Genomic DNA, 144,179 nt, shown 5'->3' on the forward strand with positions numbered 1-144,179 from the left:
TTGGTATGCATGCATGTATATATATGTGTGCGCATCTCTTTTTCTTTTGTGTACCATATGGAAAAAGAAAATAGTTTGTTTTCTGTGACGCAAAGAACCCCTGAAAGATGCTGGCTTAATTAGTATTCAATTCAAGCTTATTATTTGCTGTTATTTCCTATAAGTAACAAATGATGTATTTTGTTCTTCAATAATTTTCTTGCCTCCCGCCCATACTAGATATTTCTAGGGCCTTTTTCACAGCCTCCACTCACCCTCCTTTGGCAATACACATAGATAAACTCTCCACCCAGGTATAGTACCTCCCCCTCCACTCCCGGATTCTCATAAAAATTAAAGCAGTTTCAGCCAGCGTGCCAGGTAATTACTTAACTTAGCTGTTAGAGTTCTTCTTCCTTCAGCTGATAATGATCGAAAGTCCTTTCCTACCTCATGAAATTTGCCAGAACAAAATGTCGATTTGTCTAATTTGCTCACCATTATATATTGCATTTCTACCCCATACTGTGGCTCTATAAGTATTTGTTCAATAAATAAATGATTGAGTACAGATCTACTGACAAGAGTGATTGTATCTTCCCACACGGGATGGCCTTCTTAAAGCAACCCTCTCTTGACAAGTTGTTTGATCCGATTCTCACAGGACTAAAAGCATCCTCCACTGAGATACTACAACTGAAGAGGCAAGAGAGATAGAGGAATCTCTTCTTGATTGAGAGTACAACAGAGCCGCCTGCAAATTAGATCTGGCCAGTAAAAATGCTTTGTTTGGCCCACACATTTTAATAAACGTCCTACATTTAAGTATCAAAAATTCTCACATAAAAACTCAGCTTGTTTTCAAAGATCATAAGATCTGTCAACACAAGGTCCATAGCTGGCTGGAGCCAGGGTGGCTGATTCATTTAGGTGAGCCATGTGTGTAAATCTTTTCTTTGTTTGTCTCCCCACTAGATTCTGAGTTCCCCAGAATCCTCGTATCATGTTTTTTGAGTCAGGACTCAGCAGATATATATGTGGGATAAATGTAAAAATTATGAATGGGCCAGGGAACTAAGGTCCATTGTGAAGATGGCTCAAATAACTATAAGGTTCAGTTCTCTGTTCTCTTCTTCCCTGGTTCTAGAGTTCATCCCACAGAAATCTTATCTAAACTCATGCCTTCAGCTATCATCTCTACCCTAGAGTTAAATTGACAAGCCTAGCCTGTCTCCTGGATTGCAATCAGATATCTCTAACTGTCCTTCAACAACTCAAACTCCTGGGCCAAGAGCTTAATCCTTATCTAGCCAAAACATCCATTCCAGTTGACTATCCAATTTTTGTTAACACTATCACCGTCCTCTCATGCAGATAACCTTGAAGCCTCAGCAATTTTAGATCCCACTTTCACCCTCGCCAGCCACTTCCTTGTGAGTTATCAAGTCTATTCATTCTTCAAGATACTGAATGTCTTTTTTCTCTTCTCCTTTCTCTACCTAAGGTCAAGTTTCATCATCTTGTTAAACACTTAATTGTTCTCCTTGCCTCAGGCCTCTTGCTTTCCAATATGGACTTATTTATTTAATATTAACAAATATTTATCAGATATCCACCATTGTTTTAAGAGTTAGGGATACAGCAGTGAACAAAAGTGACAGAGTATCTACCCTCATGGAATTTGTAGCCAGTGAAGGATACAGCAAATAAACACATATATAATCATATAATGTCAGATAATAATAAATTATATGAAAAAAAGCAGAGTAAGAGAATAGGAAATGATAGAATGGAGAGATACAACTTTTTCTTAATAATTATAGTTCTTTTGACATTTAAATTCACATGCAAAACAAAGGAAATTCATTGCATATAGCTTCCCAAATGAAACTTCCTGAAACATTTCACGTTATGCCACTTCTCTCTGTTCAAACACATTCAACAATTGTTCATCTATAAAGCAAGCTCAATAGAATTTCTGATGAAATGAAATTCCAATTCTATTTCTGCTGGAGATAACATCCAAAGTAGTCAGCTCAGGGTTGCTCAATCTGGCCACAAGTATTCCTTCTTGCCTTTAGTCCGTAAACACAAAGCTCTAGTAATATTGGTTAAATTCCTGGTCTTGTGCTTTTCTACCTGATTGACCTACTATCAGTCTACACCTGTCTGAAGCACCCCCTACCCTTCAGGTCCCAGTGCAAAAGCCCCTCTCCTTTCCTCCTGCTCTGGGTCATTCAGTATGACACAGAATCTACTATCTTGTAATTAACTGTCTCCTTGTGGTTATATTTGATCTTCCCAGGTGGATGGCACACTTTTGAAAGACGACAGTCTTGTATTACTTTGCCCTTTTCTTAGTACCTTACAAAATGGTTGGCATACAAATATGCATTTGTTAGATAAGTATTGACTAACCAACTGCATGAATTGACCACAGTTGGCCTCTGTGGCTCCTTCTGGGCACATACTCACATCACCTGCCCTTTTCTCTTGGTGACATTAAGCCTACACCTGAGACAGAATCATCACTTGAATTGTCCACTTGACTAGGTCTTTCATTTTCCCCTTCAAAGCTGTCTGTCACTGTGATCCAGAGATCACATCATTCTCTGGCACCAACGAAAGCTTTGCTTTGTCGGGATGTTACTTTCTACACTCGCCACAAGGGGGAGCAGCAGTTCTTTTTCCGGAGCCAGAATGACTGCAGCTTCTTGCTCCCACGGGTGCTACCCCAATATTCACTCTACCCCCTAATTGTTCCCATGAATTTTTCTATTTTTGTGTTTTCTCCTGCATGTATTTCCCACATCTTTGCTTCCTTCTTCACCTTAAAAAGAAAATTTTATTTTAGTTTCCCTGATTCAAATGCTGTAGCCACTCACAACTTCTACTCAGGTTCCTAATTCCCTATTTTCAAATAACTGGATATTTAAAATGGCACTAGTACTTTTGGAAAATACTTATTATTGGAAACAACAATTCAAAGGGAAACCAGAAGTTATCTTTCAATCAGTATCTGACATGGACAGCAGGTAACATATTTTTTTGTCCCTCGATTTAACTAGAGTGTTGAGTGTGGATAGGTATTTAATACTTGTCACATAGAAAAGTTCTTAGCTAAAACTGGGTGTTCCAATACTGTACACATATACAATTCTAAAGCTACAAGAATATTAGGAATAATCTGGACCAAAATCTTCCAGTTTACAAATAAGGACATTAAATCACAGAGGTCCAATGACAAGTTCAAGGGCTCATTCAGGTCCAGCGCTCTTCTATGAAGCTCCATTGTCTCTCTTGTAATGACAAGGTAAAACCTGGCGTATAGTTTAAACAAAGAGATAAAATAGGTCTTTCACAAGTCTGACAATATTATGCTAAAGATCATTGTAAAAATGTTGCTTTGGGTTTAAATACTATAAACTACCTTACATCCACACTTAGTACTAAAGTGTTGCCTTGCAGTTAAAATTACTCAAGTAGATCTATCTGCCAATTTGGAGGGTCACATTGAATGAAGAAAGCAAGTTAAATAATAATAACAACAATAGATATAATAAAAATAAAACCGTGTAATGATTTTTATTCATATACAAAAACTATATATGTAAATGCATGGATAAAGTTCTAAGTGTATACAGTTGAAATTGATACTCTGGTGTATACAGTTGAAGTTGTTAACCATGCTTCTCCGGGCAGAGAGGAAGGAGCAGGGGAGCTTTCACTTTATACTGCATTCACTTCCATAATATTTGAGTTTTTACAACAAACACGCATAACTTCTGAATTTAGGAACATTTAACAGGCAAAAATTAAAACTATAAAAGCAATCACCACATTAACATTGCTACGGGAAGAAAATGTTACTTTTGTGAAAGGCCACTGAACTTGATGAAAAAACAAAGACATTCATTATTTTCCTATTGAAAATATAGTCGGTCAGTGATTAACCAGCATAATAATAAGAGCTCAAAATTCAGTCCTAATGGTGCTCTGTATTGAATTATGTCTAGCAACAACAAGTGGATTTGTTTTGAAGGAGTGATTAAAGAATTCTCATGAGTCACTTCCTAGTACATCGACTATATTAAATCTACTGTTTGCCACGGTGAATGACTTGAAGAGATAAAGCGATCAAGGTTTTATTATTGCTCAAAGTTCAGGCTCAAAAGTTTTTCACCCTCCACTGGTACTTAACCCATGAGATGGCCAAGCCCTGGGAAACGACTTCTAGCTCTCTATAGACTTCTTACTACTGTCTCCTTATGTACACCAACCCCATCAGTTTTGCTTATTAAAATGTAATTATACTGAGTTTCTTTTATTTAAATTTAGCTCCTCAGTTTCTCCTTTCCTAGAATTAGAACATAACAAAGTAATTTGAATCCTTTGTATGTTTCTTGTCCCTTATAGATTTTGATGTCTTTTATTAAAGGGGAACATTTATCCACTCCCCTTCTCCACTCCTCACGTTGCCATAAAGGAAATGGTGCTCAGTCTCAACTCCCAGATTTAGAATAGTATTAGAAAAAACACTTCTATTCCCTCTCTCTACCTGCCCATTTCTCCCTTGGATGGAGTAGCTTATCTGATTGATGAGTAGGGTGAGAATCTGGCGATTGTCAGGGTCAAGCTTCTCTATTGGATGAGGTGATTGGTGTTGAAGTCCTTGTCCATGAATGGCCTGCTCCTTCTCTCTTGCTATTTTCCTCATTGAGTGGTCTATCCTCAAGTGGAACATGCTTTCCTGCTCCAACTCTTCTGTGTTACTTGGTAACTGCCTGTAGGGAGTGTCTGCCATTCTCTAGTTTCTCCACCTTAGATTGGGACCATCAAATCCTAGTGAGAGGAAGCCCTATGATGTACTCAAATCCAACATTTTCAAAATAATCCTGATTCTGGACTTTAATCCTCATTTATCTCCTTGAGTTGGTTCTAAATTGCTTATAACCCATAGGAAAAAATATGTATGAAATTAGTATTCGTCTTTGAGATCCAGACCTATATATAAAAGTGTCTAATGTGTCTCTTTACTTGGGCATCTCAAAGCGACCCCAAAATTGACACACTCAAACTTAACTCATAATCTTTTCCTTTGGGTAAAAATAAATAAGCAAAATACTGGTCCTCTTTTGAGCGTCCTCTACCTCAGTGAATGACATAACCTTCTCTTTAGTTGTACAAGCCAGAAACCAAAAGTCTTCGCTGACCTCTCTTCTCCTTCATTTCACATATCCAATTCATCACATTTGTCTCCATCTCCACCACCACCACTCTATTCTGAAACACCTTCATCTCTCATCTGAACTGCTTCCATTGCCTCATAATCGGTCTGCCCACATGTTCTCTGGACTCTGTTCAATGAACTCACCATGTTATACACAGAGGCATCTTTTCCACTCCACTGATGACATTCTATTTCTCTTTCAATGAAGACAAAACTCCTGGCCTAGCCTATAACAGGAGTCAACAAACTTTTTCCTCTGACAGCTAGATAATAAATATTTTGGGCTTTGCAGGCCATATGGTTTCAGTTGCAACTTTTCAACACTGTTATCGTAATGAAAAAGCAGCCATAGACAATGCATAAACAAACAGGTGACTGTGTTCCAAGAAAATTTCACATATAAACACAAGTGACCGGCTGAGTTGGACTCGTGGGCTATTGTTTGCCAACCCCTGTCCTATAATATTCTGCATATTGTAACCCTATTTACCTCTCTACTTTCTTAGACAGGATATCCCCATTGCCATTGCCATTCCAATGACACTTACCTCATGCTTTACACTCATCAAATTCTTTTCCACAATGGGAATTAACAAATGTCTTTCTCTCTGCCTGCCTGGCTTTTCTATCATTTCTTCACCTGGTTAGCTCTCACTCAGTCTTCCAATCTTGTCCCAAAGCCACTTATTTAAGGAAGCCATGTGTATAGTCTCTCAGAGCCTCACAGACCCTTCCTCCGCAGCACCAGTCACAGTGGCAATTCTTATCTTACAATTATGTGAGTAATGTTTGTTCCCTCCACCTCTTACCACCAAATTGCTAGGGCAAGAGTAGTATCTTTCTTTGTTTATCATTGCATCCCAAGAACCTAGTGCCCAGCCTATGACTGGCACTCAGTAAACTCTTGTTGATGGGCTGAATAAATGAATGAGTGCATGGGTGAATTATTTCCATTCCCATCGCCACTAGCCTCCAACATCCCATTGGACCTGTGCCTATTTTCCCAAGTCCTCTCTTCATAAATTGTTTCTAATAATATTTCTCTCTCTCTTTCTGTATCAATATCCCTTTTTCTGTACACTTGGAGAAAATTTGTATTGCTGTTAACTTACCTCTCTGTCCTTTGCACATGTCTGCCTTTTCTGGTGAGTGTTCTTCTAGCTTTCCTTTGGCCCCCAAATTCTTATGCCACAAATGTGTCAAATCTATCCAGCCCAAAACCTCCTGGAACATTGTACTAGTGGTAGAACATAGTTGCTTTTACTTACTTGTAATGAGGGAGATCATGCACTCCAGGAAACCATGGGGGCCTCTCAGTAGGAGGGGTAAAAAAGGACTTAGAAGATTTGGACCGTATGTTTGGTAATTTGGGGGAGAGTTCTAGGAAGCAGAGCTTCTATTCTGGATTGGTTGCTGCTTTCAGGAAATCAGGATAATTCTTTGATTGGGCGTCATAAAAATTGTTTTCTAGGAAGTGGGAAAGAATGGAGTAGAGCTAAAGTTGTAATCCACAAAAAGACAGTGGTTACTCATATTAGCCAGATTAGGGTAATACTTCGTCTTTTTTAGCGTTTGGACAATGTTCTTGTTTTGTCTGTTAAGACATGATTACAGAAGCTTCTTGTTTTTGCCTTGAACCAACAAGTTCACAGAATGGGCTTGTCTGGTTTCAGCATTCTCTGAAATTTATTTTCAGTAGGAGAACAGCAAGGCCTAGCCTTGAGTGGCAGACTAGTTCCTAGAAGCACCAAGGCCTTATAGTAGTTCCAGGTAGCTCCTGGGTTTTGGAAACTGTTGTTCTTTTCTCGGGGTGAGTCCTCCCGGGGCAGGGTGGGCGTACGTGCAGGGTGTCCACACACACAAAGGCTCTGTGTGCCCAGTTCTGTGTCTCGTACTCTGTGTCTGCACAGGCCAGACTTGGCCAGTATGTAATAGAATTTCAAGAGTGGATACTTTTGTTTATCATTTTTCATTTTGTCCTAGTTGAAAAGTCACATTAAGTCATAAAGTTAGATAAATAAAATTCCTCACCTGTTGAAAAATGCATGGCATTCCTTGGCCTGTGCTCACTATTATAATCACAGATAAGAATTTGAAAGCACAACAGCTCTCCAAAATCTCCCCCTAATACCTCACTTTTTAAAAAAATCTCTTGAGTAATTTTGTCAGGATCATCTTTATGTTATCAACCGAGAAGACAAACAACTGAATTTTGGAGAAGAGCCAATACACCAGCAGTAATTATTGGCTGTAGCCATCGCCCCTGGGTATGACGTGTGAAAAGGATTTTTGAGAAGAAGCCAAGAGTAAGGTGCAGCCTGAGGACTGTGATGAGGAAAGGTCTGTATACTGTATGCAAAATTTGAAGGTTCATATTACTATTAGAGGGTTCAGTGATGCAAGAGGTGCATGAGCTGGCATTGGCAAATGGGAGTGAAAAGCACCTGACTCACCCAAAACCCTTTGGGATCAGTGAAGCACAAGTTATGGAAGTTTCTGGAAGTCTCTGTTCAGTACATATTTCTAGGGGAAGAGTTTTGATCCTATCTGAGGATATACAAAGGCAGTGATTGGTCACCAGGTCAAGGCTGAACAGACGTGAAATGCTAAACCATTGATGGGACATACAACTTCTTGGTTGGGGAGCTGGTGTTGAATTAGAAACAACTGAAAATGTCAAGCACCACCCACATACAATGAATTTGTATTAATATCATTATTATTTATAATTTAATTGCATAAAATAACCTCTAGATGTGTAAATATTAGCATGTGCGTGATTATCTAGAAGAGAGAACATTGGAAATGTGGGTCCTGAGGGAAAAATACTCAGAAATAAAAGGGCTCAAAGTGAGATCACAGGAACATATGAGATCCTTAGCCTTCAGACCTCTCCCTAAGTTCCTTATCCTAGTCCTCCAAATATTTACCAGTTTTCTTGAGTTCTTTCACTTTCTTCTTGTTGGCAAACAGATCTGCAACTGGAAACATTTGACCTCACTTGGTGAGGAATCTCTTCTCTCCTTGATTAACGCTTCCACTGTGCTACAGATACTCCACCTGTCCACTTCTCAGGGGACCTTTCCATAAATTCTCTCTCCCTCTCTCTCTCTCACACACACACAGGCACACCTTCAACATTCTCCTGTCTCTATTGGCTCTTTTATTTCAAATACAACATGATCAAATCTCTCCTGTTAAGAAAAATGCTTTCCAAGATCCATATTCCTTACTAGCTACTCTATATTTAGGAAATGAGAAATAGAGACACCTTGTCTCCCTAACAAATTTCTTGAAAGAGTTACCTAAACTCACTGTTTCTCCCATCTAAGTGCTCATGCATTCATCAACCCACTGAAATTTTTTATCTCTTTCAATTCTACCTAGAAAACTGCTTTCATCCAGATCACTGACTTGTTAAGACCCCAAGCCTGGTTACAAGCCTGGTTGTAAGCCTGGGTTACAAGTTGTATAGCAAATTGCTCCAAAACTCGGTGGCTTAAAACAACAATTAATTGATTATCTTTCTTGGTTTCTATCTGTCAGGAAGCTGGTCAGGGCTCAATAGGGACAATTTGCCTCTGCTCCATGATGTCTGGAATACTCCAAAGCTGGGGAGTGGAATCATCTGGAGTCTTATTCATGCACATGTCGGGAGGTTGGTGATGGTTGTAAACTGAGACCGTAGCTGGGCCTTCGCCTGGAGCACTTATACGTGGCCTCTCCATGTGATCTGTATTTCTTCACACCATGGTGGCTGGTTTCTAAAGGGAAGCGTCCTGAGAGAGAGAGCCAAGCAGAAGCTTGTTATGACCCAGCCTTGGAAGTTGCATAGCATCACTTCTGCCACACTCCATTGGTTGGGCAGTCACAGGTTCCCTCTCAGATTCGCTTATATCACCCTGCTTCCTGTACACATCACGTCTTGCACAATAGGACATAGGAAATCTTGGTGATATAAAACTTTTGGAAAACCCAGTAGATTTTTCTGATAGAAGTATTGTCAGACCTTTTTTAAAGGATTAGAGCTGAATCAACTCGATGTTAGTAGTAACTGAACCCATCATAAATGCAGTTCCAAACCTATTCATGTTTTCTTTCTGGTTTATGTTCCAGAGTAACAAGTTATATATGCTAACCACTGATGTATGAATGTGTCTTTCCTTTTATGCAGTTCTAGAAGGAATATTTAGTATTCCTCATTCTGAAACCTGCTAAACTTATCTATGTTGACCCTTTATAACTTTGATAATGATAGATCTCTGTTATAGCCCTTCTCAAGCTCTACTTTTGCCCAGTGTACATTTATGAATTGTGTTCATCTATTTTCAATTTGAAAGTCTTAAATATTTTGAACAATTTAGTAGTTCTTCTCAGGACCTTTCCATTTTCTTTTGATAAAGAGTGCCTAGAACTTCACTAAATATTCCCTGAATTAGTCATATGGACCTGGCTGCATTTTTTTCTTTAAAACCAAATATATGTTGTCTGATACTTCTGCCCTCAGAGAATTATAAAATACCAATTTTAAAACAAAGTCCAATATTCAGCATTTCAAATGAATAAATGGTTCATTACCTAAAAGAAGAATGGGAGAACAGAGGAGGAAGTAAAATTCCATGAAAGCGGCATGTTTAAAAAACAAACAGTGAAATAGGAAAACTACCCATTAGATCAAACTTGAACTTTGAGATAGCAAATCTAATGGCCAAGTTACAAAATTTATTAGTACTTTGATGTTTGAAATGGATGGCAGTGATAAAGAAAAGAGTTCCAATACATAAAAAAAAAATCACGTTGGCACATTCAAGCACAATTACAAGGACCAGAGTTCTTAATGGTATTAAAGGGAATGAAAGTTTGAAAAGAGTGCAGATGAAAAGAAGAGATGCAAATATGGTAAAAGGCTCAACACAATTTAAGCAATTAAAGTTAAGCAATAAGTGAAAATGTATTGATTTTGGGAATAGTGGCAGGAGACGATCCATAGTCCAATATATCTGTTTTCCTCCCATCCTCTCCCTACTCTTGTCTCCAAATCCAGCTGGACTGAGAGCAGAAAGCATCACCACTTACTTGCCCAGAAGCTAGAGCAACATCTTAAGCTTCTTTGGTGACCCATAGACATTTGTGGAATGGATGAATGAATACTGGGGGCGACAGGGATAGGAAGCATTAGTGAATATTTAACTTATTATTTTCATTTTATTTTCCTTCAGAAATCAAAGGATTCTCTGTGTTTAGGCAAAAAAAATGTAACTTTAACTTCGTGTCTACACGGATCGGTAGAAAAGGCAACACACTACAGTGGAAATAGCCCACGGCAGGAAATCAGGCATCCTAGGTTCTCAGCTGTGCCTGTCACAAAATATTCAGCATAAATGCCATTACGTGGTTGAGCTCAATAACGCTTTGGTTTCTTAAATGATATAAAGGTTTTCAAAGTAAAAACACAAAATAAAACACCAGTGTATTTGAATAAAGTTAAATTATGCTCTCAAATCTAACAAGCCAGTTGATTAACAAAACGCCAGACTTGACATTAAAAATGGTTAAAAAAAATATTAGAGCACGTTTTCTAGGTGTGTTAGTTATTCTAAAGATAGAACATACAGCACTCTCTAAGGATCTGGAATTGCTTTGCTAATTAAGACTCTGCCAGATGTAAAAGGACGTCACAACATCATAGACTTAAATTCAGATTTCCTTGAAATAAGAGGAATTCAAAACAGAGAAGAACGCAGCATCGCAGCTTTATAATCCACGGGAAGGCAGCGTTTGAGTTCTGCTTTTTCTTGGGAAAACAACTTTCTGCCTCAAAGAAATAGTGTTGACAAAAGCTCATTCTTAAAAAAAGGATCACAAGATTTTCTTAAACATCAAAGGTCTCTTACAAAACATTTTGGATGATAAAGTGTAAATTAATCAGACACTTTAATATTGGATATCCCTTTTGAAAGTATATACAAGACCTGAAAAATGAAGACCTCAGCTCAGTAGTTTAAAACAAAGAAAAGAGTATTGCAGATCTGTTTTGTATTATTCTATTCTATCCTATCCTATCCTATCCTATCCTACCCCCTTGAAGAACGTGGCTGCTTCTGGTCTATCAGGAAACTAGCTTGATTAGACACAAGCTGAGAACTCTGTCTTGCCCATATTAGGTAGTGGCTCAGATCTCATTTCATTAGCTTTTCGGTCGGACCCATACACACACAGTTAAGGGATCCTCCAGAGACTGGCAGAGCTAAATACCGATTTCAGGGTTCTCCTTCTTTGGCTGTCTTTTCTGGCATTCCCTTCTCACTGGCAGCCCTGGGTGCTCTGGCCTCCCTCCCCTTGTCACTCTTGGAAGAACAGCCTGCTTCCTATTGGAGTGTTAGCTGGCTCACACCCCCACGGCTGCAAATGAGGCTGCGTAAAAGACAGGGAACTCACCCCTGTCAATTGCATCCTTCACATGTCAACTCCCCTCCAGAAACTGCCTAGTTTTGTTCATTCTCTAAAGCCCTCTGGGAGTCATTTTTTGTATTTCGTCCAGAGTTTTTAGCTGTTATGTGTAAAGAAGTTTGATTTGTTAAAGTTGGCTTCCCTTTATTGGAAGCAGAGCTCCGTTTTTGTTGGCTTGTTTAGTTTGTGGAGGGGGAAAGGGGCTAAATGGGGGTGAAAGAGGGCTTGTGAACTTCTGTTGGCCTATCTCAGGTCAGCTTATGTGAGGGAATTCTTTAACATTCCTGGAGCCCACAGTTATAGGGCACATCCCTTTGCAGCTCCAGAGTTCAAAACTCAATAAGGAGCATGTTCATTCATAGAACATAGTCAGAAAGGGCCAAGTTGGGAGGGCAGAGGGTTATAGTAGGAGGCGACCACCTTGCCCAGCTGCATGGATATTTTCCCCCAATATAAATATATTGTCAAATAGTTCAAGGCCCACTGTAGGTTCTGGAATCTGTCTTTTCATTGTCTTTTTTTTCTTTCCTGAGTCCTAAGCTTAAATATTTAAATATTTAAAGTAAATTAGATAGCACAACATCCAAAACATAAAAAATTTTTTTCACATCTAACAAACTTAATAACATATCCTTAATATTATCTAACACCAAGTTCATACCCAAATTTCCTCAATTGTCTCAAAAATGGCCTTTTCAGCTTTGTTGTCCAAACCATGATCCTGGTGAGGACCACACATTGCTTTCCTTTCCATGAATAGTATTCTCTTTTTGTGGCCATTGCCTGTTGAAGGAAACTGGAGCTCTGTCCTATAAAATACCCCATATTCTGGATGTGTCTATGACTTCCTGTGATTCTGTTCAACTTTTTACTCTAATCTCTGTATTTCTTATAAATGCAAAGCTAGAGCTGAAGGCTTTATGGATCTTAAGTTAATCATTTCGGTACTAGAAATGAAACTAGGTGATATACTGACTTTTGGTATGAAATATAATACATATATATTCATACATATATTATTGAGGGTCTCTGTTTAGTCAGAATGGGTGGCTAATTTTGTCAAATGCCTTTAGGGATGATTACATGACTACTGTCCTTAGATTTATTAATATTAATTCTAATAGTGAAGCATCCTTGCATTCCAAGAATAAGTCTAATCTGGGATATATTATTCTTTTAATGGACATTGTATGACTTTGCTAAAATTTTAAGATTTTTACATCAATATTCATGTGCGATATTATTCTGTAGTTTTCTTTTTTGTTCAATCATTAATTTTGAAAACATTGTTATTCCTGTTTCACAAAACAAACTTGAAAATTTTCATTCCTTTTCTATGCTCTGAAACAATTTAAATACTATTGTTATTATCTTGTCTTTAAGGCTAGTGAAATTTTCATCTAAGCAGTGTCTCAGCTGCATCTCGTTGATTCTGATATATAACGTCTTCATTATCATTATTTTTAGCAATGCTCCAATTTTGTTTGTATTTGCCCTTTGATTCAATAGTTAGTTAACAAATTCTTATTATTTCTAGGTAGAAAGTTTTTGGTCTTTTTTAGTTTGTTGAATTGTATTCAGGAATTGTTGTTTCCACTATGTCTACTTTTTAGAAGGTGATGAGGTCTTTATGTGACCTAACAGAACAGCAATTTGGGGAATGTTTACATAAACACTTGAAAATCAGATGTACTCATTACTGAAGTACCAATTTTTGTCTCCACTGTAATTTGTAGCCTTTAGCGTTACATATTTCCTTCCTAATCTTATTAAATGCTTTTCGGACTGAATTTCACCTTGTATGTTAACAATATTACTTTTTGTATATTTTCCTGGTAATTATTGTCCATTCTTTTATTTTAAACTTTCTGAATCACTTTTTTAAAGATATATTTCATACATGCAATGTAGAGCTGGATTTTTGTTTTGTGACTCCATCTAAATATTTGTCTTTAATGGGTGAAAGAAACCCATTTATATATTGTTATAATTGATATATTTTGTCCTAGTTCTACCATTTTATATTATGTTGATTGGATACATATGCCTCATCTGTTTCCTTTGCTCATTTTTGACTGTTCTTCAGATATCTTGGAAAATTTATATTTTCTACTCTTCAGGTCTCAATTCCAATGCCACCTTCTCAGAAAGGACTTGTCTAACCTAGCTGTGACCTTCAATGCCACAACTCTGAATCTTTTATTCCTTTTTGCGTTTCTCCATATCATGATCAGTACTTGAAGTTATCTTATTGGTTGATTAGTTTAATGATTTATTGGTTCTTTTCCACTAGAACACAAGCTCCTATCTAACAGGATCTCTCTCTTTTGTTCTCATTTTCTCTCTTTCTTTCCTTTTCCATGATATAATCAGAGCCGTAACAGTATACATTGAATATTATTAAGTAAACAAGGTACTTGATAAATGTTATGCCTGTGTTATTTGAAACTGTATTTTTTTTCATTTTCTCTTGTACTCTTCTTAGTAGTGTCCTACTCATTTTAAGTACTCAGTAAGTTTATTACTACTTAATTGAAACTGTGAGGACTCTAAACTTACATAAAATGTAAAATACAGATGATGAGGAAGAGGAGGATAGCTAAAACTTGTGGAACACTTACTGTACGCCAGACACTGTTCTGAGCCCTCCACATTTAACTCACTTAATCCTGAGAATAATCCTACGATAGGTACCATTGATATTTTCCCACATTACAGATGACAATATTGTCACAGAGTGGTTAAGTAACTTTCTCAAAGCCGCATGGTAAAGACTTGTTGATGTTAAATTAAAAGTTATCAAGGCTATAACTATATTTGAGAGAGGAAATATGTGTAAAATAATGTCATCTGAAAAGTAGATTAGTACTAACTTCATATTTTATTTTTTCACTATTGTGTCATATGTAATTCTTATCTCTGTTATTGCATTTTAAGCTTTTTGAAAGCAGACATTTTTAAAGTCCCATAGTGTGTAAAAGGGTGCTACCTTTTTTTTTTCCCCAAGGAAGATTAGCCCTGAGCTAACTACTGCCAGTCCTCCTCTTTTTGCTGAGGAAGCCTGGCCCTGAGCTAACATTCGTGCCCATCTTCCTCTTCTTTATATGTGGGATGCCTACCACAGCACGGCATGTCAAGCGGTGCCATGTCTGCACCAGGAATCCAAACTGGCGAACTCCAGGCCGCCGAGAAGCGGAACATGCAAACTTAACTGCTGTGCCACCGGGCCAGCCCTGGGTGCTACATTAATAGTAACAAAAATAGTATCTTGTATTTACGTAGCACTTACTGTGTGCCAAGCTCTGTTCTTAGTGCTTTAAATATAACTCACTTAATTCTTACAACAGTAGCTGCTACCGTTATTCCCATTTTATAAGTGAGAAACTAAAGCACAAAGAAATTCATTAACTTTCCTAGGATCATAGAGTTTGTAAATGACAAAGCCAGAATTTGAACCCAGTCAATCTGGTCCAGAGTCCGTGCTTTTAATGATTATGTTCTGTTCCTCAGTGAGGGCTTATGAGTGACTAAAGAATCTAATGAGATAAATATTTTATTGTTGAATAACATGATTCAAGGCATAATTTCTCCATGTTCTTACTTATCCAGGTTCCAGGTTTATACTCTTAGATAAATGAAATACGAACACAGTATAGATATTAGTGAAACATACTGGATGAATTAAGGGGTACATTTGTAAAAGTATGCAGTTCTCAGAGCCTATAATTTCTCCTGAGATAACACTGATCATAAATTAACATTAAATTTTACATAATTTGTGAGAATCACAGCCATGTTTTGCACTTATTCAATATTGTTGCCTCTAGATGCAATGTATACTGGATATTAGTAAAAATGCCCACAAACTTAGAAGCATTAATATGTTTAAAACAAACTTGCCAAAATAAACTTGCCAAAACAAACTTGCCAAAAAAAACCCCCAAAAAAGATGATGATTCCTTTTTAGACATAGATTCCCTACTGGGTCTAAATCCAATTACAAACAAATATAAATTTCTTTTATTTCTTACAGGGTATTATTCTATATTTCAAAAGGAAAGAAAACAAGAGATGATTACATATAAATTTCAAGACAAAACTAGGAATTTTGCCCATATTCTTGACTGTAGCTATATCGTGAAACAAAACTAGTATTTTCCAAGCGAAAAGAAACAAGCATTTAAAAACAATAGCTACAATTACAAACTACTGTTGAACGAAGTACGTGTATGCAGCGCTAAGAGCTGCCTTTAGATCGCTTTTCAAGATGAGTCCATTTACAATAAGACAAAAATACATAATTGCCATTAGAATACATGCCTCATTGTTTAAGACTTACTGAATCATCGCAAACAAAAGTAAAACACTGGAATTACAGGAGGACATGAATCACTACTTCTTTATATTAAAAAAAAGACTTTTTTTATCCAAAGAATTAATTATATATAGTATTTTATATAAAGTATTATATATCTATTTCTTACATAGAAATATATATTAGTCATAGAGTAGAAAAGAGAGGGATTATCAAAAGTTGTCACTACAGACAACGAAGCACATCTTATTGTGATAAAAATAGTTAGAAAGAGTTAAAAACCGGAATGAAATTAACCATTGAATGCTAAGAATGCAGAAGGTTTTTCTCCCTCTTCTTAAGCATTTTTTATATTTCCACATTTTCTAGAATAAATGTGATACTGCTTTTAAATCATTAGGAAGTGTTACAGGGCCTGGCCCAACCGCATAGTGGTTAAAGTGTGCATGCTCTGCTTCAGCGGCCTGCCGTTCTCACTCTCGGATTCTGGGTGTGGACCTAGCTCCACTCATCAAGCCACGCCGTGGTGGCGTCCCATATACAAAGTAGAGGAAGACTGGCACAGATGTTCGCTCAGGGACCATCTTCCTCAAGCAAAAAGAGGAAGATTGGCAACAGATGTTAGCTCAGGGCCAATCTTCCTCACACACGCACAAAAAAACATGTTAAAAAATTCTGCTACATGGGGCTGGCCCCGTGGCTGAGTGGTTAAGTCTGTGCGCTCCGCTGCAGGTGGCCCAGTGTTTTGTTGGTTTGAATCCCGGGCGCGGACATGGCACTGCTCATCGGGCCACGCTGAGGCAGCGTCCCACATGCTACGACTAGGAGGACCCACAACGAAGAATATACAACTATGTACTGGGGGGCTTTGGGGAGAAAAAGGAAAAAATAAAATCTTAAAAAAAAAACAAAAACCAACATTTAAAAAAAAAAATTCTGCTACAAAAAAGTAAGGGGAATAATTATTTATTTGAGAGGATTAGCAATTTAAAATATTCAACATATCTCCTATTTGGCCTGAAAACCATAACCCTTGTAATTTCAAGGTTAGTAGTCAGGTTAGCATTAAATGGCAGAAGTAAGTTCAGCGTCTCAGTAACAGAAATAATAAATTCATAGTCCTCTATTGAAACCTTTCTATAAAATTCAATAAAAAAGATTAAATCACGTCTTCAATGGCACATTAGAGAATCACCGGAGTATGGTACCATGTCTATAATTTGACCAAACAATAACAACTAATAGTAGCAGGTTATCAAAATTCACTTAACCTATGAAAGCAATGTATGAACCATATTTAACACAACTAGCACAAACAGCATAATTTATTCACATAAACAATTATAGGTATTCTAACAAGAGAAGAATAATTGAAATTAGAGGGATCTACCTTCTCAAAGACTAAAACCCAAAAGTATTTTTCACTTTTACTAGACTTAACTAAAAATTTTTGAAAGGTAACTGAGCTTCCCTACTGGGTCTAAATCCAATTACAAATTTTCAGGCCAACGATTAACAGGTTCTGTCATCTTCACTCAAGAACAGCTAGAAAAGGTACCCGCATTTCAGAAAAAAAAGATAAATCAATGTGCAGATATGAACATCATTACCCATGCTGGGCTTCTCATTCTTGCCCGAGTCTTATGTCAGAGAAGAGGACTTTCTTCTGGGTCATTTATCTCCATCAATCCTCTTTCTTAATCCCACAGAAAGTCAAGGCTTAAAGTTCTTTCACTTTTAAATAAACATAGGTCTTCATAGGTGGAGGAGAGCCCCAGCTAGCAGGTTTCACTCATTTCCTTAAAATTCCCAGAAGTTCCACTTGGCCAGACTCACTAAATAGAAAGTGACAACTGCTTAACTTCAACAAACTCCATTTCACGGCAGTTTAGGGGAGAAATAAACAAACAAACAGAACTACAGGTGAAGCTGATGTATGGGTGGACAGGAAAAGAGACATCTGAATTTAAACGGAACATTTCCAGGAACAAGAACACAGGCAAACTTTCTCATCCTCTTCTTGTTCTTCAGGATGATATGGAGATGCATACGGGACTCCTACTTCTCTGTTAGTCGACTCCAGCCATGGGCTTCTGTCCTCTGAATAAGAGGGCTCCTAACCACTGCAAATTCAGGAGATCCTCTCATTTCGCTGTGAGTACCTTCAGAGGATGACACATGATACGTCTTAACTCCTTGACTATATTTGATTTGGGTACCAGTGAATTGAGGTATGAGAGTTTGCCTTGCAAAAGAAAGATGAAACAGACTGAAGACAATTTCATCCTCACTGGGGACTTTTTTGGGCTCCTCACAAACTCCTCCTGAAATAGCTGATGCTGACTCACTGGCTTTGGGGACACACTTATTGTGGCCAAGTTTTTCATGGCACTTGATTGTGACATCTCAGATTAGCAAAGTTGCTTGGCAATGCAACAGTCCCCCTCTAGGCTTTTTCACTTTGGCTTACCTACATTCAAATTTTAAACTTTCAGAAAGAGCACAGATGGTTTTAAGACTTAGCATTTAATATTTGTAAGGAAAAAAAATATTTGATTCCAATTTATTCTCCAAGCACAAGAAATTCTAAGTTCTTGTGCTAAGCAATTCCATTTATATCTATGTGAAATGTCTTTGCCTTTTCCCTCAGTCTCCATCCCAGCTGTTCTCATCACTACTTACACTCAGAAAATCTCTCCCTATGTGCATTTGTAGTCATAATTTCTGCTCTAGAAAGGAATATGCAGCAATGTGAGTAATGCCTAAGCCTAAGACCATAACATGATTGGCAAAAGAAAGGGTGGAAAGAAGGAAGGAAAGAAGGAAGGAAGGAAGGGAGGGAGAGAGGAAGGAAGGGAGGAAGTTTGCATCTGAACTGCCGTTCAAGAAATTGCTTCACTATATGTGACAAACAATACTTTCAAAAGAACTTATATGCAGAGTAAATAGCATTAAGATTCAAACACAATGTAATAAGTAGAGTGAACATTACTCCAAACCTTAGTATATCAACAGATGTTTGTAAAGAATTTAAAAGAAAGATATCTATCATAGTATAACTTATTAATACAAATTACTTAAAATATTCAAAAGTGAAGGAATGATTTATAATATATTAGTATATATGCCATAAGGAGATACACTAATATCCTATGTGGACAATAACATTGATGTTGTGGATTATTTAACGACAAATGACGATGCTAATAGTACACTAGATTTTTAAGTGTAAAAGTAGGTTTCAAAAGTTGCATGTAGAATATTACTTCATTTTTTGCAAATATAAAGGTGTATACATATGTGTGTATATGTGTGTTTGTGTGTGTGTGTAATAAGGGCAATGGAGGTGCCAATTTTTTTTAAGCAGTGGGATTATGGGTGATTTTTATTTTATTCTTTTTCTAAATTTTCCTCAATAAATACGTACTACTCTTATAATAAGAACAATAAGGCAATTCAAGTTGCTTTTATGCATGTTGTGCAGTAGACTAAGTTGATTATCAGTTTATGGGTGCTGTTGTATATAAATCATCTCCAAACCCATCCTCCTACACTCTACTCTGTGATTCTGAGGTTTTGAGTCTGCAAATAATCTTTCTCTTTCCCAGCTGATTTCCTGTTAGATTCTCCCAATAGGGGTGCTAGAGGAGACTGAAAGGCAAAAACGGGGAAGAGACATGCTTTTTCTATTTGTTTCTAGGGGGTGTCATCTCAGCAATGGCCTGTCTTGTCACAAGCTGCAGCAATTTCACTCACCAGCTTCTTTCAGCACTCCCAGAACAGGCCTTGGTAGTACCAGCATAAGGCTGGCAGTGTCCCCTCCCAGATACTACCCCCATTTACTGAGTCACCCCTAAAACTGGTGTTTGAGTGGAAACCAGAGCAAGAGAAGGCTCTGCAGCCAGTCCCAGCTTCAGGGCAAGCTGCTCTTCTGCTTGCAGACCCACAGCTGCAGATCCTAAGACCCCGGGAGTCTGTGGTAAACAGGAGCACCACGGGGCGTCTCCGGCAAGCTCCAATAAGAGGATTGCGTTGCGGACCTCTAGGGTTTGGGAGCAAATCTATATTCTCTTTGACATATTCTTTTGAGAAACAGTTCCTGGAGTGCTTTTGATCCTGTGGAGCCTGAACTCCTGACCGTGGAACATCAAAATGACCATGCAATCTGAACTTCCCCTCACGAACTGGGTGTTATATGGCCAACCAAGTCAGAAGTTTGGGCAAGTAATAATCATCAAGTGGAAATGCTTTTGAGAGATGCACATGAGAAGATGGCTCAGTGCCTTCATTTGTCCTTCACCTTACTGGCAGAAGCATAAATAATTACAACCTTCTAGGAAAGCATCCTGACACTATAAATATTATACATCTTGGCACGTATCCTTTACTCACTATTCTCACTCCTCGTATTGTAGCCCAGAGAAATGAAAGTATCAGTGCATAAGGACATGTGACAAAGATATGACAGCTTCAGAAACAAAGTGAATGTCTACCAACTGGGAAATAATTTAATATATTATGATAGTTCCATATAATATTACTTAATCATTAAAAGGAATGAACTAGATCTCTATATATTTCCCAGGAAATATGTTCACGATACAGCTAAGGGGCAAAAGTAAGACCCAGAGAAATACATACAACATTCCATTTATATAAAACAAAGTGGTAAAATGTGTTTTATTTGTGCCCTGTGTATTTGTATGTATGCTTATTTGATTCTATATGCTTGGGAAAGGTTTAGAAAGACATACACCAGGGAGGTAATTGTTGGCGACATCATTGATGACTAGGGAATGAAGTGAGGAGGGGAGTATGGAGTAGAGGGAGAGGGGATGTCAGTTCACAAAACGACTGACTCAGCATGTAAGATATCATCCCATTTATGCTGTTTTCTATATAAATCTGCATGACTGCGTAAAGATGCCTAATGAATTTGACCAAAATGCTACAAATGGATATGAGAGTAGCAGGATTTCAGAGGATTTTTTTCATCCTTCCCTATAACTTGATGCATTCTTTAAAGTTTTACAAAGATTATACATTATTTATATAATCAGAAAAACTGATAAGACTATTTTCAATGAGGAAAATAGATAGTAACATAAGCAGTATTTTGTAATTGCTGTTTTTAAAGGCATTGAACTTGGAATGCTTTTTTAATTTATAGGTTCAGAAATGATAATACTCAAGAGAGTGGCTGGGATTAAAGATTACCTTTGCTAGACTGGAAATAAAAGTTTCCAGCTAATGAATAGTGTAGATCCCACATGAGGAAGGGCTGTGCGTAACTTGCATCATGGACAACGGTTTTCAAAATCTCTAAGCCCCTCTCAGTCAAAGGTGTGGCATCGTGAAGACGGAACTACTGAAATCCAGTATGTGGTCTTTGCTCTAACATTGTTTGCTATCCTCTCAGTTCCTCCTGTTTTCTGGGCCTGGAGTTTCTGATTGAAAGGAGCCTGGACTAGATTAGATGTTCTCCAAACTCAGGGTCAACAGACTCAGATAGGGTGAGCTCTATACCAAGCATAATGAATCAGAATTTCTAGAGCAGGAGCTCACAAGTCTCTATTTTTAACAATCCCTCTCGTCTGGAAGGTTTGAGAACCATGTGGAACTCCATGTCACATCTGTTTTAAATCTTCACTGCCTTATTTTTCTGCTGTTGCTGCCACACCCTCCCAGTGTTGAAACAGGTTATCTCCAATGATCTGTTGCTGCTTCAGTGACCGATGCTCATGACTGACGCTCATGATACGCACTAGCCTTGGCAGGGTTTCTCAAGGTCTGGGGAAGGGAGGAGAGATGGTTTTTCCTCCAGTATTATGTGCCCCTGAGGTTATTGAGGCTTAGCATGTACCACCTGGATAGAAGAGAAACCCTTGCTTGATGTGATTTCCTTATCTTAGTGGTGAAAACTGTGTCTATCCTTGAGAAGTAATGAAAGGGGTTTTCTGGATTTGTGCTATATTAATTGATCTGCCCCTAACTACTACTGAGATTTTTCAGTAAGGAGTGAACATTTCTATTTTGTTACATAAATTTGACATTCTGAAACTTATGTCAAATTAAGCCACTTTTATTAAATATCTAAAGAATCCAGCTCATTGTGTGTCTCCAAAAGGAAAAATGTGTTCTCTTCTACACTCCGTATATTCTGAATGCCATATAAAGACAAAAGTTCAGTATATTTTTGGGGCTGGCCCCGTGGCCGAGTGGTTAAGTTCGCGCGCTCCGCTGCAGGCGGCCCAGTGTTTCGTTAGTTCGAATCCCGGGCACGGACATGGCACTGCTCATCATACCACGCTGAGGCAGCATCCCACATGCCACAACTAGAAGGACCCACAACGAAGAATACACAACTATGGTACCGGGGGGCTTTGAGGAGAAAAAGGAAAAAAATAAAATTAAAAAAAAAAAAAAGTTCGGTATATTTTTCAGATAAAATGCTTTCTACTCTTCAATTTATTGTAGAATATTCACATATTATCTTCTTTTATTACTTTCTAATTCTCATAGAGCTGAAAATAATGTGAGCAATTAAATATTCATTGCCAGTGATGAACCCATTAGAAAATCTACCTCTTTGAATATTTTATACTTCTATGACTAGTTTCAATGTGTGAAAAATGAGAGGTGTACTATGTTAAAAAAATTAATTGCTACCATTCTAAAACTATATTCTTAAAACAAATAGTGTGATATGTGTGAGGTTTTAATTCTATTCATTTCTTTATGTATTAAATATCTTTAATTAAGAACTTATTATGCCCCAAGGATTTTTCTAGGTGCTGAAAATTCAGCGGTGAACAAAATATCGCCCCATTTTCCTTGATCTTGGATTCAGTTGGAGCATTGGTCATATAAGTAGAGAACTGTAATAAAATGTGATAAAATGGTCACAATAAAGGCATATAAGAACTTTCACTTCATTTATAACTTCCCATTTCTCCTTAATATAATAAAGTACAATGATATATGTAACTGCTTCGATTATGTTTGTGTGCCTTCAGCCACCAAATAAAACACATTTTAATGTTACTATTGACCCTGTTTTTCACTTTAAGAAAAGGTAGCTTATAAAAACGGCATGAGTTGAATGAATTGCCTGCTAATTTCTAAATATTAGTGTTTTAAAATGGAGAATAACATGTGTAGAAGCATATGTATATATTATATTTAATAATATGATCAAATGCTATTATATTCATAATATATTATACTTAAGAATATAATTATAAATGTCAAATATCATTTTTTTCTATTAGAAAACCTTTTAAAAGTGCTATGTGGAATTTTCTCCTCTCTCCTCACTTTTCTTTTATTTCTTCCTTTCCTCGGTATCAGAATTATAGTGTTCAAGCAAGTGAGGTGTTAAAAGAAATCTAAGAAAAAAATAGAAATAATAATAACAATAAGTCAGAAATGCAACATTAACAAAATGCATATTTAACCAAGTCTGGGAGATCAAGCCAGACGGCACTTGGTAAATACTCTTTGGAGACAGTCAGGCTCAAAGGTTGTATTTGCTGTTGTGCTTGAAGTTTGCTTTGCGTGAATCTAAGACACCAGATGACCAGTAATCTCACTTGCCCTTTCTTCTGCTACTCTCTGTGGGCTCTGTATACACCTCCTTTCCCCTGCAACCTTGCCTGCCCCTAGCCCTCTCCCAGCTCACTTGTTCTTCTAAAGATGTCTGGGATGGTTAGGATTCAGCGGGTCACACCTTAGCCTGTCAGGACCTGGCGCCTCCTGTGCCCAGCATTAGTTCATCGCTTCATTTCCCCTCCAAAGGGCCCAGTGACAAGTCTGCCTTGTTAGACATAAATCTCAGGGAGCCCAAGGCAGCCAGCAGTTTCCCGTTTGGTTACTTGTCATATCTCCTTATGTTTTGGCAGTCTGAGACACCCACAGCTCTCAACCTCAGCAAGGGCCATGCCAAGGAGGGCGAGCTGTAGGACAGACGACTTCACGCAGGCCTTTGGGTTTAATCTGCACAAGGTCAGCATTCACAAACTGCGTATGGTTAGGCACGTATTCACAACAAATGTTTTAAAGTTTCAGTTCAGTTTAATTCAACTTCCCAATCATTTATTTAGGTTATGCAAGCTCAGGGAAACTGCACATGGGATTGAATTTAAAACGTTTAACTTATCACCCATTACCAGTTTTGATTTCCCCCAAAACCTTGCAAGAACAGTGAGTAAATATTCTTCCATTCCATTCATTTATTCATCCATTCATTAATTTAACAACCTTTTTTGAGGATCTATTCTGTGTCTAACACAGCTCTTGGAGTGGAGCTACAAAGATTAATAAGATATTGTCCCTGCTCTCCACAGACTACCTGTCTCATGGGAGAGGCATAGAGTTAGACAGATACTACATAGAATAAATGCACTGACAGAGGTAATCTAAGGGGAGTATGTCCAATATGGTGAGATAAGAGGCTACACACAAGGGCTGGATGCTCCAAGGAGGTGATGCCTGAGTTGAAGCATGAAAAAGAAGTGAGAGTTTGCCAGGAAAACAAAAAACCCTGACTTATTTTGGTGCTATTTTATACTTCTATAAAACTCTATGACGTCCTCATTCATATTATTGTCTCTCTTCAGATATTTCAAGCCAGGTTTAATGTAGTTATAAGGACTAGGCAAAGTCAATTAGCAAATAACTGGCAGAAATGGGACAAAGCAAACTCATTTTGTCTGACTCATATCTAGTGCTTTTTTCATGAAGCAATATTATTTCCTTAGGAGTAGCTAATTCCATTTTGAAGAAAACATTGATAGTGGAGAAGAAGTAAATTATAAATAGAGATAACTCAAATCTAATTATAAGCCAGAGAACGAAAATAAGTTTAAGAACTTTGTCTGGAATACTCCAGTTTCTTAACTCTCCCATACAAAATAAGTGGACAAAAATTTCCATTTATTTTTTAAATTAGGCTTATTATGTGGTAAATATTTTGTCATTTTTGTAAAGCACAGGCTGCCATTCAAACTTTGCTAAATAAGAATGGAGTTCAATTTACAGTTAAATTCCATGCTGAAGAGGCTAGGGTTTTTTTAGGAATCATCAGAGAATTTAAAAGCATACTCCAACCTAGCCAAAGAGAATGTTTTAAAATTATTTTATTGAATAATTAGAGGAAATGAAACATGTAAAGAATATAAATACATTTCTCTTGTAGATTTTCTTGGAAAAACAGCAAGGGGAACATTACAAAAGATCACCAAGAATAATTTCACAATGGAAAACCACAAGACTAGAAATGGCAGCTCTGCCAAGATTTGCTGTGTGGCTCTGGATACTGTGCCATACCAAGGTGAGTCTTTCTGCTTTCTTTTGTACAGTGGCGATAATGGCCTCTATTGTGTTTCAATTTACAAGGTTTCAGTGGATAAATTAAATGATATATGGGAAATAATTTGAAACATTAGACACTATGTATAAAGTACTAAAAAGAAGAATATTTGTCTTCATTATTACAAATTAAATATTTTGTATTAGCAGATATTCAAGGGAAAGAGTTGATATAGACATCTTAGGAAAACCCTGAGTCTTCCCACAGGTAGACTATAACAACTGTTATGTTGCTTACAATTTATTTTAAATCCTTCAGCATAGATAGTATGATATATGGGTGGATAAATTAACTGTAATGTACATGCTAGAATGGATTCTTAACATTCAAAGTATTCTAATTAGGATAATTAGATAGCACTTGAAAGACCCTAAACAGTGTTGTATGACTTCCAATAACAAGGGCTTCTAATATCGCCATCTCCACCTGCAACAGAACAGAAGAGATGTTTGAAATACTTTTTCTGATTGTAAGGATGACACAAGAACCTGGTAAGTCAGCCTCCTAAAGTCCTTCAAAGCAGTGCCCCGGTCCTAGGACTCCTGTTCTTTCCCATGGCCCACGGACAAAATGGAAGACTCATATAATTTCAACTAGATGACTAGCTGGTCCTACTGTCACACGGGCCTCCAGAGAACCTTTCATGGAAGGTACTGGTCAGTGACTGAAGGATTTTTATTTTTTCTATCTTAATCCTTTGTGTAACAAGGATTAGAATTACAAACATGTACTTACAAATAAATTTATCATCTAATATGCATTTCAAACAACATGACTGTTGTAGGAGAATCTTGCAACACTAAAAAAGATGACTTTTTCTCTACAGGTTTATTTTCATGGTAAACAATTGAGAATTCAGAGAAATTAGTGAACATTGGAAGCAATAATATAAAAGTTACATTTTTCGTGAGTTGCAAATTATGGAAAAATGGAAAGTGTGTACATTTTCAATAAGGAATTTCATTAATGCACCTCCATAATAAATGGTTTCCTCAAACAATTAAATTAGAATAACAGTTCTCATTATACATCTTTTACAAATGTTTTTAATAATGTGTTGTAATATTCAATCTTTCTAAATTTTCTAAACTTTAAAAAGCTTGCTAAGCAAGTTTGGAAATCAATAAATTATGTTTAAATCAATGAGTTATTTTCCTATTCCCACTGCTTCCACCCTTCTCTTCCCCAAGCCAATGATAAATGCAGACTCAAGTGTAGGAAGTGCAAAAAAGCTTAACAGCGCTTAGAAACTTGGGCCACTCTCCTTCAGGTGTTGAAATTCCTCCTTGTAGAAAGTCAGGAACTTGCATTCAAATAGATTAAAGCCATTGATTGGTTAGCTCTAACTACCAACATCTGTGAAGTAGTTAGTGGTCCAATTTGTCCCTTTAACATTTATTTCCTTTGTACCAAACATCTTTAAGGTTTAAAATTAGGATTAATTTCTTAACCTGCCTGTTGTAGTACTTATCATCTCTCTCATTAGTCTGATTTGAGTTAATTAGAATCTGTGGTTAGTTCTCAATCTGTGTTATAGGAGAACAATTGAAAAGAGGGGCACAGACACAATTATGTCGTTTTACTGTCTGGAGGAGACAGAAAGCCAGTGGGGCTTCCCTTATTAGGTTAATATCTACCTGACTTCAAAATGTTCCAGTGCTACAAATAGCACTGGGAGCCATTGCACATTCCAAATTCCATCCCTCTTTCCCTTGTCCTGCCCCTTACAATCCAATTAATTCAAAGGTGATGGAAGAAAAGAAATGCTCTACATGTCAAAATGACACTGTCCATTACGTGATTTACAGAATGAGTGGTAGGTGTGATAGTACTGCGTAAATTCACATTTTTACTTTTAAAATAAATTCCCTTTTTGTCACCTTTTATTAAAATCCCACTTCAAATCAATATGGATGAAGTATGTGCCTGAATAATGTCTTTTGACGACCACAGTGTTTTGATAAACGTAAGAATGAAATAAATTATAAAAGATTGTGGATCCATTACTTCCAATTTTTTGGCAATCTAGCAGTTATGATGTTGTTTGATACTCCAAAAGGAAATTTTGCTTTTGTGTGTAGGTTGCGAGGCCAACTTTAGTTATAAGGGTAAGACACTGCAATCTTCAAAATCTATATGGTTTAGATCTGGTCTAAGTTTCAATGAACAAGTATGCTGCTTATAAAAACATCAAAAGAGAAGCATAATATTTGATATAATTAAGTATACATGCCATTTACTGTATTCAAGTGAATATAAGCTTCCAATTCAAAGGTTAAAAATTAGTAATTGATAAGAATATTATCAATATGAATGAATCATTAAAGTTTAACAAGTAAAGGTTTTTTTAAATACATAGGTACCAACAATATTCATAGTATATGTAGAAAGAGCTCAAACTCACTCCTTAAGAAAATTCTAGTTGAAAATCACTGGGAGCCATTAGAACATGAATAAATGCAAAACAAATGAAAAACAGATTTTAAGGTACCAAGATCAGCTGGTAGGAAACAAAATAAATGTCAGCTACTTAAGAAATCTACATTGAATAAGAAACTACTAATACTCTTCCAAAAGGGATATTAAGGAATTATCTTAAAGGTATTCTCCTCAGAGTCCTCTAGATTCATAAAAGTATGAGCTAAGTTGCTTTTTCATTATCTTTAAATAAAACATATAGCAGGAAAACAGTGTTTATTACTAACTAAATATAGATTTTAATTGACTATAATGTAAAGTTTTTTCTCGAAGATAACTATTTTTGTTGGGAATATTTTCAAGAGAGAGCTTGTTTTCATAGGCTCCCTTAGATTAACTATATGGAACTAAAACAATAATAAACTAGATTTTGGGTACACTACATTGCTACTTATTTTTGGCTCTTTTAAAACATTGATTAAATAACAAAACATAATTAAATATTTTTTATTGGAAACCAATATTCTGGTCAAATTTTAGCAACCAAAAATATAATTGAATTGTTTCCCTTTGTTATCATCTATTCTTAGCCTATAAATGTTACATTCATTTTTAGTTGCAGTAGTTATGTTTATGGGGCTGTCTCACCAGTTATAAGAGTTATAATTTTATTTGCAAGGGAAAAATGTGGCAATTTTGTGTTCTGTACCAACTCAAAGAGGAAATTCTACTCCATTTTCTCGGCTGTGACACAAGAACAATACGTGCTTTACTTATCTCCTGGTATTACTATGAGAATACTGATAAAGTGTGTGTGAAAGTTGGGAGAGTAATAAAACCTTTGGCAAACTTAAGATGATACCAGAATTCTTACTGCAGATCACTTAGATTAATGCACTCTACCTGGATGATTTGAGCAGAAAACAATTTTCTGCGAAAGCATTTTATAATACTGCATGTCGCCATATTGCATCTTGATGCAAACACGCAGTTAGCCAGCCTGTATGTCTGTCTTTGTGCCAGATGGAAAGGAACCCCATCCTCCAGACAGATGCAGGCCTTTGCCAGGGCTGTGGCTTGGTGAGCGAAGCAAGGGTTAGGTCTTTTAGTTAGGAACCCTTGTGTTGTGAACAACCTTTATAACAATGCACTGTGACCCACCAAATACGCTTTAATTTAAAAACTCAGGTTTTCGCTAAAAAAAATTAACCTAATATGGGCCCCGAACACTTACTAACAACTAAAATGGTCTCCTCATAAGTAAAGAGAAACTTACGCCCTGTGTGCTTAGGTTATTTGAGGCTATATCAAATGGATATACTAAAAAATACATGTAGTAATAATTGGCCACAAGTTTATTGGATATGCTCAGAAATACATGTAGTAATAATTGGCCACAGATTTCACCAATTGCAAAGATTGTTAAGCTTTAATTGCTATTTACAATGTAGATCAGTGCTGTTTCGTTGAAAATATAATGAGAGCCATGTTGTCATTTGAAACTTTCTAGTAGCCACATTAAAAAATATTAAAACAGGTAAATTTTAAAAATTTCAGTATTTTATTTAACCCACTATATCCAAAATATTATTAATCCAACATGCAAACAACAGAAAAAAATCATTGCTTTTTTATTTTTTTCTGCATTTTTCACACTAAGTCTTTGATATCCAGTGTGTATCTTATACTTAAAGCAAATCTCAATTCTGAGATTTTAATTTTCATCAGAAATACTTCATCTGTATTTAGATTTGACAAAATTTACAGTTGGTAAAGTTATTCTAAGCATATTTAGAATTTTTTAAACATAAAATTGAAAAATCAACAGCTGGCCTAGTGGCTTAGTGGTAAAGTTTGCGTGCTCCACTTTAGTGGCCCAGGGTTCGTAGGTTCAGATCCCTGGCATGGACCTGGCACAACTCATCAGGGCATGCTGTGGAGGCATCCCACATAAAATAGAAGAAGACTGGCATAGATGTTAGCTCAGGGCTAATCTTCCTCACCAAAAAAAAATTTAAAAATCAATTCTTCAGTCACACTAGCCATATTTCAAGTGCTCAGTAGCCACATGTGGCCTGTGCCTACTGTAGTGGACAGCACGGTTTGATTACACAGCTACTATAAAAATTTTCAAGTATGTGTTGCTACTATAAAAATTTTCAAGTACCTAATCATCAGGTAGACTTTTGGATAATCTTAAGGTATGATTTTGGAAAATATAACAAATTTTTTAAAAATGATATTTAAATTAAAAAGTAAATGATTAAATTTTAAAAAGTAATATTTTAACAAAATACATAGATTTATACAAAAGATTTTATAGGGTAATGAAAGTCTACTTTGTTGAAATATTAATTTTCTATAGTTGCTTATTAACTTACTCTGTTGATTATCTTTTTTTCACAAAATGACTCATATCTGTAATAGCCACGTTCATAATTTTCTGTTTAAAAAATGATGCAAATGATGCTTCAATAAAAAAAAAAGTGTCTCCTCCTCCACATCTTCTAACTTGATTGAAGTTTGTATTTTTTACTTTCAAGAAAGAAAGGGGAAAACAGTTCATTTCTTTGTTAAGAAGAATGGCCTTTCAATAAAGAGGAAGAATTTGGAGAAGTTAACTTTAATGCTTTATATTATTAATTTTTTTTAAGTTGCAACTTGGAAAATGAAATTGTGAAAAAAATTCTGAGTATTTACACTCAACTGCTTACTTTCCTAGTCCTTGGAACAAGGCAAGAATTGCAAACATCTACCAAGCATTCAAAAAATCAATGTTTACTGCAACTTTTGTTGCACTATTTTTTCTACTTTTATATCCTTCTCATACGTTCTGGGAAATTTCACTTTTTAGAGATAAGCTTTATTATTTTGACGGGAAAAATTCCTTGAGGATTTGTTCTATTCTATTATTTTATACAAGGTTAGTCACCGTTAAGTAACAAGATGACAATCTTGAATATATGTTCTCTAAAAGAAAGCAAAATTGAACGTAATAACCTTCCCTTCTAAGTAAATGGATAAATATCACTCAGACTCTTGATGCGTTTTTGCTTAATAAACGTTGCAAGTTTGCATTAATTCCATATGTAAAAATACATTTGCACCTAATAGTATTAGGTGAAATACTAATATTTCAGACATTAAATATTTTCACTTTCCTGATTTTATTCACTGAAAATATTCATGCCTCAGTTTTTCTAAAAATATCTTGGAATTTGTGTTTGACACTTTGATGAGATAAAAAAAGACCAAAATTTTATAATGGAAAGTCATGTAAAATAATTTTCCTTAAAACTTATGTTGTTTTAAAATTACATACTGAAAAAAAATCACACTACAAGCCTTCATTGTCTGAAAGCTTTATATGAATTTTGCTACCCCAGACCAGTCAGTGAAAAAGTGTCCAAAATACCGGGAGCCAGTTAATCAATAAAATTTCAAGTCTTCCTTTACTGAATGTTTTCAGTTTGCAAAATCTATTCAACTACATTGGCACCTTTGTCTGCGCTTGATTTGGTGTGCATTTGAATGACTTTTACAGGGAAATGACACCAACTGGTTCAAGGTTCACAAATTGTTCTTCTTCCCATTGAAAATGACAGAGGGCTCATGTAATTTCCTTCAGAAATCAGAGAGAGCAGAAGTCTTGCCATATTCCTGTACGTGATGTCCTCTGAATAGAGAAGCATTGTAATATTTATTCCAGCAATGTAATTCATGCCACTATAAATATGCTGAACTGTCCAGTAACTCCATGAAGAGGGAATGAATTGCAGTGACAAAGAAGTGTTCCATGCACAGAATGACGTGCAAATAGGAAAAATGTGCGGCTTCATCCCTTTAAAGGAAAATAGCTTTTATAAGACAAATCTTATTGCAAGAAGTTCTTTAACACACCTTAAAATTTTTATATGGGCATTTTATTGTGTGTAATGCTGTTCTGTTCGTAATAAGTCATATATCAGTTAAGGTATAGAAAAACATTCTGTTCCACAGGTTTTTATTTTGAAGGCAATAGTTACAAGGGAATTTGAATTCCAGAATTTAAAAAGGAAGCTCCATCTTGATATTCTTTGTGAGCTTATAAGCTAACAAAATCTCTTTCATATTTTGGTGTTCCTACTGGAAAATGTTTTTCACCAATGTATAATGCCACATTTAGCCATGGAAATGCTAATATTTATTCATAGGTATCACAAAGAACACGTCTACTCATGTTTACATTTTAAAATAGTCTAATTAAAACGTAATAATTCTTCATACTCTTTATTTAAACAATACATCCAACCTTGCTGTGCTTTTCTGAATGCAAAGCAGTTGAGAGTTGTCACTTCGTATGTGGGGAAAAATCATATTCCTACCAGCAGGCTAACTGCAGGTCAGCTTTGCCCCTTTACATTTATGCATAATTTCGGATTTTTGAGCCCCAGGATACAGGATGGGCAAGGGCAGGATGGAGAGCTAGAGAATGTACTCGGAATTTTCTGGTACATTCTTCACTCTTCCCTAAACCGCTCTGTGTTCTTCGCCTGCAGATGCTAGGCCCATCTCCTTGTTGATGAAATAAAGAAACTGAGATTATTGGGAGCTGGATCCAAATGTGTGCTTCTTCCTCTCTCCTTCCCTGCCTTCATTTCCCATAAAAGCACACTACTTCCACAGTGCCAGCTAAAGACCATAACACATTCTGCCATCCTGCCACATCCACTGTAACCCCTCTGCTTCTCTCCCAAATAAAGAGGAGCAGATCGGGAGAGGTGTGTACTGCAGTGGTTCTCAAAGTCTGTTCCATTCCAGAAGCATTATGGGAACTTGGTAGAAAAGGCAAATTCTTGGGCCCCACTCAACCTGCTAAATTAGAAACTATGGGAATGGGAAGCAGCAATTTGTGTTGTAACAAGGCCTCCAGGTGAATCTGAGTTTGAGAACCATTGTCATAGTGAAAGCTGACACAGAATCATTCAAAGTCACACAGAAGTAGAACCATGTGCCCTGACTCCCAGCTCAGATCCGCTGGCCCGAGACTCTATGTATGTGTGAACATCAGGCTTCTCATGCACTTATATTTAAGACTTATTTGGATAATTCTTGAAACAGAACTTCTCCAGGACTTACTTAAATTGGAGAAATTAATGACAGCATGGATTTTCATATTTCAATAATGCAAAAAATAAATGAGAATATAATGAGGAATGAATACTTTTTATTAAATGTTTCTTGACTTTGAAGATCATATTGGAGAAAATGGCTCTCTGCTGAGACTCACTTGTTTCTGTTTCTAGGCATATCTCCTACAAATGGGAAATCTGAATGTTTAAAAGTGCTCAACAAAATCTTCATGAAGTCTGCCTCAGTGCTTCTGTTTGAGAAGTAAAAAGTCTCTTGTAGGATATTAATGTGTTAAACCACATTGATGGATTCAAATACATTCTTACTTTTCTTCATCTTGGTATCAGAAAATTCATCTAAAGCACACCAGTGAAAGAGTAGTCAGTTCCCTTGGCACTTTGAGACATTCTAATGTTTCTGTACTATGTCGTTTTATTAGCCTATAAACCTGTGAACATCAATGAACTATGGGCACCATCATAATTGTTTTATTGTTTGCAGCCAAGAGGTACTCTGTATCCTTCTGCTCATAAAATAGCTTCTTTCTCAACTTGCTTCTGGTAGCATCTGCGTATTTTCATTTTGTATATTTTTTAAATGTTCATAGGGTATCCTCTCTTATCCTTTAACATATTCAGAGATCTAACAACTTCACAATTCAGTGGGAAAAAATGAACCATTTTTCGTCTCTCCAAGTTAGTATTTCACAATGATCACAGCATGATAGTTTAGCATGCGTCTGAAGTTTTCAAAGGGGGCTGGCACTGGAATCATTTTATTGCAATCCAGTTTTAAATACCCTGTATGGTATTAATTTCTAAAGTCACAAGTTGTGGAAAGAAGACAAGTTATCAAGGATGATTATGCTTAACAGGCCTTGATTTTCCTTCACCTCGGGCATCCCCCACTGTCTCTAGGGAGAGTTTATGTTAAGTACAATGAAATTCTCATCTCTTGGGGGCTTGTACTGCCAGACATAATCCAGGTAAAAAGCATTTGCATGGTGCAGCCAAGTATATGACTTAGTGTGCTTATGAGGGGATTCCTTTTGGTCCGTAAATTGATAGGCGCAGCCGGAGTGATTATGTAAATAATCAAAGGAATGAAAGGCAATGCAGAGGGTGTAACCCTATCCCAGGCTGCCAGACAAGAGACAGCATGTACCTGGCTGCAAGCTGGGCTGAAGCGAGGTGTCTAAAACTGGAAGCAGTTGCTTTTTACAGCCATGTTCCTCAGGGGACCTATTCTACATAGTTATGTTAAACAATTTCCTCGTCCTCCCGGTGCTGCTGTGTGAGATTCTAAATCGTTCTCTAGTTTGCTGCCCACAGCTCTCTTGGAACAAACTTTAACGTGCTTCTGAATTTAGCTTGCTCTGTCTCCACAACCATTTATTAAAAAATCTGTTATGTACCTAGTACACATAGGCAATGGTTTCTTGCATTGCCCCCTAGGATGATGATAAATGTTTATTTGTGCAATTAATAATTATTTATTGAATACACCTACTTTAAGCCACATGCTATACTAGTTTCTGGGGATATAATGCTAGCAAGACACAGTCCTGTAACAGCTGAGTGGATGTGACAGATGCATGGACACCCTAGTGTGATAAGTTCCGTGGCTGGAAGGCATTAGGTGCTGTGAGAGCCCAAACAGTCTTAAGGGGTCTGGGAAGTTTTCCTAGAAGAAAGTCCTAGAAGTAGTAATTAACCAAGTGAAGAGAGACAGGGAAGGTGGGGGGAAAAAAAAAAAAAAAAGAAAAGAAAAGAAATGGAGAGTTGTTTATAGAGAGAGAAAATAGTATATCCTAATTCACAGAAGCAGAGGGAGTTCTGTTCAAGGGAATAAAGAGATATTATGAAGCTCAGCATTTAGGACAGAAAAGTGAGCGGTGAGGCTGGGAGGTAAGCAAGCCTACACAGTGAAGCAAATTTAACACTCTAGGCCAAGGAGCCTGAATTTTAGCATCCAAAGCACAATGGGGATCCACTCAGCAGGTTTTAGCAGTGAGATGACGACCAGATTGGTGTTTCAGAAGGATTTGTCTGGCTCTGTGGAGAAAGGATTAGAAGGACCAAGACTGGCCAGCTACTTCAGAGTGACCAGCCTCGAGGCAGCTCTGACTTGCTGCATTTCTTGCTCCTTACTAATAATGAAATGTCTTGAGTGTTCATTCATCCATTTTCAACCTCGATAGGGACTTTTCTTCAAATAATTATCATGGAAACACAATTTAGAGAACTATCTCATAATTATATGGCAACAAATAGCTAAGGTCATTAGGTCTACTCCCTGCCTTCAAAACAAACCAATGTCCTAAAAGTCAAGAATGTTGCAATCTCTGAATGACCTATCCCAGCATGGCCTTGCCCTTTATAAACAACCCACAGAGAGCGCCTAGAACATTGGAGATGTTCAATAAATATCTGAGGAAGTATTATTTAAAATAATCTCCTCTTGTATCTTATAGTCTAGTATGATTATAGAAAAACATTAGAATCCTTTTTCTAGCAAATTTTTGCACATATCTTTAGCTTTTTCCTAAGTCTCAGAAGCTTTCCTTAGGAAACTCAGTCATATCAAGAATATCTTATCTTTAAGTGGGGGAGGGAATCTTTTAAAGAATAACTTTTATCTTAACTGTGAACTTTAGCATCAAACTAATTTAAACTGCAATCATTATATAATGACAAAGCACTTCTCGACCCAGCCTTTCCCAATGTCCTATAGGAGAAAATGTTTCACCACTGAGCAATCATTCCATGTTATCATTGCTACATTTACGAAATCAGTCCTCTTCTTCTCTACCTGCTTCAAAATGCAGTGTCATTATTGTGCTGCATAATTGCAAAAATATTTACCTGCAGATTTACTGCTCAAATAGCAACCGTGTAAAAATCAAAAGGCTGTCGGCATTTTGGCTTTGAAACCAAGATTGCTTCAGCTAAAGTGGAAGCTGTTTAATCCCAATTGCATTTAGCAATACAAACTGGTGACCAATGACTCACTCTATCTGCAACCTGCTGTGGGGATGGCCATCTATCTGTCTATTCACATTATATTTACTAAGAGAAAGCTGTAGTCAGTTATTCTTAAACATTTGCGTGTGAAGCAATATCATTTTTTAAAAGTAGGAAAAACTCACGTTAATGTTTCATTTGCTCTCTTTAGATATGTCATTTGAGTCAAGTTATTATCCCCCGTGGCAAATAAGTAACAATGAGCAACTTGGGAGTATAAAGTATATACAGAGTCATGCGTGGCAAAGGTTGAAAGGCAGGCCCAGGTAGCCCAAAGCAGTTTCCTAGTTGGGGACACAGAAGACTTAAGAGCCCAAGTGTCTCCACTGGTCCAGGCTCATAGTGCTGATTTTGGAGGGCTGGAACTGGAACCCTGGACTTCGAACTTGAATCCAGGCTCTCTTCACTCAACGCAGCATCTCAATTTTATATTAAGATTTTCCAAATTGGAGTGATTAATAGGTTGTGAACTATTGAAGGAAAAAAAATCATTCACAAGGGATATCTTTACACTTTGATCACCTATTATAGTCATTGACCTCTGGGGAATATTTCAGTTTATTAGCCGGCTTTTCTTCCCACTGCCAGTAATTAGCTAAAATTTCACAAATGCATGCAAATTTGACCTATAATTTTGTGTTCCCTAGTCAGTACATATACTCAAATTCACTTTTTTTGGAAGGGCTTCGAAGATGTCTCTTAAAATAATCATTGACTTGCTTTCAGAGATTGTTTGATGCATTGGTAACTCCTGAAATATATTAATCCAAGTTGTCAGTGGGTCATTTCCTGACCCACAGAAGATATCCAAATTAGGGATGAATGATTTTTTTCTCTCAAAGCCTTTTTCTTTTGATAGGCTGACTTGGTTCAGAACAGGATCAGGCAACATAATTTATGGTTCCTAAAATAGAGAGCAAAAGAGACTCCAGTGGATCTCCTAACATATGGGAGCCTGGGGAAAAGATATATATACAGATAGAGCCTCTGCTCCATCTCTATAAAGAGTATAGGAGTGAAGAATTGATAAGGGCTCGTGATTCTGCACCTGGGATGGGTCGTACAAAATGACAATTCTGATGAGAACTCTTCATTAAGTGCTTTCACTGTAAGACTAACGGACCCAGTGGATTGTTATCCAACTACAGCCATGACAGCCAGATTTGAGCAAGATACCTGGGGAGAACACTTGCTCATAACACAGCCCTGACTTTCCTCCTTAAAAGTTTGTTCTTTGAGTCATGCTGCTTCTCTTTCAAGAATCTACTATTGGGATACCTATCCTCATGACAATTACTTCTTAGGGATAATTACTTTCAGTAACTTTCATTTTTTCCAGCAAATACATATTAAGCTAATATATGATGTGACGTGATAGCTTTCCTATGTAATATTTACTATAGTATATAATATAACCTCATATCTCATATAAGTATAATTGAAAAAACTTCATGAAATAATACTACATGCAGTACACTCTAATATATTATTTTCTACCTCATTTTATTCTTAAAAATGCTGGTCTCAACTCACCAAATTGACATCATCATACTTTAGTTTGACATTAATTTGACTGATTGTTTGATTTATCATTTGAAAAATGCTGGTCTTAAGCCATATTAAAAATATTATTTTAAAGCCACATTTAAAAAATTTGTAAGTCTTGTTAAGAATTTTGGGCTTTACTTTACAAGTAACAAGCTGTTGAAGAGTTTTAAGCAAACTTAAATGGAGTGATCTTTTTGGGCTTTTATTTTATTTGTTTTCAATTAACATTTTAATTAAAGATAACCAATAATTAAACAGATGAGCTTTTAATTAATATCTGAACTGTAAACGGTCTAATGGAAAGTATTGTTAAATCTAAGTTGCAAAAACAGCAACCTCAAACTACCCACGATCAGAAACATTCCCCCCTTTTTTCCAGCTTTATTGAAATATAATTGACATATAAGACTGTTTCAGTTTAAGTTGTACCATGTATTGATTTGATGCACCTATGTATTATAAAATGATTATCACCATAATATTAGCTAACACTTCCATCATATCACATAATTAGCGCTTTTTTTTTTTTTTTGTGGTGAGGACATTTAAGATCTACTCTTTTAGCAACGTTCAAGTATTTAATACAATATTATTAACTATAATCCCCCTGCTGTACATTAGAGTCCCAGAACTTATTCTTCTTATAAATGGAAGTTTGAACCCTTTGACCAACATCTCCCCATTTTCCCCACTCCCAGCCCCTGGTAACCACCATTCTGTCTCTGTTTCTCCTTTTGGTATTTTAAGAGATTGTTTTACCTGCACAATGGAGCACGACTTGGAGGGAATGGAGACATCCCAGGTGTCAGCCATCTTATACGAGAGCAGAGAGCCTCAGTGCGCAGAGGCGGGGGGGGTCTGCCTCTCCTTATCATGTCTTGGCCTGGATATCCAGGAGGCAATTGGAAGGCCAGGGATTTAAGATGGTGATTTCCATGTGAGCAGAGGTCAGACCTAGGAGAGAAGAAAGTAAAGCAAAGGCATTATGAAATTAGTCTAGTCTTTTGGAGCTGGAGTTTAGAAACTTCAAAATATAGAGCTTACTGTCATCTCACCCATTTGTACTTTGCCATTCAAATTATTTAGGTATTTTAGTCATTCACATATTCGTTCATTCAAAATGTATAAAACAATTACTGTGTCAAGACAGTGCTAAGTGTCAGGGATATAGAGACATAAAGCTAACTGCTGGCTCTGAAAGAGAGCCACACATCTTTCTTGAAAGAAACCACATCTTATGATTTATGTATTTATTTCCCTTTTGCTCTTCCTATGTACTTTGTAAAAGCCTGAAAATCTAGCCCGGCTTTGTTGTACTGACAGAAACTTCTAGAATCAGAAAAAAACAGCACCATGGGAAAAAGAAAACTTGAGACAACAAATCTGGAGCCACTTGATTCAAAATAGGCCTCCCCATGGAGACTTTGCTTCCATTAAAAAATCTTTTGAGGTTCTGGATTTTGTTTTAGAGAGTTGCATTCCCTTCATCCTCCAGGACAATCATAGTCCATGTCTTTTCAAAATATGTGAGGTTAACTATTAAGAAAATCAGTTGTTTATCACAAAGAACCAAAGCACGAATGAAAGACCCTCTGCGTTATTCATAAACACATCTCTCTAAATGTATTGAAGCTATCGGCAAGTAATGCTGGCAACAGCTGAAACAGGTTCACAAAATACTAAAGGACATAAGATAAAGATCTGAGCAGTAACATAGAACAGAAGTAGGCTTATTCAAAGCACACTTTCCCCCAAACTCCAGCACGCACAATAACTCCCTCTGTGAGTACCAGGCTTCGGTGGAAGATCAAAGAACTCACACTTGAGACTATATCAAGAAATCTAGTCGTTAAAGAGCCAAAAATGTAGATCAGAATCTTCTTTCAGATTAACTCAGGATATGAAGCAAAGGAAAATGGGCAAAAGATCTTTCCAGTGAAGTGAGGAGGGAAAAAGTAAAAGAAAAGAAAGCAGTAATCTATAGTTCAAAGTGGACCCCTAAAATATGGGGCACTCAAATAGTGCATATATTTTAGATGGACTGTATTTGTAGATTGTCTTATCCTCCACCAAATTCCTGATTATTTGTCCCATATTCCTGAAGATTATAAAACCACTACAGAAAATTTAATGTACTTACTGAGAAACAAGGAAGTTCTGAAAACTATTCAATAATCCTGATAACTATCACTGCAGGGGGACTGGGTTTAATGGCAAATCATTCTTGGGTTCCCACTTGGCCCAAATAATTAGTATTCACTATGTTTATAAGTAGTTTATAATAGCTCATGAATATTTCTTTACTACGCCTTTAACTTGCAAAATAAAACAGTAAAAGAAAATGATCTCTAAGCCACCTTCCAGCCTCAAGACTTTATATATTAAAACCATTTGGGGGCTGGCCAGTGGCATAGTGGTTGGGTTGGCATGCTCCACTTTAGTGGCCCAGGGTTCATAGTTTCAGATCCTGGACATGGACCTAGCACCGCTCATCAAGCCACACTGGCAGCATCCCATATAAAAAAATGGAGGAAGATTGGCACAGATGTTAGCTCAGGGCCAATCTTCCTCATATAAAAAAAGGAAAAATCTTTTGGAAAAGTACACCCACTTGGTTAGAATATATACATCATAAAAAGAAAAATTTTGTCAGTAGGGAACACACCTGAACTGTGACATTTCTGACAGATGGCACCACAAGGTAGGTCTTGTGGAGCTCTGAATGCTATCACCATCTTGATGGATAATTTAGTGTGCTAAATAAAAACTCCAAGTGGGCATTTGACTTCAGATAACACCTGTTGACAAAGACCACATCTTTAATCTGGGGAAAATGTAGTTCTCCTTGAATTTAATCTACATCTTAGGGTTTGACCTTTAATTTCTTGCACAGTGAGCCAGCATTATTTGGTGCTGGTAAAGAACATAAACTAATTTCCACATTTGCTGTTATATAACTGATAAAAATAAAGTCTACAGCTTTCTCTTTTCCCATGGCATTCTCATAACCTTGCACTTCACTACAATCCAAAAGGCCCTTGTATATGGTCTTGTCCAATAGTGCACACACCTTGTGTATACACCTGAGGTCTTGTTTATATTTGTTTGCTGTGGTGGTACCCACAAGAGCATTTTTGTGGTAGGTGCTACTATTTGCATCAAAACTTTAGTTCAGGCTTGCCTTATATACACCAGAACCTAGTCAACACAAGTAAATGCCAGGTGACTACACTGTTTCATATGTGAATAGTGCCTCCCAGCATTCTGTGACTTCTGAGCTCTGGTTTAGAGAAAATCACCTCTTTGGTAAGGACTTGAGGAGGCCAGTGGGAGACTTGCTCTGAGAAAGAGGCCACACAGTAAAAGATTTCTGAAGATGCTTTATCGTAATAGCTCCAGTCTTGCTAAAATGATTGGCTTCTGTTCTCTAATAATCTTTTTGTGGATATTCGTGAGAGGGAAACATCAAGAAAGAGATTAGAATGCTATTTCAAACATATTATGTCATGAACTTAAAATACCCTAGTTTATCTACAATGCGTGAGTCTTAAAGCAACCATTCACCTATCAGTAGGTAGAAATATAGAGTATTGGATGGTAGCCAGGGGATCAAAGTTTCAGAAGGAAATACTTTTAATATACTGCATTATTCAGGCCTATAATCTCTTGGATTTTATATAACATTCCACTCCGCTATTTGGAAATGCTTTCAAACCACAGAACGCCTTCATCATTGCAAATAAGTTACTGTGCCAACATACTTTCTGTCACCCTGTTGAGCCACATTATTAAATGAGTTCCCTTACTACAAATTATTTTTTGAGGAACTGGATTCATTTGGTTGGAAACATCATACTTTCAATAACCTTTTAACAGAAAAATCTGGGATCTTATTTCATGGATGCATTCAGTCAATCAACATGCGTTTGTTCAGGCTTTTGCTAGAAGCTACAGGACAGGTTGTAGTGAAGAAAGTAAAGACAATTAAGAAATGGTTCCTTTCCTTGAGCTGCTCAAAGTCTGGGATAGGAAACAGACACATAATCACCATTATAAAACGATATGATTAAGGTCAGAAGCAAGATCAGTGCAAAGTGCTATAACAATGGAGGGGTTAGCAACTGACTGGTGGAGCCTAGAAAGACTTGAAAAGGTAAAATTGAAGGTAGAAAGTGAAGATAACTTAACTGTTCAGAGAAGAGAGATTAAGGGTTTCATGGTATAATTTGCAACGTTATAAATTATAGAAACTTAAAGCATTAAGGTACATTAAGAATACTACGGCAATAGCAATTTATGTGGCAATGATGTTTTACAACCTGAAATATATTAAGGAGTGTATGGGAGATGACAGGGAAAGTAGGATGAAACCTTTGTCTATGTCCCACGCAAGAGGGCTGAACTTCATCCCATGAGAATCTGGAAGCCTTTGAAGGCTTTTTAAGCAGGAAACTAGAGATATGCTTATAACTATATATTAAAAAGACAATTCTGGTAGCTATACTCAAGGAACATCTATTAATTTTCAGTCGGCTACATCACTCTTCATTTTGAAAACTGCCCCTTCCTTGGTCCTTGTGATTCTGGTCAGGCTGGCAAACAGGAGGCTCTACCTCTCTACTATGGGGTTGGGCACATGGCACAAACTTGCTAATCAGACAGTTCCAGGAGTAGACCTGGACCCAAGAGAGCTTAATATGGGCATCTGGGGGTGGGATGGGTGGATGAGAGGGGCACTTTTCTCTGGAATTTCTAGCTAAAAGGCTTATGTAAGCCTGTGGCTCTTTGGCCACATTTGTCACTACGTGGATAGAACCTGTTCCAAGGAGGCCAATGGCGAAGAAAGCAGAGTCGAGGGATAGAGAGACAGACAGAATCCTGATGGCATCATTTGAATCCCTGTATCTAGCTTTGTTTGAAGCCAACTCTCTTCTGCAATTCTTTGATTCAATAAATTCTTTTTTTTGTTTATTTCATAAACACAGTTTGAGTTTGGTTTCTGCATTTGTAGTTGAAAATTTTCTCACTAGTGTGGAGAATAAAAGCCAGATAAGAGTGGAATCAGAGACATATACTAAGAGGAATTAAAGTGATCTAGATGAGCCATGATAAAGGCCTGAACTAGACAATGGAGCTAAAGAAGAGAGGAAATATCCAAATGCACAATCCTGAATGAATAAGATTCAGCGACTTATTAGATCTGTGAGGAAGGAAGGTGAGAGGGAGAATGAAGAATGACAGACATGAACCATAAAACACTCTCCACTATAACATTTGGACAGGTAAAAGGTTGCATTCTTAACTAAAATGAATGAATGAAGAAGTAGGATATACTTTGGTTCTCCTTGTGGTTCAGTTGGAGGAAATCTGCAGGGTTTATTGCACCCCAGTGAACAGCCAATGCGAAGAAACAGAGGCTGTGTGTGCATCTTGTCCCTGGTCCTCCGGGAGTCAGGTCCCAAGCTTGATGCAATTAGCTAATACCGCACTTGATGTTCCTTCATCTAAAAGCCGGGCACTGTCAGATGTGATGTGCCAGCTAGGCTGAGTGCCCACAAAAGGATGAGGATGAGTCACTGTGCTCTGCTTCTATGCCTGTCACTGCTTCGAATGGGATCGAAACTTAAACCCTCATCTTTGAAGCCAGTCTTTGCGGGTAACACCAAGCAGAGCACTAATTCAATCTCCAGTTCCCAGAGGTATAAGTGATAGTGGTCTCAGAGAGATGATTCCACATCTTTGCCAAAATGCAACTGGAAAAGACTCCATTGCCTCTATTCAGGAGCTCAAAATTAATCTTGCGTGGTTTGTCCAATATGATGGAATGTAAACAACACAGGCTAAGCAGGGGCTTAAAATAGAAGCTAGTTTAAAAAAGAAAGAAGTCAAGTTCTATAGTATCTAGTATAAATCTATAACCTACGAAGAGCCCATTCAAATTTTCATGCAAAGCCACAAGACTCTACTAAAAAGAGAAAGAACAGGAGGCCCACTCATAGACACACACAGCAAACAGACTCAAGAGAATTTGTTTAGCCTCATGAGCAATCAAATAAATGTCTATTAAAACTAAGTCAAAGTATCATTTCACTACTAATAATTTAGGGGTAAGGAATTAAAATGTTAAAGTGAAACATCATTTTGGAATTGAGTGTAACAATATACAATTTATGGTACTTAAAACCATAAAATATCATTACTCCTACTCAATATTCCTATTCATGGGATTATATCCTGAGGATATTATTCAGCAGAAAAAAAGATAGGCGCATAAGATGTCCATCATAGCATTCTCTATAATATCGAATATATTGGAAAAATTTTAACTAACCAATAATAGAGAGTGGATAAGCAAAAATGCTACAAAATGTATAGAGGCACATAGATTATAGTTACAAAACAGGGTGGAAATACAGAAAATAAGATAACTTTTGAAATAAAGAAGCAGTATACAAAATTGTATATATACTATGTGAACGAAAAGTATACATTTTGACAAAGACTAAGTTGACTCAAATAAAGAAAACAGAAACAAAGTAATGCACATATTGAAACTTCATTTATGACCGAGATTAAAAGAAAGACAAAAGAGGAGCTACTCAATAAATAATGCTTGATGATACCAGACAAAATCAATTCCAGGTAGATAAAAAACTTGAACGTGAAAGGTAAAACTGTCAAACTTTTAGACGATAAACTAGGAGAAATTTTTTCTGGCTTCAGGACAAGAAATAACTCCTTAAACCTTACATTAAAAGCACTACCATAAAAGAAAAGGGATACAATTGATCTCATGAAAATAAGAAACTTCTGTTCATCCAAAGTCACTCTAAAAAGAGTCAAAATACAAGTCACGAATTGAGAGGAGATATTTGTAGCATATATAACCAACAAAAGGCTAGCATGCAGACTATAACAAGAATCGAAAATTGGGTAAAAGTCATGAATATGTATTTTACAGATGAAGAAATATAAGTAGCCATTAAACAAGTGAAAAGATTCTTAAATCCATTAATAATCAAGCCATTTTGAAATTAAAACCACACTGAGATATGTTTCATCCCAGGGTTGCTCTGTATAGCTGCCTAGATTGTACACAGCTCAACTCCAGGGAGCACCATTCTTATGTACTAGAATATGAGTGTCACCTCCCTAAAGCCATGGAATGCTCTGGCCTTGTTTCACAACCACCAAGCTGGCAGAAAATCAAAAACCTACCATATCGGCAAGGATGTGAAACAATGAGAATCTCAGTCACTCCTTACTGAAGTGCAAGTGGCTCAACCACTTTGGAGAACAGTGTGTCATTATTTAGGATGTTTAATGGCAGGTCTAGAGGAAGAATGGAAAAGAGTGTTGACTAGTCATGAACACAGAAATAGGCAGACTTTCCAAATAAAAATGTGAAATGGTATCACTTAGCATAAATTTTTCCAGATGTACTGAGAAGCCTGGCAACAAAAGTGAGGAAAGCAGATCAAGACAGGATTAAAAAAAACTGTCAGGATGGGTGGGGTTAAAGTTCAAAAGGGGCAGATAGAGGTGAACTTAAAATAATTATCCATAGTATCTGTGATAGTACACAGACTAAGACATGGGCTAGCCAATTATGACCTGTGGACAAAATCCAGCCCCACTACCTCTTTTTGTAAATAAAGTTTTATTGGAACACAGTCTCATTCATTATGTGTAATCTATGGCTGCTTTTGCACTACAACAGTGAAGATGAATAGTTATGACAGAGACCTATGGCCTGCCAAGCCTAAATATTTCCTATCTCATCCTTACAGAAACAGTTTGCTGAACCCTGAATCAAAATGATAGGGAAAGTGAAAAAATTAGAATTCTTGGTGAAATTTAAAAGATATGTATTAAAGAAACAATGAAAAAATTCTTGATGACTCTCATGGAAGAGGAATTACAGAATGCATGCATGCTAAGTTGGAGCTAAACTGGAAGATAACAAGGTCCAGAGTGGGTGCATGTCAGTGGGTTGCCAAACTGCTGTCAAGTTGTGACTAAATATGGCAGACTTTTTGATATCTAGTAAGCAGAGTGGAAAATCTGGAACAGAAAGCCAAATATTTCCTATGAATTGACAAAGTCCTACATCATGTCGACATAAATATAGTTGATTCAATTAAAAAGATCAAAAAATAAATGGTGAGAAGTTGAGTTTTGCTACTAGATTCTCTGGGTATTCAATTGTTTCATTTGACTCCTGCAGTTATGACAATAGTCTTCAACAGACGTATCCACTCACAGATGGATTTATCAGAGCAAGACTAAACTACTCTAACCGATTTCCAAAACTCCAATGGACTACAGGTAAAAACAATCCACGTCTCTTTCCCATAAAGGTTCCTATGAGTTCACTCTAGGTTTGAAGCAAGCCCTACTCCTACAGTCATTCATAGACCTAATTCCTTCTAAATCATCATCATGCTATCGCTTAGGCACAGTCACTCTTTGTGTAGTCAGAACCAAATTCTCATCCTCATTTAGCTGTTTAGAAAACAGAAGGAGAAGATGGAAGAGGTATATTTGATTTTCTGAAGTCTTAGACCAAAAAATGGCACATATAAATTCTGGAAATGTGCCAGCCTCAATTCCTAACGACGGGGATACGTTCTGAGAAGTGCATCGTGAGGCAATCTTGTCATTGTGTGAGCATGATAGAGTCTACTTATACAAACATAGATGATATAGCCTACTACACACGTAGGCTTTATGGTACTGACCTGAGGGGACCCCCATCATATGTGCGGTCCATTGTGGAACAAAATGTCGGTATGCATCACATAACGGAATTATGGAAGATGAGGATAATGGATTTGGGTGGACAAGTAGCAGTGTCTCTCTCATAAGGAGTAATAGTTTTCTATCTAACAGAAGAGAGTGAGCCCACTCCATGCTAAACAGGGATGTAAAGAATATGATTCCAAATGTGGTGATGAGAAGGTAACTTATTAATGATAATTGCTTGAAAGGCAAGCCCATAAAAATTCTTCAAGATTTTCTACTTTTAAGCTGAATTATGAGAGAGATGCAGAGATCTCTCTCATTCGGTAAGGGTTAAGAGGAGGAAATGTAATATTTTTCCAGTCGCTGATACTTCTGTATATTTGTTATTTGGAATATGGAAACAAAGCTGGCAGAATGACAATGTAGTCGCAGAACAAATTAATCTCAACCTAAGATAACAAAAACTGTCAATGCAAAGCTGCCACAAATTAAGAATACTGGCCAGGTGACAAGGACATGGTCTCCTTGCCTCTCAAGGCAAATAAACAGTTTCAAGGGAAGTACCCTTGTGTATTAACTGAAGGGGAACACCAAGTCTCTTGTTTTATTAACCAGGTTAACCACAGTTTCATGAATGGAAAACTATGATGCTAATGACATTCTGAAAATTTTGTGGACTAGGTGTGCTGGTTGGGGATCCTGGTTCTCAACTATAATATGAATGTTTTATCTATGGTAACTCAAGTTGAACCATCGTTCAGGAAATTGGGGAAGTGATAAACCATTAGCTATTCAGAGGATAGATACTGGGTGGTCTATACCCAAATCTAGATACTTCTCTAACACCAATGTCAATAATTTACCAAACTTAAAAATAATTATGGAAGATTCTATTATATATGCAAGCCACTTCTCTCTCACTGCATTTGGTACAAAGCTGAGTGAGGTAGGTCATTCCCTCAATTTACAAGCTGCTGGAAAAATGAGCAAGGGTATGTATGAAAGCTAGATTAAGAGATCTATCAAGATAAAACCAATACATTTCTATAGAGGGCAGCAAGTTAAAGGAGGTAGGGATTAAATTGATTTGAAATGGTGGGTTGGGAAGCATTAGAAAGACAATAGGACTCTGAAGATATTATCAACCTCACCAAACCTTAGTTTTCTCAACTGTACAATGGAGGAAATAGTTGTATTTTCACTCAAGATTTATAAAGCACTTAGAGTAGATGCATAATAGTATCTACAAACAACTGTCAGCTGTCATTGTTGCTGTTTTTGTTTCGGTTAATGTAATTCTTTGAAAGTTTAATTTTGAATAATGAACAGGATTCCAGTCTTTGGAAATGCTGTAGTGTAGAATTCCAGGCAGATGGGGTGGAATCATCAGCTACTGGATACTTCATTGGTGTGAAGCCAGCATGTGACAGGATTTAGTATGGATTTACTAAGCGGAATGCCCTTCTAAGCCAGATGCCTCAAAGGCCCTCTGAAGAACCAAGGTCTTTCTGTCCTTGGTTCTATATTTGTAAACAGTGACTTTATTTACTCAATTTTATAAATTTCCTGTCTTACACTGTGGGGGCCTGGAATTGGCCACCCCAAGACACGTCTCTTTGGCATGATGATTATTTAGTGCTGGTTACTTTGCAGACAGGAAAGCAACTGAAAAGTAGAATTTACTTACCCTTTGTTAGGAGACATTTACATTGTAAAGGAAATCTCCATCTGTAAAGACGCCTCCCTCTCTGTACCAGGAAGAACAGGCAGGAATGACCTTATCTCTAGAAACTCTTAATCAATGCCAAAGGCAAAGACTTAAATCTGTATTTGTTTACTGTACTTGTGTGGTAATCTCCCATGATGGATTGCCCCTCCACCCCCAACATCCTCCTTTGTCATTAGCTGAAGATGATATTTAAGGTGGGAGCTTCAGCTATTTTGGCGAGTTGCTCAGCTTGCCTGAGCCTCTCCCATGTATACATGGTATAAAGCTTTGTTTAATTTTCTTCTGCTATTCTGTCTCATGTGACTTTAATTCATTCTTCAGCCAGACGAACCCAGAGAGGGTAGAGGAAATGTCTTCCTCCCCTACAACACTTTTGAGGGAAAACTCCACCAGCCTCTTTCTGTCTGTCTGGGGTAAAAGAATTTGTCCATGCATATATCAATGACAGCCCAGATATGAAGGCACAAAAAATCATTTCTATGGGGTCAGTTCTTACTCAAATGGTAGTTGAAGTAAGAATAGTTACATAAAGTCAATTCCAATACCCTGGAATGGTATACTTGGGTCAAGTGGTAAGGAATGATTAACACGATTCCATGGAACAAAGTGGAATCTCCATGCACAGTGCTTCTTAAAATCCAAAGAAATTATTTTGGCATTAGCTGTGTGTTTCTTTAAATTTTGCAGTTTGGAGGTTGAATTGGAAACCTAACTTAATATTTGGGAAAAAATCATTCTCTTGAAAAATCAACTATTTAATGCACAATGAACTTCCCAGAGCTCTTCTAGGACTTTGAACTGTTGAAATCCATTTTCTTGGAGAAACAGGTTAGATTGACTACAGATAATGTTAATAGATTCTATGTGTTTACACAGTTTGTGACCCATCTATTTAAGAAATCAATCTTCAAACAGGAACATGAGGAAGAGAAATGCACCATTGCTCTTTTGTCTAGGAAAGTTATATCCTGGGAGAACCACCTCTCAATGGTTTAGAGAGATGCTTTGAAATCTGGATCCAGGACAAACCATAATACTATTGCCTGAGGGAAACCATTTCCTATGTTCACACACCATTTGTTTCTAAAATGTTTAAACTCTGCATTCTAAATTGGTGTTCTGTGCTTTCAAGCTATAGTGGTCTGACCTCAGAGAGAAATGAATTCCTGACTCTTGGGACATTGTACAAACCCTTTTTGGAACTAATCAGGATGACTTACAAAAGACTTTGGATTAATACTTATCTTTGCTTTTGTCTTTGAAGGAGGGAGAACATGAGAGAAATCATCCTTCATCCTTTAGAAAATGATCAGAAGGAACAAGAAAAATATACAAAAGTTACCCTTTCAGAACATTCTTGAACTGTTAGCCAATACATGTTAATCCTTATTTATGTTGTCTGAATATCCAAGAGTTGATATTGAAACAATAAGACACAGGAGCAAAACATTTAAAATGGCACAAAACTCATATTTCCCCAGGGCGACCATTCCTGGATCAGTCTGAAAGTGATAAGAACTGTGTTTCTCAGGCTTTTAGTATCCACAGTGTTGCAAGTTCTACAGCCCCATCAAAGAATCATCCATTATCTGGAGTAGTCCTGGGATTGTTGCATGCAGTCAGGAATAAGTTTCTATCTGCTTCACCCTTATATTTTTTAAGTAATTTCTTGAGGTGACATTTTCATAACATAAAATTAACCATTTTAGAATGAAAAGTTCAGAGGCATTGAGTCCATTCACAAGATGGTGCAGCCACCATGCCTATCTAGTTCCAAAACATTTCCATCCCTCCAAACTCTTCATCCATTAATGTTTCTCCCCAGGCCTTGGCAACTACCAGTCTGCGTTATGTCTCATCTACTTCCCCTTTCGTGATCCATCCATTTTAGTAAGGGTTCTTACCAGGCTTTTGCTGTCCACAAAGCCATCATAGCTACCACCATTTATAGCTGAAGAAAGATGATCCTAGAGCCAAGGGCACAATCTCTCTCTTGGTAGTACTATGCTGCCATTACCAACCCTCTGCTGCCTGAATCCTGTCTTACCTCCCTGGCTACACCATCTCCTGGGCATTCCTACGGGCTCTACACCTCTTCTGCCATGGTCGACATAGTAGAGTCTTCAAAAATGCCAGTGATGCTGTATTTTCTAGGAGAATATATCTGTTGTTCATTCGTGCATTTCTCTTTATCATGTGAATAACAGAGATAAGTCAAGTACCCCTGGAATTTCTCCATGTGTGTGGGAGAAGAACTTTTCATTAATTAAGAAGTTTTCACTTATTAATTTCAACCCACTCTTTCCCAATCAATATGATGAAAGCCCATGTTTGAGAGAGGCGGTGCTGAGTCAGGGGCGATCTCCATTGCAAATGGCAAGTTGTGATCAGATTCAACCCTCATCTCTGACAACTAAAGCATTACTATAGATGCAGGTTTCCTTTTCTGGTGCCGTCTTCACTTAGACCGTTATTCCAGGAAGACCTTAGCTTCCCCTTTAAAAGTAGCCCTGATGGGCCAATGATCAGTCCTTCAGACATATCCAAAAATACTGAACACTGTGGATTTTAGCCTGAGTTTAGGCTCAATTCAGAATTCTAAGTACGAGTATAAAACTCAGTACTGGGGCAGCAACAAACTGGTATGATTTTGTAACTTTAACATAAATTGACTAAGTTTCTATAAAAGGAAAAAAGTGAAAGAGAAAAGCCCCAAATCAGTGAAGAGGTTTCTATATACATACATCTTTACGCATGTAAGTAAAAATTAAGCAAAAAAAGTCTATAATATGAGACACTAAGAATATTTTCTGATATTGATTGTCATTCATAAGAACAAGCTTCTCAAGAATATGTTCAAACTCAAATGAACAAGCCGTAAAAAGCCATGAACCAACTAGGTTTTTTTTAAAAAAATGACTGTGCTCTTTTTGGAAAAATAATTTCCATTTCACTCATTAGAGCAGTTTAGATCACATGGAAATCCTCTTCTAAAACACAACTAAAAATGCAAGATAAAAATATAATAAGTAACTACGAAATGCATACTTGGCCCAGTAAGAAAGTAAGAGCAATCCCCAGAAACCAAAAGAACAAAGAGGAAACTAAAAATTGAGAAGTAAACAGACTGTTCCTGTCCTTGAGAATGCGCTGTCCGGATGAGCAAAGGGCTTACCAGCCAAGTAAGGAAAGCAGTCAAGGTTGCATGAAGAGGAGGTGGGAACTGCACATCTTGGAATGGCTTAAACTCACTGAAGAATATTCTAGTAAAATATGTCCTCGGAATCGCTCGATGGGGATGCAACAGCACGGTCATAGCTCCTTGGCCTAGAATGTGGGTATTAAAAAACTCTTCCTTCCCTGAGATTTCATAAACACAGGCTTTTACTCTTTGTCTGTGTTATGTCACTCAGACTTGAAACTGCAGTCCCTCTCAAATGCTAATGAAAGGAGTATCAGAAAGATAACAATAAAACGCTCTTTCTTTCCCCTACAGTACAGAGGAGCAGATATAATTTCATGTCTTAAATTTAGTTCTGATAAAGAGGTGAATTCAGAACATTCACAGAAAAATCTCCCTACGACTCTCCTTTCCAGAAAACAGATTTATATAAAAATGAATAATCTTGCTCTATTTCATAACACGTTCTTGGAAGTGTTATTTATACAAGTGAAGCTTTTAAGACATTCAGACTTTGGAAATTGTTGCTGTGTTTTGTGAAATCTAACCTCAATGAACTTTTGTGTGTTTGGTCCAAGTAATATTATTTGAATTGACAAATTATTTTAGTTTTTGTTGTTAGCTCAGAAGAACTATAAACTTTCTTTTTTTTACCGTTTATGCAAAAAGATATAATACATCTGTGATTCTGCTGAATTCTTTAGTTAAATGATGATTTGAAACTATTCACCTTATTTAAATCAACACAAGATAATATCAAAAAGAACATGATAATTTAAAATACGATCAAATACAGCTCTAGAAAGAAAAAATATAGTCATTGAAATTAAAAACTCAATGGATACTCTAAGGAGTAGATTAAAGATAACTGAATGAACAGCTGAAGAAAACAACAACACTAATTAAGTGTTAACTAACTAACTAACTAAGAGATGTATGCACCCCTATGTTCATTGCAGCATTATTTACAATAGCCAAGACATGGAGGCAATCTAAGTGTCCACTGACAGGTGAATGAATAAAAAAATTGTGATAATATTACTCAGCCATAAAAAAGAATGAAATTTTTCCATTTGTGACAACATGGATAGACCTAGAGAGCATTATGCTAAGTGAAATAAGTCAGACAGAGAAAGACAAATACTGCATGATTTCACTTATATGTGGAATCTGCAAAACAAAACAAAACAGAAACAGACTTGTAGATACAGAGATCAAATTGGTGGTTGCCAGAGGTGGGGGAAGGGGGGAAAGGTTGGGTGAAATGGGTGAAGGGGATTAAGAACTACAAACTTCCAGTTATAAAGCAAACAAGTCACAAGGATATAATAAACAGCATAGGGAATACATTTAATAATATTTTAATAACTTGGTCTGGTCACAGAGGGTTCCTAGGCTTACCATGGTATCATTTTGTAATGGACGTAAATGTCAAATCACTGTGTTGTGCACTGAAATTAACATAATATTGTACATCAACTGTACTTAAATTTAAAAAAACACTAAATACTTCAAAATGTAGTTCTAAAAAAACAAATAAATAAATAAAAATAGCTGAATTGAGAATAAGTAAACTAGAGTATAGAATTGAGGAAATCAACTAGGATGCAGCACAGAGAGATCAAGATATGGGAATTATGCAATAGATATTCAAGAACACAGAGGTTAGAATGAGAAAGGCCCATATATACCTAATAGAAATAAAGACAGTAGCAAATATACACATGCTCTGGAAGAAGTTCAACATAGTTCTTCCATTATTTCTACAAACACATTTTTAAATGTGATGCCTCGCACAAGATGTCTAACAGAGTCAGAAGAAAAGACAATATGGACAAAAGGCCAAAAGAATGACAGGCAAAATGCATGTCTCAATGCAGAGGCTAGCATATTGGACTTATCAGACACAGAATTTAAAGTATTTATACATAAAAGACAAAACGGAAAATTTCAGAAGAGACCTCAAAACTAAAAAGAGGTAATAACAAAGAAATAATTCTTGAACTAAAAACGGCCATTATCAAAAGCTAATTGTATAAATTATTTTATAGGAATTGGACACAGTTGAAGGAAGGATTAGGAAATTGGTAGAATAGAATGAAATTTCTATACTAAAGCCTAAAATAATGAAAAGTAAGAGAGGGTAAATGATTAAAGGATATAGTGATGTGACGTAATAAAACTCCTGGGGTACCAGAAGGAGAAGAGAGAAGATGCAATGCAATCCCAATTAAAATCCAGCAGGCTTTTTGTGGAAATTGACAACTGATTCTAAAATTCACATGGAAATGGAAAGGATGTAGAATTAAATGACTTTGAAAATTGAAAGACTAACACTACCTGATTTTAAGACTCATTGTAAAATGGCAGTTATTATAACAGTGTGCTATTGGTATAAAGACAGATAAAGAGATTAATCAGCAGAACAGAGTCCAGAGGGGCGGCCCAGTGGCATAGTGTTTAAGTTCGCCCTCCACTTTGGTGGCCCAGGATTTGCCAGTTCAGATTCTGAGCATGGACCCACACACCTCTTATCAAGCCACACTGTGGCAGCATCCCACGTAGAAGAACTAGAATGACTTACACTTATGCTATACAACTACGCACTGGGGCTTTGGGGAGGAAAAAAAAGAGGCAGATTGGCAACAGGTGTTAGCTCAGCACCACCTTTCTTCACCAAGAAAACCAGAATAGAGCCCAGAAATACTAAACCTACACATACATGGACAATTGATTTTCTACAGAGGCACAAAGGCAATTTAGTAGAAAAAGAATGGTCTTTTCAACAATAGCGCTAGAACAATTGAATAGGTTGCTATAGAGGTGCTGATAATGTTTTCTTATTTTCTTTTTAATCATTACATTATCTGCAAGCATGTGCCATTTTAGTCAAAATAGTTTTGCATCTTTTTTTCTTTTCTTGCTCAGTCTTGCAAATGATTCTCCATCTAATTATTAATTCAAAGAGTCAAGTTTTGCCTTGTTGAATTTCTCTACTTTGTCCTCCTTTTTTAAATTCAATTCATGCCTGTCCTTACTTTTACTATCTCCTTCTTTCTACTTTCTTTAGACATATACTATTATGGATTTCCTAGCTCCTTAAAATAAGCAATTAGTTCATCAGATTTGAAGAATCTTTTTCAATAAAAGCTTTCAAGAATAAAATTTCCCTTGAAATTTTGTTGAGTCTCACAGATTTTAAGATATGATAACTTTATTATTTTACATTTCTAGATATATTTATATTTCCATTCCCAATGTAGGTCACCAAATCTAAATCCAATTTAGCTTTAATTCCAGTATGCAAGAGTTTTTAATATTACAATAATCCATAAATGTAACTGACAACATACAGAGTTAAAAAGAAAAAAACTATAAGAAAAGCTAAGATAATACAAAAGAAAAGAATTTCATGAAATTAACACATTCATAATAAAACAAACCTCTAAGTAAAGTAGAAATTTAAAAAACCTTCTTTAAACTAATGAGTTTCTAAATATAATCAAACAAAACTCATTATAAAAATCAGTCTAAATAGGAAAATATTAGTAATACCTCATTTAAAATCAGCATACACAGGAGGATGTCAACTATCATCACTTAAATTCCACAATGTATTGGATGGCTTAGCCAGTGTAATAAGACAAGAAATATTAATTATAGCCATAAAAATTTGAAAATAAAGTACTCAACTAACTAAAGTAACTAAAGTACTAACAAAATCTGTACAAATCTCAACAGGCAATTTTGTAACTTTATTAGGAGATACTAAAGATTTTCCAAATACATCAGGGAAATATACCATTTCACGGATAGAAATGTTTATACAATGAAGATGTCAATTCTTTCCAAATTCTGATCAATATCTCAACATGGCTTTTCGTGAAACTTAAAGTAAAAAAGATTCTAAAGTGAATACGGAAGAATATAAAGCCAGGAATAGCAAGTACTCTCTTAAAGAAAAAGAACAGAGAGGATGATCTTTTTCTATAAATTTAGGGCTTCATTACAAAGCTATATGTAGTAATTAGGACAGCGTGGTATTCATAGTTGGATGGGCAAAATGACCAAAAGAATAAATAAGAAAACCCAGAAAGAAGCACATTTGTATGAAATGTTATTCTATGACAAGGGTAGCATGTCAAATTATTGAAGAAAAGCAAGATGGTTCAATAAGTCGAACTTGGAAAAAATGGCTACCCATACAGAGAAGATTAATGAGTACTGCTACTCAGTGGTGTGCTGGTAAACCAACTCTCTAAAAACCAAGCAAACAGAAGAGCCCTGGTTTGCAGCATTTGACAATTCTCATGACTCACATGTTCCACCCATGGTGGAGTTCAAGAACCAACACAAAATCACTTGGCTCTCAAGTTCCTGAAAAATTCACAATCAGGTTTCCTCAGCTAGTATGAGCCAGCTGTAGCACACCATTATCTCTACTTCATACCACATACAAAAGTCATTTTCAAATAAGTTTCTAAGGGAAAAATAAAATTTTAAAGCTCTTAGTAAGAAAAGGTATCAAAAGACAGAATAACTTTGGTCTTTGATATTGGGACATTCTTCTTCAAAAAGACACAAAAAATATTGACTGTAAAAATAAAAGATTGATGAATTTAATTGTATCAAAATTAAGAATATTCTTCTCATTATAAAGATACTGTATCTTAGAATCAAGGGTATATTTAAAAATACCACAAAACAATTAAAAACACACAGACAACCCAATAAAACTGTGCAAACCATGTGAATAGGCATTTTACACAAACAAAACTGACCAATAAACACATGATGAGATATTTAAGATAGTAATCAAAGAAGAACAAACCAAGATTGCTACGAGATATATTTTCACATCTCCTTGATTAATAAAAATTAAAAAGTCTGACACTGTCAAATTCTAGGGAATATGAATCCACAGGGCCATTTTCCACTGAAGGTGAAAATATAAATTGATACAACCACTTTGACATTGTATCCCAAAGTTTAATGTTCCTATTTCTTAAGAATGATCAAATTTGATTCTGGGTATATAGCCAAGAGAAATATATACAAAAATGTTCATGTAAGCACTATTCACAATAGCAAAGCCCCAAAAACCCATTATTAAAAGACTAGATGAGTAAATTATCATCAGAAAGGTAGATTACACAGCAGTCAAAATAAAGAACCTACAGTTAACATGCAACAATATGGATGAATCCTATCTGAATAATATCTAAGTAAGAAAAAAAGTCCATTGTTTTGGAGTTGGAAATAACTAAAATTTATATGTATACACATATGTGCACACCATTTTTGGAATATACAGAGATAAAATGGAAGTCAATTAAGAGAATAATGAACATAGGTTTCATAATTCCCTCATTTGGGTGGGACAGAGGGAAAAAAAGGATGAAGGACCACAAATACACATGGAGGTTATTTTCAAAGTATTTTATTTTGCATAGTGGCTTACTAGTGCTTATTATGTTATTCCACATAGCTAACTACAGAAAATTAAAAAAAAAAAACATGCATCTGAAGTTCTGAGGGAATAATATCAGGGTCACAGCAAAGAACAGAAGGCACAGCTGGCTGGAGTTTTGAAGATGAGTTACTGAAGGAACTTTTGACAAAAGTATGGGTAAGCCACAAGGGCTACTGAAGAACCCAGAGCTTGCAAGGGTGAAAAGCAATTACTACTCCTGAGAGCCTGAAGAGGTGGAAATGGTGTCATCAGAGCCCAGTGAACACTGGAATTGTAGAAGTCAACACTCTACAATGAGGGGACACTCAACAGGGCCAACAGTCATAGAAGGAAGATGCAACTCTGCTAGAACCCTGCCAGAATGCCACTCAGACATGAAAGAAGCAAGGGAGGAAGTATCCTGGCTTGTCTCTCCTCTCATGTGCCAGTCTCCTGTCAGCACCTCCCTCCTTTTCCTATTGGTTGAACCAAACCAGAAGCTGGAGGGCAAGAAAGCCATGTCATGAGGCAAAGAGATGAAATGGATCTGGGGTGGAAAACAGAATATCCAATAACATTAGCATGCACACAAATATTTAAATAAAGGTCCACCAACAATAACGTGCATATTGGGAGAGATGTGAATGAGTTTTAAATGTTCTAAGTATTTGGATTAGCCAAGGAAAAGAGTAAAAGCATCAGTTAACTTGAAACTTTGGTAAGTGAAAAAATACATGTAATTTCTTGAATAACCATTAAAATAAAAATAAAGGCAATATACAACCCCCCAGCTAATAGAAAGAATAAAGAATTAATTTTAAAATTAATTAAAATCAATGTACACTAAATGTAAAATTAAAATTTAGTTAGTTTAATTTTAAAATTAATCCTAATGAATTTAAAATCAATAAGAAAAGAGGATAAGAAAGGAGAGAAAAAGAAAATAGAGCAGGTAAGAAAAATAAAAGTATTTAATAAGATGGTAGAATTTTGAAACATAAATTCATCAATGCATTATATTACATGTGAATAAAGTAAATGATCCAATTTTAAGAAAAGTTTGTAAGACTCAATAAATAAATAAAACCTAAATATGGGCCATTAAAGAGACATTTGCAATACATACAGGTACAGAGATTGTAAGTAAGAAGATGGAAGAAGATATATTATGCAAATCCCAACCCAAAGAAAAGCTATTATAGGTATAATTTATCAGACAAAGGAAACTTCAGGCAAAAGGCATAGAGGTGAACAAGGACAGCTTATAGTGACGAAAAGTTAATTTCACTAGGAAAATATGGCAATGCAAAATTTGTAAGCATATAAAAATATAACCTTCCTAATGTAAGATGCAATGATTTGGGGGTTCTTTATTGCCAACCAATAAACAAATTAAGAAACACACATCAAAATAAACCATTAGTCAAGAAATAAATCACAATGGAAATTAGAAATTATTTTTAATTGAGTGAAAATTAAAATATTATATCCAAATTTGTAGATGCTGCTAAAGACATGCTTGGAGGGAAATTTAGAGCTTTAATTGAAAGTAGGCTGAAAATCAAATGACCTAAGTATCAAGAAGTTAGAAAAGAAACAGCAAAACAAACCTAGAAAAAATAGAATGAAAGAAACATGAGAATACGAACAGAAATTAATGAAAAAACAAACAAACATATAGTAGGGGATCAACAAAGCCAAAAGTTCTTTGAAATAGTACTGAAATTGACAGTCTCCTGAGGACACTGGTCAAGAATGTGAGCACCTAACAGCCACTCAAAGAAGGAAATTAAACCCAGAGGAAAGCACTGAAGTAAAAGAATGAATAATGGGCAAAGAAAATGTTGAATAAATGAGTAAAGCAAAATAGATATTAGTTGAATAAGATAATAATTATATAATTATGACTCATTTGGGAGTATAAATCAAGGTAGAACAAAAGTTTATAACAGACATATAACTTGCAGAACAGGAATAGAGAATTGGAGATAATGGATTCAAAGTCCTTGAATTTTTTTATAAGAGAGAGAGTGACTAATTTTACACGTTTATACGTGTGTTAAAATTTTTAGGTTAACCAATAAAAATAGAAAGTATTTCTTCCAAACAAGGAAAGAGGTGAAAATGGAGGAATAAAGAAATTGTAGTCAATACGAGAGAAGATAGGTAAGAAAGAAAGCAGTATGCTGTTACCTCTGCAATAGGCTGCCTTCCTTAATAATATTATTAATAATTTTCAACTAGAAGCCCGGCTGCCCAGAAAACGTTTACAATCTTTATCTTTTCTTACAGCTTAGGGTGGACATATGACTAAGCTGTGGCCATTGAGCTCTAAGCTTCAGGGAAACTGCCTCAGAATGCAGCGAACCCTAGTCTTTTGTCATTTTTCTTCCCTTTCTTAATTCTGAATCCTAGAATATGAATCGTGGTTGGAGTTCTAGTAACCTTCTCTTATCAGGAGGCCAAGAGTCATATTTGAGGGATGCTAAAACAGTGAGCTGAAAGGAGCCTCTGTGTCTTTCAACTCTGCCACCATGCCTGCCCCAGAATACCAATTTACAGTCTTTGTTTATGTGAAAGTGAAATCCATTTCCATTTTGAGTATTTATTTGGGGTTTTCCATAATGGGCAACCTAACCTAATCCTAACTGACATAAGGACAAACAGAAAACATGAAGGACATCAGTAATCATGATAGATAGAAATAGATGTAAATGGACTAAACATACATGTTGAAAGCAGAGACTCTTAGGTTGGATTAAAAAATATTTAAAAATATTCTAGCTATGTGCTCCTTTAAGCCCAGACCTAAAATTTCAGGACACTGGAAATTTGAAAGAAATAATTGGTGGGGAGTACTCTCTGAGACACTTTCTTTACCTACAACTAGGATTCCACTCACTTGCCAAGTTAACTCGCACCTCCGAATTTTTTTTGTAAAAATATTCTGACTGTATAATTTGCTTACATCAAGTTCAAAATCAGGGAGAAAAGAACATGTGGCATTAGAAGTTAGGATATTGGTAATTTAGGGTGAGGAAGAAAGGGACAGTGATGCGGAAGATGTACAAAGTGGGCTATGGGGTGCTGAAGTTCTATTCCTTGACCCGAGTGGTGTTATATTATTTGTTCATTTTATGACTATTTATTGAAATGTACACTTAAGATTTTTGCAGTTTTCTATCTATGATATATCTAACTTTAAAAAGTATTTTAAAAATAAAAAATGTATTTTTAAATTATATATGTGTATACACACTCAGTTTAGGCCACAATTTCCTCTGCTTACCAATAGTCAAATCTCTTTGCTCCAAAATCTGATCATTCATGTGAACCTAGTATTTCAATTACATGACTAAATTAAACGTTGTTTAAATTGTTGATTTATTAGGAGGAAAGGGACAGTTATTTCTATGAAAACTGAACTGAGTGCTTTGCAAATACTCAGTCGCATCAAGTTGGTAAACACATTGCTGTATAATCTGTGCAGAGGACAAATGTAAAAAAATACAGAAAATCAGAAATATCTCAAAGTAGTCTACGTTCAGATTGCCCAATATGTCTTTAGTGTCCTTAGTTTCCCCACTTTGAGGAAACAAACTAGGAACCGTAGACAACACACTGTGAACACTGTTTATACAAGATCATTTCAAACTCCAAGCAGCGGATCCAGTTCCAAGAAACAGCTTTGGCCCATAAAGTTTAGCAAAAACTTATTGAAAATAATTATCCTGTGGAGGCTTTAATCTACTGTTTCTTTTAGTGACTTTACTAATCACTTAGCATGCTGATTGTATCAGATAAGAGGCGAGTTTGCCATATCTTAGCAACACAAGACAAAGAGAAAAATGATAGGATATGTGAGGAGCAGGAGAAATCAGAGGTGAGGAAATTTTGCTAATGGGAGAAGAAAGGCCAATGAACAGAAGTTAGCCCACACAAACATACATTCATATACTCAAATCCTGCCTTCCACCTCCATTTTTAACACCAACTTCCCAACCAAGCACAGCTTGTCTCACTGCATACAAGATCCACTTTTCCCAAAAATTATTAAAACCCAAGTAGGCATAATAGCAAGGTGCTATCTGCTAAAATTGCAGTGATCAAAAGCAAAGGGATATATATCCATTTCCGGGCTAACCAACCGGCAGAGTCCCCCAGCCATGCTTAAGGCAACATTGAAGAGTCGGGGAGGAGGGATGGCACTGAGCAAAAGAAGTTTAGCTCCAACAAATTGATCCCGGATTTTGAAATCGAACAGGTGAAAAGAAGCTATTTTTGTTTCACCATACAATTAAGTTTGTTAACAAATTTGAACGGTTTTTATTTCAACTACTCATGTGGGCGAGAGAAAGCTAGCACATCTTTTCAGCAATTGAGACGAGTGGAGTTTGGAAGAGACTCCTTGTAAAATGAGACAGTAGTTTCAGCAATGGTTGAAGTCATGATCTATACGTTCTTTGGTATAATGACGGCTATCACAAAAGGCTGGAAGAGGTCAGATTCAAGAGAAGAATAAACTATGCTCCATGCCCCAGCCCTGATTGTGTGTGTGTGTGTTTGTGTAATTTAGATTGTCCCTAAGAAGCAAGAGGAGATTAAATATCCTTCATATATTACTCCCAAGTTAAAGTTCCAGCTCCTCCTCTGCTGCATAATCCTGGCATGCAATAAAAATACACAACCCAGGGGCTGGCCCGGTGGCACATCAGTTAGTTCGCAAGTTCCACTTCCGTGGCCCGGGGTTTGCTGGTTTGGATCCCGGGTGCAGACATGACACTGCTTTTCAAGCCATGCTGTGGTAGGCGTCCCACGTATAAAGTAGAGGAAGATGGGCATGGATGTTAGCTCAGGGCCAGCCTTCCTCAAAAAGAGGAGAATTGGCAGAAGATGCTAGCTCAGGGCTAATCTTCCTCAAAAAAATAAATAAATAAAAAATAAAACTAAAAAAAAAAAATACACAACACTTGGTCCAGTCAAAGCGTGCCTCACTTTTCCCGCTGGAAGGGAGGGAAGTGGTCTGATAAAGCCTTTCATCCGTGCAGCCATTCCCTGGAATACACTATTCTTATGGGCAAGCTCTAGGGGCTGGAAGATGCTTACTTCAAAAATAGAGATCGCAGGCCCTGTGGATTCTGGGCAGAAAAGATCTGCCCTTCAAGTAAGAATAAGATTGGAGAGTTCCTTATTCTCTATTCACAATGCTTTACACATAAAAAATACTGGGTAAATATTTGTTGAAATTAAACGGGCAGGTGTGGTAACCTGTTTCCAAAGCGGCTCCTTTTACATGTATTCAATAATGTCTGGTCTAAAGGACCTGTTCTTATGTAACTGTTCAATAAAATATGATCAAGGATGAGCGTACAAGCAGTGAGATGACGTGCCAAGTGCATTAGAAAGCTTTGAGCTTTCACTGCCTGCACGTCAAATAAACCAGTGTTTGAATCCACAAACAACTGCGAAGCTGAGAGCAGAAGAAAGCAGCAAAACCCAGCTGTCTGGACACGGCCAGAACACCCCTCTGCAGGTTATGTAACAGCTGTTGTGTAATTGTGCATTTAACTCAAAACACATTTTTAAAAGAGGAAACAATTAGATTTTCCAAAAAGAAAGAAATTGAGAGGGAGAAAGAGAGGGAGAGAGAGAGAAAAGTGTTGAAATAACACAGAAGTTTGGATCTGGTCTTCAAGCATGAGGTCCAGAGGAGGCAGTGAGCTTGGAGATGGTTGTCTTAGAATCTAGGGGGCTGGCCCTTGAGCCAGATCTGGTCTGCCTCCAATTTTTGTAAATAATATCGTATTGGAAAGCAGCTATACCCATTAATATATCTATTGTCTATAGTTTCTTTCATGCCGAGTCCAGTAAGTTACAACAGAAACCATCTGGCCCCGAAAGCGGAAAATATTATCTGCTCCTTTACAGAAAAAGTTTGCTGACCCCTGTCTGGGATGAATAAAAGGCTTAGATGGGTAAAAGAATCAACTGCTTGTGAGGGTGACTGTTCATGTAGAGAACCAAAACAGCCGATTCTCGAACCCATCTGGGAATTCTCTTCTGCAGGGAGAATAAATAGAATTAAGAGCCAGCGTTTTGGAGTCAGACCGTCCCGAAATGAAATTCTGGTCTTGCACTTAATAGATCTGTGATCACAAGCAAGCTTCTCACTCTCTCTCTGTCTGTAAAAAGAGGAAGCAAGTGAGGATGGAAAGAGAAAGGAAGGCTCTGGAATCTGATTTGGAGTAACTTTTCCATAAGCCTTAGTTTCCCGACCTAAACCCCATATTTAGGGGAGCTAGCAATTTTCACTGGAAAAAAAAAATTGTTTTCTTAAATCTTAACAATCAGAGTTAAGAGCATCCAAAGTTTTCTGTCTTGTTTCTACTGTAACTTTTGCTAGAGCTTCAATGCGATAAAGTATTGTACTTAAAATGGGAGTAGTACAGTTAAAAATTGTCCTTTCTGAATGTTCCCAGCTTGAAACATTAATTTAATTTTAAGAACTTGAATTACTTGGGAGTCCTGTTTAAATTTAGTCTTTGTACAATTGCCTGTATCAACGTTTGATAAATACAGCCAACTTCCAAAACCAGAGGTTACTTTCATTTTAAATGAGTTTTAACAGACGATGTTGCCATATTGCTACTGTGGCGACTGTGTGTGACAGTGCACTCTGAGTTCCCTAAAAGTTCTGCTGACTTTTCTGTTCCCATATATAACATAAAGATAATTTAGAGCTTCTGAAATCACAATAGGTCTACTTACCCAGCACTGAAAAATACACGTGATGGATATGATTTTTTAAAACCAGCTTAGAATGGGGTCTAGAGAGAGGAGTTTTCTTCTGCAAACAGCGCTCCGCTTTTCTGGGACATGGACTAATCCGCTGAAAGCACTGTTCTGGAGACACCTGGCCAGGGTCCTCTCCTCACCAGCTTCTATAGAGAACAAGTGCCCTTTGAGACTCTTTTTTAATCCTCAAATTCTCTGATTCCAAGTCTGTCAGAGAATGGAAAGTTTCACAGTAGCATAAACAGCATGAAAAGCCAAAAAAAAATAATAACTGGCCTTAGTGGCCAGAGCAGCTGTGCTACGTAGCCTCATCACAGGTTTCGGCTTTGTAAATTAATTCGTCTGCAAATAGTGCCCGGTCTCCAGATGCAGCTTCAGTGCTGGAGCGCTGGTTTCTTAAGGATTTAAGTTTAGAGTCAAGGGCTTCCTGCCCTAGGTGTTACACAGAAGTAGTGTCGTTTTCTTTTTGCTCTGTTTGTTCATCCAATCATAGCCCGGTATGCAAATAAACCCTAGCCGGTGCAGATAAAAAGGAGCAAATAAAACCAAGCGCTCTATGAGAACGAAATCGCTGATCCTGTCACCTGTGTTCCAGGAGCTGAATCAGAAATGTCGTCAAGCCAGCCAGACATACCTGCCCCACTCACCAATCTGAAGTTTCAATATACGAAGGTCAGTACAATTTATATTTGCTGCTTTGCCCCAGGTTTATAAAAACGACATCTGTTTAAAACATAAAAGGTCAATTTAAGGAAACTTATGGAAAGAGCCCTTTGCAAATATAAAAATGAAAAGCTTGCAAAATGAAGGTCTGGGTTTAGTGTCTCGATCAAATAATGAATTCTTAATCGTATCAGGCAACTTTTCATAAAATTATTTCTTTGAATGTTTCTAAGTGAGAGGAGTTCTCTTCTGTGAGAAAGGCTCTGGTGCCAGGATTCAGGGGACTTCACTAAGCACTTCTCCTAATTTCAGCATAGCCCAGCTGTACAATAAAGGAGGCAAATACCAACCAGAGAAACTTGCTGGCAAGAGTCTAACAACCGGGAAATGATCTAAAATTAAAAAAAAAAAAAAAAAAAAAAGAGGAGAAACAGCGTGCTGAAGTAACATGATTTTTCTATGTGTTTAATGACTGTCAAAATCGAAGGACATGCATCTGATAATTGGATCCTGATTCAAAAACTTCTGACTTGCATTATTTAGCCTACTTTGGGAAAGCTAGCATTCTTATTTATTTCTTCTGCCAAGTTTGTTGCCATTGGAGCATAATTGTTAACTGATAAATATTTAGAGAAACAAGAGCAGGAGCCAGATCCAGACTTGAAAATCCACAGCTAAGAAGAACGAGAAAATGGATGCTGCTTGAGTAATTCAAGAGCATCTCTGAGCTTCACCTGGGTCACACTGTTACATGCCTGCTTTCCTATCAAACCAACAAATAAAACAAAAAACCAGTCCAACCCAAATCACTTAAAGTTAGCTTTATGGCCTGAGGTAGAAAGTAAGGAAAGAAAGGAGCTGTTCCAACTCAGGGAGAGCCATTTTGCTTTCCAAATTAACCAATGAAAAACCAAGAGCATTACAAGTGAATGATAAAGTAAAAGCCCCGCTATTATCTATTTATTTCCTTACTTGTATGCATGGATGGTTTTGAAATCCTAAGTTCTTTGCATTTTTATTTTCATACGCACAAGTGAGGAAGTTGTTCAGCTGTCTAGCTCTTTTCCTTAGGAAACTGTCTACAGAGATTAGATTGTGCCTCTAACATGGTTGACCAGCAGCTGTAAAATGTATTAAGGTGCTATTTTCACCAAGTTTTATGAAAAGGAAAAACAATTTTTCCATTTAATTTTATTCTAAATGAGAACATGAAAAATGTGGTAAGTCCGTATCCTCCAGAAATTTACACTTGGCAAAGGTATGCCCAAAAGATGACAAGACTCCAGTCTCCCCAACTTTCTTACTCCAAGTGTGTCATTCACAAGAAATTTCAACCCAAAGCAGGCATGTTAACAAATGCATTTCGCAAAGATCAAGATTGTTGGCAATGATTGAATGATCACAGTACTATTATTACAAAGAGTATTTTTCCCTATGATATGGGAAGTTACGTTGGTGCTCCGAATGTCACTTTTTTAAAAAATTCAGCTTTGCAGAAGTTTGCAGTCTTCCTTGTATGTCTATCTCAAAGAAGCTCGAATGTAAAATACTCTTTCTGCTGAATTAAGTTTCATCTAGAAGTTATTAATTAGGCTTGTAGGAAACAGTACTAGACAAATGAGATCGCCCTTAAAATCTAACATGCAAACGCAGATGTAGTGAACCTTTAACATAGAGAGATGTTTTTAAGATTGAAATCTCCTGTTCACTTCCAAGTCATTGCACGAGAACACTCCTCTGCAGAAAATGACTGAGCTGAGTGTTCAAAAGAAGGCAAGATTTAAGAACTTCTCTGGGTAAAAATACCCAATGCACATCAGTGAATTTTGATGGCTCTCACACCTTTCTATAGCTCTGTTTTGCTCAGGTAGCATTTTATTATCTGATTTAGTGGTTACAGCATTTTCACACTTGGGAGGACACCAGTTATGTATGTAATTAAATCTAAATGAGTGAGCTTTTTCAGATGCCTTTGCATGTTTTTTTACTGTGCCCCACTGAAGAACTGTGTTGGATTTGCACTTGCAAGAGGAGTTGGAAAAGTGATGGTGATTAACAAGTTTCCTGGTTGCAAACCAAGCAAGCAAAGATTTTATAGTGTTTGAGGAATTACCTTCTATGGCCAGCCTGTAAACTCCTGTGTTATTTTTCTCTTACTATTTTAATGTTTTTCTTTATTATCGCTAGAAGTAGATTGGTTATTGGGGCAAGATGGAAGAAAGAGACAACAAAGGATGAGTCATAAATTATTGCAACTATGGTGGAAGAGCTGCATATTCTCAAGCTTGAGATTGCTTTTGACTCAAACAAAAGAAGTCATTGATGCATATCTTTTATGACTTATTCTCTAGTACAGTCTGATTATTTTTTTGTTGGGGTGGATAAAACAGAGATCAGAGTTTAATAAATACCTTCTATAATGATACAAAAGTTTTTAGAATTTAAAACCTCAATAACGTCATTACAAATCCACATACACCCGGAATCCATCTCTGTCCTCATTTTTCCCCTTTCCAATTCTAAGTGAAGCCTACATCTGCCAACTCATCCATTTTATTGAGGCTTTAAATGAAGTGCTTTGAAAGTTATGTGATCACTGGGCAAACTACATTACCTCTGTCTGCCTCGGTTTTCTTATGTGTAAAATGGGAGTAATAAAGCTACCAATTTCCCAGTGTGGATAAAAGTATTAAATGAGTTTAATGCACACAAAGCACTTGAAATAGTGCCTGGCACATGGGAAGTGATTGATCAATATTAGCTATCCTGGTCCTATTTATTTTTCTGAATTCTTTCCACTTTTCCAGAATTTTCTTCTACTCAACCTTTCCTAAACCTGGTTCCCACAAGTGTTCCTCTCATCTTATTCTCTTCTCCTCGTTCTTCTGTCACTCCTTTTTGCACAGTCATGCCCCACCTGATAAGGATTCCATTGGAACAAAGTCCCAAGGGTTAATCCAGGAGTTCAGGGTTCAAGAACTTCCTCTTACGAGATTTGGTAACTCTATTTTACATTCTCCCTTCACCACATTGTTTTTAACCTTAAAAAAAAGAATAGGAAATTCAAGAAGATAAGCTTCCTCAGACAGAATTCAAACTCCAGTCTTTAACTTAACTCCTACACTTAACCTACTGAACAATAATATGTTCATGCTAGAAAAGCTCGTCATCAGCGAATGACATTTCACACACACACGTACACAGGCACACACACGGGAAACAATTATAGCTAAAATTCATTGTGTTTACTCTCTGCCAATGACTGTGTAAGTTCTTTACGGTGATTTTATTTACACCTCACAATAGCTCTATGAGGAGGCGACTATTCCTGTTTCATAAATGAAGAGGCTGAGGGACAGAGTGGCTAAGCCACTTGCCTTCAGTTACACAGCTAGTTGACTTCAAATGCTGGCATTCTGAGACCTCACACCAAGGGACTTGTCTAAGATCAATATCGCTGCTTTGGCACATAGAGTGGCTGGAATCCTGTTCTGTCCTTTATTCTGACTTTCACTTGTCCATTCCTGATCGCTGGAGGGAACATGGCCATGAGCCTTCCCAGCTGCTGCTCAGCTGTTCCCAGGCCAACAGGAGGAAGTTCATCGCCAACTTAGAAAAAGAGGAGAACAGTAAGGAAGAGTAGAAGCAAACAGACTTTCTGCTTTGATTGGAAAGTTGGGGTTTGGGCTGAGAGAGGCTGTGATGCAGACGGCTTTGACATAAGGGTGCAGTTTCTATGTGAACTACGTTTCTTCAATTCCTGTGCAATAAATAGGAGATCACTTTCCTAAATTTCTAGTATTATTGTTTAACCCATCTTAAAGATATATTTCTGATAGAGAAGAATTATGAATCATTGAATACTATGTGCTAGACACCGTCATCTTTTTTTAAATTCTTACAACAAACAAATTCAGGCCACACACATTTCCAAATATCTTCTCCTCTTCATTCATTTCTCCTATTTTTCCTTCCCTTTATCTAACAAGTCATTAAACGACTACTCTGGGCTAGGTCTTATGATAAAAGAAGGCTAATATGATTCTTGCCTCATGGACTTACATTCCTGGAGAATGTGTGAGGTGGAGTGGGGAAGAAAATAAGCAAGTAAGTGAATACATTAATCACAAATGATGATAAATGCTGGAAAGAAGATGACTGAAAGCTGGGAGACAATGAGAGGAAGAGTTTACTTTTGATGGGGTGTTAGGGACTATCTCTTTAAGGAAGGGACATTTCAGGTGAGCCTGAGGGATGCAGAGCATAATGTGGCTGTGGAGAGTGGGAAAAGAACAAAGATGGAGAGGTAACAGCACGTGCGAAGAGGTCTGTGGGCAAGAGCTTGATATGTTCAAAGAACTATCAAAAGGCTAACATGGCCAAAGTACAGTGAGGGAGGGAGAGAACGGATGAGATGAGACTGGAGATGGGGGTTGCGGCCCGATTGCCTGATGGCTTTATTGGACGGAAACCACTGAGGGGCGCTTACAACAGGACAGGACTTGGGTTCAAGACAAAGCTGATTGTGCTGTGGCACTGCTTTCGTTTGGGAAACATTTGTAACTCCCTGCTGACTGAAGCAATATTTTGTTTGCTTTTGGCTTAGAAGCAGTTGAACAAATAGCTGGATGCCTGCAAGGTACAGTGTCTTAACAGGATAAGCCCGGCTTTGATTTCCGGCTCTTCTGCTTATTTAATGATGTGCCTTTGGCCAAGCTTCTAATCTCCTTGAGTTTCAGTTCCCCTGTCTGTAAATTGGGAATAATAATGACTACCTTAAACAGTGGCTGTGAGAATTAAGGGAGGTAATTTGTGGAAAGTGCCCAGCACTTATTAGCTACTTGGACTAGCTCTCCTTAACGCTCTCCTTCCCAAGATGACTCCTAAATTCTAAAATGATTCAGTTTCCAACATAAGAGGAATGATACTTGCCTTGCTTATCGCAATTCAAAACTGCTTTCATCTGTTGATCTCATTTGAGGTCCATAATTAACCACTGGGAAGGAGCTGGGGAAGATGTTACTAATGTTCCATTTTAAAGCTGAGGAATCTGAGCTCAGAGAGTTTAAGTGATTCGCATAAGGTCACACAGCTCTTAAAAGGAAAATATAAAATGAACTGAATTCTGAATCTCCTCTTTCAGATCTGATACTTTTCCACAGTTCCATTTTTTTCCCTATATACTAAAAACAGTAGTACTCAAGTCTCACTGGATTGTCTCTAACAAGTGCTTTCACATCTTTTACTTAATTTGTATCATTCTTTCCTTACTCTCATTGAGAGGATGGAAATTTGGATGATGAGAGAAGAGGAGTGATTTGAACACCAGGTCTCCAAACAGGTGAACCAATGAGAGAAGATATTCTAGAGTAAGAATTCTAGAATTTGAACGTGCAAGTGAATTACTTAGGGATCTTGTTGAAATGGAGATTCTGATTCTGTAGGTCTGAGGTGAGGTTTGAGAGTCTGCATTTGTAACAGACTTCCAGGTTTTGCTGATGCTACTCAAAGCGTGGTCTCTAGGCCAGGAGCAACAGTCTAAAAGTTTTGAGTCAACCTTACAACTACTTACAGGAACCACCATCTAGTAAGGGACCTGACTTCCTGTTTCTCCCAGAAACTCACACTCGACCAGGTCAGAACCACTTGCCTTCCTCTTCAAAAAGCGCTTAAGTCCAACAGGAACCAGATCATGGCTACAAACCAGTGATGGAACCAACCATTAACTTTGCTTTTGGGAGATAACCATTCATTATGAATGTAATATTTTAACTCATCTCTAAGGGCTGCTTTCTTGGCAAATATTTTGTTCTCTGACATTTGCCTGATTCAAGAAGTCTGATCAACAAAAATCTTAAAGTAAATAGCACATACCCTAAGGGAGAGTAATACCCCCATTTCATAAGCACTCTTAGTAGTACAAGTGCTCATGGTTCTTTAAACTGGACTTCACCTAACAAATTTGTTGTTGATTGCTTGCCAGAGTGAGGGAGATGAGTGAAAAAAACTCTTAAAGAGTATGAGAAACAACTTGAAAGCTTCTTTCAAGGAAATGCTTCTGAAGTGTCATGGATTAATCTATGAGATGATATAATACTGAGCAGCATAAAAGAAATCTCATAGAAATAGAGGCATTGATAAAATGGTGATACGCTTGTCTCCAAATAGCAATGATCTGGCTGGGGGTGGGGGTGGGTTGCATTTTCATGATGCTATTATACTTGTAGCCAGATATGTTACACATTTACCAGATGTCAGTGGCAACATGGGCAGAGCCAAGTTCAAAAGAATGTAAGCAATAATTGCTTCATAATTAAACATTTATTTAAAATTCACTACTATTAAATTAGAGAAGTAGATATTTGCAGAAACCTGGATTTCATCACATTGATATATTTTGAGTGTACGTGTGTGTGTGTATCAAAAACCCACAAACAGAGGCATTGATTGCAAAGGATGTAAAATGTTGCTAATATTTGGTTTTCTAATATTAAAATGTCTCTACATGATGCCTTTATGGGAATGTTGGAATTGTTAATGGAAATGTGTTTGCTGGGAATTTGCACAAATATCACAGATCTTAAAATTTTGCCTGAACAGCCGCCTTGCCCTCCCTAGGTGCCTTATCTGACTCTTTTCGCTGCTCTCCTGATACATTTTTAGAAGTCGAAGGAATGTAAATAACGACCAATTGAATTAGGCTCTCCTTTTGGCACTTTCTTTAGAAGGAAGAGGGCTTACATGCAATCAGTTGTATTGTTGGCTCTCGATATGGTTCAGTATTAAAGATGTACAGAACGTTGTAGTGCTTCCACATGCTTACCTCTTTGACACCGGATATTATGATGTACAGAACTTGTTGACAAATATTTTTGTCATCTGTGGGACAGCGAAGGTGTAGCTCAAAACAGAAATGCTTTAACATCTTCTCTTTTTCCCTGAGTTGAAAAGGCGGAAGGGGTTTTTTCCAAAAACAAGGAAAAAGTATATTCACTCATGCTCCTGAAGTCAGACTATAATATAAAACAGAAATGAAGGGAAAATTTTATTTCTCCTACTTTTGTTTTGGTCACTCTCTCATTTTGCTTTCATTCTTTTGACTGCAGTTAAATATTTTCCTCCCATCTGTTATTTCCTCCCTAATTTCCTCTTAGTTTTTTTTTACTCTGAGTCTCAATGTTTAACTGTGCTGCCTCAGGGTTTGGATTGAAAGTAGTTGCCAGAGACCCAGCTTTGATTCTTTTCAATGTTTAACACCCCAACCTGACTTTGGTCCAGTCTTTCTCTGATTATTTATCCCCCATGGCATTCTTTCTCCCCACCCTCACCTCCATGGTCTTTGGTACTTTTTAGGTTTTTAACCCTGAGAAAAGGTTTACACCCTTACAATGCCCATCACTTCCTGTACATTAACAACACCACCCATCACTCCGCATCCTGTGACCCAGGCTCTGGGGTTTGGAAACAGAGGTTACATAAAATGGAGACTCATTGTCCTTCCTCACCTTTGGCATATCTTAAAAGAAATCCTTTGTGCATTGAAAATGCGATCTGTTAAAATCTCTCTGCCACCAAGAAAGCACTGGCTTCCCTTACGGGATCTAGAGCCTCTGCCCCACTTGCAGTTCTGCAGAGAAAATGTGAATTTAGGGCACCCTAAATATCTGGTGGAGGGAGTCAGGGACTCTGCCTTGTAAACCAAAATGTTCCAAAATCTCCTAGCCACTGAGAAGGCTGATAGCTTTTATTTTACCTATTAGTCAAATCCAGCTTGATCCAAGCCAGAAAAGTTTTGAGGAAAATGCTTATTTAGAATTGTAGCTTTATACCAAGCACATTAAACCTGTACCCTGGAAAGAAAGGCTGTTTTTTTTTTTTTCTCAAAATTGTGAGTTATTCTTGGACACTAAACCGCATTCAGGAAATGCCCACTTTTTTTTAGTCGAAGGTCATATGATGCATCCTTTAAAATCTAACATATCTAAAATTTAAAGAGTAAAAATTGATTTTTAAGTTGCTTCAACATTCCCATTGATTGTTTCCTCATATAAGAAGCACTTGAAGTCCAACCATATGCATAGGCATCTGTAATTTTCAATCAATATTGTGAACTTTAAGTTGAGGTCCACTTACATATGTATTATTCAAAAGTGTCCTGAGTCCAAAATTCATAAATAGAATAGAGTTAATATAATAGTTAGGTAGGAACCAAGAACTCTTTTTCACTTTTAGGCCATGATCCCTTTTTCCCTAAATTTGCTAACATTTAGTGTGGTTATCACCAGAGAGATCATTTCAACAGGCCTAAAATAGGTTTGATAGTTACTATAATAAACATAATTAGCCTATACTTCTCTGTATAACCATTTTATGTAACTGGAGGCAGGATGATCCTTCGAAAACATTTGGCCACACAATTAGCTAAAGGCTGTGTCAAATGTAAAGCCAATAAAATCAAAATAGAAAAAAAGATCATTAAGGTAGTTCCTACCAATAAATTCTCCAGAGCTAAGGAGAAGAAAAGGATGGTGCAATCTTGTTCTTTACAGCAGCCTCGATCATCTCTTTATCTGTGCTGAGATCTGGTTTGATGCTGAAAGGCCTCTGTTTATGGGATAATGTGTAATTTTCAGACTGTACTGCTACGTCACTCGACTCTAAAGCCTTATGACCTCATGCCTGGGATGTTAAAATTGTCTCCAGGCTAATCTCCAAGACTTTGGATGCTCTGCTTTAGATCCATTTGGGGTACGTTAAAATCAGTATTCCTAAAAATATCCATTTGATCCTCTCACTCCCTTATTATATTCAGGAACAGAGTCCAAACTGCTCACTCTGGGGATCAAGATCCACCACAAATTGGTTTCGTTTTCATTATTGGAAAGAATCTAGTTTCCACTGGAACTCTATTTTGGGGCTAATCTTTTGACTATGTTACAAATATCCCAACAGCGTTCCCTCCTTTTCCATGTTGTTTTCCTTTTTTACCCCAATCCAAACCTATCCTTCAAGGAAGCATTCTTCCAGCCCACGTTCCTCTGTTCTGTGAGTTCCATTCTGCGATTTATTGACTAAAGCACTGCTTCAGTCATTTTGCAGTATAACCTTCAATTCTTTACTGGCCGATCTCGCTAGAAATACACTCTCTTCTTAGATGATAAGCCCCTTGAAAGCAAGGGTCATCGTTCACTCATCTCACATTTTCCCACTGAAACTTCCAGATGTCTCAGGTATTTACTCATTATTTGATGAACACTTTTCTGATAAAAGAAACGTGACCATTTAGGATTATGAGAATGTAAGCACAAATTCAAAAAAAAACTGTGTTCAAAGTGTTCTCCTATATTAAAAGTTAAAACTGAATAATGCAGGGCAGTTGCTGGTAATTTGGGATCATCTATGACCAATCTCTTCTGTTGCCTGAAGGCTGCCAGATAAGCTCTTGTTCTTCCTTTCAGTTTAAAAGTTAAAACTGAATAATGCAGGGCCATTGCTGGTAATTTGGGATCATCTACGACCGATCTCTTCTGTTGCCTGAAGGCTGCCAGATAAACTTGTATTCTTCCTTTCGGTTAATGCTCACTTAGAAAACATCCACTGACTTTAATCTGAAGGGGGAGTTTTATGTACAGCTTAAATGCAAGAGTCTGCTAATGAAATTGGATGGTATATACATATAGAAATGGTTCTTTCACCAAAAGAGATTATATGAAGGGAATAGAATAATCTATCATATATTGAAGCATAGTATTGAGAAGTTGAAACCACAAATTATCACAGACTTGAGGGAAAAGGACTTCGGTGGGAGTTGGGAAGTTTCACTGCAGGCCTAACAAAATATAATACGTACTATATCTTGTTTTTATTAGATTTGGGGTAAAATCATACTATGGAAGAGTGGAATTCTGGCTATGTCTCTGGCGGGGTGAGACTTGTGCTCTCCTAGTTTAGAAATATAAAGTCTGAGGGGGTGATACTATCTTTAGGGCAGAGAAAAGGGAGAATTAGAAATGTGTGAGTGAATCTGATGCAAATTTTGCAAGGCTGGCTAAAGAAATTAGGGCTAAGTGCCATGATGTCTTTAGTTTTCTCTTTGGAATTTGGTGAGCTGATAGGTAGATTTCTACCTTTAATAAAAGGCAGAACATAAATAATTTAATAGTAGTAAAATGTTATGTTAGAAAAGAGAAAAAAAGAAGTTAAATCCAATTGGACTGACAAGTGAAATCTTCATGAGGAGACGACATTTTAAGCGAGTGTTTGAAGTATGAGTGGAAGAAAAGAGTGAAACTCCAGTCTGAGGAACAGCATGAATAGGTGTGTGGAGCAAAGAAGGGCCTGGTGTATGAGACAGTAGGAAGAGGCTAAAACAAAGGGTAAACTGAAGAAATAATCGGATAAAAGGTTGGAAAAGTGTATTGGGGCCAGATCATAAGCCACCTTAATGCCATGCTAAGGAATTTGACAAAGAAGAACCACTGAATTGTTCTGAGGAGAGGACAAAATCTAAGGTGGCTTGGCTTAGGAAGATTATGATAAAAGGGTGAGAATTAAATTTGAATTAGGCAGAGATGTAGGGCAGGCAGAACAGAGCAAGGGTTTTTTTCTGATAGTGTAGAACACAGTGATTCAAAAGGATGAGTAGCGATTGTGTGTGTCATTACCGGAGAGGGAAAGCGTTTGTGTCTGAGAGGGAGAAAGGGAGAAAGCGAGAGAGAAAGGGGGAGGGAATGTGCACCAGCAAGCCTGAGAACTTTGGTTTGAGGTAAGAGCAGCGTAAAGCTAGAGATGACAGTGAGCTCAAATTGGGATCCGTTGATTAAGTTGTTTCCCCTGGGAAGAAAAAGACAAAGAGGTAAGGGTTAGAGATGCATACCAGAAAGTACTCTTTAAGAGTAATTAGAGGATTTTATAAAATGCGTTTCTGATAGCTACAGTGCTGATTCACCCTAAGAGCCATTGGGCAAGTCAGTATTTTAGTCTGAATTTATCTTTCTTCGAGTTGAACTAAGATGCCAACGATTTTTTCATGAAGGATAATAGGAATTTTATGGTCTTCATCTGTATTCCATTACCCTATCAGAGACACAAGGACTTTCTTGAAACATCTACCTTTCTCATACCCCAATATATGTGTCCTTGGACAGCTAGTATCTTCATCTGAACTGCTTTGCACCCCTGCCCCTTTATTTCTTCACGCTGATGTCTTTTTCCTGTCAATTCCAGGCTAGCACTACACTTCTTCTAAACTCCCCCAAATACATAGGTTCATGCTGTTGTGTCCTATGAATAATTAATTGTATTGGCTTGAACAGGCCAGTAAGGATGCTTATCCTTCCATTTGTTTGTTAGTAAATCACAAATACCATAGGGTACCCTTGTGCAGAATACCATAGGTCTTACACATGTGTAGCTACTGGATTAAAGTTTCCTTGGTTCAGTTTTAAGTTTTTCAAGAATTCTTTACTGAGGTTAAAATCACTCGAGGACTGGGATTGTATTGGACGCTGAGGATAAGCCAGGAAACCAGACGAACACCGCCCTTGACCTTATTCCTTAAGAGGGAAGGCAGACGTTTAAAAATGACTTTTTAAAAAAAGTGACAAATCATACAGTAGAGGTATAGGAGACCAGAAGACTATTTCTGAAAACAGGATGTCTGTCTAAATAATCTCATAAATCCCAAAATACAGAATCAATTGTACTTAAGCATTCAGGGATACATGGTAATATATATTTTATTAATTTGTTAGAATTTTAAGCTATATTATGGACACTGCCCAAAGAATAGCCAAGTTAGTGCAAACTCGTAGGTTAACTTAAGAGACTGCTTTTATTTCAAATATACACAATATAAGTTATTAAACTAACAGTGTATAACCTTGATAGCTGTCACTGGGGACTTTTTAATAGCTAAGTAATTTGTATTTAGTATAGCAATGGATGTAAGCCTTGGGGGTCAGTGTTTCAATACATTCACCCTCAAGGTTTCACTATTAGTAACTTACCTGTAAATATCAAGTAAGGAGACATGTCTGAATAAAGCTATATGTTATAAATCTAGTGCATACGTCAACCTTCATTTAAAACTACATGTATCGACTACCTGTGAGTCAAAATTTAATAAACTAGTTCATGTTGTAATATTAAATCTAACAGAAAGTTGTAATATGTCATATTTAATTCTATACTTATGACTATTTTTCTGTTTCAATAATGAGAACAAGGAGAATCAGGAGGAAATAATGGGATGAGAGGAGAGAGAAGAAATTCTAGCTTTTGACAGAAACAAAACATAACTTTATTCATCACTAAAGGAATACTTCTTAATTTGGCTTCATCAAATATTTTTACTCTAGTGGAAGGTGAATGAGATAACAAAGATCTATTCAGCTCCATAATGAGAGGTAAATTCAGGGCTGCAAAAGTTGAAACTCAGGCTTTTTAATGACGTGCTAATACTGTTTAATATATCTATTCTTTTATTGTGCACACAGAACAAAATTCCATATTTTCCAGACCTCTCTATTTCTTTAGATGCATCTCTTTCTCATAGATACCACTAAGAAATCCAGTACCTGATTCCATCTGAAGGCAAATAAATTATTAACTAATCTTTTAAAAAGAAGAATGAAACCCTTATGCCTCTTAAAAGTTAATGAAAAAAATATCACTAGCCAATTTTTTCTAAGCCAACTTCTTTTAAAACTCTCCCTCAAGCTACCTTTAAAACCGTAAAATAAAAGATCCAAAAATAGTTATTTATGATAACAAATCACCAGTAGCTCAAGATGAGTATGTTCAGAATCTAAAGTGGAAAGTAGAGACAATGATTCGTAAAGATCAAGCCCACCAAAACTTCCACTCTTGCCTCAAATTTATGGTTATTTCAGATAAAAGTATCTTTTCCTAGATTGCTTCCTCCAGTCCATATTTTCTGGTGTTTAGATGATTTCACACCTTAGTGAAATTTAAAAGTATTCTTTCCTTTAGTGTTCGCGTGCACGCGCGCGTGTGTGTGTGTGTGCAACATGTCTTAAACAGCCAACAAATCCTGGGGAGGGGCTGCACATGAGGGAAGTGTGTCTATAACATTGGCCTCGCTTAGGCATTCTGTAATGCTTTAGTTTTGAGTTTATAAAAAGTTTCCAAAATGTCCGACATATTTAAATGCCTTTTTATCTGCTTTCTCTCCGTCTGTACAGATCTTCATAAACAACGAATGGCATGATTCGGTGAGTGGCAAGAAATTTCCTGTCTTTAATCCTGCCACTGAGGAGAGACTCTGCGAGGTAGAAGAAGGCGATAAGGTGAGTTTTCCAACTCTAGTTCTGTTTTATGCCAGGTTTCTTTCTTTCTCATCATTCTGAGCTCCCAAATCCCATTCCAAAGTTCAAGTAGATAGGTCATGGACATACGGTTTCTGGAGCCGTCTGGGGAAATTTTCCTGGTACATAAACAGCACTCAGCAGTCATGTAATGATGATGAGGCTAGGCTTCTTGGATGTTCTGGTGACTTTTCTCATACTATTTTTCCTTGCTTGTTTTTCAATTGAAATAGTGTCTAGATTTATTGTACAAATAGACCACATGTGAAGTGATTGGTGACAGATTTAAAACACAAAGAAATCCTTTATTTCTATTAAATTGTTCTTTTTAAGCTGCAAAATGAAACTAAAAGAAAATTTAATGTAAGACTTTTAGAACAATGTAATGCCAAGTTATCTCATTAAAAGCCATTGAATTCATATTAATCAGTACCTTTAAAATTGAATTTAAAATGACCTAAATTGAATCACAAATTCAAAAGTGTTGTTGCTCTCTAGCTAATAATACTAACAACAAAAAAAAAACCCAACCTTTATTTAGTGATCATTTTTTTTAATTCTAAATCTTGTTTTAATTTAATACTCAAAGCAATCCTATGGGGAAGGTACTCTTTTTAGCCACTTTTACAAATGATGAAATAGAATAGAAAGGTTGAGTGATTTACTCAAGGTGACATTGTTAATAAGTGATGAAGTCAACATTCAAATGCTGTCCTCTGACCCCAGAGCCTGTGACTGGCAGGGCTGCTGTCTTGCTTTATCATCGTTGTATAAGCAAGACAGGGTAATAGTAAATAGCCCAGGGGAAGGTGGGGGGGGAGCCTTCAGAATTTTTATCTGAACACATACCTTAAAAAGTGTATGTGTTTCTCAGTTTAATATGAAATGATTTTTCTGGTCTTTAGTTGCCAGATATTATCAAGCTTTAAATCTCTATCATATAAGATATGAAGAGGTAAATTTTTTGGCTGAGTGAAAAGATTACTGGCAGATGAAGTCAGCAAACCCCAGGATAATACCGTTTGTGACACTGTGTTTCAGTTCACTGCAGCAATCTGACATTCCTGTCCAGTCTCCATTCTTTCATTACCTTCTCCTCAATCAATGAGATCACTAATCTCAAGGTACTAAGCCTTGCAGACCTATTCCAAGATAGCAATAGACCTGAGGGGCTCTTTAGGGTTTAGGGAAGGCCCTGGATTCAGGTTGCAGTATTATCTTAAGAAATAAGACTCATGCCTCAAGGGGCAAGAGTGCAGAGTTTAGCCAGAGAGGTCAACAGCTTGAGAAGTAGAAGCAGAAAAGAGTGGAGATACATGTCACCTGCCTTCAGATTTCACTTTCTGTATATACCAGAGTTCATCAGTGCAGAAATTCTTCAAGGGCTTCTTACTGCCTCTAGGAAAAAGAAAATTCTTGTGTCTGGCCTGTCTCAGGCTACCCCATCAACATAAGAGTCTCAACGTCATCATGCCCAGTATCATGCCCCAAACTCTGCACCATGGGCTTGATGCAGTCTTCAGGACCTGGTTCAAGTCATCATCTATAGTCAGAGCACAGAGGTTCCACTTTGTATTTACCCTCTTTGAGCTTCTGTTCCTTTTTGTGTAAAATGAAGAGATAGGAAAAACTTGGGGGAGATTAAATAGGAAAATATGTAAAGTGTTTTAGCAGTGCCAGGCACATAAATGGAACTTCAGTCATTACAGGGTTATACATTTCTTTAAAGCTTTCTCTCACCTCCCCAGGTAGACTTGCTCTCTTCTGTGTCATAGAAGATTCCATTTGCCTATATTATAGCCCTTGTTTTATATAGCGATTGGTTAATTTGTCTGAGACAAGATGCTTCTTATAGAGATCAACAACACCTCTCTCCTTTATACCCTCAGTATCTAACACACTTTAGCCAATAGATAAATGAAACATTCTTCTCCTCCATCCAACTTTGAGGTTCCATATACCCCACATACCTCACCTTAGGAATCTGGTACTAAACTGGCTGTTGACTAAGGCAATGGTTCTCAAAATTTTTTGTGCATCAGAACTCACTGAAAAGCTTGTTAGAATATAGATTGCTGGGCCCCACCCACCCCTAGAGTTTGTTTAAATAATTCTAGAGTAGGGCCTGAGAATTTGCATTTCTGACAAAATCTCAGGTGAGGCTGTTGTTGTTGGTTGAAGTGGGATGGGGGAATACACTTTGAGAACCACTGAACTAAGGGATTAAGTCATAAATTGTGTCTCCTCTGAGGTGTTAGCATTTAATAGAGAGCATGGACTTTGACCAGTAGGAAAGTTGATGACTGGAAACTGTGCTGTGATCCTCACTCTGCACCTCTGTGAAATGGCCCAAGACCAGACCTGGGCAGAGAAATATTACCTCTGGCCACGTGCTAGGAGACCCAGAAGCCTGTGTCCTATGAGCCATTCCCAGAAATGAGAGAAAATTTATTCTTCACATTCAACAAAGATAAATCATTTTTATTAGAGGCTTCTAGAGATCTGAACAGCACTACAGTACTTCGAATGTCCTTCTAGTTGCTTGAGTGGCTCTGGCAACCCTGGGGAGGTAGGAATAGCCATCCAGGGCAAGGTGAGGACACCGTTGAAACTCTGACAGCTGCCTACGCTTTCTCTCCAGAGGTACAAATGCCACTCAGGAGGGAGACTGCGGAGCTGTTTGCAGTTTGCAATTAACAAAAGAAAAAGTCTTCTTGATGCTTTAGCTCTGGGGCCTTGGACATCTCACTTTGCCACTGGCTTCTGGGATTAGTTTCATCAGTAAAACAAATCTGTGCCAGGAGTTCCAGTTGAAATCTTTCAGGCAGTCTGGGGACTTCTCTTGGCATCGTAAATCAGATTTACCTTTTCCTAAAGTGTAGTGAGGGACAGCTAATGATCATCTCTGAAGCTCTAGAAATATTTGTCATTTATTTGCTCTGTGCTTATTGACAATTTCTCCTGCTCATAGAAGAGCAGAGTTGTCTGTGCAAATGTACGTCAAGGACATTCACTAATATTCAGCACAGCTTCAAATCAAGTCACAATGTTAATCAAGTTGGCTGGATCTTTGATCACTCGGGTTAAATTGTTCCTGGTATAACCTGTTCACAGTAAGCAACTGTTTGCTCAACACCCAGTGCTTTTGTCATCATATTCTTTTTTGGAAGGATCCACTAACCTTTGTTTTTAAATAATTATTGCTGTTCTCACAATTTTTCAGACAAATGTATAGTAACTTCTAATACTGCTTAGTGAAAGCTACAAATCTAGTAAATTACACAGTCAATGTAAACCTAATATTCTAGAACTGACTCTTTAGAAAATAAGCCAAGAGGTTTTAAGGATTTGATTTATAAGGAGAATGGAGCTAACAATGGGCTATATACCGCCTTTCAAGGGTGTTATAAAGAAAGGAGGAGGAGCAAGAACAAACGGAGGTTACAAAGCAAAGCACAGATGTGGGTGGGAACTGTTTCTTTTCACTTCACTGCTTCTTTTAGGCTATATTGACTAATCCTGCAAATTGCTTTAATACTAGAGCATGACCTAACACATAATTGGTGGGGATAAAAGTAAATGTCTATTAAAGTAAGTGCCTATGACGGGTATAAAAGTAAAACTGGTCTGATAACTATTTTATCCACATCTGAATGAATTTAATATGGAAATGCACAGTCTAGGAATGATAGAAAAGTTGAGTCCTCCTTACTTATACTTAAGAGGCATGTGATATTTCATAATCATTCTGACGTCTTCATACATTCAACTTGTGGTCTCTTACTTCCAAAAAGCAACGTTGAAAACATTATAAGGCAAAAGTTGTTATTGACGGTAGCAAATTTGAGTTAATGTACCCAATTTTTTTCTTGTTAATTAAAAGTTATATCTTTAGAAATACTAGTCCTGTAATAGAAATCCAAAAAACATTAGCCCTGGGATTAAAAACAAACAAAACAAACCATTATGCCTAATAGTTTTGATTAATGTAAAAGCTTTGTTATATAATGAAACCAATTAAAATATGATTTATTATGTAAATATCAACACAAGCAAATTATTTATATAAGGAGCACCCTTATGTAAAATCAAGTTTATAAGATAGGTAACAGAATTCTTCAGTGTTTATTAGCTGCCTATTGTAGGCCCAGAATAGTAAGAAATATTATAGGCTTATAATACAGAGAGCAGTTGATATTCTTTGCAAAGGAGATCATTATCAGGATAGTCTTGCAGAGTTATGAAACTGGATTTCGGAGGCAGGTGCGAGATCAAACTTTGGTTCTACTGTCTGCTAAGTTTCAGGTCCTACAAAGCAAGGTCCATGATGCATAACAATAGTAGTAATTGTGGGGTTATAAAGGATTTAACTTAGTACCTGGAGCTTAGTAGACTCTTAACTAGCAGCTATTATCAAGCTGGATTAGTTTGGCAAGGGTTTAGGTAAGCTGTAATATTTGAGCTGGGTCTAAAAGAATATGTAGGATTTTGAAAGTAAAAGGGTGTGTTGATAGAACGTTCTCGGCAAGGAGAATTGTAGGAGCAAAGATGAGAAGGCGTTGAACTACACAGAGTAGAAAAACTTGAACACAAGTTTGGGTAGGTGAGGCGGTGACCCAAAATATTGGACCTTGAAAATCAGAAAGAAGAGTTTGGCCTTAGAACTGTAGGCAAAAGGGAGGAGTTGCAAATATTTGAAAGGGAAAGTGATAAGATAAAATTATTTGAGGAAAATTAGCCTGGTAACAATAAACAAGATAGTTTGGGGAGAAAAACAGATGGACTTGGGAAGACTAGCAATGGTATGAGATAATAATGGCCTACAATAATCCAGAGCAGTGAAAACTGAAAGGAAGGATTAAAATATACCAGGACTGCTGAGGGTTATTTTAAGGTTGTTTTGACGGCTACAACTACAATAGCAATTGCTGTCATTTAATGAACACTTAACATGATGTCTGTCACATAGAAAATGTGTTTCAAGTGTTACCTTATTTAATCTTCAACACAGCTCTGGAAGGTAACTTATCCCTATTTTAAAGATAAGAAAACTGAAGCTTAGAGAAGTCACATCACAATATATTTCACGTAAAAATATTTTTCACAGTCTATAATAATATACTGGAATGATTATCTGGTTGTATATTTCTCCCATTCAATTGGAATTTTCAGAAGGGCTATCTCCTTCCTTCACTATTTTATCATTAGTAGCCTGATGTTGAATAAAGCATCCCGAATAAATAGCATCCTAAATAAATAAAGCAGCCTGATGCTACAGAATAGAGTATTTAGCAAATCTTTAGATGGAAGGATGGATAGATGCCTCAAAGCTTACAGAGCTAATAGGTGATGAACGAGAATTCAAGTCTAGATTGTTTGTTCCAAAGCTGTATATTAACTACCATTATTCTATTTCTGCCCCTGCAAGATAAAAGATAAAATGTGAGAAAAGGAGAAGCATGATCCAAAGGACATACCCACAAAAACATCTTTATTTATAGTAGCATTCTCCAGGAATGTATTTTCCATACGGCAGTTACTTGTCATGAAGCCAGTCTCTCCATATCCCTTTGAGAGGCCAGGATGCCTGTGATAAACCATGTTTGGCTAAGGTGGATGGCGGAACACTGAGCAGAAGGATCCAAATGAAAGCTGTGTCACACAGATCTGTTGAAACACAGAGCAGCATATATTTTGTAAGCTGTGGTATCCACAGATCATGCTGGCAATTTCAGAGTCTTGTGGCTTGGTTTTTTTTCAAACAGTGCTCTCCAAATATACCTTGGAAAAGTTTAGAACCTATGGCATAAAACACTGTCCAAATATAAGCAATCAATGTGATTAACTGAATGCCCAAAATATGACTACATATATATTTCTCAGGAAGGGCAAACAATAATGCATATATTTTATTGTATATACTCATCATTCTCTCAAAAGTTACACAGTGAGATACACACATGTATGATGTATTATAGAGAAAGAATCCTTCTTATAGTCTGCAAATATTATCACTTAATAGACCAGATTACACTTCTAAAATATGCCTCTTGCTCCAGATCATCTGAGTGTGGTGATAAATACTGTAAAAATTGTTTACATTTTCATTTGCAGACTTGTAAGTTTGGGCTTCTGAATTGAACACAGCCTAGGGCAGAGGATATTAATTTGAGATCCATGCCTCCCGAAGCAGGTGGTGTCATCCTTGAATGGGTTTCAGCTTAATCACAGGCAACTTAAAAAATGTTAGGACAATTTTCCCCTCACATTCTCAAAGGAAATTATGTCTCCTGCAAAAAAGACAACCTACTGACCTAGGATGTAGCCATGATTTGTTGAACTTACGTAGCTCCAAGTAATGGCCAGTCCGATATCCAAAGGAACATTGAAATAATCTGTGCCTTTAAGGTGTTTGCAAGTGATGATGGAAAACAAACAACTTATGAAGTAGGAATGGAAGAAGTGATGATTTTCGTAGTAATTACATTATGTAGGAGCTGAGAAGAGATCTGAATAGGGCTCTGTAGGGAATGGAGTAGCCAGGGAAAAGTATGTAATTGAGGTGGACTAGGAAAGAATAAGAGGAGAAAACCTCATTCAGAAAAAAGAGCATGAGTGAAGACAACATGAATGAACACCAGGAGGCTAGAATTAGTGTGTAATGATTTGATTTGACTTTTGCCTGAATTAGTGTAATTTTAAGCAGTGCCTTAATAAGAAGAAACTGACTTCTTTACTGAGTTAGGGGTTGAAAAGGATCTCTTTGTACCAGTTGGGAAATGAGAGGTTGTCACGTAGAGACCCTTCTCTATATCAGTTCCACTACCTTTGTACCTTTTTCCCTCCGCACAAAAGGAATGAGCACATGTTTATAATGTTTAATCTTCAACAGTGAAACAAAATTCAATAAGTTCTTCGTGAGAGTGCACAGGCTGTAGAATCACCAGAGATCAAAGAAGAGCTTGACTATTTTAGATCTTGAGCTTTGCCTAGAACTCTTGGTAATCTAATCACCAAAGGATTTTAATTTAGGGGTGAAGAGCAAAGGCTCTCCAGTCAGATGGGATCCATTTAAAACTGTTTGGCCACTTTCATCTATTGACTTTGGATACATCGCTCTCTCTTTGCTTCAGTTTCTTCATCTGTAAAATGGACGATGTATTTGTCTCATAAAATAATTGAAATTAAGTGACTTAATATGTGTAAAGTAACTAGAACATTATTTGACACCTGGTAAGCACTCAAATGATAGCAACTATTAAAACATAATAATTTTGTTCTGGGAGATCAAGAATGTCCTATGTGTGTGGAACTCATCATTCTAAAGATTAGGTAGCAGGTGTAATCCCAATACATGGTAGTTGAGTTTGAACAATGTGCTAGACTGAGATAATGAAGACACAGTACCTGCTCATGAGGAGCTTTAGTCTATTCTATAGGGTTGTTGCCATTGGATTTGTAACTATGTGCAGCCTGCTGAATTGGATTCCCTTTGACTTGCAGGAGGATGTTAACAAAGCAGTGGCAGCTGCAAGACAAGCTTTTCAGCTTGGCTCTCCATGGCGTACCATGGATGCTTCTGAGAGGGGCCGGCTATTATACAAGTTGGCTGATTTAGTTGAAAGAGACCGGCTGATCCTGGCAGTGAGTATTAACCAAACTCGGCAAACTGGGTGGATAACCAGATCTCTAGAAAACATTCATTGTTTGGATTGGCAGGTTGTTTGGTTTTAGTGATCACTCATCAAGCTCTCTACAAACAAAACAAAGAGACTTGATCTACCAGCTCTCTCACACGGGAACATTACCGTTTGAGCTAATGCTCAGATAGTAAGTAATCTGCACTCTAGTTCTGGATGATGTTAATTTCTGCTCCCAGAATAGATTCTACAGCCAAAAACTGACAAACTTTGAGTAAACAAAATTTAAAAAATTTCTTTCCTTTATTCTAAAATTTCTCAGAGTCTTTAACAAGATCACAAAAATGTGAATACCCTAGAATAATATACTGTTTCTCGAACTTATTTGACCACCGAATTCTTTTAGTGGAAAATCTCATAAAGTTTGCTAAAGGTTCTCAGAATATTTACCTAAAATAGATCTTATTTCACCTTGCTCTAGCCTGACAAGATGCCTAATAAGTGGCCACTTTTTTCTTCTTGAAATGTGTTTGTTCACAATGGTCTTGATCAAATTATCAAGATGAAAAAGTAAAGAATAAAGAAAAAGATCCAATCATTCATATGTTTATAAAAATTCTGTTTTTATGTTTATTGCTTCTTTTTTTCCCAAACATTTTGTCAGTTAGGTGAGCCAGCACATACAATGGATATGGGAGCTGTTTCCTTGTTTTCTTCTCAGCTGAGCATGACAGTGAAGCCGGTTTAACACAAATCAATATCAAGATCAGGTTTCAGAGCAAATTTTTATTTTTATTACCTTTAGAACCTTAAACTGGCAGTAACGAAGAGGCCTAAATTTAAAAAAAAAAATCAACATTAGCAATTACAGGTAATCAAAGAATCATTTTTTACTCAAAAATTCAGCATAATTCAAAGTATACAAAAATATGTAATTAGAAACTATATACATCAAAACTCCATTAACCAAATGTCCTGTAGGAAGAAAGCAGAATTTACTAAAACATGGCTTCTCTTATTCATCTGATCTTTGGATTGTAGAGTGTTGACTGCCTCTGTGAGCCTAAGATCCTAAGACAAAAATCATGTTTGATTAAATTTTGAGTTGGCATGTGTTATCATGTAGAGATACAAGATTATGTAATTGATGAGAAATAGCTTTACGAGTTTATCACTGGTACATTCCTGCCCCAGCACAACAGTAGGTCCCAAAGAGCTCTATAAAGTTCTATTTAGGATAGGAGGAAAAGAGGAAATAGGCTATCCTATAATGGTTAGAGCACTAAACTAGAAAATGTTGAACTTTACTGCCTGACCATTCAAACAATAATTATGATAATGGTGGCAAAATTGGAAATTTCACAATTAAAAATTCTGTGGAAGAAACTCTATGAATGAAAGATCCAGATGTCACTTAAGTTTGTGTGAATTGATTGGTTATATCCAGATGGAATGCAAAAATTAAAATTGATTATTGAGGCGTTATTAATAGTCACTGACACTAAATTGTCACCCACAGTTGTATGATACAATAGGTGAAATCTTGCTGAAACTCTTATCTGACTAAGGAGGCAAGGTGCCACTCTCACCAGCTGTGTGCATATCAAATTGTGATCAATTCCTAGAAAGTTGATTGGCTGGAGCACATTTAGAATGAGACAGAAGGAACACTAGGGTTTAGAAACCAGAATCTCCCTATCCTTTCTACCTAGATCTTGCTATGAGACCATAAGCGGTTATTTTAACTCTTTTTTTCAGTCTCCTTTTTAAAAAGAAGAGGTTAGACAAGATGACAGAGTTTCTTCCTTATACAAAATTCTCTAACACATGATCATTCAAAATATTGACCGTATTTTTTTTAACCTAAAATTTTTGTAGAAGTTTAAATTTGGGATTTTATCTCTTTTTCAGACAATGGAGTCCATGAATGGTGGAAAACTATTTTCCAATGCCTATCTGATGGATTTAGGAGGCTGCTTAAAAACATTACGCTACTGTGCAGGCTGGGCTGACAAGATCCAGGGACGCACAATACCAAGTGGTAAGCAGCTTTGGGAAGCACCAGGGCTGGGGATGGGTGAGGAGATTGCTATAGTGTTGATTAATTCCAAACTCTCCCTTTTAAAGATGTCAACCAAATAAGGCAAAATTATTTACTCCTCGACTTTGAGACAATGCAGTTCTGAACCCAGAAGTTCTGCTAAGATTCATCAAATGGCTTTTAAAATTTTTTCAGCATAATCATGCAGAAAAGAACACTATAGATATTTTAGAAAATATTAAAGTAAGAACATTCTTAAGCCCACAATTACTGATTTAAATCAACTGTCTCTCTATGGACCCAACTTTTTCAAAGGTGGCCTCCAACATTATTTATTTGGATTTTATTCCAATAGTGACATTTATACCCTTTCTGTAATGTAATTATTTGAGCCTCTTTGCATGTTCCAGTGTGAGTCAGTTATGCTCATCTGTGCCTGTTCTAAATCAGTATAGTTACAGCAGATTAATTAAACAAACCAATTCAAATTGAATGTTTCAAATAGCTTACAGCAAGATGGGACTGTGTTTATAGCCTGATTAAGAATTTGTATGAGTGAATATGCATGTATGTGTTTTAGTATTTTAGTAGAGTATGCACAAAATGGGATAGGAATATGAAAAAGCATCAATTTGGAAAGCAAGATGGGTAGAATTTAATTCATATAAACTTAGTGACTATAGAAATACAACACCCTCCAGGACTGGCCCTGATGGACATTTCCAATCTAATAGGAACATCCACAGGTTAGAAGTGATAGCCAAGAAGTTAAAAGGGGTGATTGAGAACACGGTGATACCAAGAAATGTGGCTATTTTAGAAACTCTTACCTTACTTACCCTTTGACAAAATGGGAGAAGCCATTCAAATTACAAATAGATCTTGATAAAAAGTCTTCATGCTGTGATAGCCAGGAATCTTTTGTGGGAACTGGAACAGACGGAATATAAAGCACAATGTCACCTCAGGATGACCACAGCAAACTCTGAGGCATTTGAGTCAATCAAATCCAGACTGAAAAGGCATGTTTTTTACTTCGGCCATTTTTTCCCCCATAGATTAAGAGAGTTTGCTTTTATTGTTTGGTAGGCAAAAAAAGAAAACAAAACATTTTAGAACAAGCCAGTAGGAAAGGCTTATTGCTCATAGGGAGATATTTTTTAATTCTACTATTTTCTAACTTTATTATTTTTAAAATTATATTACTTAAAAAATGTCCCATTACTGGTAGAACTCAGAGCTGCCAGAAACAGGAGGCTAACTGTTCTTGTCTTAGCTACGCACCTTTTACTTCCTTTATCATGAAAGAAAGTAAACTTTGAGAATAAAGATGAAACTTTGAGAAAAAGGGTAATTTAGAAAATAGCCCTCAGATGATGAAAGACAGAATTAAATATCTTTCAGATCTTTTCCAATTTTGCATCTTTGCTTTGACCTAACTCAGTTTACAGTTCCTCTCATTTCAAATTACCATTTGAGCCCTCAATTTTTCGTTCTGTAAATAGTTAAAGGTATGTTCTTCTTTCTTTTTAATTATTGTCTACATCTTCCTCTCACATCAGCCCAAAACCACCATTCTAGGAATGTCAAGCACATATGTCTATAAATAATTGTGTGTTTTATTTTCCAGATGGAAACTTTTTTACTTATACAAGACACGAACCTGTTGGTGTGTGTGGCCAAATCCTTCCTGTAAGTTGGTCTTCTATACAATTTTCAATCTTAAAAAAAAAACAAGTTCTAATTCTATTTTATTTGGTAATGAAACTCTCTCCAGCACAATTGGATGCTTAGATATTTGCTAAATGTGCTAATGTTGAACTTGGGTCTCCCTGTGACTAAGCTCCTTAGATATGAATTAGGTAGTCCAGAAACCCATGCATACCCTGGCATATCTCTCGAGTGTGTTTCAGTATTACTGCATCAACAAATCTTTACCTTTTATTCTATAGTTTGTTTTTAAAAAATTGTATTATAGACTCTTTTTAAGACTCATGCTTTACATGTATAATGCAAAGTGGTCATCACTGGCACATGTGCTGAGGACACCATTTTAGTGAAATGTTGTATGACCTACTACTTTCCAGCTTTTTCTGTCTCCTCATTGAGACTTCTCATCAGGGAGAAATGTAGCAACCAGGGTGTTCAAATCCTAAATGAAACTTTTTAATTAAAATGGAAGAAACTATTGGAGCACTGTATGGAATATATCCTACCTTTAGATAAGAGGCCTTGATCATTTAAATTCCTCTTCGAGAAGGTAGTATTTTTCAGCAGAATCATGAAGATTTTCTTGTAAGCCCAACAAATAGAAGACTATCTAAATGATTTCACATTAACTGACATTCAAAAAGGACAAATAAAAAGATGGTAAAGTGTCCTGAAGTTCTTAGATGAGGAAGTAGCAATGATTTATCTTCTGCTTCAATAAGATTGAAGTGTATACATATCAACATTTTGAATTAAATTGTTCATTAATTCAAAAATCTCAATAAAATTCATAAAAATTACACAATCCTGAATACTCATACTAGCTAATATTTACTGCATGCCTATGAAGAACCAGTCACTCTGCTAAGCGTTTGGCCCACTTTCTGGATAAATCCTCAGGACAACCCTCTGAAGTAGAGGGGACTTTGATCGGCACCTACAGGTGATGAAGTCACGCATGGAGAGCGTGGAACTTGTCTGAGTCCATCCTCAGGACGGGATTCGTGACAAGCTGCTGGTGAACTGGAGTTTGCAGGCAAACCAGGACACACATCGTTGCCTGTGGGCCAGGCCCCGGTCTCCCTTGACACTCTCATCCTGTCACAGCTTCAAAGTGCATCTTGACTCCATGGTCATCCTCCAGAGTGCTGGCCCTGGCTTCTCCTCTGTCCATTGCAGTGTACCCAGAGGCAGAGACCAGCTACATGGCTGGTCAGTGGTTGACCTGAGATGTGAACCAAGCTCTCAGCCTGCAGACCCTAGACCTTCTTTGTCTTTAGCAAGATATTTGTCCTAGAAATAAACATTACTAAATATTATTATTGGGGAAATAGTTAGAGTAAATGATCTACAGGGAGGGAGAAATAATCACACCTTTTAAACACTTACAGATAACTTACAATATGTTTAATAGTGAATCTTGATTTCTAAACCATGCAGTGATTTTTTTTCCTCGTAGAAAAAGAACTCAAAATAACAGCACCTGATAAAGTTTTACAGCTCTCTCCTGTCCCCTTCTCATATCTAGTTGATTTGGAGCCTTAGCGCATTTACAAGTTGCTTTTAGCAATGAGCTTCATTAAAATACACCAGATGATTAAACAGAACTACAATTATTATTTCACATCTACAAGGAGTATACAGTGTAGAAGTTAGATTGGAGAATGCGACTTTCAGCAATACAAAGACTCTATTGTTATCTATTGCTTTCTAGTGGAATTTCCCGTTGCTCATGTTCCTTTGGAAGATAGCGCCTGCCCTTAGCTGCGGAAACACGGTGGTTGTCAAACCGGCAGAGCAAACTCCTCTCAGTGCGCTTCATGTGGCAACTTTAATAAAAGAGGTGAGTTTCCTAAGTCAAAGGCTGCACAAGAACTCAGGAGTCCTACTCTACACTAGGAAGACCTCATTTGGTGCTCCTATAAACTGGGTCATCTCTCAGCAGTTCCTGTCCAGTGGGGCAGATGTATTTAGTGTAGCTGCCAGCTGGAATTTCTGTCAGTCAGCCTAAGTGAACCTCCACCCAAGTGGAGCCAGGAAGCCAGACTCAAAGGCTTCATGTCAAACAGTCACCTTATGATCACTTCTTTGTTTCTTTTGCCAAACTTTCATGAATGCAAATTCGTGTTGAAATTGATATAGCTTTCTTTCAAATGTTGAAATGTAATTTGGACTAATGGCCTGGAAGTTCTGCAAATTTGTTTAAAATAGCCCATGCAAAGGTTGTAGGCCTCTGTGCCAGTATGCTTGCTTGTAATATTGGGTCACATTATTTTTAAACACATCTACCCATGAGGGGATATGTTTATATTCTCTTTTCTGTTATGATTTTCTCTGCATTTACCTTCTTGCTCAAAAACCGGCAAATTTATTTTCATCAACTATGCAGATTGCTTTAATATCGTCTTTCTTGCAAATAATTTATTGTCGTTTGTCTTTCATACCTTACCAAAAGTTAGAAAACAAGCTTAAGTCACTAGAAACTTAAATTTAGGAAATTTGAACCCATATCTTAAAAATATTCTTCGCTTCAAATTGAAAAAAGGCAAAAGAGATGTCAAAATGAAGCATTTTGGTGCAAATAACATGAAATTTTAATGTGCCTATCTCAGTTGCCACACTGTTTTCTACCTGAAAATTCTTTGACTAGGAATGAAATCAATTCTGTGAAGCTTAACAGTAAAGGGAATGACTGTACTTACCAGCATTTTACTGATTAAATGATGCCAGTGGGAATTGGCAACCCAGTTGTTACGCCCGGAGCAATCAACAGCTAGAAACTGAAAATGTGAGATCTCTTTAGCTGCTTCTTTTTGCTGATTGGATAGTAAACACATTGCTTTTCCTCTTTGTGAGTAATTTACCAAACACTGTTACACATGCTGTCTTTTTGCATTGCTATTATGAAATTTGAGACGGCCACCGCACCGTTGGAGCAACGATGCATAAAAGTCGAACATGGACTTAGCCTGAGGAGAAACGGTCCGTCGATCATGCAACCCTTGAGGTTATTTTAAGTGGGCTAAGTAATGAAATAACAATAAAAAATAATAAAACCACTTAAGTGAATTTTTCTTGGTAGAGAAACTGATAAGGTTAGCAAAAAGAGGCAGCCATGATCCCATACTCTTCTCTTTTTTCATAGAATTAAATTCTCGAGTGTCATCACTTTTTTACTTTTTATCTTTTAGGCAGGGTTTCCTCCAGGAGTGGTGAATATTGTCCCCGGTTATGGGCCTACTGCAGGGGCAGCCATTTCTTCTCACATGGATATAGACAAAGTGGCCTTCACGGGATCGACAGAGGTAACATCATTTATTCAAGCCAGTAGTTAAGAATGTCTGCATCTCCAGCTGTCAGGAGTATGTTTTATGTAACTGTGTTTAAGCCGACATTTCCTTCAAACAGAAGTTCTTTCTGATGATTTATTCCTTATTCTAGCCTCAAACATGTTTATAGAACATAAGCAGATGTAGCTGAGATGAAACGAAATACCTGTTAGAAACTCAGAAGAACTGGAGTAAACAATTTTTTAGTGTGTTCATTATACTTTCCCGCATGAGAAATATGGCCAGTTAGACTTGGTCATATGATTAGTAAAGTTTATGACAGAAAATATAAATTAGGCCACAGTGATTTGTATGAATGAATGTAATTTTATCCTGTAGAATACGAAAATAAATAGCCAAGCCCTACCCTTAGCTCCTTATTTGGGGCTCTCTCTTCCCCGAACATTCTGAAAGGCAGCCAGCAGCTCAGCTTCTCTGGATGTTACTGCTGGCCCAGCCTACCTTTTCTGCCTCTCTGGCTCCAGCTTGACCTTCTAGAAGGTTAAGGAACAGGGCCCCAGCCATGAGCATTGTGAGGAAAGGCAGGAGGGAGAGAGTGAGCAGCTTAGAAGGTAGAGTTTGGGAGAATGGAGTCCCATCTGTTGAGATGATTTTTCTATTGCAAGCAAAAGAAAGTGGTGAAATCATACTATATCAAGCAAAAAAGTTCTTGAGTCATTCTATTAGATTATATGACATTGTTAGATGTTCAATACAAAATATAATGCCTGCCTCTGCTAGTATACGGTATAGAGGATGGGGAGTATGAATAAACTTCTTTTTATAAAGCTACTGACACAAATAAGACACAAGGCAGTTTGTGATAAGACACTACAATGTGTACAAAGTACATAAGGGCATTCACAGGAGGGGCTAATGATGTCTATGTGGGTGCTAGAACTTGTTCTGGGTTTTGAGGAATGGTTACCTTTTTAACTCCTGGGAGATTGAGAAGCAAGAAAAACATTCTAGATAGTGAGTAAACACTAATTTGATTATTTTGTTCTCCTCATTAGCCACTCCATATAAAGAAACATTTTCATAGAAAACTGAAATGGTAGAAAATTAAATTTTATTTTTCTTGATCTTTTTTAAATTAGATAAAGAAATATATACTTTTTCACATTTTTTCTTATGTACACAGAATAGAAAAAGTTTGTGTTCTGCACACCCCTAACTGACATAGGAGAAAACCAATCCTACATTCAGGATTTTGTTGACAAAACAATTGGGAATGTTCAAGACATGGCAGTAACTTAAAAGATGGTGAACTCATAGGTTGAAATCACAGCAGAGGAGGTAAAGGCAGAGAGGTGCAAGTTCCTCAGCATGGCATTCTAAACCTTCTGCCGTAGGGGCTCCCTGTGGAGCAGTTCTGAATCCCACGCCTGCTCGCTTCTCCAGTTTGTCTGGGTCGGGGGTTCTTGCTCCCTGATCCCATCTCCAGTGGCACTGTCTGTTGATCTTGGCTCATCCCTGACCCCCTGTAGCATTTTGAGGGCACTGTAGCTTCGCCTGCTCAAAAAACTTTGAGATTAGATGTCTAGGAAACATCTGGGTTCAAATTCTGACTTTACCCCTCCTAGCAGTGTGTCTTCCAAAATTGAAGAATCCTTGCTAAACTTGAGTTTCCTTATTCATAAAAGAAGAGTAATAATATCTACTTTGTTGAGTTATACACAATAAAATTGAATGAGCTAATGAATAGTAAAGCACTTTAGTACCCTACCGTGTACACAATAAACGGTGTGATTATTATGTGTTCTGTACTCATTTCCATTTTCCCATTCCTTCCCCAATTCTTTAATTTCTCACACTAATTCAAAAGGTGGGGGGGAAGAGGGCCCCTGTCCATATAATATTTCTTCATCTCTGCCCCATCACTTTCTGATTATTCCATGTATCTTTTCATTCCTCCAGGCTTTTGCTCATTCGTGGCCACACCTACTGTAGTGTGGCTCCCACCACATTACCTGTCTAGCTTTCTCTGCAGTCTCAGGACCATCCTGAACTTAAAAACTCCCCATCTGTGTTCCCGTTATCCATGATATATAATTCTGGTAGCGCATGCCCATTGCTTTGTCATGTGTCTCTCTCCCTTGGTGACCATCCTCAAAGACTGTCTTATTCATTGTTATCTCCAAAAACCAGTCCAGTAACCACTTCTGAATAAGCATTGCAGAATTAAGTGTGACTTAGGTGATTTTAAAAGCCACACAGAAAAATCAGTCTTTCTGGGCTCTCTTTTAGCTTCAGGTTTGTTGCTTGGCGACAGTAGAGAACTTGACAAATGGCATGCAAGAAGCAAACAATGGATTTCATATTTTATGGTCGTTGTAGCAATGACATTCATTCTAAGAAGTTCAATGTCCCGTTAGGTTAATTTAAAACAGAATCCTACCCACATTGTGCAGGACATAACGTTACAACATTTGCAGGAGCATTTACTACTCTGTCCCACATGGCAAAGCCACAATATCATGGAACATACTGTTTGCCATAGTCCTCATAGTTCTTATTTTTTCTTCATTGCAGACCTTTTTGGGGAAAATGATGAACCTTTATTTTTTTCCACATAAGCGAACAAAATCCTAGGACAACAATTGGTGTTTCCTTGATTTGGCTTTAGCTAGACCTTTGGGAAAACTCAAGCAAACCTTTTATTTGCCATCTGAACTTGTGCTAAGCAGAAGACGAAACTTTCTCCCTGACTCATACTTCTGACCATTCCCCATTCTAGTTCTTTTGACATCTGTAGCTTGTAGAAAAATGCCTCTGATCTTACTCCCTTCCCCATGACAAAAATGATCAAATTTAATGAAATTTCTCTAGTAAACATTTCTAAGTTAGAAAACAAAAAAGATACAGAAAGACTTTAGAGAATTCCAAAGGGGAAAGGCAAAGAATATTATCTAGGAAACAGAAGATTCCTAATCACCTTAAATGAAAATTTGGTTTTTGAAAGCGGTCATGAAAAGTATGTTGTGGAAGGAAAATGGGATATCAGAGAAGCTTCAGACAGGCTCTCCCCACTGCAAGTCTACTCTTAGTTTATTTGTATTAACCTACATTTAAGAGTTTGATTTAGGACATGAAATCTTTAAATAAGATGAAAATATTAGCAGATTAATTAATGCTCTACCCTGTAATGCACAGTAGCAGTCAATTCAGCAATCACATAAAACATAAACATATACTCAGGAAGCATCTACTTATCTTTTGTTAAGTTGAGACAGAAACTCTTCATTAAAATCTGCTGTGTCGAGTAGGAAAAGAAATACAGAGAATAAAAGAAGCAAGATAAAAATGAATCATCTTTTGGGGCCAGCCCTGTGGCCGAGTGGTTAAGTTCACGCTCTCCACTTCGGCGGCCCAGGGTTTCACCAGTTCAGATCCTGGGGGTGGACAAGGCACCACTCATCAGGCCATGTTGAGGCAGTGTCCCACATGCCACAACTAGAAGAACCCACAACTAAGATATACAACTATGTACTGGAGGGATTTGGGGAGAAAAAAAAATAAATCATCTTTTTAAAAAAATCAAAGATTGCATTGTGCATTAAGACTTCGATAAAAATAATAACAAAGAAATAGTTATAAAACAATCCAGGTTTTAGAGATGGAAAAACAAAAACAACTACAGGAGATAATCTTGATGGGAAGCGATCCACAAAGAAAAAAAAAGGAAAACAATGTCTTTCTCTGAAGAAAGGCAACTAGCTTAAAGAGGAAACCAGAACAGTAAGATTCCTCAGTGAGGCAGCAGCACAGAGCACAGATCCAATTTCTTTCTTCTAACTCCACTCTTCAAAGATGTGGAGGGAGAGAAGGAGAGAGAGGGAGAAAGAGGGAGATAGAGAGAAAGAAAAACAGAAAGAGAGAGATCTATCAGTCAATCAACTGCTAAGTGAGCCCACTGTGATAGATAGTGCTGAGAAGAGTCGTGCAGTGGTAGGACATTGTCACTGCTACCAAGGAGGTGACCTCTGGGAAATTGATAGGTATACAAACAATACAATCCAAGGAGGACTGAAGGCTTTATGGGAGGTCAGAGGAAGAAATGGTCATGTTCCCCTGAAGTCATCAGAGAAGGCTTTGGAGAGGAGCTAAGATATGAGCTGGATCCCAAGGAAGGGTAGGATTGGAGGCAGCCCAAGTCAGTGGGCATATAATGAGGAAGAGAGAGAGCTGAGCTGCAGGTGGTGGTGAATATGCCGGTTTGTCTGGACAGAGTTTGCTGGATCTCAGTAGAGGGGTGAAAAGTCAAATAAATAAGTTATGGTTGGATCATGATATGTCAGATCGATCAGTAGAAAGATGAAGTTCTGATTAAAATGAAAACTGACCTCCTGTCTAGCCATGCACATCAAGATCAGCTATCATGTTCTATACCTCCGTTCTCATGAGTGGTTTTCTGATTCATCATGCGTTTATGCTTGGATGGAGGAGCCTTTGCTATCTGAAGGTGCCAAATCTTGAAAAATGCCATTTAATATTCCTCCCTAATGAAACTGAACTATGGCACAAACATTATATAGATTTAAAGTGCTAAAGAAACCTGCCTTCATGAGAGCGGATTAAGCCTCCTTTGTAACGCTCCATTTCAGGTTGGCAAATTGATCAAAGAAGCTGCTGGGAAAAGCAATCTGAAGAGGGTGACCCTGGAGCTGGGTGGAAAGAGCCCTTTCATTGTGTTTGCTGATGCTGACTGTGAGTAGAAGCCACTTTGTTCACTTTTCACCCTTCTATTTTGGTGTCTGACCATGCCATATAGTGAACTTGAAGTTTACAGAAGAGTTTGCTTCTAACATCAAAGTACAACACATTACCCAGAGTCCAAAATTACTCTTGAAAGTCTCTTAAACCTTCCTAAAGCTATAGCACCTAGATAAGTCTAACATAGACACTATTTCTTCCTGGTTTGGTGTGGCATTTAGGGGTCATAATATATAAATTTTTTAATTCCCTATCTTTAAATACTGGCATCACATTAAGCATTGTGAGATACACTCAGACATGGTGGACCAAGATCAACTGGAGAGATAGCAGTTTCACACTTGCCTTCTCCCTTCCCTCTGGGTCATCCGTTCATTCAATGTAAACGGCCGGAAGAAAATGAAACCTACTATTGAAGTAATTTCTCTTTTTCCCCCTTACAAGTGCCATTGAATTTACATATATGAAATCTATAAGTACAAAGTACTCTACTCTGTAATAGCCTAGGTTCATTCTAATTGTATTATCAGAATTTCACAATTATTTCCTAAATGCGAGTCAATTAGCGAAATAGATAGTCAAACACTCATCTAACTCTTTATCAGCTGCATCATCAGAACAAAGCTATAAACACAAATGGCTCATGGAATTGGCCTATGTCTGTATTATGATCTCAACTGAAGCTTTTCAGAGCATACTATCTTATTGTATATTCTATAAACATGGCAAGGTTCCTGATTTTACCAAACTTTTCTGTAAACTGCTTCCACTATAACCTCAGCAAACATGATTAGCTAGCAAAATAAGGATAACCATATCCAATTGCTATAATGTGGAATTAAATCCTTAACATTTAAGAAATTAACATGCTAAGAAAACTTTCTTCTGTTTGTTTAGGATCAACTAATGAAGCAACCTATTTCTTCCTTTTAAAGCCCATTCTTTCATGTCAAATAAACAGATAAAAAGAGTTTATAGGCACATATGAAATAATACGGCACACTTTAGATAGGTCTGGGAAATGTCCTTCCTAGACTAAGGTTGTAAAGTGAGTAAGCAATTCTGATTACTAGGCTTTTTGTTTTTTTGTTTTCAGAAATATCACCTTTCCTATTGATCAGGGTATCTAAGAATGTTTTAAAATTTTTATTTAATATAATAGATAGTTCATATTTTCTTTGTTATTAATTTAAAATCTGAGGCCTGAAAGAAATATTCACAGTCATCTAACTAATTATTAAGAGGAGATTTTTGGAAAAATCTTTTGCTGTGAGATTTAATCTTATGACGCTTTCTACATTCTTGGCAATGCCCATATTAAAGTGTTATTTCTGTAGCAAATAAAGGATCAGAAAATTTAATTTGTCAACCAGCTGATAAGAAGTGGAATGTATTGAATCTAGGTCTGACTACACAACTCATGATTTTTCTATACCACCATGTTGCCTCTGAGAAATATGTATAAAAATATGTAATCTTTAGAAAATATCTCTTCTCTAATGTGACTGTCTTCTTTGCAGTGGAAACTGCCCTTGAAGTTACACACCAAGCGTTATTCTACCACCAAGGCCAATGTTGTGTAGCTGCATCCCGGCTTTTTGTGGAAGAATCAATTTACGATGAGTTTGTTCGAAGGAGTGTTGAGAGGGCTAAAAAGTATGTTCTTGGAAATCCGCTGACCCCAGGAGTCAGTCAAGGCCCCCAGGTGAGTATGCAATAGACAGAACAGCATTCATAGGGCACAAGAGTAAAGTATCCTCTTTAGACCTGGTTTTTATTAAGTGAGATTACTTCCCATCCATGGACATTCCTAGGTCACAATATGGTATCAGTTTGGTGATTAAAAGAACAATGAATCTAAATCTCCATGGTAAAGAAAGCATCCTGTTATTGTGTTGTCCCGTTTTCATATCTAGAAACAGTTTAAAAGACGTGTTGGGAATTACAGATGTGAGGGAAAATAACAAATGCTGTGAATTTGTGTTCCTCAATCTGCACACCTCTTGATTCCTGTGTACAGTTCTCTGTCCACTTGGAAGTTCTTATACAATCCTATCATTTATTCCTCAGAATCAATCCTTTGTCTCAGCTTCCATCTCACAGGTACAGGCAGCTAGCATGCCTCTAAATTCTTTCCAAAGTCTTCAGTTACTCTGACCTTCTAACGGTAACATGAGTGACCTAAAAGGTCCTGAGTTCCTGAATTTGTGGCAAACTTCTCCTTTTAGTTACAACCCAGTTATTCCCCAGCATTCTCATTTTCTTCTGTGTACTTAGAACCATTATCAATAAGGTGTCTCTCTCTCTCTCTTACCCAAACAGTCCTCTGTTTGTTTTCTGTTGTTCAAGCTCCTGGACTTTGGTTCTAAATTGACTCCTGTCCTTTCAGATCTTGATCCAGAGCAGTGATTCTCAACTGGGGACGATTTTGCCCCCCTCCAAAAGAGGACGTTTGGCAATGTCTAAGACATTCTCGATTGCCATGACTGGGGGAGGGTGTAGTGCTACTGGCATCTAGTGTGTAGAGGGCAGGGATACTGCTGAACATCTTACAATGCACAGGAGAGCCCCACAACAAAGAATTATCTGGCTCAAAATACCGATAGGGCTGCTGTTGAGAAATCCGGCTCTAGAGTCTAGACAGTAAGCTAATAGGCTTTATTCTTTCACACTAAAAATTATACACTGTTCCATGTTGTTGATTTGAAACAAACACCATCCTTGACTTATTCACAAAATTAAATTTGATTAACCAAAATTTATTGAACATTACTAACAGCTAAACCCTGGGATAGGTACCTAGCAATGCCAAAACAAACAAGGAGGATCTGCTATCTGACCTCACAGAGTTTACAGTCTAGATAAGTCAAAAGGCTGCCTTGGCTTCTCTGCTCATGCCAAGATATCCGAGTAGGAAAATCTTAGGACTTAGGCAAACTTAAAATCTCTAAAATAACTTAACTGACAAGTAATAAGTTGTTTTAGCCTGATCCCATTATATTTTTTAATTATCTTTGAGTTTAAGGAGTACATAGTATTTGCTAATTTTGATCATATTTGGTAACTTTTCAAATAGATGCCAAGATATATATTAAGTTCAATTTTGACTTGGTCTCCCATTCTAAAAAAAAAGATGGGATTCAAAGTTTTCAGTTGTGATTATTTCTCTCTCTAAATTGTCTATCTATCAATGTAAAAGTTAAACGCTTTTCCCATTAGATAGATAGATAGATAGATGGATAGATAGATAGATAGACAGATAGATGTGTAGATAGATATCTGAAGAGGAGAGGAGAGGGGAAGAGAGGGGAAGGGAAGAGACTATCTAAGATGCTTCATATTAAACATTGTTGGGAAATGAAAATACGTTCCCTCATTAGAAGATCTGCACAATTCAATCAGAGGCTCAAAAATTGGGCTAGAATACCTCTGTATTTCTAAGAGAAGAGAGTTAAAATAGACTTTAAGAGAATACCTATTCATAGGATTCTTAAGTAAATAATCCAGTGACCTAACTGCTTAGTATAGGACTTTAATCTCTATTAATGAATAGATTTTTATCACAAGTTGCACTGAATAAATAGAGTAAGTAGCTATCTTGAGACTTTGAGAAGTAAAAGACTGAAAAGCCTCTGGGGCTTCTTTATCTTTAAAAATACCCATGTGCTATAAGAAAGAGCTTATAGAAAGAGACATTCACTAAGCTTTTATATATATGTGTGTGTGTGTGTAGAAGCATATATATATGTAAATTCTTTATTGGTAAAGTGCCTTTCCAGTTTGATTTCATAGACAAAAATGTGCATTTTCCTTAACAACATGGAAAAATCACCATCTTCATTTGAAAAAGAAGTGATGACATCCACATAAAATGTACTCACATTATCAGCAGAGTCGCCTCTTGTCGCAGTGCAGAGAGATGGGCTTTTGTGTTAAAGGCTGGATTTAAAATCTAACCTCCCTAAGGCTGTTTTCTCATCCATAAAATAGGGGGTAGTAAAATCAATTTTGAGGGGTCCTTGTATAGTAAAATGAGATAACCTATATAAAGCATCCATCTGAGTGCCTGGTTCATAGTACATGCTCAAATTCCTGTTAAATAAATAAAAATGGCATGCTTCCATTTATACCTATGATACAATTATCATTGCAGATCAATAACTTCATATATCTACTCTCATTGCTCTTGTTGGTCTGTGGTTTCCAGAGAATTTGAAGGATGTGTCAGTGTCATTTCTCAATTTGCCTTCTTTTTTAACCGATCAACCCTAAGGAACCAAAGAATTTGCACATTCAAAGACATCAAAATGTATACTTTGAGAATGTTACAACAATACCGTGCCCTATCCCATTTCACAGACTAGCCCCTGAGCTGACGGCCTATCACACAGTAAAGAGCCCTTGCTATATCCTAGCATTAGGGAGAGGTTCCTGAGGGCCAGAAGGAAGGCCAAGTTCAGATAGGGTCAATCTGAAACCTTCTGAAGGTTTGTATTTATGGTGAATCAAAATTAGCCAGACCAAACGGAATAGCTCCTTAAGCATAAAGTGAAAATTTCTGTCATTCGTCTTAAACTCTAGTGCAATGTTCTGAATCTTCCCTGTGCACTTAAATCACCTGAGGATCTTGTTAAAAATGCAAATTCTGAGGCAGGAGGTCTGGAGTGGGGCCTGAGAAGAGCATTTGGCCACCAGGTCATGCTGGAGCTACTGGTTGTAGGACCGCATTGTCGGTAGCAAGACATTAAAATATAAAGTCCTGAATTTTTAGAAATTAGTGATCATCTAAGTTTTCCAGCAAACAAATTCTTTCAGCCTCTATCACCCAGGGCATAAGCAGGGATCAGATTATTACCAAGTGTCCGCTCTGGTCACAGGCAGGGACAGGCCATGATTTGGGAAACACATCTTGAAATAAAAACCAAAAAGAAAGAAATTGCAATTTTTGAGGGCGTAGGCAAGTTAATATCTTGGAATAGGCCAGAGAAGCAGCTTTGTGTGGAAGTGCATAGATCTTGACTATTTATGGACAGACTAGAATATATCTTAACCAAGCAGAGCTACCCAAATACCTAGGGCACAACCTCTTAGTCTGGTTTTATTAAATATTACATGGTAATTTAAATGTGTCTTCCTATTAAACCAACATTATAACTTTCTTAATCTGCTGGAAATAAAGGAATGTTCTCTTTCTGGAATATTCAATTAAATATTGTGCACTGAGGAGCATGGAGCAATATTGTACCAAATATTGTGCCAAATTTTAGAAAATGGTTTCTCGTTTCAAATAGCACTTAATCTAATTGGATATGGGAACTGGGGTGTGAGCAGTCAGACTTTTATGAAACCTTTGTCTGGGCCTTGAAAGATGGGGGAGATTGCAGAGTCAAAGAAGATAAAGAACAACACATTTTAAGTAGTGAAAAGAGACAAGTTAAACTGGACAGAGGCCCCCACCTTACCTCTTGGATCTTTGATGTTTTCTGTTTAAAACTTAACCCCAGCCACACCTGAGAGAGACAAGGCAGTCTTCACCAGTGATTTGGGCTCGAAGAGTCACCCAATCTTTCAACCTCCCAGAATAGGGACTGAAGCAATAGGTAGCCCCAATTCTCATGTATGGAGGAGAGGTATGTGTTCCTAGTGGTCCCAGTCAAAACTCCTGACTCATTTTTTTCCCTTATAAAAATATTAACAAACCATTTAAGTTCTGTAATTCTTGTCATATATTTATATATGGCCCATTTAACAAAGCAGGATGGTAACAATCAGGACAGGCCAGAAAGTGGAACCAGACCTACAGACTGCCCCAGAGGGACCTGAACCGGGGAGGATGACCAGGCTGGGTCAGCACGGATCTGGCCAGAGGGGATGATCAGGAATGAGGAGAAGCGAACAGAAGACTAGGAGTCTTCCTAAAGTCCTAAAGCTTCTGCTTTCCTATTGTCATATTTAATCAAACTCAGTATCGAAGTTCTCTTTTTCTCTTTTCACTTTTTAAAATTTCATTTAGAACTATAGTTCCCAGGTAAGTGTGTTTGTTAACAGGCATTTCTTCCAGGCTAAATAAATGACACTTGTGTGAAAATGTTGATGTGTTTTCAGTGCCCATACACTTTCCTGATGTAACTGTAAAACAAATACTAAATACAAATATTTATCTTCAAGGTTTCTTTCCAGAAAAGTCATGAGAATAAAATATACCCAAAGAAAGAATCTGAGCCTCTGTCAGCTGTTTTGACTCATTATTTGACTTAGTAACAATATCCTGGCATTTTGAAGCCTTCGTTAACAGACCAGGCAATGTATTATCTTCGCAAGCTGCTAATTTTTTTTTCCTTTTCGTGTGGGATTTTTCAAACAGATTGATAAGGAACAATATGAAAAAATACTTGACCTCATTGAGAGTGGGAAGAAAGAAGGAGCCAAACTGGAGTGTGGTGGAGGTCCATGGGGAAATAAAGGGTACTTTATCCAGCCAACCGTTTTCTCTAATGTTTCAGATGAGATGCGCATTGCCAAAGAGGAGGTAAATGGTTTCATTCTGTTCTGTTCCCTTTGTTGCCCGTATTTTGTCCGCATTTGTGTTTACAAAGTGTCTCTTTAAAATTCTCAACTCTTTGAACATGTCTCTCAGTAAATGTTACTCCTCATTTCTGTTACTGATAAAGGTTTATTTATGATCAAGGCCAAAAACAGTAAGGAATTCATTGGGCAGGCTGAGGATATTCAGCCAAACACAGATCAGGATGCCTTAACAATTTCTAGGTGCTTCCTTCAGATATTTAAAGTAATGGCAAAGAAAGTTCCATCTTCATTGTTACTTTTCCTCCTTTGGAAATAATACATTTGAAAATGATTGGAAAAGGATAGCGAGATGCAGGGTTTTTTTTTTTTTTTTTTGCTTTGTTTTGGTTTGGTTAAACTTATTTTGGGATAATTGCTGCTGTGAGAAATAATACAGAAAAATCTCATGTAGTCTTTACCTAGTTTCCTTCAATGATAGTATCTGACCAAACTACAGTGTAATGTCATAGCAAGTATGCTGACATTGATACAGTCAAGATACTGAACATTTCATCACCAAGTGAATCCCTCATGTTTCCCTTTGATAGACAAGTCCGTGTCCCTCCTACCCCACCTTGGCTTTCCCTTAACCACCAATCTGTTCTCCATTTCTATAATTTTATCATTTCAAGAATGTTAAATAAGTGGCATCAGGCTTCATGTAACCTTTTGGGATTGGCTTTGTTTCACTCAGCATAGTTCTCCATAGATTTATCTAGGTTGTTACGTGTAAGGATAGTTTGTTCTTTTGTATTGCTGAGTAGCATTCCATAGTATGGCTGTACCATGGTTCATTTAATCATTTACACATTGAAGAACTTCTGGAATGTTCCCAGTTTAGGGCTACTATGAATAGCCCTGCTATAAACATTGGTATACAGGTTTTTGTGTAAGCATAAGTCTTCATTTCTCTTGGATAAATGCCCAGGAGCACAATTGCTGGGTCATACGGTAGATGCCATTTTTTAAGAAACTGCCAAACTGTTTTCCAGAATGGCTGAAAAATTTCACATTCCCATTAACAATGTATGAGTGATCCAGTTTCTCTGCATCCTTGCTAATGTTTGATGTTGTAACTATTTTTTATTTTAGCCATTCTGATAGATGTATAGTGATAGTTCATTGTGGTTTAAATCTGCATTTCCTTAATGGCTAATGATGTTGATCATCTTTTCCTTGCTTACTTATTTGCCACCTGATATCTTCCTTGATGAAAGGTCTCTTCATGTCTTTTGCCCATGCTCTAATTGGATTCTTTGCTTTTTACTGTTGAGTTTTGAGTTCTTTTTATATTCTAAATGCTAGTCTTTTGTTGGATATGTAGTTTGCAAATATTTTCTCCCAGTCTGTAGTTTGTCATTTCCTCTCCTTAGAAGGGTCTTTCTCAGAATAAAAGTTTTAATTTTGAGGAAAATCAATATCCATTTTTCCTTTCATGGGTAGTATTTTTGGGGTCAACTCTATGAATTCTTTGTTTACCCCGGATACAAAAGACATTTTCCTGTATGTTTTTTCGTTTAAGTATGTGATCCATTTCAGGTTAATTTTAATATAAGGTATGAAACTTAAGTCAAGGTTGTTGTTTTGTTTTTGTTTTTTTGCCTATGGATGTCCAGTTGGTCCAGTATCATTTGTTGAAAAGACAGTTTTTCTTCCATTCCATTACTTTTGCAACTTTTTCAAAATTAAGTTGTGCATATTATGGGTATCAATTTGTGGGTTCCCTATTCTGTTCCATTGCTCTATGTGTCTATTTCTCTTGCAATATTCTCTTATTATGGTAGCTATATAATAAGTCTTGAAATTGGGAAGACTGAGTCCTCCCACTGTATTCTTCTTTTTCAAAATTATTTTAGCTGTCCTAGTTCCTTTGCTTTTTCATATACATTTTAGAATAACCTTGCCCATATATATATATATATATATATATCTAAAGTATCTTGCTGGAATTTTGAGAGGAATTGTTTTAAACAAGTCTATCAATTTAGGGAGAATTAACATATTAATTATATCAAATCTTCCAGTCATTGAACATGGTAGTTTCTTCATTTATTTATAGCTTCTTTGATTTCTTTCATAGCATTTTGTAGTTTTCAGTATACATTTCCCATAAATATTTTATTAGATTTATACCTAAGTATTTTTGAGCGACTGCAAATGGTATTTCTAATTTCAATATACACATGTCCATTACTGCCGTTATGGAATTATAGACAGTATAATAAATCTAGAAGAATCAAGTAAGGCCACCTCTCCAACCCCCCATTATGTCCATCGGTTTGCTCCTGACCAATAGCCAGCCAGTGCCTTTTTAAACAACATCATCAATAGGCAACACACTATTTCTTAGGCATTTCCGCATTTGGAGAATGTCAAGCACTGGAAAGTTCTGCCACTGGCTCCCTAGGAATCCGTCCTCTTATATTCTACCTGCTGGTCCCATATCTGCCCTATGGCTTTTTTCCACTAAGAGCCATTCATATATGTGAAAACAGCGTTCATCCCCTACGTTACTCCTCACCTTTCATGTGCTCTTGGTTCTATGTTTTTTAGCTGTTGCATTTCCTAATTTTCTAGACAAACATATTGCAGTTAAATTAATTAGTTAAAAAAACTAATTAACATCAAAAAGAATGTTATCCAGACATATGACATATAACTAAGAAAGGCTAGTTTGTGTTTAGGAATTGTAAATAATCTACCTCATGGGCACTGAAAGCTTTTAAGAAATACAGAGATGATTCATTGGCTTCAGGCTATGAAGGTATTACATGATACATGACAATAAGATGGCACTAATAACTCAGATGTATTGAATCATTACCCTTTCATTCAATAAACTTGTATTTCACGTCTATGATATGACAGAGAATCTAGAAGAGTTATTTTCTTTGCCCCCAAAAATGTCATCAAACCAGGGGAGCAGTGCAGCATCAGATTTGCAAACATGAAATAAATGGAAAGATGAAAAAGCAAATGCATATGAATAACCAAACATACATAGTTTCTCCACATCAATTCAGCGCTCAACTGATTTGTAACTTTTGCATTTATTGACAAATATTTGTCTATTAGAGCTATTGTTCTTGCGTATCTTGGTCAATAGAAGACAGAAAGGACTAGGGAAAAAATCTTCAATCAAAGAAACATTCATTGTATTCTTGTAATATACATAGTAGGACAGCTTGTGGGCCACTTCAAAATAGGATCCTGGAGCCACATGCTGTGTTCACTTAAAATTATGTGAGATATTAATATGTTTGTTATGAAAGCTGCTATATATCCAGTTCCTGGGTTACAATGTCAAGATTAGATTTACAATTTAGGGTTTACACTCAACCTCTGTTGAATGGTAGCCATCCCCCCTCCAACACTTAGATTAATGATGAACACCAGAAAACTATTTACCTTTGTAGATTTTTGTATCCTCTCATTTATATTTCCCAGAAAATTCTGGTAACTTTCAGAGAAGCCCCTCTTTCATTTAATTTTAATAAACGTTTTATGGAAAAATAATATAGCAGCTTGATTTTTGAGAGAAAACCCAGTTGTTTTTCTCCCATCTGAGGATGAGATACAGGATGAGTTGAATCTGAGCTGCACTAACTAGAGAGTCTAGCAAAAATGAAGGTGTGATTTAGGCTGGAATTGAGCAAATTGTGATTTTTGTTTTCTGCCCTGTGATTATAGTCGTTACCAATGAACTTATCCTTTGGTGAGTGCAAGGTGCCTGAGGATTTAAGCTCTTGCAGTGGTGAATTGTTCCGTCGGGTATATGTGAATTGCATAAGATTTGGCTAAAGAGTAGAATCTGAACAAAAATTCATGTTGTTTCACCCAACTTGGCTGATTATGAAAATATCTAAGTCCAGTAGAGTAGTTGATATTATAGTCAATACTACACTGATGTTTAAAACATAGTTATTATTATCAGTCATTGCCCACTTGCTTATCCAGTAGATCAAGCTTTGCTTTCTCGGGCTTTTATGTAGAGTCTTAGAAGATGAGGAAAACTAGGAAGAGAATTTAAAACATTCCTAAATGGAAAAGGAACTCCAAAGTTAATGATTTCATGCACAATAGGTATGTTCTTGGAAGCCTAATTCCAATTCTAGAAAGTGAATATTGTCTTTTTTTTTTTTTTCTGCTTTATCTCCCCAAATCCCCCCTGGTACGTAGCTGTATATCCTAGTTGCAGGTCCCTCTAGTTGTGGCGTAAGGGACGCTGCTTCAACGTGGCCTGACGAGCGGTGCCATGTCTGCGCCCAGGATCCAAACCAGTGAAACCCTGGGCCCCCACAGCAGAACGCGCGAACTTAACCGCTCGGCCACCGGGCCGGCCCCGCCTTATTTTTTTTTTTTTGTACCCCCTCTGGTTCCAAAGAGAAGTTACACATGACCACTGCCTGCCTTAGCCTACCATTCCAGCAGCTGCCATTTTGATTCTTACACAGAGGTTTGAGATGAGAAGCAAAATCTTAATCAACTTAGAATAGTTTGTAGGGGAAAAACCTACAGTACCATTTAAAATATTTAGTTTTAACCTATTACTTTAATTTATTTCATTCATTTCTTGCGGTATAGATATTTGGGCCAGTGCAGCAAATCATGAAGTTTAAATCTTTAGATGACGTGATCAAGAGAGCAAACAATACCACCTATGGCTTATCAGCAGGAATCTTTACCAAAGACCTTGACAAAGCCATCACAGTCTCTGCCGCTCTGCAGTCCGGGACGGTGTGGTAAGTCAAACCTATGCAATATCGCCTTTTCAATGTTAACCATGTCAACAGGTTATTTTGAACCTTTTCAGACATTGATTTTTCCTTTGGAATCACATGGCCTGCTGGAAAAGCAGTTGCTGCCTTAAAAAAACAAAAACAAACCAAACAAACCCTGCTACATTAGAAGAACTTGAGAAGGGTGTTTTTCTTTTATTCTATCCAGCCTCCTGAAATTGCTTGCTCAAAATATTTTATTGATGTTTGGGTAATGCAAGATAAGTGTTACTATTTTCTAGTAACAGTTGTTTCTAGGCACTTGGTACTATGCTATCCACAAAGGAGAAAAAACTTGTGTTTTAATCAAGCTAATTAAATAATAAGACAATATTTATTTGGTGCCCTTACGTATGCAAACATTTAATTCTTACATCAGCTTTTTACTCTGGGATTATTAGAGATGTCTGAAGGTCTTAATTCGGAAGAATGTATTGAGTTTGGAGGAGCATGTCCCTCTCATTTCTGACCTGGTTTATGCCTCTGATTTTTATACCTCTCAGGCTGTTGTAATTCTCTACCGAGCCCTCAGTCCCTGGACTGCTTTGTTGGTAATTTTTGGCCTGTGAAACCTCACTTTCTCCCCTCAGTCCTGACAATGGCCCAAGATTATTTTCCTTCTCAGTAATGTCACACCTACTCTGGTTAAAAATCCTCTAGACATTGAAAAGTATTTCTCCTTAAGAGTCAGCCAAGGGGCTGGCCCCATGATGGAGCAACGGTTAAGTTTGTGCACTCCACTTTGGTGGCCCATTGTTTACCAGTTTGGATCCCTACGCACCATTTATCAAGCCATGCTGTGGCAGGTGCCTCACATATAAAGTAGAGGAAGATGGCCATGGATGTTAGCTCAGGGCCAATCTTCCTCAGCAAAAAGAGGAGGATTGGCAGCAGATGTTAGCTCAGGGCTAATCTCCCTTAAAAAAAAAAAAAAAAAAAGAGTCCACCAAGCAATCCTTGCCCTTCTTGATAGCTCTAGAATCTTTTTTCCTAACCAAAGAGAGAGTCATCATTTAGTTACTATGTACTGTATGCTAGGCACTGCACTGCATTCTTTTTGTTATCTTATTTTAGTTTGCAACAACTGCTTAACTGTTATGTCAAATTTACTGATGAAAAAATGGAAGCTTAGCCAGATTAAATAATTTATCAAGGTCATACGATAACTGGCAGCTGAGATTCAGACCTATTTTCAGACTCTACAGCAGTGATTCTCAACACTAGCTGTACATCAGAGTCATCTGGGGAGCTTTAAAGGTGTATAAACTGGTTTGGGGTGGAGGAGGGAGTACATCAAACCCACCAAGTATACCAATCTCTGTGACTGAGTCAGGGCATAGGCCTTTTATTTAAAGAGTATTTTTCAAAGGTCCCACATGATTCTACTGTGCCACCAGGAATGAGGACCACTGCTCAAAAGCCTGATTCTTTCTATAATGGGGCGTCTTCTTTCAGAGACTCTTAAATAAAATAGAGTGAGTTCTTCTTAAATAATCAGTATGGTTAGTGATTACTGTAGAATTTTCCTGTGATAAAATTAATAAAATTCAGCATTGCTGTTGCATGTATGTATATTATCTCCATTTACTAAAGACTTATTAGCTACCAAGCACTATAAGAAGCACGTTCTATACATCATCTTACTGATGCCTTGAAACAACCGTATTAAATTTCATCGCTCCCATTGTACAGAGGAGGGAACCTACTTAGAGAGACTAGATAACCTTCCCAATATCACTCAGGTACAAAGGGGCAGAGCTAGGGTTTCTGAGCATAGCAACCTCCTTTCTTTACAACAAAAAAGGATCATGGAAGGAGAGTCAATTGACAAGGCTGATCATTTTGAACTTACAATTTTCTCTAAATGAATATTTCTCAGTTCTCTGTTTAGTTATCCTAAAATCATTTCATTTCCAGTGTACAGTCAAAACAGCAAACTCATTTTCTGCACTTTTTAACAAAGACAAGTTTCAGATTTTGACTTTGGAATAACAGAATGCTCTATTCCTGCTGGATTAAGAAAGTTGTTATGACATCATTCCACCCAGTAGTGTGGGAATCCTCAATCAGGAATTTCTATGCTATTAAAACAGAGGTGACCATATTCTTATTGCTATATGTTGTAGACCATAATAATGTTCTAGCATGGTCCCAGACATGGTAGGCACTTGATGTTTTCAGGATAACTTTTTAATTCCAGAGTTGTTGGGATTTTACCCATAATTTCAAAGTAGGGATCTGATTCTGTGGTTTAAAGAACAATTAAACAAAGCTGGGACAAGTTGTCTTTTAAAGGTGTAAAATTATTTAAGAAACTATCGTCATCAGAGAGAGACTAGGTAAGAACTCTGTGGTCCAATGAGAATATGGAACTCTGGGAACTGGAGCAGTAATTACTGTAACTGAGAAGACATCTGAATGCTATCTCAGGATCAAATTAGTAACCAAACTCTTCCAAGCATAATACAATTTATTTGTAAGTCATAATATTGTTTACCTATTATAATAGCATGAAGGGAGGGAAAAATATTTTAAAAGAACATTGTTTCTCCCTTAAATAGTGTTTTTCTCTCTTGTGTGTAATGAGAATCATGTAGGTAATTAGATTTTGCTTTCACTTTCGCCACCAGGAAATTTAAAGCTAGACAAATTGTTTGTGTCCTGCATAACTGCATTCTAATTTTTCTCCCTTGTCTTGATCTTTATCATCATTTTTTCTTTAACTCTAATTATTCATGTTTTTTAAATTGTATTTGTTCAGAAATATGGCAAGGAATAAACAAATTCGTCATGAAATCCAACTCTTCCCAAAGCCTCAGTTTAAGCAACATATTGAAAAATTAATGAAAAATAGTGAACTGAGTACTGTGACGCATATTCAAATTGCAAAAGAAAATGAATTCCAGCCTGTTAAGCACACAACTCTCATGAGAATTACAAAGCTTATTGAATATAGGCAGTAAGGAACACCCAGCCAAAAAACTCCAGTCTCTAGCAAACGGTATCCTTCCTCCGATGGCAACTGGCTATTCTATCTTTTACAATTCAAATTACAACTTCTAAGGGACATGATGTCCTTCCAAAATGGCTAGCCACACACAGAGTTGTACCATTCTATTTGTTTGTGGGTAGTATATATGCATATACTTACTTATGCTTCTGCAATCTAATTTACAGAGTTACTTTTTTATCGAAATGAGTATGTTATATTGAAATTAATGGAGTTCTTAAAGAGCTTTCTGAACTTGTAAAATCCAAAATTTAGGAATTGTTTCTAAATAACATACTAAATAATTAGCATGATCTCTAATGTACTTCTTTTCTTTTCAGGGTGAATTGCTACAGTGTGGTATCTCCCCAGTGCCCCTTTGGTGGATTCAAGATGTCTGGCAATGGACGAGAAATGTAAGAATCACTTTCTATTAGGATTAATGCTTATCTTGATAAAAATGGTTGTCACTCTCAAGGAATTGATTCATAGTCGCTACTTGAATTAAAACTTGCCTCTGTTCTTTTTTGGAGATTCATACTGCCAAATAGCTTTTTAAATGCTTGATTTATCCTATAGTGCAAAAAAGTTGATGGCAGAAGGGAAATATAACTTATTAAGTTCCTACTGTTCATAAGGGACCATGCTAAGCACCTTACATTGGTCATTGAAATATTGCTTACTTTTAGACTTGCTTGCTCTATGTGTGAATGTAAATTATTTGAGAAACATTTCTAGAAAGGAGATAGAAACTACAAATTGGTCATTGTGAGAGGTGTGCAAATATAAGAACACTCTAATTATTTGAATAGACCTCTTAAATAAGTAAATCAGGTACCTTTATCTCAAAAAATTTTTCAGTGTAAGAGGAATGATTCTCGTTTGTTGAAATAGTATTGATGTAGATTCTAAAATTTTAAACTACCTGAATGAGTTATTTTTTGTACTGAAATATAAACTTAAAAGGAAATTTGACTAAGGAAAACATATTTAATAGTCATGACTAAACTGAGAATATATATAAAAATGCATTTATGAGCCTTCAGTTGCTTTTGAAACCAGGGTTTATAGACTTTTTTTTTTTTTTTTTTGTGGTGAGGAAGATTCACCCTGAGCTAACATCTGTTGCCAATCTTCTTCTTTTTGCTTGAGGAAAATTTTCCCTAAGCTAATATCTGTGCCAATCCTCCTCCACTTTGTATGTGGGTTGCCGCCACAGCATGGTCACTGACAAGTGATGCACATCCACACCTGGGCACTGAATCCAGGCCTCAAAGCAGGAGCACCAAACTTAAACACTAGGCCACCGAGCTGGCCTCCAAATACAGACTTTTTAAAAATGTGCACATGTATTTGTACACACAGAAAGTAGTAGTAATGTGTTTGCTTAATTTTATTCAAGCAATTTAACCATTTTATTTCTTAAAATTTTCTTATGTTTATCAATGAGTTTTAAAAGTCACGAAGAAAAGACTCATCATATACAAATCTTATGGAGTCAAACATAGTAAAACTGCTCATTTTATAAATAGCAAGTAAAAATGAGACTTAGTTTCTAAAGGTCATGAATGCATTAAATAGACATGTACTTTATCATTTAAATAAATCAGCAAAATTGCAATGAAACAGCTATCTTGGGACAGCCAATGAAAAGGAGGAATGATTCACAGACATCCATTAAACACTTGCTATGTATATAAGGTCCTAGGAGCCCCAGAAACACAATGCCATGTCTCATCCTTCATATAATTGTGGTGGCAGGAGGAATATGTAAAAAGATATATAGTGCAAAATAAGCTACACATACTATGAAGTAAATAATAGTAGACTGGGAGTCCATACCTTATGGAGGTAGAGAATAGTTACAGTACAGAGCACAGTATTGGAGAACAGAAAATCTGGGCATCGCCAGAGTGTAACATTTATGGCATCTCTCTAACTCTCATCTGTCAGACAGGGTCAACAATTGTGGGTGGGGATAAGAGTGGAGAAGGAAGTAAAAGGTTTATGAGCTCCTTTCCAAGCTTTAGATTCTATGATTGTGACCCAGTGGGAATTCAGTGGATAGAAACTTACCGGCAGTCAAAAGAATATGAGAAGACCTCACGGAAAAGATAAAACTTGATCTAGGACATGAAAACAGTGTAGGATGTCAGTAAGTAGAGAAGAGGTCATTCTTGAACAGAAGGTTGCCTGTGGCACGTTGAGAGGCTAGTGAATTTGGTTGGCTGCTGGGGATTCATGGGGATGGGAAGTACGATTTCAGAATTAAATAGGGTACACATTAAGCAGTCTTGAATTCAAGAAAATTGGCTTACATTTTATTAGTGGAGCAGTGAAAAGCCATGGATATCTTTAGAATGTTGTTCAGGAGGTAGAGAGTGGCAAAACATCAACCCATAAAAAGTGTGTGGCCTAGTAGAGAAAACGTAATTGGAGACTAGCTGGTCTGCATTTGAATCCTGACTTCCCACTTGCTAGCTCACAGCCTGGTTCATGTTGTATAATTTCGAGCCTCTATTTCCTCCTATTTAAAATGAAGAGGTTATATTCCTCTTAAGATGGGTATGAGAGTGAAATGATGTACTGCATGTTCTTTCCCTAGCATCATAACTGTCACAAAGTGGGGAGTCAACAAATGATTTTTTCCTTCCCTAAGTTCCATTTCTTTATAATAGCCATTGCTGGAGAATCCCTTGGCAGAACTAATTACTTTGTACAAAAAGCTATAACAAAGGTTAGATTATTCTGAAGGACAGTTAGTTCATTCTGGCTAAGCTATCTAACACATTTCCCTAGGAATGTTGAAGATAATATAATCAAAAGGAATGAAATAACTAAAGTAGACCAAATATGTCAATTTCTTTGAATACAATTTGGTCAAACTTTAAGTTCAAGGTATAAGGAAATCAAATAAGAGAGGGATGGAAAACAGGAATCAACCATCAGTAATTTCCTAAAAATTTAGAATGTGGCTGTAGACAATTCCCTTCTTTAAAATACAAAGGAAAAAGTTATACTGTAATTTTTTACTTCAAAAATTCCAGCTGAGGATTCCATAGTTTTAATGCCTACCTGAAACCAAATTTGGCAAATTTAATAAACAAGTCATTTGCTGCAAGATGTTTAAAGAGAATTATTGAAGCGATAACCTCAAATGACACCCAAGAGTTTGATTACAGTTTATCCTCAAAGATGGAAAGTCAGACTTGATCAGTTGGGAACAGAGTACTCAAAGAGCCAAAAATAGTGGTATGTAGACCCCAGCATGGTGGTGATGCTGAATGCCCAGACCTGAACTTGCAGTTCAGATCATGATGCCGGCACTTTGATGAGTTACATGGCAGAAATTTCTCCCTTTATGTAATTGCACTGGTTTTTATGTAGGTTAACATAGGTCACCTGAGACTTTACTAGTGTGCCATTTGAAACTTAATTGGCCTCAGCACTTCACAAACTAATTCTTTCCTCCTATCCCTTTCAGAAAAAGGGAGAATTATGGGGCAGGCTCGGTGGTGCAGTGGTTAAGTTTGCATGTTCTGCTTCTCGGTAGCCCAGGGTTCCCAGGTTCGGATCCCGGGTGCGGACATGGCACCACTTGGCAAAAGCCATGCTGTGGTAGGCATCCCATGTATAGAGGAAGACGGGCAGGGATGTTAGCTCAGGGCCAGTCTTCCTCAGCAAAAAGAGGAGGATTGGCAGTAGTTAGCTCAGGGCTAACCTTCCTCAAAAAGAAAAAGGGAGAATTAAAGTGTTGTAAACTATTAGGCTTACACAGAGAGCTAACATGAATATTTCTTGCTTGATTTTATTTGCCAAGTCAGTTCAGCAAACATTCCTCTGTGCCTACCTAATTTGTGCCGGGCTCATTTCTAGATACAGAGTGAAAACAAATGTAACTTGATACTGGTACCTTATTACAACAGTGTGGACCCTGGATGAGAAACATGGGTATCGCTTGGAAGTTGTTGGAAATGCAGAGTCTCAAGCGTCTCCCCAGACCTACTGAAACAGAATAAGCATTTGAATCAGGTCCCAGATGATTGGTACATTGAAGATTTTAGAAGCACAGAACTAGTAACCCACAGACCAGTAAGATAAAGAGAAATGTAAACAGATGTTTTTGTCTTATATCAATCATAGACATGGGGATGTCTATGCATTGGAATACTGAGGAACAGGACTTATTTCAGCCTGAATATGACAATAATCACACTAAGTACTCTCCAGAGAGTTTCAAGTGTCCACGTAACTTCCATGTAACTCAAAATACAATGGAAATCCTACTGGCAAAAATCATGGGTTAATTTATCTAACTGTGTGAGATAAAATACTAAAATATTATCCTTTAATGGGTTTCAGACAACTGAGGCTAAACCCTTTAATTACTTTGAAGAACATGCTCATTGAAGCTTTTAGACGGTATTTTCAGAAGCTTAATGGCCCAAGAAAATAATCAGTCTAAGAGGATTAGGTTACCCAGGAGAATAAGATGTCTTCTACATACCTGTCTACATCACCAGAAGGGAGGGGTAGAGAAGGATCAAGATCTCCTTCCTCTGTAAGCCTACATGTGGTGATTGTGAGGATTGTAAGAGTACTCTTGTGTACACGAAATTTAATCCTCTCATCAAAACAATACAGAGGACAACTTAGCCTAATCTTTTTAGTTGTCTCTTCAACAAAGGGAAATCACAGTCAGTTTCCAAAACGGGTAGGAGGTCTTGATAAACCTAACAACAAGATACCAGGGTCCTCATAGATAGACTCAGGTTGATTCTTCATCATTTGGGTTGGATTTAAGAGTTATAGAAGCAAACAGCAGGGGTTGTCTGAATATGAAAACCCAACAACCACAAAAAGCCCAAAGGCCTGGATTTAGGCCAGTGAACGCTCTCCCTCTCTTAAAAACAAAACAAACAAATAAGAAGAGAAAGCCATTCTAACAAGAAGATCAGGTTTTGTTTAATTCATTTTTAGAGGTTTTTTTTTTTTTTTTTTTTTGCCAGGAATCAAGAATCGAAAGATATTGTTAAAAGTACAGCTGAAAAATATTTTGTTTCAAGCTAGATTAGGACATGTTAGAATGAAAATGGAAGCATAGTCATTCTTAGCTCCCTCATCATCTCGGGGCCAATCATACGTGGTAAATATGCTAAGCTAAACTATATTTGAATTTACAGTTTTTCTATACTACTCAAGTGATTGTATATTACTACTCCTTTTGTACTATGCCCGTCTTATTTATTTGAACTTAAACTAGAAATGATAAAAATCTTGTTGGGATGAATTGTTGTTTTTTGGTTTCTTGGGTTTTTTTGTTTTGTTTTGTTTTTGTGGTGAGCTCTTTTATAGTCAAGTAGAACAATGTCCGAAAGGAACAATTTCTGTGAAAATAAACTGAGTGTACACAGTCATTTAAAATACAAAAAAATTGTTTAAAAATTTTCCCCACAAGGGGATTTATGTAAGACCAGATATGTTATGGTTGGCTAGCTACTATTTGAAATGCTTCTGTACACAGAAAATATTTTCCATTGTGCCTAGCCAGACAAGCAAGAACAAGCTTGCACCAAAGCATGGACTATAGGACATTCGCACTGCTGTGCTAAATTCTTTCGGTTTTTCCCTCCCTTTCTCTAGGGGAGAATATGGTTTCCATGAATACACAGAGGTCAAGACGGTCACAGTGAAAATTTCTCAGAAGAACTCATAAAGAAACTACAAGAGTAGAGAGGAGAATTCTCATGGCTAAGCATCTCTTTCAGTAGCTAATACACTATCGTGAATTTTAAATACAAAATTGTTCTTTTCCTGATTTTTTTAAACATAAGCAGATCATATTAGCATTAATACTAGCATAGAAAACTTGACATCTAGCTTATTCTGAAAGAATCATTTACCTTCGGATATATGACTCCCAAGTCCTGTCTAATAAAATGAACAGATTTGGATGCAAGATGTCTCTAGTTCTGTAATAGTCATGTGCTTTTCTTTGTAGCTACTTGTCCAGGATGATTATTTTACAGAAGAGGATCAGTTGTCATTTAGCTTCTTTCTCTTAATGGCCCCTTCAAGTTCTTACCATATCTGTTAACTGCAGAGTAGATAAGCTCTGTTCCCAGTAGTTGTGAAGTCCTTGGAGTCTTTGGAAATGTTTCCTACAATGTCATGTCTGCTTGTCAAATGAAGTAATGCCTGAAATACTTAGCTGTAATCTAAACATAAATCTTAATAAAAACAACCTTGCATGATTCTTGTTAAGTGGATTTTTTCAGTAGAAGCTTTGGTTATGGTGACCTACTCTCCCTATCACTCAAGAACAGTGTTAAATCGAGCATAACGATGCATTGAAAAACAAAAGTCTAATCTGCTCATTCTCAAATGGGTAAAGAAATGTATTTTATTTTCTAGAGGAATCCTTGAAATCAAGAGCAAACATTTGAGATAGATGGCTTCAGTCTTTCAGCAAGCATTTATTGAGTTCCTGCAAAGTCCTGGGCACTATGTTAGGTGTTGTAGAAAACAGGGGGATAGTGGATGGTCCTTTATTTCAAGGCGCCTTAATTTAGTGGAGAGCAAAGACACCATTGAAAAAAACAGATGGGGCATACAACGGAAATGAAAATTCTAAGGACCGGAAGAGTGGAGTGAAGTGCCAAAGGGGTAGTGATGACCTGTAACTGAGGGAATGGGGAGTCGCCTCATGAAGGAAATTTGACTGGATATGAATCTTAATGATGAGCAGATTTGCAGTGAAAAGAAGTTCCACAACATAGTCTCTCAGGAAATGTTCAATTGAAAACAATTTTGAAAAAATTCTATATAATATTTTCCCCTCTTGGAGTTTCAAATTGCACATTGGCATATTCTAAATTCTGAGAAGTGCTACAACCTGCTTAGTTTTGTTTAATACAATTTTTTTTCTAAATTTATTTAACTGGAGACCTTGCCTTCCCTTCACCCTCAATTAATAGCAAATAACATTAAGAAACCCACATTGGAAGATGCTGTTCTATGCGACGAGGTAGCACTGAGGGTTCTGAGGAGAATCTGGGGACCAAAAGGAAGCAGTTGGGGAAATGTCCTCTGTGAAACTAACTAGACCTTACTTATATATATTTATGTCCTCATACAAAGACCTTCTGCTTGTCGTGCTCCCATGAGGGAAGTGATTAAGCTCAAGTAGAATAAGTGAATATTTTTGTGTGTATTACTGTACATATTCTAAAATATTCTTAGTTTAGCAACTAGTAATCTTTAAGATGACATTTTTTTCAGATTCAGATTTCATATAAATACGTTTATCATTTTACATTAACAGATTCCTCAGTGACGTATTGTTAGGACATCATAATAGCTGCCACAGAAGAGTGCAAAATTCTAGCTTCTTAACCTGAAATAATTTCAACTCCAATTGCAAGAGTTTCCCAAATTTGTATGGGCCTATATAAGATTTGCAGTCTGGACTATCTTATAAGATGTGGGACATAATTACCATTTTGAAAACTGGAAGAAGTGAAGTGTTGGAGAACTGAAAGATGTTTGGACATTGAGAAGGAAAAATATCCAAATACAGAGGAGGGTTGTGTTTTCCAAAAGCCAGACAGTGTCTACACTATAAAAAGATGTGTTTAAAACCATGAATAGATAAATTAATAGGTAGACAAGTTAATATTGTAATGGCATCCCACCAGAACACTTTTAAATGTAGAACAAAGAGGGATGAACACGGAACAAGACAAAAGCCAGAAGCAAGTTTAAATATTTGAAAATTAAATCTTCGTTGTATAAATAAGACATTACAGGATTAAACAGAAAATATCTGTTTAATATTGGCTTGTCCTGACTCTCTAGACATTATTTGCATTCCTTTCCCTCCTATTTGTGAAGCTATACTGGCAATAATTCTTAAAACCTTGAAAAGTTAAAGGGTATCTTATTAGTCCGTGTTCTACAGGAAATACAATAAGGAATTCTATCATGAAGAATTCAGTTCCGCAGTCATAAATATGATCTTATTGTCCTCCATATCCACATGGTATGAAGTGTTTTCATCTGCGGGAATACCAAACTAAGTCAGAGAAGCTGGAGGTAACTGTTGAGGCAGAGGGAATGTCAGGGGTCAGATATGGGTTCTCAAATGTCTAGCGTCCTTTCCTTTTCTTTCATTTTTCAGGATACACGCTTCTGGATGTATTTTGAAATAGCCAAGGACAAAAGGGGGAATTTTTCTTTTTTGTTAAATTCTTGTGGCCAACTGGAAATAGAAGTAACTCAAAAGTAGGGAATTTTAGCCATATCTTCACATAATTTGGGAGAGAGTGATGAACCCAAAAGACCCCCTTGCCTGGGCAATGCATGCTGTTTTTTGAGTGTGTAATCTCATTGGGACCTTCAGAAGTGCACATGTACCATCAACTAAACTCTTACCTTTTGGTAGCTTTTTCAGAGTGTATCAAATAACCAGGTTACATTTTCACATGAAGCACAAGTTTCCAATTAGAATTTCATTTGCTGGGGTCAACAAAAATCTCTGGGATACAAAAATTTAGTTAGGAAAGCTTTATCGCCTGTACAGTTTGCAAATGGGGGAGACGTAGCCTTTGGCAGCAAATTGAAAGCACGCTAGGAGGAAGGTAAAGGAGGCAAAGGTTTCTAAAGGTAAAAAGAGATAAATTACACGGGCTGTTTTGCAAAATTTGTGTTTGGTGCTGGCAACAACTCTTGCTTATTGGCTACATGTGATTGGTTACTAAGGCCAGCCCTAAGGCGAAAAGTTCTTTTCTACAGGAGTAAGCCTATTTCTTGAAAGAAGGTGAAGACGACAATGTGAAGTTTAAAAGTTACATTTCATCTGGGTAGAGATGTGGTGTGCGTGCATAAGCCCCATTTGCTTAATGGCCTCCCAGCTCCATTTTAGAAGCCTTGATATATATCATTCCATGTTTTCATTGCTGTCCGCACTGATTTATCTTGGGATTTTTTTTTATGTTCTCCTGGGATGTGTTTGAGCCTTCCCATTTTGATGGTGAAAGACTATATAGGAAGGAGAATTGGAGACGATGGCTGAATTCCTTGGATACCAAAATTCAGTGACTGCCGGGAGGGCCTGAAAGCTTACTCTCGTAATGTGCCGAGACTGTGATATTCTGGAAGAAATCATTCTGAGTCAAGACACAAACAAGGGAGAAATAGCTCAATTATTACTTTGACATTCTGTGGAAGAATAGAGATGGCCTCTCTCTCTCTCTCTGAAAGCAAGGCCACAAAATTCTTGGGAGGGGCTTGATGTTATTATGTCTCTAAACAGATCATTAGATTCTGGGAGGTGGTTTTATCCTAGAGAAAAATAGTCACATCCATAAACATTTAGGATAATTCCAAAATTCCTAGAAAGTCAACTTTATTGCCTAATGAAATACCTATGTCAAAGGTATAACAATGCTTTTCTCACATTTACTTTTTCGTCACGTGCTGACTAATTTCACAAGCATTCAGTTTAAAAAAAGAAAAAAGGACAGCTCTGAGTTTTATTGAAATGTTCATAAGAGGCTGACATAGTACTATCCTGATGTGATTTCACTACAGTTTTAGGATTTTAGTTTTTTTTACTTTTTGTCAAGTCACTTACTTAAAGATTCATCAGGCCTAGAAAAATACACTAATTATGAAAATGCAAACTGATTAGGCTGCCAACTGATTTGTTTATTAACTTTTCATTTTAAAATAATTTCAAACTTTTGGAGGAGCTGCTATAGCAGTGCAAGCAGCTTGAAGCCAGGTACCTGAGGGTTACTGTTAGATATTCAGTAACAACGTGATTGCCCTTTCACCTTGTTCCCGACAGAGACATAGATGAATCTTGCCAATTTTCTATTTTCTTGTTTGACCTGAGGGGTGACTCGGGTCTCAACGATTTGTGAGTTTGTTTTGCAGAAGAAAGAGAATGCCTTCTAGGAGGTTGTGGTCACCAATGGTTTGCCCCCAGCAGCCCTTGCAGATCACCTGGGCGCTTATCAGGAGTGACCCCTTTGTTTCTCCAAAACGCCTCCTGCCAAGGCCTTTAGCTCTACAAACCTCCTGTTTTCTGCTCTTGCTAAGGTGGATTTGAGCGAACCCATGCTCCCACCTTCTTGTCTTGGCCACCTGAATAAACGCTTCTCCATCTTCAATCACCAATGTCTCAGCGTTTGGCTTACTGCGCATCGGATGCACGAACTTGAGATGAAGAGGTTCGGTATCAAACTCTCAAGTATCTTTTATTCACAGATTTTTAATATTTTCCCACATCGATTTTTTTCATTCCCATTCTTTATATAGATTCATTCTTTCCTTGAGACAAACTTTTAAGAATAGCTCTTGGACTTCATGTCCTTTTACCTCAAAATACTTCAGTACCTTTTTCTAGAACAGTGTAATTCTTTCACTAAACCACAGTATAGTTATTGTCAACTTAAAAAGCAAATTTGCCTGTTATTTGATCTCAAAGTGAGTTTATTCAGGAATAGCCAAGAGAACTGAAATGAGGGAATGTACCTGCTATGGCGAACCATAGGAAAATCTGGAAAAGAAAGGGAGCTGCATTTATAGAGAAAAACAGGGAGCAAGGAAGTGCTGTTCTAAACAAATAACCTTTGGGGGAAGTAGCAGTCCAGGGTAGCAACAGCTTCTCATTGGCTGAGCAGTTGCTGGGTGGGGAGAAAAGTTTTCCTTCAGAAGTATAGTAGTTTTACTTCCTGTCCAAGTTGCCAGCATCAGTCTCTTCCTGTTTGGGCTAATTAACAATGTGTGATAAGGCATGAGCACTCCCCCTACAGGCTTTCCTGACTCCAATTTAGTTAAGGTTTCTTTTATTAATCTCCACATTATCTAATTCAGAAAATTTATCATTGATAAAATACTAGAATCTAATACACAATCCACATACAATTTTCTCTGATTATCCCATTAATGTTCTTTATGGCATTATTCCCTCATGATCCAAAACCTAATCCAGGATCATGCATTTTGTTTACTTTCCGTGCCTTCCTTTTGTCTTACTGTTCCTTAATAGTGGCAACATAACTTGTAAGTACACCTAATACTCAGTCAGGTTAGTTAGTACTGTTTTGTCCTGGAGAGAAACTTAGAAGACACACAAAACTCACAGATTTATTGGGTTAACAAGAATCAGAGAAAAGGAGGTTGATTGGTTTTAAAGAATAAATATTTCATTTCAAGATTGGATTGTTAATTACCATCCTCCATGATAAACTGATAGGGATATTTACATAGGCTGAAAAATATGCCTTCTCCCTTGGACAATTTTGAAGAAAAGCTATATGTTCCCTTGAAGATATTAGTGCCTGCTTGTGTGTATTATTGTCATATTGCCCCTTTTCATTTCACTTCTTAGCTTACTCATTTGAATATTTTTCCTCACTAACAGGTTGCCTACATTCTGATGACACCTGGGGAAGCACTTTAATTTTAATTAGTTATAAATTTCTTAACTGCATAGTAACATTTTAAATGACTTTCCTTTCAAAGTCTACTTGTGGTAGCAAGATCTTGACCTTTGGAGTCAAAGGCATGGAAAATTCTGGTTGCACCCCTCACTAGTTGTATTATCTTAGGTCAGTTATTAAACCTTTCTCATTTAGCAATCATGCAACAGATAATGTTGGCTATTGATATTTGGGAAGTAATATAATGTTCTGTGTAATCACATAGGTCTTTGGAGCTCAGGAATCTGGTTTCAAATCCCTATTCTGCACTCACTGGCCTTGAGATTTGGGATCAGATACCTAACTTGTCTAAGTTCCAGTTCCTTTATCTGTAAGAAGGAATTAATAATGGTACTTATCTAATTATACTATTCTATTAAATGAACTAATGTTTGTAAAATGTTTAACAGGGTTCCTAGGATATATCAAGTGCCCAATACATTACCAATCTACTGATGAATGTCTCAGCATTAATAATAACAATATCAAGAAAAATAGTAACGTTTCTTTAGACACCAAAGAATCTTTCTCTTGACCTCGACTTTGTATCTTCTATATGCTCTTTTTCTCAGCCTTGCAGCTCGTGTCCTAGCTGTTAAGCTAATCTCTGTTAGAATCCCATAATTGTGATTTGCTCATCCCTTTCATCATTTAAAAAAAATATATTCCCTTCAGATAAAGATTAAAATTTATCATCAAAGAAATAACAGGGTGGAGAAGAATGTGAACAAAAAACTTGGCTTAGAGTTGAAGTTAGAAATTTAAATACATTTAATTCCAAAGTGGGGTTAGTTCTAATAAAATGAACTCAGCTGCCTTTCACCCCTGAGTTGCCAGTCATCATGATTAATCTTTAAGCTAATGGTCAGGGACAGCGGGACCAAGTGACTGACAAGCAGAAGAGACTGGTTTCAAATGCAGCACAGGAGCCCACAATGAAGTTGGTCACCCGGTGATTGATTCGGAGACTCAGCCCACATGGATTCAATGAGAAGGATTAGGAGACTGAAAAGCACATGGCTCAGCATTTGTGTTCGATGTTCAGTCATCCCACATTCATGTAAGCACAAAATGTCAGAGCTGAGAAAAAAACCAGTATTCTGCTAGCCCAGGAGCTTCGTTTCACAGAGGCATGGAGAAATCAAGCGACACGTGAAAGGTCACTAAATTACCATTGGCAGAGATGGCTGATACCTCTGTATTCTAACTCCTGGTTCTGTGCTACTGCAGGTGTCCCATGTGGCATCGTAGATGTTTAATTGATACTTGATTAAACATGTAACATCTATAGCTTTATTTTATTTGTCTAAAAAAGAAAGCTATGCAATACCCATGGTTACATTTTGTTTGAATGTATTTTATTTATTGGAATTTATTCTTTTTGTCTAAAAAAGGAAAAACTCTAAATGACAATATTTTATAAGCCTTCAAATAACGTAAATTAATTTCAATCGCTTGCAAAGTGGTTTGATTTAGTTAGGCAAACAAAAATCCATTATATTTATTTATTTAACAGTTATCGGAAGTCTATTATGTACAAAATACTGTGTACAGCAAAAGAAACAATGAATATTAAGGACTTGTTCTATGCAAACAATTCTAAGTGGCTTACAGAAGTTATTTGCTTCATATAAAAATGAAAGACCTTGCTCTCTCAATGCCTAAATATAATAGAGATGAGAAATACACACAAAATCACGGAATAACAGATAGAATGTACAAAATATGATAAAATAGCAAACAAAATCTGTAATTGTTTGAAAGGAGGAAAATGGTTTCTCCCTGCAGTGGTTTCCATGGTGCAGGTAGCATTTGGCTCAGCCTGACATAGAGCAGGACTTGAACATGTCAAATGAAGCAAGAAGGATGTTCTGGCCTGGAAATCAGGAGAAACGTAGGAAAGCCCAGTTTTATACAGTGAACAGTGAAGGTCCTGCCTGGTTTGGAGACAAAGCAGGACAAGCAGTTTGGGGCAAGATCATGGAAAGCTTGAATTCCAAGTTAAGCCAGAAAAACTTAATTAAATAGACAAAGAGGAACCTTCAAGTGAATGGTAAATTCATTGAGATTGAATTTTTTTCGATTAACTTTTAAATAATTTGTAGATTCAACTGTACTTGTAAAAAATAAAAGAAATAGATACCATATACCCTTTACCCAGTTTCCCCCAATGATAACAGCTTGCAGAACCCTAGTACAATATCACAGTTGGAAGATTGATATCATTACAGCTAACATACAGAACATTCCATCATCATCATCACATGAATCCCTCATGTGCTCACCCATGTCCCTCCCATTTTTACCTCTTCCTTACCCCTTGACAATCTGTCCTCCATTTCTACAATTTTGTCATTTCAAGAATAATACAGTATTTTGGGATTGGCTTTTTTTTTCCACTTAGCCTTAATGAATCTCTCTGGAGAGTCATCCAAGTTGTTACATGTATCAAAACATAATACATGTAAAATATATGATTGCATTTTACCAGTTGTAAGTAGAATTTTCTTGACAGGTCCTAAGACAGATATCTTTAGAGGGGAGGGTTTTTCTTTCTTGAATAACTTCTGAATAGAGTTGAAGTGTCTTATTGTGCCCCAGCCAAGTGCGAGTATAGAATGACAATGAAAAGGTGCGTGAGCAAGTGGAGAATCTGTTGGCAGAAACACAGAATGTTCCATTTCCCTAATCTGGAAGTGTAATTGAATCTCCTTTGAAGTTCTGAGTTAGATTTGAGAAAACAGAAGGAACAATTCTTCAACCATCCCTGTTAGAAATGCGACAAAACCTTGAAGGGTACAGTGTAGGGCCCTCACGTGACAGAGTGTGCCTCGTGGTCTTAGACAAGCACAAGCAGATCAGGAGATTTTCAACCCTATGTGTCTTCTTCATCCATCTCCATTCACAAGTCCTCCCCAGAAAGCCTGAGGTAGAAAGCATGTGTCTTCTCCCGCAGGACTTTTCAACACACTGGTCCTTACCCTGCCAAACAGATTGGTCTCCTCCAGTTTCTCTCTCATCCAGAAGAGGTTAGATTGTCCCCACATGAACCTGGTTCTTTCTCCACTCTCTCAGTTGCTGACTTGGGCTAAGACTGCCACAGCACTCAGCAGCACTCCAGATCCTGCCTGCAGAGTGAAAGGCGCAACTGCCACAGAACACAACGGAACATTCGAAACAACAGCAACCCTCACAGAACACTGGGTTTACTCCACTCTGGGTGCACTCCATGAATTGTCTCATTTCCTTCTCTCAATCACCAAGTGAGACTGGTACTATTTTCCTCATCTCGTAGGTGAGGAAATTGAAGCTCATAAAATTTAATTTGACAAAGCCGCATAGCAGCATGAAGATTCAAAGTTATGCAGTCTAACTACATAATCTTCCTCATTCTTAGCCAACAAATCATAATAACTTGGCATCAGGCCCAGTCAAAAATCACAAACTACAGAATATTATTAGCAAAACGTATTTTTTTCTTTGCATAAATATTGCATGAAAAGTCATTAAGGTTTTTCAGATTTCAAATATATTTTATTTTTCTCCTCTTTTTTGTATTTAAATCCAGACCTCTCAGAAAAGTGTTATATTCTTATTGGCCTCTGCTGGCTAAAAGATTCAAAGCCAGTGGTCTTGGTGGCTGGTGGCCCCTGAAGACACAGCTGCTGGAGAAGTCCTTTCATGTCTCTCTCTCTCTCTCTTTTTTTTTTTTGGTGAGGAAGATTGGCCCTGTGCTAACATCTGTTGCCAATCTTCCTCTTTTTGCTTGAGGAAGATTGGCCCTGAGCTAACCTCTGTGCCAGTCTTCCTTTATTTTGTATGTGCAACGCCGCCATGTTATGGTTTGATCTGCACCTGGGATCTGAACCTGCAAACCCTGGGCTGCCAAAGCAGAGTGTGCAAACTTAACCACTATGCCACGAGGCTGGCCCCCCTTCATGTCTCTTTAGTGCCCACTTTCACACAGGGCCAGATGAATGAAGCTGTCATCTCTCTCCTTCATTGGCCCTACCTGCCAAAAATTTACCCAAATATTCCTCTGCCCCGTTCTCATTCACGATGCCCATAAATTTCCAAGGAGAGCTGCATTGGGAAGGGATGCAGGGCTCACTAACACCGCAATGATGACCCCATAGCATCACTCCCATAGATTTCTAATGGCAAGCAGAGCGTAGAGCAGGGTGCGTGGGAACAGAGTCAGAACGTCAGGAGCAGGTTGGAGAATGTCATCTCTGCCTCCCACAGCGTGCTCTCTATTTGGAGGTGGAGAATCTAATCACACTTCCCTTCATATCTAAAAGATGGACAAGAGAGCTTCCAAAGAAGGTCTGAATGGTGATGGAGGTGGGACGCTACAGAAATCTCTAGATCTTTCCTCCGAAGAAATATTAGAAGCAAAACGGTCACTATTAAAGAGCCAAAGAAGCTCCCCAAACAGGATTTACAGCATGGAGCATTCTGAAAGGTGAGAGCTCCGAATCATGCAAATCCCAGACTTTGTATGAAACTAAAACCGAGAGGTTTGTCACATCCTCTCTCCAGGCAGAAAGGGCTGGGGTAGATGAAATGTTTAGCTACAACCTGCCCTTGGGATAATTGCACGTTCAGAACAACATCAAACAAAAAGGCAGTCTCGACTTTATTGGCATGAAGTGCTGTTAGGTTGTCAAGAATCCTGTGATCTCAAACTGCAAGAATAGGCAGAAAATGACTGTGCAGAGGATATTAAAGGATTGCAGGCTATTCTCTCCATTGTTGCATTATCATTTTTTTCTCCATTCATTTGGAGTCAGATTCTGGAGGGGGGAAAACTAGGTGGGATTTTCCCATAAGGCAGATGTTGCAATTTAAAGAAAGAGAGTGGTTTTGCAGAGCTTATAAAAGTCACATCTGATCTTGTCCTGGTTTATAAGTTTTTTTAGAAGCGAAGAAACGTAAGCAGCTATGACATGATTATACCCAGCAGGTGAAAGAGTGGCCCTGAAATTACATCTCTGTTAGTCATCCACATGTCAATGAACTTTCCAGGGCTTTTTTGGTTGTGACAGAAGATTTGCCATAGATTTGAGGAAAAAGTCAGAATAAAAGGAATGCAAAGCCAAACTCTTCCCTCTAGAAACAAAGTCTTCCTAAACCAGACATAGGATTATAGGTGGGAAGGGACCTGGTGTACATTTTAGTTCAGGCCTATTGTTATATAGATAAAGTGATTGAGGCTCTGAGAGGTTAAGTGGGAGGGCTGCCATCACACAGCTAGTTAGTGGGAGCCTCACGACTAGCATCCAGGAGTGCTAATTTGTAGCCTGGAACATTTCCCAGCATCATCCTACCACTCACTTTTCTAAACATAAAGTATTTTGCATCTTCAGGTTGGAAATGACTTGAGAGTTTCTGGTACACATCTCTGGTAGTTGTGTCTTTTTGCTGGCTTAGCATGTGTTTGGGGAACCAGCTTTTCTCCATTCTCACTCGATATAGTTTGGGAAAGTTGGAATATATGGACTTCCTCTAACTTCAGGCATGGGCATCAATCTGAGTATGGTCAATCAGAGTTTTTATCTTCCAGGGATGGCTTGGGGATTGGTGTTGAGTTAGGCACATGGTCCCAGCTAAGACAACCAGAACACTACCCAGGACTATTGCTAGAACTACAAAGAATGATTACTCATACATCTGGCACATAGAATAAATGAGACCTAAGGAATCGAATTGGCATACAGCTTTATTTTTCTCTCCCACTCTCCCTTTTAGTGGGAGAAGTTCGTCTGAGCCTGTATGAGAACTCTAATAGACTGATGAATTTCTTTTACTCTCAAGGAATAAAAAATTATTTATATTTTTAAGACATAATTCAACATTTAGAATGTTAAGGCCCATTTGTTAGTCAAAGGCCCACCTTTCCTCAAAGGGCCAACTACTTGTCCTCCTCTAACTAGAGCTTGTGGCAAATGAAAATTTACAGACTGGAAAGCAGTAAGAACAGACTCCTGTCTTCTTATTTCTTTCTTTTCCCAACTTACATCTTTATCTCCTCCTTCTCCAACTTGCTAAGCATATTTCTTACCCTTTAGGCTCAAATCTGAGATGGAGCTGGGGTTGGGTGAAAGGAGAGGAGAAAGTTGGTGGCAGGGAAGTTCTTACTTATCTGGTGCTATTGTGTTCTGGCTTTGTGCTTTCTGAGAATTGTGGGTATTTTCACGGGTTTCTTGAAGACCTCCAGCTGGGTTCTCACACCATCCGTGCCCTCAACCAGATGAATATTCTTTCCTTATGCCTGGAAACTTATTCCTACCACACCCATCATATGCCTGCAATCCGATCTTTCTTTTTCCCAGGATCTGAGAGAGCTACCCTGACAGCTCTCTCAACACAAATGGCCCCTTAAGGGCTGAACTGTGTCCTATTCCCCAGTATATCAGAATGTGACTGTATTTGGAGAAAGGGCATTTAAGGAGAAAATTAAGTTAAAATGAGGTCATTAGGGTGGGACAATATGACTGACGTCCTTATAAAAAGTGGCAATTAGGACACAGGCACACACAGAGGAAAGAGCTTCTAAGGGAACAGCAAGAAGGCAGCCATCTGCAAGCCACCAAGAGAGGCCTCAGAAGAAATCAAACCTGTTGACATCTTCATCATGGACTTCCAGCCTCCAGAACTGTGAGAAAATGAGTTTCTGTTGTTTAAGCTATCCAGTCTATGGTATTTTGCTATGGCAGCCCTAGCAAATTAATACACAGTCTAGGCGAAACTGCTATGAATCATTCTTGCTGTCAAACTTTGGAAGAGCAAGCTTACCATAACAGCAATTCTCCTACATTTTACTTCTAGAAAAGCTAGTCAACTTTTTTCTCATCATCTAGATTCCTCAGGAGAGAGCTGAAGAGGGGTCAGTTGCAGTGGAAACTGACTGCAGAGGACAATATCAAGCTCTCAAAACAATTCCTTTAAAGTTCCCCTGCTCATACCTTCTCACAGTTTTCTCCAAAGAACTCTTTCTCCTGATTCCTCCTTAATATCACACAAGCCAACCCTTTCGATCAAGGTGAGAGATTTTCATCATTGTATAATGTATTTTGGGTTAACTCTTTGCAAATTCCACATATGGTTTAGCACCTCCTCTGTAATACAATAGATACTGAACTTCAGTGAATAAGCTGAAATTTTTATCTATCTAAATATAAAATGATGTCCTCCATGACAAAGGCCTAGGTAGCAATAAAGTCAACCCACAAAGAAAAGTAAAAGTAGTAGTTGGAAAAAGACAGAGTCCTGATATTATCATTTGCATCTTGACTTCAGCCATCACTGAACACGTTCTATCTTGGGACATTTCAGTCCAGTGAGCTAACTTTAGAGCCAGCATTCTCATTGCTTGCTTCCTCATTTCCAAAGCTTCAGTTGAAATAAAATAAATCTCTTGGTAAGGAGCTTATTTTCAAGTGCTGTCTTATTGGTTGGGTCAGTCCCATAATCCTGTCATAAAACTGGCAGTAGTGGTCATGGCAGCTGGAGAGCTGGGTGTGGTAGAGTGATCCTGGAGCCTTTATTACTCAGAGGGCTGGGCAGGAGTATTCCTTAGAGCTCAGGAGTCCCTCTGGGCGTGGAGGTTTGACTAAGGAGGGGCAATGGAGACTGAAGCAGTCTGAATCAGGGCAAATGACCAGAGCCAAAAGTCTTTGAGCTGTGACCATGCAGAAGCCGAGGTGATTAAGTTTTTTGCATCCTTGCACTTCTCAACAATCTAATCAGTCATCATTTCCTGTCAATACGTTCACTACAATATCTTTTGCATCTAAACTTGATTTTCCATTCCTACGGTCTATTATGTCAAGTGAGGCTCTCAGTAAAACTCTCACTTGGGATTCACTGTATTTAGATAAAGTACTCTTACTATACAGTAGTCCCCTCTTATCCACCGTTTCTCTCTCTGCAGTTTCAGTTACCCGCAGTCAACAACAGACCAAAAATATTAAATTCTAGAAATAAGCAACTCATAAGTTTTAAATTATGTGCTGTTCTGAGTAGCATGATGAAATCTCCCACTGTCCTGCTCCATCCCACTTGGGACCTGAATCATCCTTCTGTCCAGCATCTCCATGCTGTGTATGCTCCTTGCCCATTAATCACTTAGTAGGCATCTCAGTTATTGGATGGACGGTTGCGCTGTCACAGTGCTTGTGTTCAAGCAACCTTTGTTTTACTTAATAATGGCCCCAAAGTGCAAGAGTAGTGATGTTGGCAGTTCAGATATGCCAAAGAGAAGCTGTTGTTAATCTCTTACCATGCTCAGTTTATAAATTGAACTTTCTCACAGATCTGTAGATATAGGAAAAAAACATCGTATATACAGAGCTCGGTACTATGCAGTTTGAGGCATCCTCTTGGGGTCTGGGATCATATCCCCTGTAGATAAGGGGGGACGACTGGGCACATGATTTTGCATACAATTTCATGGGATGCACCCTCTGAAATCCACGTGTGGGTGTTATAACTTAAGAGCCTCTCTTTTGTAGTTTGGTCTGAACTGGCTGTCACCATATGAACTGACATCTTGCACAAGGCAAGATGAGGTTTTTTATTATTTCATATTTTTAAATCTAAGATTTTATCAAACATTTTATTATGTGCCAAGAGCTATGCAAGACACTTTTATTTTGCATTTATTCTTATCTCAACGTTCTGAAGTACATTCTATTTTTATTCCCACTTTACAGATGAGAAAACAGGTTTAGTGGTGTTACGTAAAGTCACAGCCTGTGGCTGACCCTGAACTCAAACTCAGGTCAATCTCTGAAGGATCGCCTTACTCTGACTTCCTTTTTGCACCTCCTATTCTTCCCCTGTGGCTTCGCTCATCAGCATTTCCCTAATCCCCCTGCATTAGTCAGGATAGACCCTATTGTGCTGCCATAATGGATAAACCTCCAAATCTCAGTGGCTTTGCACAAGGAAGGCTTATTGCTCTCACGTAAGGTCTTCTGTAGGTACTGTGGCCTTCCCTCATCTTTTACTATGCCGTCTAGAACGTGCGACCTTCAAGGTAGCCACTTTAAGGGAAGAGATAGACGAAAGAAGCACACTAGTTTTTACCTGCCTCAGCCAAGAAGTGATACATTACACCTACAATCTGGCTTACAGAACCTCAAGAAATTTTACTAGCTTTATATTCTCTGCCACCATTACAGGAAAATGCATTGTATTTCAAAGCCAGCTCAAAGGACTACATTTTCCTGAATATTAAATAGGCTCAGCCATTTTTTCTATATATTGTTTCCCAATCCTCATATCACCATCACAATGCACACCCCACAACATACAGCTCGATTATCAAAGGGGCTGGAAGAGGAAAGCTTTTGGTGACTCTAATTTTGAGCTTATCAGGTGTCCATTCTTTCTTTTTGTGGATACCTGATTTCTTGTGGTGAATGGAATCTGCAGATAACCTAGACATATTTGTGTGCTTCTGCCAGCTCGCTGCCAAATATAACATCTAAACCTCTGAACAGCCACTCCAATGTCCAGCATCCACATATCAAAATAACAAGATTCTATAAATCCTCCAAAGCAATTTAGGAAAAAGGAAAGAATCTATAACTAACTGGACAGTAATCAAAACAAGATGCTGTAAGAAGCCTAAGGGAGAAATATAGAAGCTATCAGATGGTTCTATCCTTCAGTAAGGAAATACACGATGCTGGAAAATTGCCTTACTAGAATATAAGAGGAAGAGGAAGACAGGTTGCTACTCTGAAAATGTTTGCCCATGTTAATCATGACAATTCCAACGGGATATATATCCCCCCGCACTTTTTTATATTTGTTTTTGCCTTTTCAACTATAATAAATCATAGTCATATTTAATGAGCAGTAGGCATGGCACTAGGCAGTGTGTGTATGTGCGTGTGTGTGTGTGTGTATTCCACACAACTTCTCATCATCCTGGTAACATTACAAGGGAATGAATCTTCATTACATAGTGAAAAAAATTAAAGTGCAAGGAGGGTAAGATATTTCTTCAGGTCATAAGCCTAGTAAGTTGTGAAGCTGTCATTCAAACCCTACCTGGGATGACTTCAAAGAGAGTCCTCCTCACGAGATTAAAAAAGGGGGTCATAAGACCTCCTCCAAACCCTCTTAAACTATTCCAAATAGACATGTCAGACTCTGCTCCATCTGGACCAGCCAACTTGTGGCAGAAATGAGAAAGAGAATGGAGAGAACCCATAGAAGCAGAGAGAAGAATGGTGGTTACCAGGGGTGGAGGGATGAGGAAAATGGGGGAGTGTTGGTCAAAAGGTACCAACTTTCAGTTCTAAGATGAATAAGTTCTGGAGATCTAATGCACAGCATCGTGACTAACGGTAATCATACTGAATTGCACACTTGAAAGTTGCTAAGAGAGTAGATCTTTAGAGTTCTCACCACACCAAAAAAAAAAGAAGGAAAGAAAGAAAAGGAAAGGTAATTAACTTGATTGTGGTAATCACTGCACAGTGTATACAGATATGAAACCATCACATTGTATACCTTAAATATACACAATGTTTATTTGTCAATTATACCTCAATAAAGCTGGAAGAAAAAGAATGAGGGGACAGGAGCCTCGAGGCTTTACTCTCTTCTCATCAGAGCCCTGAATAAGAACCCAACCAGGTTAATGAGGATGAAATCATGTCCTCCCTCTCCTTACATGCTTTCTCTCCACCAACTCATTCATTTCTTCATTCACAGGTTTGTTTACTTGCTCATTTGTTAACTCCATTATTTTTTCTCTCTTATTGTTTGCCCTATTTCTGAATGCTTTTCTATTTAACTCCTCCTTAGTCAAACCTCCACACCCAGATGGACCCCTGAACTCAAAAGAATCTTCCTGCCCAGCCCTCTGAATAATGAGGACTCCAGACCCACACCACCACACCCAGCTCCCTGAGTACTGTGACCATGACTAGTTTTATGACAACACAAAGGCACAGAACCAGCTGGCAATAAAACACTTGAAAAGAATCTCCTCATCAAGGCAGTGGTTTTAATTCAATTGAAACTTTGCAGATGAGGAAGTAGGATTAAAAGCCCAAACGCTTGTAAGCCAGGCAGCCCTGAGTTCAAATCCTTCTTCCACCAGTTCTCACTGTAGGACCTTGGTCAAGTTAAGTTTAAAGTTGTCACTTGTAACGTGGGGATAAAGATGGTATACAAGCCACAAGTTGAGAAAGTTAAACAGGATCATGTAAAACACTTAGAACACATGGCAAGGCACATGCCGGTCACCCTTCTAAGAGGTGGTGGCAACACAGCAAAGAAGAACACTGAGAAATTCCATGCTCTTTCTCAGCATATGCTCTAATGAGAGAGGCAGAGATCGTAAAGAAATAGACAAGGAAATATGCAATATTTTGGCTGGTTATGGTGCTTACAAGAAACGCAAAGCAGGACAAATGTCCGAGGTTGGCTGTGGGATGATTGGGTCACTCTTGAGGGGACACGGGGTGACGGACATAGAATGATTGCTGACACACCTGCCCCCGCTCCACACAGGCCTCACTAGGTAGACCCCAAAATAGGCAGTACCGTTGTGGAGAAGAGGAGAGCAATTCATAATCTCTATCAAAAAGAAAATCAATGTTTGTACCAATTCTTCCTTGCTTTCTTTTTTCCGGCATGAAGACTTACCAGATTCCCTGAGGATACCCGACTGGGCCATTTTGTTTAACGAATTGCTAGCCAAACTCACTCTTTCATCCAAATTTGTTAGCCTGCAGAACCCACAACACTTTCAAGAGGGAAGGGGCTGGAGGCCTTGCGAACTTCATAGCCATGCACCTAATTCCCAGGCTTCGAAGTCGGAAGTCTTACACGTGGTAACAAACCTGAGCTAGGATGTTTGCAGGACCAGCCTCTTAGGCCAATGCAGAAGGTAACACTTCTAGCATTCCCTGGCTTGTCATCACTGGGTCACGAAAGCCAACTTGGACTGCTGCCCTAAAAGGACCTACTCTTGCTGGTAAGGCAAGAGACCCTTAAAACATTAGTGTCCAGGGTGAAAAGGGTATTTGGCAGCAGTTCCCATACATTCCTTATGCCCCTTCCACTCTGATTGGTGTCTCCTTGTGAAGCTTCCCATTCGAAGAAAATGCCTCTGAATCTCCTCTCTCCCTTCCTTCTTCTGTCTGGGGCACCCTGCCAGGAATGTTCAGTCTTCAAGGTCTCTTTAGCAAGTCCTGAGCTCCCAGGAGCCACTAGCATTTCCCCACACCATCTGCCTGGCTCTTATTTCTCCTTGACCTTGATGAGGCAGCCCTATGCCCGTACAGTTGCTTATTGCATGTGTCTGGCTCCCCACCCCCTTCCCCACTGCTGTGGTCCTCACACCAATAACCAGATTAATTTGGGTCTCATTGAATGTGACAGCTTACTCCATGAGGAACCAGCCTTGCTCTTTTTTGTATGACGGCTCTTGCAGCTCAATTTTGATGTGCTGGCTTCTGAGAGATCATGGTTCTTTGGCTTAATAGGATAGAGGCCTGTTTTCAAGTGACAAACCTCTTTTTAGTGCATCTGTTCTGGTTTGTGCAAACTGCCCCACATAGCCCTCTTGAGGGAGCAGGACAGGGGGTGTGTGTGAGACAAGGCAAGGTGTGAATGGGCCAACTGAGGAGAGCCCCTCCTGAGCCCCCCAGCTCCAATCACATCTCCTTCTCTACCTGTTTATATGGTGTGCTTCAACAATAGGTTTTTAGTTGAAAAAGGTTATAGAAAAGGTTGAATCTTTCCGGCCTGGCTACCCCCGAGGCCCATTAAAGGCCTGAAGGTTTCATGGTGGTGTGACGCGTGGCTCTACCAGACCCTCTGCAGACCAACGCTTGTCTCAGAGTGTAGCCATGACTTTGGCTTCACCCCGTCTTCCTCATTCAACAGGTTATTATTAAGAACATATTCTGTGCAGGTGGATCTGAGCATGACATGACATCCTCTTCAAACAAAACTGAGTAATATAGGTCTGCCCTCTTCTATGTGAACGTCTCAATGCTGGTTTTTCAAGGGACACAAGGTCCCTTAAGAAGTATCTCCCAGGAAGCTGTATGGCTGTCACATCTGCCTGGGCATCCCAGGGTCCCTGAGGCATGCTCCACGAATTACAATCTGAAAAACCCTCAGGGTCACTAAAAGTAACTTGGTGGCATCATTTAGCAAGCGTTACACTAAGCAGGTGTTTCTCACATCCACCAACAGATTATGATGTTTGTAAACTTCCCATTTCTCACAAAGAAGGATAGATCCCAGGGGAGAGAATAAACTGGGTCTCATACCACCCCAAAATTAGAAAAGGGAGGAAATGATTTGGGGAAACTCTTCCATGGGGGCCTGTCATACAGTGTCTGACCCTTGGGCAGTGGTGAACTCCATCCAGTCTCCTGCTGGGAGAAACACCATACTCTATCCTTCTTCCTCAAGATTTCCCCAGGTTTACACGCAAAACTCAATCCAGCTCAGATAGAGTCCATCTTAAGACACAGTTCAGGGAGCCAATAAAGTTTCCTTTAAGTTGTATCTCTGACCCTTGCAATCAAAAAAACTTGACTAATTCTCATTTTCCCCCACTTCTCTCTCTCTCCCCCTCCAACCCCTCCCTCCCAACATACACACTCACAATCAAGTAGGAAACATTCCCATTTAAATATATGGAAATATAGGTTTCAAAACTCCCATACTATTCCCTCTGCCCTTCTCTGCCATCTATGTGACATATGCAAATTTTCAATGTTTAGGCAGCTTCATTTACACATAAAAAAGGGACAGGGGCAGGAGGTGACGGTTATCATCACAATTTATTTTTTCTTGTCACATGTCCTAGAAAAGAAACAAATCATTCTGGGATAGTTCAGTACTTTGAAGAACGGCCTAGAAACACAAGTAAGAGGTCTCAGAGCTTTTCCAGTTGACACAGCTACAAGAACAAGGGTGTCCGATTCTTCTTTTGAAGAAAGCTTAAAATGCATCTCACTATTTTGGAATATGTGACAAATATTTTAAATGCCTCTCTTGGTTTCCTTGTTTTGTTTTGCTTCCTTCCTGCTGCTCTCAGGGAGTATGGATGAAGGAGATGGGGTCCTAGAAAGGGACTAGACAGAGAACCATTTCTTCAGTTTTTTGCCACTGAAATAAAAATATTATAATAATAATAGTTACCATTTTTTTTAAAGATTTTATTTGTTTCCTTTTTCTCCCCAAAGCCCCCCCCCATACATGGTTGTATATTCTTCGTTGTGGGTCCTTCTAGTCGTGGCATGTGGGACGCTGCCTCAGCGTGGTTTGATGAGCAGTGCCATGTCCGCGCCCAGGATTCGAACCAATGAAACACTGGGCCGCCTGCAGCAGAGCACGCGAACTCAACCACTCAGCCACAGGGCCAGCCCCAATGGTTACTATTTTTTAAATTCTGCTAAGCACATCACGGTTTCACTGAATCCTTGTGACATCATGCAAGGGAGTTATATCTCCACTGTACAGATGAAGACTGTGGCTGGGACGGTGGGGGAGGGGAATTTGCCCAAAGCTGTAGCAGTGCCCTGGCTGCTAGGCACCACTGTCCTGAACTAGGCACTTCACACTGACCCTCATGTGAAATCTGCACAGCATCCCCAGAATAAAGACATGATTACCAACTTTTTTGTAACTTGTCAAAGTCACAGGCTAAGTGGTGAATTCAGGGCAGAATTCAAATCTAGGTCTTTCTAATTCAAAAACATGTGTTCTGACTACTGTACCATGAACGTTCTTGTACATTATCACAACAAATGTCCTAAGCTTATGCATAGTCCACCATGAGAGATTTATCATTTTGCTATGGAGTTTCTGAAATGTGTTTTTAAAGCATCCTCAACAAGCACGTACTGAGGACTCCTCTGGGTCAGGCCTTGGGCTGGACACTGCAGGCAGGGCTGTGATGGAGACAGCCCAGAACTCGCCCCCAAGGACCTCACATTCTAGGAGAGTCGGGAGATGTGGGGGAGGGCAGAGAGTAAGTTAGAGAACAAAACACAAAGTCACAGGCTTACACAACACATGCTCAGTACGACAGAGGCCCAGTAACCCCTAATGCAAGGTTTCTCAACCATGGCACTATTGACATTTGGGGCTGAATAAGTCTTTGTTGTAGGGGGGTGCCCTGTGCATAACAGGATGTTTAGCAGCATCTCTGAGTTCCACTCACTAAATGCCAGTAGCCCTCTCCTTCTCCAATTGTGACAACCTAAAATGTCTCTAGACATTATCCAATGTCCCCCAGCAATGGGAGGCCAGGTGGACTCCTGTTGAGAATCATTGCCCGAGAAGTATTCCGTGGTAGACATAAGCAACAAAACTAATAAAATGGCAGGCTGTGCTGTCTGATTTTTAAACATTTCTGGCTTATTGTGTGCCAAGTACTTTAGAAAGCTAGTCTCATTCCATTCTCATAATAGCTTTAGGATGCGTACAAATTGTGATGATGCCTACTTTATAGGCTAGGACTGAGGCACCAAGAGCTTAAGTAATTGACCCAAAGCTGCACAATAGTGACTAGCAGAGCTGGGATTTGAGTCCTGGACTCTTCTTCTTACTCAAGGCACTGAGATATGAAAAGCACTTTTAGAGTCTTGCTAGGCCCACTCACTTTCCTTACATGTCCACAGACTAAATATAAAATTATCCACATAAGAGAATGAATATTTACAAGTTTATACGCAGTGTAACCCTTTTGTGGATATTCTATCTTATCCATCCTGGATCTAATTAATCTAGTTTATGTTGGATGATTCAGTTATGGGAGTCTTGCCCATGTATCTAGCGACAATAATTTTTAATTCTGAAGAACAGAATAAGTTTTATATCTTGGTTTATCTTTTGGCATTCCAACTGCTAACTATGGAGGCCAAAAAACTGCCCAAAGATAATAAAATGCTGTTGGCTGACACTAAATGCATCCTGTTATTTCTATTGGAGTGATTTAACAACAGGCAAAATAGCAGGGCTAGAAACCTCCTTCTCCTTAAAGAAAGACCTACAAGAGATCCTCAGAGTTACTAGAAAACTTGCATTTAAATTGCCAATTCTATCATTCAAGCAATGCAAGTAAATTTACATTTGTTACATCTTCTAGTTATTTTTCATAAAATTCTAAGAAGACTGTTTCCTTTACAGACAGGGTTTTAAAATAGTCCATTTGCTAAGCTTAGATAGCCAGGAGAGAATAGTGGTCATTTTATAATCATCTTTTACTCCAGTGGACTATTAGGATCTGCTCCTCATTATTCAATTTTTTTTATATCTACAGTCTATTGGTACATTATGCCAAATCTGGTAAGTATAGGAACATCAACATAGGGATCAGAATTGTCACTGATGCTGTATTAAATTATTGGATTTAATTATGGATTGTTGTCTTTGAAATCAGGACTTGGGGAGAAAAAACCACCAGTGATGTTCTGACTCTAGGTGGCCAACTCTCTGACTCACAACGAGCCTGCTGCACTGGGGGTCAGGGAGAATGAGGACTGACTGTATGGCGGACCTCGGACAGTCAAGTCTGTGCACAGGGGACACCGTGACACCAGATACCTGTCTTGGTGTCTTGGGACTTTCAATGACTTGATTTAAAAGAAAAATCATCTGTAGGCGGGATATTGTTTATACGCTTGGCTCAAGTTTGCCTTTGTGCCATTTCAGTAGAGAGAAAGAGAACTAGATCTGCTATTTAACGTAATAAACCTCCCCCAAGAAACAGGGAGATTGGCCAACTTAAAATGCAAGGCAAGTTATTTTCATGCCCTTTTAAATTACATTAGGAACAAATGTTGGGAAACATTGCGCCGATCACAAATTTACAATTTCCACCTTCAATTACTACATAAATACTACATAAATATAAAATAAGGAACCAATCTAAATGGAATAGAACTATATACATTTCACAAATTTCCACAACTGAAGGTTTTCACTGATTCTGATACAATTTCCCCCACTTACCGCAAACATTTACCCCATATTAAAAAAAGAAAAGCTATTTAAATAATGAGCCTAGTGCTCATGTATACTTAGGAAACAGTTACATTCTTACTCGTTCAAACACTTCATAACTGAGCAAACTTCCTGCTCCACTCTGATCTGGCCGACTCCTGGTTGTCTTTTTAGACAGATACTTAAATGCCACTCTATAAAATTTTTCCCTAACCGCCTAATTGTGATTAAGTTCCCATGTTACACTCTCTCTTAAAAGCTGTACCTTTTATTCATAGCATTTACAGCAATTTATAATATTATGTGTGTGTTTATTTAATGCCGGTCTTCCCATTTAATGCCTTATTTACCCCATATCTCAAGGCCCTAGCACCATAGTAGAGACAGGGTGCATATTTCATGAACGAATAATGAATAAATGAGAAGCAGAAATGAAAGTGATTATGTGTTCCCTAAGAGAAGCAAAGAGCAGCCCCTGCTCCTGGTAAGCCCTGGCTGTATTTTGTTTCTCTTTCAAAAACACCCATGATATTCCTTCTTGTATATTTATAATAAAATTCTTTTTTCTTGAGCCAGCTGGAATGAGTCTCTGTTCCTTGTAACAGAAGTGTCCTAAGTCATAGCCAGAGAATGGGGCACATTGACATAACAGTCAAAGCAAATATGATAATAACAAGGTAACATTCTAGCAGGAAACAGGAAAGAAGTCCCCCCAGTGTTATTTATCTTTGCTTCATCCGATCTGAAACTGAAACCCTCAACCAAATTGACTTTCTATGTTTAACCCTTTAATAAACTAGCCTCTGACTCCACCTGGTGGAGATATAGAAACCTGTGGAAACAAAACAAACCAATGAGGATAAAAAGGCACCAGATCTATTTCAGTTCTCAAAAGGAAAAGACACATACCCAAAAAGTCAAATAGATGACGTTCTGGGGTGTGTTTTACCCACTCAGAGGCCCTGAAAAGAAATAGGTTGGAAGAATCATTTGCCTGTGACTCTTGGCTCCCAAGTTCTGTCATGTGTTTTAAGAGTCCAGGGACCTGCAAATTCCATTTTCCAATTACTTGCCAGCAGGCTTCTGGTTAGTTTCTACCAATGGGCAGTACGGGCAGGAGTTTGGAAGGCAAGAGACGGGAGAAGGGACTTGCTTCTTGTTCCAGATTCTGTGACATTTTCCAGCAGTAAGGGAAAATAGGCACTCCATCAGCATCTTTTAGCACTTCCACTCACAGGAAAGAGTGACGTCACCTGCTGAGTAGTGGCCCCTCAGGGTCCTAGCACCTGTTACGTGGTGCTTCATTTGTGGTTTCAGGAGTGGCCCAGGCAGGCCCCTTCTCCATGATGCTGGACTCTGGTGACACCATTGGCTCCATTTATTCCTCCAACCAGAGGAATTGTCTCTGCTCTCAGCAGCTGCTTAACATAGAGTTACTCGAGTATAACTAATTTCCTGTATTAAATGCATCTGTTTGGAAGACCAAACCTGGTTTCTGATCCACTTCTGTCTCAGAGCCTAAACATCCTGATTCTGATCAATTTCAGAAAGTAAAGGAAAATCACTTGGTAATTTAAAAAGTTAAATATTTTTTAGAAAAGCAGAGAAGAAACTATATGATATATATATTTTTTAACCTTAGAAGTGACACACTAAATTACAGTAAAAGGCTGGCATGTTTGCTTAGACAGACATTTAAATCTTTTAAAATTTCCAACTAAAAAAACCCCACACATTAAAAATGAAATCTCGGATTGGATAGATACTTCTAGTCACTTCCTGAGTTCAAACATTCATCAATTACATTATGGCAAGATCCTCCAAACTATTCTCTCTGCTTTGAATCTCCTCTCTTTCCAAACCATTCTGCACATTGTTGTCAGGGTTACATTTCTAAAAATCAAATTGAAAAACTATCACACCCTTCTTTAAACTACTGGTCAACAAAGAGATTTAAAAAGTAGTTAACTGGGGCCAGCCCTGTGGCTGAGTGGTTAAGTTTGCACACTCTGCTTCAGCAGCCCAGGATTTTGCCAGTTTGGATCCTGGGCATGGACCTAGCACCGCTCATCAAGCCACACTCAGGCAGTGTCCCACATAGCAGAGCCAGAAGGACCTACAACTAGAATGTACAACTATGTACTGGGGGGCTTTGGAGAGAAAAAGGAAAAAAACAAAAGAAGAAAATTGGCAGCAGATGTTAGCTCAAGTGCCAATCTTAAAGAAAAAATAGCTTCTCAGAATTAATCAAAGAAATGCATATTAAAACAGTAATCTGCTAACTCTTCCTCTCTTGGATACAGCTTAAAATAGTCTTCAAAGGAGCCTTTCTTGACAACTTTGTGGTCAACCAATTATAGCACTTTTAAAAATAATATGCTAGATAAACAAAATAGAGAATAGAAAAACAATAGATGAAATCAGCAAAACCAAGGGTTAGTTCTTTGAAAAGATTTAAAAAATCGACAAATCTTTAGCTAAAATGATGAAAAAGAAGACAAGACTCAACTGAAATCAGAAATGAAAGAGGGGGCATTACTACTGATTTACAGAAATAAAAATAATTTTAAGAGTACTATGAACAATTGTATGCAACACATTGGCTGTCCTAGATGAAATGGACAAATTTCTAGTAACACACCACCTACCAACACTGAATTACAAAGAAACAGAAAATTAGAATAGACCTATAACTAGTAAGGAGATTGAATCAATAATCAAAAATCTCCCAACAAATAAAAGCCCAGGACCAGATGGCTTCACTGTGAGTTCTACCAAACATTTAAAGAAAAATTAATACCAATCTTTCTAAAACTCTTCCAAAAGATTGAAGAGGTGGGAACACTTCCAAACTCATTCTACAAGGCCAGTATTACCCTATTACCAAGACCAGATAAAGACATTACAAGAAAAGAAAACTATGGACCAGTATCACTGATGACTATTGATACAAAAACCCTCAAGAAAATACTAGGAGACCAAATTCAACTGCATATCGAATGCATTATATACCATGATCAAGTGGGATTTATTCCTGGAATGCAAGGATGGTTCTACATACTAAAATAAACCAATGTAATATACCACATTAATAGAATAAGGACAAAAACCACATGATCTCAATTGATTCAGAAAAAGCACTTGACGAAATTCAACACCCTTCATGATAAAGACACTCAACAACCTGGGGATACAAGAAAACTGCCTCAACATAATAAAGGCCACATGTGAAAAACCTACAGCTAACATCACACGGAATGCTGAAAGACTGAAAAATTTCCTCTATGATCAGGCAAAGGCAAAGATGCCAACTTTCACCATTTCTCTTCAACATAGTACAGAGCAATCAGGCAAGAAAAAGAAATAAAAATCATCCAAATTGGAAAGGAAGAAGTGAAATTATCTCTGTTCACAGACAATTTGATCTTATATGTAGAAAACTCTAAGTATTCCACAAACAAAAAAATTGGTAGAACTAATAAATGAGTTCAGCAAAGTTGCAGGATAAAAAATCAACACAGAAAAATAAGTATTTCTATACACTAAAAGTGAATAATTCAAAAGGAAAATTCCATTTACAAGAGCATCAAAAGTAATAAAGACTTAGGAATTAACTTAACCAAAAAGGCAAAGTTAATCTGTTTCCTTATCCGCACCACTCAGATATATCCAGCATGTATGCTTTGTTCTTTAACAATATTGTGAACTAAAGCGACACAGGGTCCCTTGGAGGGTTACTCCTTCCAAATCATAGAGAAGAAAGACAAAAGTCTACATGAATCTGGATTACATTGTTTTTGCCAAAAATTTGCTCCTTACAATGAATTTGAATTTTTTTAAAAGTCCTTCTTAAAATTTCTAAACTTAAAACAAAATTTTGTTCCTTTCACAATGCTTCATTCATTTCACTGTAGAAGTTGACACCCCTGTTGATTTTACCAGTAATAATGAAATACTTATGAAAACATATGTAAATTTCCAGTGGTGCCAAAACATATCTCATAATGACAGGGCAATGAATTACTATGGTTGTCTATTTTAAAGTGTACTTTGTTCCTGGAAGAGTATTGGGTTTCAAAATCATAAAATTTCATAAAATACACGGACTTAAGATCTCATGACCTAAGAAGGAAGAATCAATACAAGAAGGGGCTCGCCATAAGTAAATGGCTCAGTTTTGCATCACATTGAACTGCTTCCCTCCTGCAACTCAACTAAGAATCAACTGATTAAGAATGCAAATGCTGGGGGCCAGCCTCATGGTCTAGTGGTTAACGTCCCTCACACTCCACTTTGGCTGGGGTTCACAGGTTTGGATCCCGGGTGCGGACATACTCTGCTCATCAGCCATGCTGTGGAGGCACCCCAAAGACCAGGAGCCTAGCAAGTCTGTGACTTTGGCTGTTTTTGGCTTTGAATATAGCCATGCCTTTTAAATTTTATATTTTTTATCTTTTACCTATCTGTTATATATTTGAAGCAGATGGAGCATTGCAGTCATGATGATCTAGGGCCATCTCGATTGAAATCTCTCTTATTGGACTTTTAAAATTGAACTGGTGGGGCTAGCCCCATGGCCTAGTG

At 37.5% G+C, this 144,179-nt stretch overlaps 1 protein-coding gene and 1 long non-coding RNA gene across 3 annotated transcripts; one reads left to right on the forward strand and one right to left on the reverse strand.

Moving 5' to 3' along the window:
- Window positions 1-25,166: 25,166 nt before the first annotated feature.
- On the reverse strand, window positions 25,167-63,836 carry LOC124241042 (uncharacterized). Of its 2 annotated transcripts, XR_006889084.1 has the most exons (3): window positions 63,321-63,836; window positions 38,205-38,399; window positions 25,167-25,770 (listed from the first exon to the last, which is right to left on the reverse strand). It is a non-coding gene; the product is annotated as an uncharacterized LOC124241042 (long non-coding RNA). The 2 variants fall into 2 exon arrangements; XR_006889083.1 differs by lacking the exon at window positions 25,167-25,770 and having other exon boundaries at window positions 37,857-38,399; window positions 63,321-63,764.
- Window positions 63,837-63,865: 29 nt separating this feature from the next.
- On the forward strand, window positions 63,866-117,364 carry ALDH1A1 (aldehyde dehydrogenase 1 family member A1). The gene is made up of 13 exons (XM_046664526.1): window positions 63,866-64,019; window positions 77,216-77,320; window positions 84,842-84,982; window positions 86,890-87,019; window positions 88,650-88,711; window positions 90,444-90,572; window positions 91,921-92,034; window positions 96,666-96,768; window positions 98,295-98,479; window positions 103,139-103,303; window positions 107,926-108,083; window positions 111,450-111,524; window positions 116,752-117,364. Exons 1-13 carry the CDS (start codon window positions 63,957-63,959, stop codon window positions 116,822-116,824), a joined length of 1,503 nt encoding a protein of 500 aa, XP_046520482.1. The 5' UTR covers window positions 63,866-63,956; the 3' UTR covers window positions 116,825-117,364.
- The last annotated feature ends 26,815 nt before the right edge of the window (window positions 117,365-144,179 follow it).

The sequence above is a fragment of the Equus quagga genome, chromosome 6 (assembly GCF_021613505.1).
Source record: "Equus quagga isolate Etosha38 chromosome 6, UCLA_HA_Equagga_1.0, whole genome shotgun sequence".
NCBI classification, from domain to species: domain Eukaryota; kingdom Metazoa; phylum Chordata; class Mammalia; order Perissodactyla; family Equidae; genus Equus; species Equus quagga.

Excerpts from the sequence above, each read along its gene's own strand:
- ALDH1A1 (XM_046664526.1), top strand. The coding sequence starts at position 63,957 with ATGTCGTCAAGCCAGCCAGACATACCTGCCCCACTCACCAATCTGAAG. Across the intron at positions 92,035-96,665 it reads CCTTCACGGGATCGACAGAG|GTTGGCAAATTGATCAAAGA; the intron begins GTAACATCATTT and ends GCTCCATTTCAG. Across the intron at positions 111,525-116,751 it reads TCTGGCAATGGACGAGAAAT|GGGAGAATATGGTTTCCATG; the intron begins GTAAGAATCACT and ends CCCTTTCTCTAG.